Source organism: Telopea speciosissima, chromosome 3 (genome assembly GCF_018873765.1).
Source record: "Telopea speciosissima isolate NSW1024214 ecotype Mountain lineage chromosome 3, Tspe_v1, whole genome shotgun sequence".
Classification (NCBI taxonomy): Eukaryota; Viridiplantae; Streptophyta; class Magnoliopsida; order Proteales; family Proteaceae; genus Telopea; species Telopea speciosissima.
The window spans coordinates 15,246,873-15,386,146 of NC_057918.1; the positions used below are offsets into that span (position 1 = coordinate 15,246,873).

Sequence of the window (139,274 nt, forward strand, 5' to 3'; positions counted from 1 at the left end):
GTGCGCAAATGGATATCTCCTGTGATTTCATGCCCGGTACGGTTCTTTAATGCCTCTGATAAGAGGGCGGTGGACCCCACTCGGGCAAAGTGTTCGATCAAGGTTGGAATGGTCATTTCGTCCCCTTTGTTAGGGAACTATAGGAACTATACCGTGCAGAGAATCACAGGTGATAAAGATCCATTTCCACTAGCACCCTCTTCATAAAGGTATGATACAAATCTGAGGAGAACTTGACTGAATAAGCTGGCTTGTAAGGTGGGGGGATCCAAAATCATAAGAGGCCATATCAAACCACTTTCATAATCGATGCAGGATCAATCCCCCATATGACTGATATAAGACCGTAACAAGGTAAGTTCTAGGATCACATATGCCATCATCGTCCTCTCTAGACAATTGGAACACTCTTCTCAATAAGCGCCTATTAGAACTATATCAATAGTAGGCTAGATGATGACTTGACTGACATTGTAGGATTCCAAATTACTATTTTGGGATTTTAGTAGGGGTGTCAAAAAAACCCGACCAACCCAAATCCGCCCTAAGCCCGAACAAGGTCGGGTCGGGTCTAGGTTGAGCCCTCAACCCTGGTAGGGCCAGCCCGACCCTGTATTATATATTATATATTTAAAAAATATAGAACAACGATTAAAATTATTCAACCATTACCAATTGGTCAAAGGTTTGAGTCTAGTAATAGCTTGTTTCTGAAAAATTATGTGTGTTTTATAGCTTGGGTTATGTTAAGTGGGTAGATTGAGTGGGCTTTGTTAGTTCCACAAGCTCATGGGCAAAAATATTCAGGGTCAACAAGGCCGAGTCGGGCTTGGGAAAACCCTGCCAAGGTCGGGCTGGGCTTGGGTTTAGGTTAAGACTCCTAAGGTTGGGTTAGGGTTTAGTGCAAGTCCGACCCAGCCCGACCCGTTGATACTCCTAGATTTTAGGCTCGATTTCTCAAGTCTTCGACGAAGCTTATTTGCCTAAGAAAGCTCAGGGCTTAACCCTAACCCTCATCAATCTTACCTCGCTTGTCGAATCATAAACAATGTCTTGGTTTTTAATAAAGTTCAAAATAAATTAACTTCTTGGAATTCATCTTTGATGACGCAACCAGGAAGATCTATAATAATAAAATGGGATCTTGGATCCATGCGTACCTTTTTAACTTCTTGTTTTCTTTTTCCGAAGACAATTTGCCCTCCATTTGACTCTTTTAGTGCCAGGTCTTGGCGAGGGGAGTCTTTTGGAACTAAGGAACCTTCTTTGATTTCTTGGACGGAGTTTCGTAAACCGAAAAATTGAGGAGGGTTGAGATTTAGGAAGAGCTCTACTAATAATGAATCCCTTTTTCTAAGGCTAAGAAGGAGACTTATGACAAATCCTAATGCTTTGTGGAGTCAAATACTCAAGACTAAATATTTCCCTAGTGATTGTATTCTTAAACTGGATTTTGTGCCAAGCAAAGGCTCCTGGATGTGGAAAATTATCTCATATTATTCCTCAACTTCAGAAGAGTGTTTGTGGGAAGATTGGTACAGATGATTTGATTAATATTTGGAAGGTTCCATGGATACCTTACTAGCCACAGTTGTTCCTAGGGTCAATTGTAATCTCGATTTCCTCATACTCCTTAGGGCCTCTTTAGTATCACTTTTCATTTTCATCTTGGTTTATTTAAAAAAAAAATTACTAAAAGCTATTTTGATAAAAAAATAAAAAACTGTTCGGTAACTACTTAGTCTGTCACTTCTCCCCATTTAGATTTCTTATTTTGTTCCTACACAAAGAATGGGGTCTTGACCATAGTTAGTAAGTTCGGGAATGGCAATTGAACGGGAACGAATACGTACGGCAATTAAACGGACTAGACGGTAATAATACTTTTAAAAAATCCGGCTTCATAAAACACATATGGTAATAATACGATACGCATTTAATATGTGTATAATACGGCATAGACGGTAATAATACTTTAAAAAAAACGTGCATATATTCATTATATAACATGCATGCACCACCTAATTAATAGTTAAAGTTGACTAGTTGGTCACACGCACAGGAAAATTACCAAAAACAAATTAATTTAAACAAGAAATTGGAGATCTTGTACTCACAGGTTTTCAAGAATTCGATGGCAATCAAGCTTTCTTGAATTGTCGGCATGTAAGATTTCTCTCACAGGCTGAAGTTCCAGAGCTGCAAAATTTTTTTAGAAACTAATTAAGCATTGGAAATGGAAACTCTCATTTTCTAGATCTAAAAATTTAAAATAGAGGATAAATAATAAAGGGGGAGAAAAAAAGATAAAGCTAAAACAAAGGGATTCGGTGAATAAGCTTACCTGGTGAGCAATTCAGAGATGGGTGACTCGAGAGGATGGTGGAGCGATCGATCACCATTGGCAATGCGTTGGATCTCATGGGTGATGACTGGTGTCTTTGATTTTAAGGTTTACCAGTGCATTTTAGGTCAAGATCGAAGCCAAAACCTTCTCTTCGATGGGCGTTCTTGGGTGGCAGTGGCGTAGACAGAGAAATCACGGTAACGGAGATGGGGAGGATGATTGGAGATGGAGGGGGGCTGCCGTTGCTGTTTGCCTTCTAGGGTTGGACTTTGGAGTGAAATCGCAAATCACAAAAGAAGGGAAAGTGAAATTGTGAAAAAATTCTAATCTTTTGGGTTTTTTGATTTTTATTTTTATTTTTTAACATTAGGGTAAAACTTAAAAAGTATAAAATGTTTAATACCCGAATTATACGAGTATAATACTCGATCGATTAAAAAACATGTTTTTTTTATAAAAATACGATAAAGTGCGGGGACGGGAGTATTATTCGTTCAAAAGTTCGGGTACGCATATAATACGCGTACTTACTAACTAAGGTCTTGACTACTAAAGTAGCTGCAAAACTTTTACAGATTCCCTCTTTCTCTTTTGGCCAAATGACCATAAACTCTGATCTTCATGTCATTATTGGCCTTTGGAAATTATTGTGGAAGATGAAAATACACTCTAAGTTTAAATTATTCTTATGGAAACTTTTACACGGGGGCATTGCTTCTAGGGGTACTCTATGTCGGTTTTTGCTCATTGATGAAGTTTGTGTGTTTTGCCACAGGGAAAAAAGAGACAGACTAGCATCTCTTTTTTTACCTAAATGAATTAGGGCAACAAGCTTGTTAGGATTATGGGTGGAGTACCTCCAAGCATCCTCTTTACTTGATTTGCTATGTAATCTCTTAGGCCCTGTTGTTTGATGGGGACTTAGGTGGGGTGGGAAAGTAATGATGTGACCCTTTAAAATCTCACCCCAATTTTGTTTATATAACTTGGGGTGGTGAGTTTACAAAAGCTCAGTGAACATCATTAAATATTTTGTTTGCTGATGTGGCATTTGAAAATCTCACCTCTGTTCCATTCAAAGTTCCACAAAAACAAAAGACTTTGGTTACTATTCGTGGGAAAAGTAAAAATCCCACCAACCTAAACCCCAATCTACTACATTGTGGGACCCAGAACATTCTCAACCCATCATCCCCATCAAACAACCACCTATACACAATAAATATATATTTTTTCTTTTAATTGTCTCTATATCATATGTTATTTTTCGTGGTTAGCTAGGAACCATTATGGTTTTCCAATTCCCCTCCTAACCATGTCATCATTTTGAAAAACATAAACTGTTGAACTGTCGATTGTGGGGATCGCGACTTTCGGATGCAGGTTCAATCCACCTTGCGGGCAGTAGTTCGAAGAGTTTCATGGTCCCTTGGCGGCAATAGGGATTGAACTATATTGTTAGGGTTCATTGTCAAGATGACCGGGGGTTTGGGATAATGCCATATATATTAAAGTACAAAGAGTCGTCACCTAGGATTCGGGCCTAGGACTCAATGGTCGTTGCCCTATCTAAGGTGAGTGGAAATGACTACCTGATTCTATATGGTCTGGTCAAAGAGTTTGGGTAAGTGGTTAAGTTATAAGCATGAAAAAGTATTAGCACCCCGTCTCGCACGGTTAAACCGATCTTTCTACTAGATGTTTGAGTTCGAATATTCTCTCTTATTGTTATGTCTTATACCAACATGCAAGGCTAAGTAGCCATGTCATTATTGTAAATACAAAAATGTTATGTACACTAAAACAAGTAACTCTAATGGCCTACATTGTGCCAAAAGTAAGGAGAAAAATAGAGATGTATACTTGCGAGTAAAAGACACATCTGCCCCTTTATTTTGAGAAATAGAGAGATAGACATATGGATGTGCTAGCGTAGACCACACTGCCAGACGGAAAACTATTTCCTATAATATATATACATCAATTCCACATCCCTCCTCTCATCTATTACGCGTGGGCCTATTATGGTCCTTTGATTTGGTACGCAAACCAACTAACTAGCTAGCCTATGATCCTTACCATCATAATCAATTAATCACAAAGTAAATTAATGAAACTCATAATCATTCGCAATGAGTGCTGATGAATATTATACTAATTGAACAGTAAACAAATCTACCAATCAAAACAAATACATTATTGCTGTCATTATTTAAACATACAGTATGAATCTTGTGAAATAATTAAGTACAGTCGAAAGAGTAATTAAAGTATGAAAAGTCCTGTTAAGGATGACAACTGTGTTGCTTGGGTTGGAACTTCAAAGAGAGGGTAGTTAATTGGGTTATCTTTGGAGAATGGAGATCTTCTTGGTGGGACCTATAAAATCTGATATTGGCCAATCACTTATTGCCACCTTGCTGCATGTGCTCGTGTGAACTCTACAATTAATACAGTATCTCTACTCATTTGCACGTGTAGACCTCAACATAAACAGGGAAAGTCAGAATTCAGAACCAAGGTGTGGCCACTAATCCAACACAAAGTGATGGTTTTCTCATTAAAAGCCACAAATCTATTGACTATAGCAACATCTAATGGATAAAGGTAAAGCAATAAGAATAGTATAGTTCTCTCTAGACTTGGAAAGGCTTCTTCCCTAGCTAGTGGGGAAGCTAATCTCCACTGCACCCAACTTATCAGAATCCAAGGAAAGTGGAGGAGACAAATTAAGCTAAATACCTCTACCCCTCTCCCTACTTTGTGTTTTTTTGACGACAGGAGATGGATAACAGTTTCCTTTCTCAACCCCACGGCCCCCACCCATTATTAGAAGAAAGCAAGAACACATGTCAAGTGGGTCCCTCCCAAACCCTAAATGCAATCAAGATTTGACATGTATTGTTATAGGGGTGCAAAGAATTAGTTAAAGTGCCCTCCCACTACTATCAATCATTCCAAATCCCTACTTTATGCTTCCCTAGACCCATAAGTACCACTCCACGCATGTAAGCAACTTCAAAAACCCTTCTCCATCTTCCTCAAGCTGCCCTCATCAACCATGCCAATCACAGGGTTTCCACACCAAGAAAGGATCTACAAGAAGCCATCCCACAAAAAGAATGATTCAGGTGAGCTTGATGTGTTTGAAGCTGCATGGTATTTTGCTGGCACCAATGAAGGCATTGGTGAGTTGCATGGTTCAAATTTCTCTCATAAGGCTATGAGAGAAGAAAGGAAGGTATGGGGAGGAAGAAGGATGAGTTTAGACATGCCCATAAGAAACCCACTTCCTTCCCAAGCCCATCAGGTGGAAAAGCAATTCAAAGAGAAGAAATATAAGCAACCCAGCTCTCCTGGCGGAAGACTTGCTAAGCTTTTGAATTCTATCTTCAGTCATGCAGCTTCTAAAAAGAAGAAGTCAAAATCCACTACTCAATCCGTGAAAGATGAAGAGAGCCCAGGAGGAAGAAGAAAAAGGAGGAGCAGCGTTAGTCATTTTCGAAGTGCCAGCACTCCAGACTGCAAATCTTTGTATTTATCTTCAAGCTCTGGTTTCAGAACACCTCCTCCTTATGCAGACACTCCCACAAAGTCCTACAAGGATTTTTTAAGCTATTCTGATCACAAGCAAGTGGTGCCTTTGTCAAAGCACATTAATGGGCAGGTAAGATCACCTATGGGCTTAAAACATGAGTTATTAGATGAGAAGAGAAACATGGATTTCGCTTGGTTGGATGAAAAATTCAAAATCTATAATGAATTTTCAGAGAAAAGCAAGAATTATGGATATAGTTCTTTAGAGAAAGATAGGATATCAGAGACGAAGAACTTGGGGAAATTTGATGAAGTAGATGATGGAGGAGAGAGTGACTCGAGCTCTGATCTATTTGAGCTTCAGAACTGTGACTTGGGTTTCTACTCCAGTGGTTTACCAGTTTATGAAACCACACACATGGAGAGCATCAAAAAGGGAGCACCAATTGCTAACGGTACCCGATAAGAGCACTTTACCTTTTCTGAACAGTTTATATTTCTTCTTTTGGTTATTTCAATTTCTGTAGAATGTTGGAATGTTTTCTTATCTTCTTCTCTCCGGCTCAAATCTCATTTTTATTTTCTTCACTGGTCAGGCATGGATTTTTAGTTACAACTTTCATTATGGCCATTACTGGTAGAGTGGTTCGATCAGGCCTGTGTGCCATGATGGATTAGTTTCTTCCACTAACTTAAAAGACAAAACAAGGCATCATCACCCATATATAATTTTTCTTTTTCTTAATTTCAACCTTATAACCGCAGAATTTTAATACTCCTGACATACCCATTGCATGAGGCTCCCGCCATGGCAAAGTTGGAGAGGGTCACAATGTACGCAATCTTATTTCTATTTTCTTAAAGAGGCTGTTTTCACACTTACTCATGATTACTTGGTCACAACAGAGCAACCTTACTATTACACCAAGTCCCGTCCTCTTGTGTAGAAGAACTACAAAGACACATACACGCACGCATGTGTAAATAGGAAATAGGATAACGGATGAGTGATGATGGGTCAATTGAGAATTTTGGTAGGCCGTACTTCATCATAATAATCCCAAACACAAGCTCACTATGCGTTGGTTTTTGGTTAGACTTGATCATTATAATAATTAAGAGCTTGGTGAGATGAAAAGTCAACCATTGAGTTCTGTCATAATTAGGGGTGTGTTCAGTTTGGATTGGTTTTGGTTCAGATTTCATTGGTTTCGGTGTGAGAATGAATGAGTTCAAAACATGATTCAATAAGGATGCATTGATTTTGGTTTAGTTTCTTATCGATTTCTTTTATCGGTTTGGTTTCGATTTATCATGAATTGTAGACAAGTATCGGTTTCTTATCAGGTGATATTGGTTTCAGTCCAGTTTTTACAGTCCGATTTAATAACTTACTGGATTTGGTGGGGTTCGGTTTGGATTTGGTGTCATAACCCCAATCTGAAACATGATCCAATAAACTCATATCGTTTCATTGATTCGGGTTAGGTTTTGACACTCGTAGTTTTATCAAAAAATCAATATAAAAAGGGCAGAAGGACTATCTATTGCAACTTATTAGTGTTAGTATTGGGCATTCCCATGGTACGGCCAGGGATGTAAAATTTTTATTGGGCATTCCCCTCCACCTACAAAGAACTCCAGTTATCTCATTATTATTATGTTACAAACTATTTTCTCTATCCTTATTCCACACTTTTGAGAAAAAAAAATAATATAATAATAGAAACAAGTGAAATACAGTTTGGATGAGGTGAAATTAGTTGAGGAAAATCCTATATAGGGCAGCTCGAACCTATTAGATGTACATTCTTACTATATAAAAAAGGGTAAATTACACGTTACCTCTTGATTTTCAAACGAAACTCAGATCACCCCCTGGTTTTTGAAAAAACCCAAATCATCCCCTCTACAGTAACGGTGTTAGTCTGCTGTTAGTTATTGGTGTGAAAGGACTATTTTACTCTTATACTAAAACATTCGAAGTAAATTTACAATACTACCCTTCCTTCATCTTTCAACATTGGTCAAGGGTAGTTTAGGGATTTAAATTTATTTAACTGGCTGACATCATCACTTAACAGCATAAAACTAATGGTAGGGACTAATTTATCATATTAGGATCTAAATCAGAGGGTGATTTAAGTTTTTTCAAAAATCAGGGGGCGACATGTAATTTACCCTATAAAAAAAGAACCTAGATGTACATGCACATGCTATTGGGGTGGATATTGATTATAGCTTTGATGGGTAAGGGACCAACACGGGTTCAGATATAATTACATTATTGAAATTATGGCCAAAGTGTATCACATGATATGCGGTTTTTCAAAAGTGAACAACATAGGAAATTAGATGTATAGGAGTGTTCAAAGTGATTTCAATTATCATAATGGTGGTAAGCGTTTATATTACCTAACGCTATTATGATTCACAACTTTTAACAATTTTAATTTATTTTAGAGGAATCTTGTACATTGTAGTTACAGGCACACATAAAGAAGGTCTCTCTCTCATGGCTTTCCTATTACCCCTTTCACCCCTAGCTTCTGTTCTTTTGGATCCTTAACCTTCCCCTTTCCCGCTTTTTCCATCTGCTCTCTGCTTCGCCTTTTCAGTTCCCTATCTTTGTTGGGCCTTGTGTTGGGAATGCGGCTCTAAGTCACCTTGGGAGAGCGATGATGGGATGTCTCATTTATGGCGTAATTTTGCTTCTTCTTTACGCTTCCCCTCCCTCTGTCCCTTGACATACCCCTTACCCTTTTTCCTATCTTTTTGTTCCTTGCCTTTCCTATTGCTTTCTCCTGCTCTTGTTTTCTCCGCTCTTTCTGGTGTTGGTCCTAGCTTGGGTTTCCTTCCTTTCTCCTGTCTATTCTTTTGAGAGTTCTTCCTGTGTCTGGGTGTTACTATGTCGCAAGCTCTTCCATCATCTTGTCGTCGGGTGGTGGATGGTTCAGGAAGGAGTTCTGTGGGTGGAGGTTCTTCTCGGATGTCGGCATCGCGGCATCATTCCCCGTCTACTGTGTGGCGCTTACCATCGCCTGTTTTTGATGGTTCTATGGGTGCTTCGTTGATTAAACCCCTGTTATCTTCTCGGGTGTTGTATGGTTTTACGTTGGGGTACCCTCGTCCCTCCCAAGAGGAGTTGTGTTCTAAGCTGGTGAATCTCTGGCAGTCCTTAGGGCCGGTTTATCTCTGTTGTTACGAGCGTGGCGGCTTTATGGTGGAGTTTCACTCGTATGTTGATAGAGATAAAGTCTGGGGGTTGGGGACGTGGTGGTGTGGACGGTCCCTGATCAATTTGGTTGAACATGCTCTTGACGATGAATGATATGCTTATGAGCGTAAGTTCTTCCCGATCTGGGTCCAGCTTTGGGACGTCCCTTCGGATATTTGTTCTTTTGACACTGTTAAGCAGGTTGTTTCTTGTATTGGGAAGCTGCTCGATCTCCATATCCACTCGGTTGAGGCTGCTCCCACCATTGTTAGCGCTAAGGTTCTGGATCGGCTTAAGCAGCAGGTTTGTCAGTCGTCTACTATCCATTGGGCGTCGGGTGCTACACTCCGGGTAACCTTTAAGTATGAAGCTTTCAAGATCTATTATCGATGTGGACAGTTTTTCCATGCTGCTGATTTCTGCTCTTTCCAGCCTCCGACTGATCGTCGTGCTCCTTGGGAAAGTTTTGATAGGGTGTTGACCCCCCCTCTTTTTGTCAACGCCTCTATCCTATATTTATCTTCGGTTATGGATGTGGCAATGATGGAACCGGATTTGACCTCGTCTGATGAACTTGGGCTTCCTATTAGCCTAGGTATGTCTGTTGCTATGGATGTGGATGAGCCATTGTCTACTGTTTCTGGAATTTCTTCTTCTCTTCCAAGTACCTTGTTGGTGGATTCTTTGGTTGATGGCCAGTTGGCAGAGGGTGTGGTTTGTTCTACCCCGCTAATGGAGCCTGTCTTGTCTTCTGAAGCCCGGGCGGTTGTCTCTACTACTGTCTCTAGCCCTGTCATCAGGAACTCAAGCCCTTCCAGTGAAGACTCTTTTATCTCGTCCTTGTTTGTGGACCTGCAGCCCCTCCCTCTGCCTGGTGATTTTTTTCGTGGCTACCATGTCTGTTGAAGCAATGATTGCCCCCCCCTTCGGATGATATCTCTGGCAGTGCCTTTGCTAGTGTTACTGTATTGCCGGGTGTACCTTCCTCTCTGGCCTCTTCAGGTATGGCGCCTGCTTTGGGAACACCTGTTTTGTTGGGGTCTTCTGTTGACTCTCCTTCATTCAAGAAGAGAAAGCTTATGACAAAGGAAGTTCCTTCCCATCTGTCCTCTGCCTTTGGTTCTATTAAGGAATATCTCCAGTCGTCCTTTGCTGCTGCCCTTGACCCTGATGGCCTTTTGTTCTTGGTCAAGGAGTGGATGAATGACCTCTCTTCCTGTGCTGCCCCTACCTCTGTTTCCCCTGCTGTGAATGATGCTTCCCTGAGCTCTGGTCCAGAGGTGATGCAGGAGCCATGTGTTCCCAGCACAGTGCAGGTTCCTTTTCTTCACTCTGACTTTTATAATTTTTGCATTGTTCTGCTTACTCTTATGTTCTGTATTTCTGTTTCTACGTGTTTGTTAAACTCTCGTTATCTTTCCCGGACCTTTGTGCCTTGAAGTCATTTTCATTAGTTCTCTTTGTCTGTGCTGTTTTCTTTGTCTTCTTGCCTGTCTGGTGCTGTCTGACTTTATTATAATGATTTTTTTCTCTTGGAATATCCGGGGTATTAACAACTCCTTTTCACGACGATGTGTTAAGCTTAATGTTAAACTTTATAAACTTGATCTGTTGTTCCTTTGTGAAACCAAGTGTGTGGACCATCTTAAACTTCGTCTGGCTGGGCTCTCCTCCCAGTATAGCCTCTTCTCTTTCTTTAATACTACTGTTGATGCTAGGGGTAAAGGGGGCTTTTGTCTGTTTGTTAAGGAGGGCACTGTTATTCTAGACGCTACCATAAATCAGCGGTTTGTTGGGGTGAAAGTGTTGGATAATTTGTTGGGGTGCTTTTGGTGTATCTTTATTTATGGCCCACCTCAATCTCATTTGCGTGGTGCTTTTTTTATTGAACTTTCTCAATTTGTTGGTGCTCTGACTGATCCTGTTTGTATTATGGGTGATTTTAATGAGATTCTTAAGCCTGATGATAAGCTTGGTGGGAAGCCCTTTATTCTATCCACCTCTACCTCTCTCCTCGTTTCTTTCTTTGATTCGCTCTCCCCTGAGGAAATTAAGTTACTTGGATCCCCTTTTACTTGGTCTAATTGCCAAAAACCACCTCATCTTATTAAGGAGTGTCTGGACAGGGCTTTTTGTTCCCCCTCTTGGTTTAATTTGTTCCCCTTTACTTCCCTTAAGAAAGGTTCGGCCATCTGTTCGGATCACCACCCTATTATTCTGGATACTTCCCCTTCTAGAACCTCGTTTAAGAAATTATTCCATTTCCAACTTGCGTGGACCCACCACCCTGATTTTGGTAGTTTTGTTTCCCAATTCTGGAAAGCTTGCTCTGTTGATAACTTTCCTTGCAAACTTTCATCCTTTTCAAACCTGTTGAAGATCTGGAACCGTAATGTTTTTGGTCATATTAACTGTCTTAAATCTACTCTGGTTAAGGACATTGGGGTCTTGGAGGATCTTGATTCCTCTTTTAAAGATAATCTGGCCCTGACTACTAAGAAACTTGGTTGAATTTTGGATGCTGAAGAATCCTTTTGGTTACAAAAATCTAGCCATAATTACATTAACTGTAGCGATAGGAACACTAGTTTTTTTCATGCCATGGCTAAATACAACATCAGGCGTCGGCACCTACAGTTCCTCTGCCTTGATACAGGTGTGCAGTTGACTAACCCCAAGGATATTACTTATGCCTTTGCTGACCATTTCTCTAAACTTTTTTCTTCTTCCTCCCCACTTGATGTTGACTTTGTGGAGTGTCTTTTTTCTTCCTGTGTTCTTGAGTGTGTTGTTTCTTCTCTTTGCTCCCCTCCTTCCTTAGAGGAACTCAAATCGGTGGTCTTCTCTCTAGGACCCCTTAAGGCTCCTGGCATTGATGGTTTTTAGGCTTGTTTTTTTCAACGCTTCTGGGAGGATATCAAGGAATCCTTGTTCACTTTTGTGTCTGATTGCTTTTCTACACAGTCAATCCTTGTCCACATCAACCATACTCTCCTTTGTTTGGTTCCCAAATCTACGTCTGCTCCTTCTGTGGGAGATTATAGGCCCATTAGTCTATGTACTGTTCTTTATAAAATTATTGCCAAGCTTCTGGCCAATCGGCTGAAATCTTTTCTTCCCTCCTGTGTCTCTCCTTTTCAAGGGACCTTTGTGCAGGGCAGACAGATCACTGATAATATTGTGATTGCCCAGGAGATTTTTTATTATCTTAACCATAAGACTGAGAAAGAAGGTTGGGTTGCCATTAAAATTGACATGTCTAAAGCCTATGACTGTATGGAATGGTCTTTCATTTCTGGCATTTTTAAATTTCTCGGGCTTGGGCAACAATGGTGTAACTTCCTAATGAATATTTTTTCTACCACCTCATTCTCTGTCAAACTTAATGGCTCTCCCTTTGGTTTTTTTAAGGGTACTCGTGGGATCAGACAAGGGTGTCCCCTTAGTCCCTATTTGTTCATTACTAGTATAGAGGTGCTCTCAAGATTGATTGGTGTTTACAGGGAGCTCAATCTGTTCAAAGGTGTTTAGGTGGTTAGAGGTGCTCCTGAGATTACCCACTTACTTTTTGCTGACGATATTTTCATATTTTGCAGAGCTACTTCAGAGGACTTGCTTACAATTAAGGCAATTTTGGATCTTTTCTCTGATTTGTCAGCGCAAGAAATTAACTTTTCCAAGAGTGGGATGCATTTTAGCAGGAATGTTTCCATGGCTGATAAATCTCGACTGTGTGGTATTCTTGGGATTTTTGCCATGCAATCTGAGTCTATTTACCTAGGAACTGCCCTCTTTCCTAAGAAATCTAAGACTAAGCAACTTATTCCCCTTATGCAGCGGATGTCTTCTCGATTATCTGTTTGGAAATCTAACCATCTTTCTTTTGCAGGACGTGGAGTTTTGATTAAATCTGTTTTACAGTCTTTACCTGCTTTCCTTATGAATTGCTTTTATTTTCCTAAATTTATTTGTAAGCAAATTGACTCTGTGTGTCATAGCTTTTGGTTTGGTGGTAATACTGGTAAGAAAAAGCACTCCTTGGTCTCTTGGAAGACTATGTGTTCCCCTACCTATCTTGGGGGACTTGGCTTTCGTACTGCTCGTATTCAAAACCTAGCCTTACTCTTTAAATTAGGATGGAGGCTCCTAACTGAGAACAACTCTATTTTGGCTAGGGTATTAAAAGCCAAATACTTCCCCTATACCTCTCTGTTCAGCCCTACTATGAGGACCAAGAAAAGGTCTTGGTTAGGGGTGTCAACCGGTCGGGCTCGGTCGGGCCTCACCAATTGTGCAGGCTGCACCGTGTCTGACCATTTAAGTATTCGGTCTGGGCCATGTCGGGCTCGATCGGGGTTCGGTCGGTGTTGGTCTTTAATCGGGTACTTAAATCGGGCTTTAATCGGGTTGTGGGCCTGTTTAACTCTTCATCGGGCCTTACCTAGGTCTTAATCGGGCCTTTACAGAATTAAATTCCTACTTGAAAAAATAAAGAGAAGAAATGGGTTTCCACCAAAACACATTCAAGACCCAAATCCAAACCCAATTTTTCAAACCATAATCTTTTCCTGAACTTATGTTTATTAGTTTCTACCCAAAAAAAGGAAGAACTTATGTTTATTAGTTTTTATTTACTGATTTGTTTCTTTTTGTAATTATAATTAACTCAAATTTATGAAGTGCTTATGCTTATCAGCTCAATCATCATTGACGGTACTGGGTTCATCCTGCTATTTGTTTTCTCTTTTGAGCAAGAACACCCCCCGACCCTTTTTGTATATGTCTGGTTCTGATTCTATGAAATGAGAAACTTAATGGAGAAGAATATAAACATTTTTCTGAGTTAAGGAAACCCATAAATTGAATGGCCCATTAATTTGGGCTTAATTGGCTAATCATTTTAAGGAGTTAAATAGGAAAAGAGAGAGGGTTATCAAGTGGGCTAAATGGATTAATGGAGGGTGGTTTGCTTAAAGGGTCGGCTAGGTCGGGCTGTAGCTGGGTGGGCTAGGTCGGGCTTGAAAACGGTCGGTCTGGTTGGGCGCCCGACGGGCTAGGACCCCACACCGGGACTGCCCTAAGCCCGACACGTTTAAGAATCTGTTCGGTCCAGGTCGGGCTTTAACCGGGCGGGCTTGGAATTGACACCCCTAGTCTTGGTGCTAGAATAGTCTCACCAAAATTATTCAACCTCTCAAGTCCTTTAGTTTTCGTAGAATTGGAAATGGTAGGGATATTTTCTTTTGGAGCGACCCGTGGGTTCCTTCTCTCCCTAGTTTCATAATTAAACCAGGTGCCTCTAATAGACTTTTCCCTGAGCAAGTGAATCTTTTTCTGACCAATCAGGGGTGGAATGTGGACCTTCTTAGCAACGTTGTTCCGCTATGTCTTAAGCAAATCTTGGTTATTCCGTGCTTTGAGTCCCTTGACTCTTGGTGGTGCACGCTCTCTAGGGATGGCCGTTTTAAAACCAAACTGGCTTCCTCCTTTATCTCTACCAATACTTTTACTGATTTTTCTACTATCGTTTGGTGGAAATTTTTTTGGAAACTTAAAATTCTTCCTAAGTTTAAACTCTTTTTCTGGCGTGTATTACATGCAGGGATTCCGGTTAAGGATCTTATTTCGAAATGGACTCTGGTCGATCCCACTTGTGCTCTCTATGGCACTTGTAATGAGACCCTCTAGCATATCTTCCTCTCTTGTGACTAGGTCAAGCACATCTGGGTAGCAGGTCCTTTGGGTCTGAGGACTGAATTCATTTCATTTCCTTCTCTCAAACATTTCTGCATTTCTGCTTTGATGGACCGACAGCTTGACAAGCCTTCCTTAGTTTAGTGTTTTTTCTGTTTTTATTATTACCTGTTATGTTATTTGGCAGGTTCGGAACAATGTGTTGTTTAATTCGGTTTGTCCCAACCCTGGGAAGATTCTTTGCAGGATTAACCAGTGGTTGGTGGACTTAAATATTACCCCACCCTCTCTTTATTCTAATACATTTTCTCTCTCCTATGGAATCTTTGGTTGTTACTAACCCTGCTTCTTTGTCTCATTATGATTTAACTACTTTAGGTTTTCCTGTTTTGTTATGCGCAGGATTTGATTCAAAAGCCCTAGGTAAGCCTGGCTGGGTATTTGTTTTTTTGGTTGATGGAAAACTTCTTTTTCTCACCGTTAGTCAGAGTAAAAACAATAATTTTTTGGAGCCTGAACTCACTGGAATCCTCAACGCTCTTGAGTTTGCTGCCCTTAGAGGTGTGAAGCTGAAAGAAGTTTGGTGTTCACATACAATGTTACCAGAACTTCTTCCAACTCCATCCCTTTCACCGTGGCCGCTTTTAGTGTTAGATTATTGTCTAAAGATAGCTGTTAAATCTGTTAATATTTCCTTTAGGCTTCACCCCGACATTCCCTTTGTTAACTGGTTTAAATGTTTTTATGCTACTGCACCCCACTCCCTGTGTTGTATAGCCTCTTATACTTCGTAAGTTCTCTCTAATACATATTTTTCTTTCCCATAAAAAAATTTATATATATTTTAGAGGAAGATAATGCTACCTAGATGTGTGTGGTGCACTGCCCTTGAGCCCAGACACAGGGGCACGTGAAATGACCGCTGCACCTTTGGCTCTGTTTGGTTGAAAGGGAAATGGGAAAGGGAAGGGAAGTGAAGGGAAGTGAAGGGAAATTTTTTTCCCTTTTAAGTTGTTTGGTTGCAAAGGAAGTGAAATGAAATTAATTTTACTAAGTTGTTTGGTTGGCTGTAAAATTGATGTAAAATCAATGTAAATTTTTTTAAAATTTGTAATCCAACTCACCATACTAACTTGCACTTACTAAGGCTCTTTCTTAATAATTTCTTTTAAAAAAATGGAAAAAATTTAATAAAACACCAGTGCAAAAATGAAATTGCACACCTCCTCACATATCATTGTTTATGTGAGGGGGTGATATATCATAAATACCCCTCCACCATTTGTCAAATTCCAAAAAGAGTTCCCTTATTGGCTCGAAATTGCACTCAAACAGTGTAGGGAACCCTCTCCCTTTTAAAAAAAAAAAAAAATGCACTAAAAATTTGAAATAGACAACTTATCCGAATGCATAAAATTTCAATTTTAGTGAATCATACTGAGATCAAACATTTTTTATATACCATTGAATTTTGATTCAATTGCAGACATTCAACAGACTCCTTCAACTTCACCTAAAAAAAAATGCTATCTACAACCGGTTGGATCTTTCCTAAATCAACCAAAAGAATACATTTTGCTTAAAAAAGAAAACCCCTGAAATGACCACAAACAAGACCTCCTTCACTGGCCCTATTTGCAAGTATAGTAGCAGCTTCATTTGTAAAACTCATCATCCATGGATAAAGAAAAACCATTTCTATTTCCTACTGTCAATTTTTGCGCCAAACTTTCACCAACTTATAATATAAATTTAGAAGTCTCGTCTGGTTTGAGAGAGAGAGAGAGAGAGAATAAAGGGTAAAAACCTATCTCATTCTTGTGCTCTACTTCCTACACTTCAGATAAATCATTATATTCAAGTTTATAAAAAAAATCGATACAACAAATCCACATCCAATGATTAGATAAAACTCCATATTCTCTATTTTCCAAATTATAATCTATACAATCAATTTGTCATGGCCTTGTAACTTTCAGAGATTAGTACCCTGAAATAACTAAAAGTCATAAATCCAAAGCTGCTTTAGGTCAGGTGATTTGATTTGCTAATTACAATTCTATTGTAGCCCCTATTCTTGAGAGTAGCATTGGCAGTCTTGTATTCTATCTTGATCTTCCTCAATTCAAGAACCACTTCCACCCATTGATGCAACAAGTCGATGGGGGATTGCATATTTCCATTATTACAGGTTGCCCATTCTTCATGAAATTCTCCCCAGTGCTCTGGTCCTTTACTACTCCGTACCAAATAATCAAACTCTCTCTCATCCTCTGCACGGCCAAATGAATCGTGATCATAGTTAGAACGATGATATCATGCATGATGTGCAGCAACCCGAATATGAACACAATTAACTGTCCACAGCATAACCAAAACAAAAAAATGGTGTTCCTCTGAAGTCAGTTCAGAATTCAAGTTCCTAAATGGGAACTAACACAAGTTATCAAAAAATGACTCAGCAGATAATGATCAGAAATACATTAATGTGAAGGCAACAACCTATAAATTGCCATGAACTAAGAGCAGATCTTGTCCCACTTTTCTTCTACTCATCATTCTTTTGTTATTCCACATAGGCTTACCTTCACCATACCTAACCTTGAGACAACCTCAACAAAGAACACCATTACTAGAATGGTAGACAGAGCAATCAGTCTTCCCTGCGAGGCAAATACTTGGAATGTTAAAAGTAGTATTCAACTAAATCTAGAATGTAAATCAAGGAACTATCCTTACATATATCAATATCCACAGCCTCAATTGTATTAACTCTACCGCCCACAAATATGCTTGTTTATAGACTATGTATAGACTACCCATCTCAAGAATGAGATTAGACTTGCACTCTAAAACAAAATCCAGAAACAACAACGAAATATACTCTTTCTTTTTTTTTTTTTGGGGGGGGGGGGGGGATATATAACAGCTTTGATAGCTTTGTTTACGTAAAATAACAGTGTCAATATCCCTATAGATAAAAAATCTTAAAAAACATATTCAACAATATGAACTGAAGGTATTAGAAAGTTAAAAAAAAAAGAAAAAGGATGGTCGAATTACAAATCCATTGGAAGGATCTGGACTTAGAAGTCCATCTTCTAAGGTTACATTTCAGCCAAATGTGGTAGATAGCAGCTCCAAATGCAAGCTTTCCTACAGTATCACAACAAGTTTTCCCAGCAAAGGTCATGTACATAGTACACCCTTATCCATTCTCTCTCAAATGGCAAGATTCTCCTTCTTTGAGGGCTATCATTTAGAGGCCTTTCCAGATTGAGGAAATGGGTGGTCGAAAAAGAGGTGTTCGACGTCCTTAGAGGCATTCCAACATAGAATAACAAAGAGCAGAAAAAAGAAACTCTTGAATCCATCTAAATAAAAACTAGACACAGTGACCCAATGTCTTACATTCGTCATCTGTAGTGACCCAATTAAGTGTTCCTTAATTGGGTCACCATCTAGGCACAGTGTCCCAGAAGTTGAAATAAGATGATAATGAAGTGCAGCTTCTCCCATGACTATGTACAATGGGATCTAATCTAATCTTACTTGATGCATTCAATAAGAAAAAAGAAAAATAAAGAATATGACTACAAATCCATGCTATATAGTTAACTCTGTTTTCAATAGTTGCAGAGAAGGGGAGGGGGGAATCATTGAGAAAATATATATAGCAATTCTGTCACTTTTGGGTGCACCACACAAGCATCTCATTTGTTTCTGCTTAAGCTCCTAACTAATACCTACTATCACTGCTAATTGATTATAGAGAAACACCATAAAGAGTTACAGATTCTTTGACATACCAAATAATCTCCATCAACATTTGACTATAATGAGATTATGAACACTGATCAGATACAGAGAAATTTGACAAGAAAACTAGGAAGCTAAAGGAATATATACAACAAAGCATGCAGCCAAGTATGACTAGATAAATTTGAAATACAACCAGTCAAATACCATATTTGAGTTGCAGTAGTAGTAGGGGTTCGTTCCATCGTTAACAAACCTTAGAAGTTACAATCTGAATCTTCCCAAGGATTGGATCTATCGTTCTAACTGAAGTTACCAATTCTGAACCGATATCTCTGAATATTTATGGGATGAGATCAGACAGATTATGATGAAATACCACTTGCAAAATGAGTGGTTGCGATGGTGTTCTAGGAGCAAGAGATGAAGAAGAAGAAGGAGGAGGTTGTAAGAGCAGCTGCTACCACCATCGCCAAAGCCAAGGAAGAGAAAGGGCGTTGCGCCAGACACAAAATAAGGAGGAGGTTGCATCTTTGTTTGCTTGCATCAAAGAGACGACAGGGGGAACTTAGGGTTTTTTCACTCAGCAAATTCGAATCATTTTATTTATATTCAAATCATTAAAATGTAGAGCAGAGTAGAGTTGATGACCCTGATCAGAGCAGAGTTGATGAACTTTCGATCAAATCAGAGCTACCAAGCTTCTTAGATAGAGAACCAGCCTTGCTCAGAGCTTCCAAGCTTCTCGCACAGAAAGAGAACCGGTGCCTTCCGAGCTTCTTGGAGAGAGAACCAACGCATGCTCAATCTTCCAGCCTGCTCAGAGCTTCGATCTCAAGAGAGAGATTACCATCGCCTTCAGCTGTTCTATAGAGTATTTGATATTTCAATCGAGAGAAAAGCCCCCAAAGTCGAGAATCCTGGGTTTTTAATTTATTTGCGTTTTTGGTCGGGAAATAAAAATTACAATGTTATTTGAAAAGTGGAATTTATTCCTCATGGAAAAACAATCCCCTTGCAGCCAAACACTTAGAATTATTTCTCTTGAAAAATAAATTTCATTTTACATCAAAAAATTTGCATTCCCCTTGCAATCAAACAGAGCCTAAGGGATTTTTCACTTCTGGGCACAGGGGCAGCACACCATGCACGTGCATCCTGGTAGTGTTCACGCGCCTAGTTAGTGTAATGCTTTTTACAAATTATTTCAATTAAAGATTAGTTTAAAAAATATATATTTTATTATTTTGAACAAATTTCTTGTCCACTAAATGGAGCTTAGATTAGTTTAAAAAATATATATTTTATTATTTTGAACAAATTTCTTGTCCACTAAATGGAGCTTGATTGACCAATGACCTATTATAAATAATCTCATATTGAAAAACTCTAGAACTTTGGATGTCTTTATGCATCACTTGAGCCGGCCTCTACTATGGGTAGGGTACTTTAACACAGTCTCTCAGTCATCAAGAATCACTATGTTAATAATACATTTATGTATGGTCACTATAAAAAAAAGGACAGCAGGTGACATGTATTGCAACCAAAAAGAGGGGCACCACATAAAAAAGAATGTTGGGAATAATTCCATATTGAAAAACTCTTTTAGACTATACCTGCATACTTTCGCAGTTTCGCATAACAGTTGGATCTTTCTACTTGATAACTTAAATTTTTCGTACTAAAAAAAAAAAAAACACAATAATTTAAAATTTAAAATTAAATACCTCAACATGACCGACTCACTGGTTTGAATGATCATGCCATAAATTTGTTTTTCGTTTTCCTTTTATAAATGTAATCATGTCATCTCTAAAAATAAGAAAAAGCCCTCAAAAAAAGATTCCAATATATAGCTTGGGGTGGGGGGGGGGGGGAGGGGGGGAGGGGAGTCCATGGCTTTGAAGTGTGTTTATCTTTTTTAGGTTTATTGTCTCTCCTTCATTAATGGAAATCTAGTCTTCTTTCTTTTTAGTGTTTAGATAATGAAATCTACAGTCATATTAATTCGGTTTTCTCAATCTGGTATCATGCCACTGGTCTTTTTACTGTGGTTGGAAATCCTGGCTGTGTAAGTCATATGGATGACTATATTAAACTTCTATTTTTTATGATACACTGTAGTACAAGATTTGAGTATTGACAGTGAATGTGAATACCAAGAGAAAATTTTCAAAGAAACATAAAAGGAAACAACTTTGATTTTAATCGCAATCTTAAAGAACATCAACAACTTCAGACCGTTGTTCATTGCTCAATTGTGTTGGGAAATTGATGCGGAATTTGAGTCGCAGATCTCTTTTGGATCAGGCATGCCTTGGCTTGGGAGTATCTTCTGGTATCCAGGGTGAACAATTTCATCGAGTGTTGAACCCATCTTCTCCCCATCCAACAGAGGAATAGAGAGTGTGCAACCAGTGAGGGCCTTTACTAATGGAAGCTCTATTGACAATACCAAGTCATTATCTTCTCTCTTGAATATGGGGTGGCGTTTCTCTGCAATCAAGAAGATGATGTCTGCTGGTAGAAATCCTGGTTTTTCATCTCCCATTCCTTCAAATGTAATCTTTGTTCCTTTCTTCCGTCCAGGTTTCACTTTTATCCTCAGCATCTCCTCTTCTTGAACAATCAATTTGCATCAGAGAATGGCCATGAATATCTTCCCAAGATAACTAATAGTAAGGGAAACCATCAAGGTTATTTATTTATTTGACATGGTAATACTTTTTATGAATATTGTCCCTAGATAACTTAATGTTCCGGAGGTTGCATAGGCTGTGGAAATTTTCCTTGGTGTCTGGGTCGAGATTTTAATGTAGAATCACAAGAAGCTTGAACCACAGAAAGGATTCTACCGACCTTGTTTTACTGTAATAAAGAATTGGTGGTAAGCAAAAAATACAGAGTGAATATCTTCCCAAGATAACTTAAGGTTCTGGAGGTTGCATAGGCTGTGGAAATTTGCCTTGATGTCTGGGTCGAGATTTTAATGTAGAATCACAAGAAGCTTGAAGCACAGAAAGGATTCTACAGACCCTGTTCTACTGTAATACAGAATCGGTGGTAAGCCAAAACTACAGATTGGTGTTTACAAAATCTATAAATAGCTTGAGATAAAATATTTAGATTTCCTGCAGCACAGTATATAAAAGATTGGTCCAAGTGGTGTGATTTGCTTTAGTTCTTCATTAACTCTCCCTGAAAACGAAGTGTTCTCATAATGCAGCACCCAAAGATGCTGAGTTCTTGGGCAGATTGTATTTATGACTTTTTGGAGTACATCAAAGACAATAATAGCAAGAAAAATAAAAGAAATTCTAAACATATACTTTTGTAAATGTGTCAGCTATAAAGCAGTATGGCATATTTGCGATAGGGTATCGATAGACATTTCATAAATCCTTTAAGATGTTTCTGAATTGTTGCAAAAAATAACAGCAAGGCTTATTCTTCAAAAACCATCCAGAAGATTCATTCAACCTTTTTCATTGGTTATTTTTTTTGAATTGTTATTTCAAATAGCACCTTTCAACATCTTACAGGACAGTCTATTACCATCTGCATGGTAAACCATTATTCCTAAATATCGTAATAGTTCAACGAGTCCCGATGGATTCGAACCATCATCTCCTGTGAACAAACCACCCAGGTACTCTTCCTTTTTGAGCTAAAGACTCACCTACCTCCATAAAACATGTTAGTTAAGGTCTATAATAAAAACATAACGAATCACACAACATGGAATGATGTAAAGAACAAAGAGAGGAAAAAAACAAATCAAATTTCAAATTCTAGAGATATTAAAATCTACCAACACCACCATAGTTCATTTTAAAGTCTCTCTCAGTTATGGAAATATATCTTATATTAAAATCTATCTATCTTACGACTCTAACTCAGACCAACATTTGGAGATTTGCTTTCAGTTAGCAAGACTGGATTCAGATCAACAATTAAGTTCACCATTGAAGCAGCAGTCGCAGAAGGAAAGATAGACTGGAAGGCAAATGGATCATCAGCATTCACCCATTCATGAAGCAATTAAACAGAACAAGAAATTTTCATTAGTCATACCCTATCTCAGCACATACTTAAGTTATTGGAGCTATTGGATTATCCATAGCCCGCCTAAAGAATAGCAAAGTATAGAAAAACACCATGTGGATGCTCAAAATAAAGATCGTAAACACACTAATGCTCAATATCTTAATGATAGCAAAAAGGGAAATCAAACAAAAGAAAATCTAAATACCGGGCATGCTTTCAAGCAATTTCCTTAATAGCATTAAGTTACAGAAAACGTAAGCTATTGACATTAAAACTAACAGAGTAGGAATATAGGATAGGTTGGCACAAACGGTGGTTAAAGCAAAAGCCATTTTCATGACAGTTAGTTACTGCATCCATAAACTTCAATAGCAAGGACCCGGATCTGCAGTCAGATTGAGAGGGCAGATGCATTATATGAACTAGAATATTGGTAAAACTCCATTCCATTGCCCTACTTAAAGAAGTAGTCCTACCAACAGATCTTAAATTACAAGTTATCCTCCCTCCACTTGCTTCACAGTCTGGAAAAGAAACAACCAAGGTAAGCATATTTCATATAGAAAAAGCATTTTCAAGCAGATTTTAAGGCAATGAATTGACACAATTAGAATGTCTCCCACTCTGTACTCGTATAGCCCTGAAACAATTACAGAGACCAACAGAAGAAAGGACAGAGTACATGAAACAATTAAATGAATCTCGTGAGTGCTTCATGTTTGTGGGAGGGATTCCATTCCTGAAACCTGATTTCTAAGCCAATTTTCATGTACTAGGCTACCAGCTAAGGAATATGAACCAGTTTAAGTTCAGATTAAACCACCTGTACAAGTGAAAATGGTAATATTCTATCTACTGCTACTTTTTAAGATTCACCTGTGAAAGTGGTGACAATGAGTTCATAATAGTGACCAGGCTTCACTTGTATAATATCGACAGCTTCACTGATTTTATGGGAGACAAAGAAGAAAGAGAAAGGAGACTGAAATACCATCTCAAGGAAAAGCCTTACCTGCAGACGAGATAGATAAATTATAAAAAGGGTATACCCAGTGCACGAGGCTACCGCCACTGCTGGGGAGGGTCATAATGCACGCAGCCTTACCTTTTTTTTTGCAGAGAGGTTGGTTGCAGACTCAAACCCGTGACCTGTTGATCATAATGGAGCAACCTTTACCATTGCACAAAACCCGCCCTCTGAGATAGATAAATTATCTCCGACTCAAATCCAATGAGGAGAAGGGAACAACAACAGAAGGACGGCACTGGCGTCTCCGACGGGCACTCCGGCAACGAGGGAACAGTTGTTGCTCAAGGGAGAAACCAGGTCACTCTTGGAGCAGGTTTTTCTTGTCGCAGAAGGGAACAGAAGCAGTTAGACGGCACTGGTTGCCATCTCCGATGGGTATTCCGGCAGCGAGAGAGAAAGGGGGAGAGGAGAGGTTAGTTCGGAGAGAGAAACGCGGGAAAGAGGATGTTAGGGTTGTTCTTTGAGTGAAATTTGGGCATTCAAAATTGGGCCGTCCGATTTTCATTGTACACGTGTAGTCATTTTGATGGGGTGATGAGGGTTTACGGAGCCAGTTGTAATACAGTACTTTCCTATTGGGATCCAGCTCACCCTCATTGACGGCGTGAGTCCAGTGTAGTTGGCCAGCTGTTTTCCAGTATATGAAAAACACCCGTGCTGTCAACATCAAATACTCACTCTAACCTTTAACTTCCCTAAAATATCAGAACTGCCATTCTCGGAACCCACGTATCCTTTTTAGTCACATTTCAACCAATTTACCACTTCAAGTCTTCGACCTTTCTTCGAAAAGTCTCTTATGGAGGTGAAATTGTGAAAATGGACAATTTTTTTGTTCTTTATTACTGTTCTTTTCTAAAGAGCACTTGACTCGGTGGACCCTACCCAGAGGATGATAGTAAGACGACCGACCGACGTCCCGTTCTAGCAATTGCCCTTTTTGTAAATACACACTAACGTTAACCACAGTTGTCCAATCCCCCCTCTCTTTCTCTCTCTCTCTCTGTGTTTTACTTTCCTCAATGGCGCGCACCTCTTTTATTCGTTTTTAACCTTGCCGGAAAATAACTGTAATTCACTACTGGATTTTACCGTCTTATCCCTGTAGCATGTTCTTCACAATGGAGCGAAACGGGGTTTGGATATTATTTCTTTCCATGCCAAAATAGACCAATTTGAACAGAATAAGAGTGTTGTTGTTGTAGCCTAGTTAGGTTCTTCGTCACCGCCGGAAGCCTGGACCTCCGGTTGGAGTTGCCGGTTTCGTCTGTTTCCTGACGATCTTGTGGAGGTGGTGATGATGGAGCGATTCTAGAGGTTTGTCTGATAGAATCCAGAGATGTCTCGCCACGCAGCTACTTCGCATTTCCACAAATCGAAGACGCTCGACAACAAATATGTGAGTCAGAGTGTTTCTTCCTTCTCCTCTTGGTTTGATTTTTTAGGGTTTTATTTGCTCTGCTGGTGTTCTTTTGAGACCTTGACGGTGTTGATTGTTGGTGAGGTTGGTTTATTTTGGTGTAGATGCTTGGAGATGAGATCGGGAAGGGAGCGCATGCTCGCGTGTATAAGGGCCTTGACTTGGAGAATGGAGACTTCGTAGCCATCAAGCAGGTTTCTCTGGAGAATATCGCTCAGGAGGATCTCAACATTATCATGGTCTGTTTCATCTCTCGGTTACTGCGCTTTTAGTCTGTTTTAATTTTCAATACATTTTGAGTTTTAGTTTTACATCCAGTACATGATGCCCGGTGTTTCTTGAATGACTAAACCCCAACATTTGCAATTTTGTAATGTTAACCCCACTTTGAAGTGTTTTGAGCTTGATTATTCAGCGAAGTTTTTTGTTGGGTCTAGTTAACTATCTTGAGGTTTCCTTAATCAGTGGTTTATTGTTATTCCCCTGTTGAATTCATGCATACGGTCGATCATTATGGTCACATTGCCTGGAAGCATATCAACAACATACTGAGGGATCGTAGAGCATTTTCTATGCATGCTTGAGCAACATTTTATACTTTGGTGATTATATTTGTTATCAAGGCAGTGAGTTAAATGCTTGGCAGTTACCCAGCGACGTAGAAACTTGGTATCCTATTTTCCGTTATCTGTTGGATGATTCAATGAGTAAGCCTCCATTCATTATTTTTCTTCTGAATGTTAGCTTAATTGATTGTCTTCTCCTCTACAGTATTAGCTCCCTGTTGAAGATATAAGAGATGATTTTGGATGGGCAAGAACTTAATTGTTGCCCCTCCAACTTCATCAGAAAGAGAAACTAGAAATTTGAGAAATAACCCTATGAGTGTCCTAACTTAATTTATGAAATATGATTAATAAGCAAGCCTCCATTCATTATTTTCCTTTTGAATGTTAGCTTAGTTGGTTGTCTTCTCCTCTACATTATTTGCTCCTTGTTGAAGATATAAGAGATGGTTTTGGATGCGCAAGAACTTAATTGTTGCTCGTGCAACTTCATCAGAAACAGAAACTAGAAATCTGAGAAATAATCCTTGTGCATCCTAACATAATTTATGAAATATTAGGGTTTGTACGTGTTCCCGAGCATTTATGATAACTATAACTTGTTCTGACTTCTCTATTTTGTTAACTTGGTAGCTGTTTCATTTGTGATTCCCATTGTTGTTGTTATTTTCTTCAGTTTGACTTAACTTTTTTACTTATCAAATTGAAACAGAAGATTATAATATATTGGTACAGTCTTACAGATATCTATTCCTTTAATCCTGGACTTCCACGTGGCCGTCCAATTATCGATATTGGGGTTTTCTTTTCCCCACATCTCCCAATTTGTTTCTATGAGAATATCCCATTATGTCAATGGAAATTTTTATAGAAACATGATCAAGAACCAGGAAAAAGGTGCTTAATGTCGTGTAAAATTGAGTTGGATCGTAAGGCAGAAACATTTGATTATGTGAGATTAATGGGCACTTGTATGTTCAATATAGATTGGATCCTTTCTCCATTCAGTGTACGACAGCATTGTTGAATGCACATTCCTGTTTGGCACAACTGATGGGGGGTCGCTGTCTGGATCTAATGGCTCAGCTCTCAATTCCATGCCTTTTAGCATATGGTTGTGTTTTTCTGCAAAACGATGCTTCATGCTGAATTTTTTGGATAACTACAAAATGTGGAGAGATATAGATCTGTCTGATGAAATTAATAAGAAGTCCAAATATTATATTAACATGAAACTTTGAAATGTTGATAATTTATTGAGGAATAAAACAAGTTGTGGAGCTTGAGAAGTAGTCTCTGACTCTCTGTTCTTTCTTCCATATAATAATACATAAAATTTTTGCTGTGTGCCACATTAGGATAAGTTTGTATTATTTAAGTGAAAATCTTTTGCTTTATGTCAAATTAGGTTGTATATTCTATTTTTATGACTCAATTCACTGAAATCCTTGGTCGTTCTATGTTTTTTTTATAAGAGCGTTATGCAAAACGAGTATTTCTCTTTTTATTCTTTTTCTTTTTCTGAATTTGAATGTCCCATTGACTAACTGCTTTCCTTTTGCAACGTTTCTTCCTTCGGTGGATGCGTTCTACATCACAGCAAGAGATTGATCTACTAAAGGTGCCATTTCCTTTACCATGAGCTTCTTTTTTAAACTTTATGCACTGTCAGTGTGAGAAAATATGCCCGTCATGTTAACCATTAGGAGTGGACATTTATGGTGACTGGTCCTTTCCCTAGATGGTTAATGGCCTAAATAAGTCTTCCTAGTGGAATTTAACTGGCTATTTGATTGGGTTGCTTCAGGCATATGATATCCTGTGTGGAGTACCCATTGGATTGTCTATTACATCTAATGATGATCTGGTATTCAACTGATCTACAATCCCTTGGGTTTATATTGTGATTCACACTGGTTAAGTCAGCAAGCTGGGTCCTTTATTGGGCAATGTACATAGCCAGTGAAATATTTAATGGGTAAATTACGCCTTGGATTAACATTCCATATATTATATTTAAGGTGCATTAGTTGGGAGACGGTTGTCCAAGTTGACCATTCAAGTCACTTGACCTGTAAATATTTTCCAAATTCTTTTTCCTATTGCTAAACCAGTGCCTATTTGAGATCAAGCATGGGTTCCTCCTTCCCTGTTCCCAATCTCCCTTTTCAAAAGAGAGAAACGTCTCCAATTTGGTGACTCGACCCTTTTCCAGCAAAACTCATCCATTTTTTTATCTCAACGATTGCATTAATGCGAGTTTGTGGAAATACAGCAGCATCGGAAACGAAGATGCTGTCTTGATCTTAGACTTGATTTACAAATTACAACTCTTTCTCTTCTTTCTCTTATCACAAAAACTGAAAACAGTCCTCTGTCTCCAATGTGGTGACTCGGTCCTTTTCCAGCAAAATTCATCCAATTTTTTTTTATCTCAATGATTACATTAATGTGAGTTTGTGGAAATACTGCAGCTTTGGGAACGAAGATGCTGTCTTGATCTTAGACTTGATTTACAAATTACAACTCTTTTATCTCCTTTTCTCTTCTTTCTCTTATCACAAAAACTGAAAACATAAAAAGAGTAAAAATCAGATTTGCTGATCCAATTCCTTGTCCTTTTTGTCACTTGGAGAAAACTGGAAGATCAGGTCATTTTTTTTATTATCATTTCCTCTTGCCTTATCTGGTCCCCTCGAAACTTAGAAGACCAAAGCTTCAAATGCAAGCGAGAGCGTTGTACCCTTCTTCCAAATAAATCCTAGACAAACTAATTGCTTCCTCGAAACTTCTTGTGGGAGGAATTGCTTTGTGAAGGAGTATCTAAATATTCAAATCATGGTCCCATCGAAGAAAGAACAAACTCCGAAAAAATAGTGAATTTGTCAGAATATTAGATCCTTTATACGGGAACCCATCGTTCTCACTTATTTATTTATCATTTAGAATTAGATCATAAAAAGAACGGAGTTTAAAATCCAAGACCTTACCCTTTCCATTTCACTTTTATTGTTTGGGTTTGTGACCAATGGAAGTGGAAGATGAGTCAGACGATACCCCATCAGATTGTTTAAGGAAAATGGTAGGTTATAGAAAAAAAAAAGAAGGAAAAGAATGAACAATTCAACTAAATCTTTGATTGGATCTGGGATCCTATTTTTGTTTCGGTATGGATACAAGATCTTTCTATGTTATACCATTCAATATTCAATTTTCAATAATGAATTGATTTGATGCTCAGATATTGTTATTCATGATATTGATCTGATTCAATATCATCAGGATGCAATTCATCCTGTTGAATTTACAGGAAAAAAATTTGTCATCTCTATGGGATTAAATCCTGAGTTATTGCGAAGATTTTTTTTTTAAAAGAGATTCTATTATGGAAGTAAATATTTTCGCATTTATTGCTACTGCACTCTTCGTTCTAGTTCCTACTGCCTTTTTACTTATCATCTACGTAAAAACAGTCAATCAAAATAATTAGTTTGATTGAAACTTGACCTTTTAGTTATTATTAATGATTAAAGGAATGAACGTCCAGCACGGGAGAACGTTCTTTTGCTGATATTATTACCAGTATTCGATGGTGGGTCATTCATAGCATTACTATACCTTCCCTATTCATTGCGGGTTGGTTATTCGTCAGCACGGGTTTAGCTTACGTTGTATTTGGAAGCCCTCGGCAAACGAGTATTTTACAGAGAACCGACAAGGAATTCCATTAGTAACTGTCCGTTTTGATCCTTTGGCACAACTCGATGAATTTAATAGAGATCCTTTTAGGAGGCCCCAATGACCTTAGATCGATAGGATTTCGACTCGATAGAGGGAGAATGGAAATAAAAATATGGGTCTAGGGTAACAAATCAAAATCATACAAGCAATATATTTAAATGTGTATTTGGGATTAAAAAATTGTATAACTAGAAATTGTTAGATTAGTTATTATTGTTTATTTTCATTTTAGTTCCTTTGTTTTTCGCTTTGGATTGAAAATTAAAGAGTTTAGTTAATCTAAAACCCAAAGGAAAGGAGGTTCATGGCTAAGAGTAAAGAAGTCAGAGGCATGGTTAATTGTGCCCGAAACGATGCTAATAAAGATAAAGAATAACTGGCGGGGATTTCCAGATATATTACTCGTAAGAATCGACAAAATACACCGAGTCGATTGGAATTGAGAAAATTGTCCCTGTTGTCTCAAACATACGACTCATGGCGAGGTAAAGAAATAGATCGAATGGAACAAGGTATGTGCTGCCCTCTCAAAGGAAGAAGAAAAAAAATCACAAATTCACTTTCATACAAATTACCTATCATATCATATAATTGGTACAAACTAATTGCTTCCTTGAAACTTCTTGTGGGAGGAATTTCTCTGTGAAGGAGGATCCAAATATTCAAATCATGTGTAATACAAGAAATGTGTTTCTTCCCCGTCACTATGCCTAGTGAGGTATAACGCTTCACTGGTTGCCACTTGGCAGTACATGGGTTAGCCCATGTGATAGAGGATCAGACAAGCATCGTAGTGGTACAATTTCTGCTTAAAATGAGTAGTGGAAGTAGCTAAAATTACAAAAGGATGGCATTTTGGTAATTTCACTAAAGCTTTGAATCAGAGTATGAGCAGCTTTCCTGGTCCTCTATCACATGGACTAACCCAAGCATTATACTTCACTAGGCATAATAATGCTTAGAAGGACCCTACAAGAAAACTATAATCCACTAGGAAATTAAAACTATACCTCCTGTGACATTGAATAATGTCTTGCAGTGCAAAATAACACCCTGTATTCCTTCCTGCTGCTGTAACAGTGAATTACTTCATTTACTGGCCTGAAACAACTGTGTCGGCGTTGCTCCCACAGCTGAAGATGTGGACCTGCTCTTTCCTCAATGTTTACAAACCCCTCGCAACCCTACCAGAAAATTCTCCCTTTCCTGATTTTCTTCACTGCATACTAATGATTCTCCTCGAGGATTCTGGTGGGCCCACCTACCGGAAATCCAAACAGTTAAAGAGATCATCTCTCATCCTTTAGAGAACCATTGAAGATTAGATTCAACTTGTCCAATGAAGAGCAATATAAGCCAAAAAGACCAAAAAGTGCGTGTTGATTCCAGTAAGCGCTGCTTCTTCAATCGGTCTGGTGCTTGCTAAGTCATTGGAATACCCTAACCCATAGGGCTGGAGGAGGAACCTTTGCTCAAAAATGGGGCCTTGGCTGCTCGATTTTATCCTGGGCTTCTTTTAAATCGAGGAAAATTTGTCAAATGACATTAATATTGGATTGGACTAACACCGTCTATGTTGGAAGCACCTAAAGAGTAGCATATGAAACTTTAGGAACTGTGGCTGATACCCCATGTGAGGAACGTCAGGTGTAATTTAAGTTATTTTTTTAGGGATTCTATCCATTATTTATTTATTTGCTTGTTTTGCAGAATTTGAACCATAAAAATATTGTGAAGTATCTTGGATCTTCGAAGACAAAGACTCACCTGCACATAATTCTTGAGTAAGTACTTTTCAATTTGCTTCACTAACCTTGAGTAGTTTGGTTAAGACTGAGTGAGTTGGGTTGAGTTTTGTAACAGATGTAATGATAAACAAATGAGAGAAATTTCACAATGCAAATTTGCACATTGTAAAATGTTGAATGTTTTTCTTGTAGGTATGTGGAAAATGGCTCTCTTGCGAACATTATCAAGCCAAACAAATTTGGACCTTTTCCAGAATCACTAGTTGCTGTTTACATTGCTCAGGTTAATGCACAAGCCTGCATGTCTATTTGGGAAAGCCTCCTGTCGGGGGCTACCAGACCTGTTCACAGGTTGGGGCACCCATAATGTTCCACATGTCAACATTCAAGGGATCAGGACCTAAACATGCATATATAATTTTTTTTACTATTGGATGATTTTTAATATTCAAATATTTTTTGGCTATCCTAATGAATGTTAAAAAGCACACATTGTAGGCATCCATCGATTCACACTGAATTTTTTTTTTCCCATTCAATCTCTTAGATGGAATTCCCCTTATAATGAGTCTTGATCCTCTCACAATTTAACATGTGGCTAGGGGTTGAGACCTGAGATTATGCGTTCTTATTTCGCATTTCCAGCTTTGACTTTGATTTCCTCAATGGCGATATTTCTTAAACGGCAGGTTTTAGAAGGCTTGGTTTATCTACATGAGCAAGGTGTAATTCATCGGGATATCAAGGGTGCAAATATACTGACAACCAAAGAGGTAACATATTTATCTTTTTTTTGGGGGGGCTCCCTTGCAGGACATTTTTCCTGAGTCTTGAAATTGTATTTTTCTCCTTGTACGCTAGGTGTTTTTATCACAATATGCACTTTGGTTTACTGGTGTTGTGCTGCTAAGTATTTTCCATAAAAAATAATTGTTTTTTGCTTTTGGATTTTGTAATTTTAAACATTATATATGTCTACTTTTATAGAAAGAGCATGCGGTTGTATTGTTCGTCATCTACTTTGAGCATTGATTTTATGTGTTTCTTTTCTGTAGTTTTCTTGTATGCTGCATTTGTTTGCGTGGAAAGGGAGGGAATGGGAAAGGAGTGAATAGAAGTAAAAAAGAGAAAGGATAATGGTGGAAACTTTTACGTTCTAATGAGTGTCCGGTTTCATGGAAAATGTAAACTTTCCATAACTCCTTTAATTTTGAGAGAAAAGTAAAAGTGGAAAAGTAATAGAAAGTGTTGCACTTTTTCAGAAATTCAATAATACTGATTGATCTTAACATTCAATCGAACAATGAAAATTGCAAGGCACAAATTATTTGTTTGGGCTCTTCCACAGTTTCACTCATTTTTTTTATCCAGCCAAATGAAGCCTGAGGTAAAAGTGACAAATAGTACCCAGACTGATCAGTTTCAACAAGGAAAATAAGGACCCTGAAACTGAAAATATAAAAACATGAAAACCCAAAACAAAACTAAATGGACACTAGAAGTGATTAATCTCAAATCTAATTGATGCAATTGAAACGCAGAATTAGGCTTATTTCGGTGGAAATAAGCTTTGGGTTGTGTTATATGTGTTGGGCTTTTGGTCCAGTGGCTTTTCTTTATGATACAACACTTTAATGGGCCTAACTTATGGGTAGAAGATAGTATTGAAATCCTTGAATAATGGCTTGAGTTAGAGTGACTACAGCCGACCTTTATTTATAATAAGAGAAAGAATGTTCTAGAATGGGTACAAGGATAATATTACCCCTATGACTTTTTTACCCTTGAAACCCATATTACAACTCTCCCCCTCAAGTTGGCGCATACATGTCAAACATGCCTAACTTGCTAACAATAGAACAAAATAATTTACTGCTAATACCCTTAGTAAGAATATCAGCTAGTTGATGACTAGACTGAACAAACGGAATACAAATGACTCCTTGCTCCAGTTTCTCCTTGATAATATGCTGATCAATCTCAACATGTTTGGTGCAATCATGTTGGACTGGGTTATGAGCAATGCTGATTGCAGATTTACTGTCGCATTAGACTCGCATAGGAAGATCAACTGACATCCCAAGATCTTGAAGAAGTCCCTTGAGCCAGAGTAGTTCACAGATACCTTGTGCCATGGCTCTAAACTCAGCTTCAGCACTTGACCAAGCAACCACTGCTTGCTTCTTGCTTCTCCAAGTAGTTAAGTTTCCTCCAACATAGGTGCAATACCCAGATGTTGATCTTGTATCATCAGGGCTGCTTGCCCAATCCGCATCAATTTAGGCTTCTACCTGGAGATGGATGTGTGAAGAGTATAGGATTCCTTTACCAAGGGAAGACTTCAGGTACCTTAGGATCCGATATGCAACCTCCAAGTGTGAAGAATGAGGATCATGCATAAACTGGCTGACTACACTTACTGCAAATGCAATATCTGGTCGGGTATGGGATAAATATATCAATCTCCCAACCAGTCTCTGATAACTTCCCTTATCCACATGGTCACCTTCCTTATTCTTTAGGTGTGTGTTAGGCTCCAAAGGTGTATCGGCAGGTTTACACCCAAGCATCCCAGTATCACTCAACAAATCAAGAGTATATTTTCTCTGGGAAAGAGATATACATTTAGCTGAATAGGCAACCTCTATTCCCAAGAAATACCGTAATCTGCCCAAGTCTTTGACCTCAAATTCTGTGCCCAAATAGGTCTTTAACTTATGAATTTCTTGTGCATCACTTCCAGTGATCACTATATCATCTACATAGACAATCAGATTAGTGATATGCTGTCCCACTCTTTTGACAAACAGTGTGTGGTCAACATTGCTTTGTTTATAGCCATTGGCAACCATGACTTTATGAAAATGACCAAACTAGGCTCGGGGTGATTGCTTTAAGCCATATAAGGCCTTCTTCAATTTGCACACCTTCCCTTGAGTTTCTGGTGAAGCAAATCCTGGAGGTATGTCCATATAGACATCCTCTTCCAACTATCCATGTAAGAACGCGTTCTTGACATCAAGTTGTTGAAGACTCCAGCCCTGGTTGACAACACAAGAAATAATCACTCGAACAGTGTTCATCTTTGCTACAGGAGCAAAGGTTTCTTGGTAGTCGATCCCATGGGTTTGGCTAAACCCTTTGGCAACCAATCTCGCTTTGTATCTATCTATCCACTGTCCCATTCGGCCTATGCTTTACTACAAAGACCCATTTACAACCAATGGGTTTCTTTCTTTGTGGAAGAGTTTCCAAATCCCAGGTTCTATTTTTCTCCAGGGCATGCATTTCTTCATCCATTGTCGCCTTCCATTTCTGTTCAGCTATTGCTTTCTGCCAGTTGTTAGGAATAGAGATGGAAGATAAAGAGGAAACAAAGGCATGGAATGAAGGAGTTAAAGAATTATAACAGACAAAATTCGAAATTGGATGTAGAGTACTACTTCGCTTGGATTTTCTGATTGCAATAGGAAGATCAAGACTTGGATCAGAAATGGACTTACCAGATGGATGACTAGGACTTGGAGCAAGTATTGATTGTGTGGGTGCAATGGTGGTGGTCTCTTTGTGCCTAGCTTCACGAGGAGGGAAGAAAACTCCTTGAGGAGGAAAAAATGTTCCACGAACAAAGGTCTGCACCTGATTCGGTTCTTTCCTTTGATCTCCAGACTCCCCCTGAATTATAGGCTGTCCATTCTGTCCTAGTTGTTGCTCTTGATTGGTAATCCCATCTTCCAACTCAATAGTTTCATCTTCAATGGTGGGTACATGTACATCTAATGGAGCTATCAGAGGTACATCTTCATTACTTGAATCCTCCCCTTGAAGAGGTACCGATGGTGTGAAGTACGGTTCCAGTGATGTAGCCAAAGAGACCACAAGAACCGATAGCAAACAAGTAGGAATGAGACCACAACAGGTAATTGGCCCCATTTAATTTTATAGGACTGGTAGAAAAAGGAACAAAATCACGCTACGATATGCTGTCAGGGCCAGAGGAGGCAGACGTGACCTCAGAGTGGTCAGGCATGTTGGCTGGGCACAGAGAAACTCTCAATAGCAGAGAGAAAAAAAATCAGAAAAGATTTACGGCAGAGGGGAAAAAATATGGCTGAGAAAAAGGCCATTGATGGGAGTCAACTCACCACCAAGGGAGGGGGAAAAAAATAGCGCAAGGTTTCGGGAAGGCCTCCCGCGAGAGAAAAAGGGAAAAAAAAGGCCGCGGGAGGGTGGCAGTGGTGTGGGGAGGTGGCGGAAGGATGGTAGAGGGCTGGCGGTGGTGTTAGTTGTTGGCAGAAGAGGTGGCTCCTTGCAGAGGTGGTGGCTGCTGGCGGTAGGTTAGCGGTGGTGCTGCTAGGTCACAAACACGATGGAGAGAAGGAGAAAGAGAAAAAAGGAAAAAAAAATTAGGTCCCATATTCTCGGATTTTTGGCTCTGATGTCATGTTGAAATCCTTGAATAATGGCTTGAGACAGAGTGACTACAACTGACCTTTATATATAATAAGAGAGAATATTCTGGAATGGGTACAAGGACAATATTACCCCTATGACATTTTTACCCTTAAAACCCATATTACAACAGATAGGAATACTGGATTTACTTTATTAGGTTAGTTTGAGATATTTTGTTTCATTAAATAATTGTTATTTACTTGGTTGTTAAGGATAGGGTAGACTCTTGCCTGAATAGATTTCCTATTCCTGCTTTGGAAAGAGTTTTAATTATGTGGGAAACCTATTCTAAGTACTTAAGATAGAGTTTTATTTATGATGGACTTCTATTCCTTATCATGGATAACGTTTCCTATTTCTTTCTTTCCTATTTCATTTATGCTTTCCTTTCCTATTGTAAGTACACTTTTAGTTTTTATATATTGATGTAAGAGCCATAGAGCTCCATATGATTTTTAGTATTGAATAAAGCTATGCTTTGCTCCTATGTTCTTTGTGATTCATAATAGCTTCTGTGAGATGCAGTAGCAACATTTGGTATAGTTCCAGGTGATATCCTTGGTTCATATCAATCTATCCATCATCAAATCAGGTCAGTAATCTCATATTTTTATTTTGTTTGTGCGTACCCTACTTATTGGAATTTCAATTTCTCCATGGTCTACTTTTTAGATTTCAAATCAAACTTCAGATTTGACAATCGTATACTGTTCTAAAATATCCACGACTTTAAAAGTGGGATTCTTTTGAAGATCAGATTCTATTTGCTATTTCAGATTTATAGTTACTTAATAAATCTAATATCCGATTATTATTCTACTCTTTTGTTGGCTATTAAATAAGTTTCTGACAATTGTGCTGAAACCCTAAACTCTAGAGTCCTATTGCCAATAGGATTAGTTCATAACTTCAAATCACAGACCATTGGATCAAACTGATCTTTTGATGAGTTATTCTTGGCCTTCAACCGGAATTTTAAGCTCATCTGAGTTTCTGATTCTTAGTTATCAAATTTCTCTTGAAATCTGGTTTCTAAACCTGTCACTGAGATTTTGGTTTCATTGGATTTCTGAACGTAGTAACCTTTGGCTTCTAGAAACCCATCAAGTGTTATCACAGCCGATACTGTTAAACACAGAATTAGACTTATTTTAGTGGAAATTAGCTTTGGGTTGGGTTATATATTTGTTGGGCCTTTGGTCCATTGGGTTTTCTTTGTAATAAGCTACTTAATGGGCCTAAATTATGGGTAAGAGGTAGGAATACGGGATTTACTTTATTAGGTTAAGTATTTTTATTTACTTGGTTGTTAAGGATAAGTTAGAGTGTTGCTAGAATAGAACTCCTATTCTTGCTTTGGATCAAGGTTTCGGTTTTTGAGTAAGCTTCAAGAAGTCAGTTTAGGGTCAAAACCAAATTATTTCGGGCTGTGTTGTCTAAGCGACGCCTGGGCAAGTTAGGTGACCGCCTTGGTATCCAGGCGCCTTGACAACTAGTCTTGCCGCCTAGATGCTGTGACAACTATGATTTCAGGTTTTGGTCGACTTCTGGTCAAAATTCTGCAGGGGTCGGTTGGTGGTCAAACAGATATTTTGAGTCGAAATTTGGCAGAGACCCTAATTACGCATTTCTAAACACAGTGGAACCTTAGATTGTTAAAAAGCACACTCAAATTGTTACTTTGGTTTCGTACCCTACGTTGGTAGTGTGCGCTGTACCTTGGTGTATATTTCTCAAAGAGAGTCTATGTTACACATGATTTAGTACTATAATAAAGCAAATATAAAGAAACTAATTGAATATGCAATTGCAATTGACAAATGGAGAACAATCATTTACTATTATTAAATGTCAGAATATTACATTAAAGGTGTAAGTGTACAGCCACTGGCACTGACTTCACAAATCACATGTAAGCCCAAAGGTGCAAATAAGGAAAAGTCCCCTGCCCTTCCTCCTACTCTGTAAATACCAGGTAGAGTTCCAACTTCTGAGCAGGCTATGGATAAAATCAGAGACCATAGCTACTAATCTGTTTGAACCCAAATTGTAGATAGCTCTATCACCCACCAAATAAAGGAGAATGCCAAGAGGGTGCCATGGGTCGAGCCAAAGTCTGGTGGAAGAGCCATCATCGATCAATGAGGTGATAGATCCATACAAAAGAGGCCTATGATTGAGGATCTTTCTCCAGACCCAAGAAACATCTGAGGAGATAGGAACTGCCCGGATAGAGTCATTACGGAGATGTCTAGAGTAGACCCAATCAACCCAGATATTTTTCTTCTTAGCATTGAATTCCAAATCAACTTGAGGATACCTGTCAAATTGATGTCTTTTATGTGCCTTAGACCCAAACCGCCCTCCTCTTTTGGGAGACAGACAGAGGCCTAGGAAATGGGGCCGAGAATCTAGAGCAATCAGCTCCTTTCCAGAGGAAAGAGCACATCAGAGCTTCAAGCTTCACAGTAACTGTTTTGGGAAGGCCGAAAATACCTGACCAATGGATATAAGTGGACTGAAAGACCGATCTGATCAATTCAAACGGGCCTGCTTCTGTCTTATCCTGGTACACCTGTCAATTGAGTCAACTAGATTTTAGTCTGATTAATAAGGTGAAAAATAGGGATTTAGGCTTATCTGATCTGATTATTCATGTTGGTACATAATATATCATTTATGTGTCTACTGTCTACAATATGCATATTATCATATGTGATACTCATCATTAGTCACGTAGCATTCTTATGTTTATTGCAGTGGGACTATAAAAATAAATTTGTACAGAAACTATTGAAAACACCAAACTCAGTTCAATTATTCTCGAAAGTCTAACATTAAACAGGTGTCTATATCTATCTGGATATCCAATTAATAACTGAATGCTGAGATGGAGTCATTGATTGCATATGCACCGGAGATTTAACCATGTAGAGAAACAGGCTGGATATGGAGATGAATCCATCCATTTACAGGCCTACATCTGGGTGGTTATTTGCAGATGTAGGCTCTTCTTAGCTGGTTTCTGTCCTCCCCCCCCCCCCCACCCTTTTTTTCTTATGTCTTTCGGACACTTTTTGAATGCAACTTCTTTAAATGATGTATACTTTCAGGGTCTTGTTAAGCTTGCTGATTTTGGGGTTGCGACAAAGCTAACTGAGGCTGATATTAACACACATTCTGCTGTTGTTGGAACACCCTATTGGATGGCCCCTGAGGTACCCAAAAAAGAGTGTGTTATATCAGATTTTAGTCCACCTATTTATTTGGGTTCTGAATCATTTTGTTACTGTAAATTAGAGAGCACTGAAATCACATATCTTTTTGTAGCACATCAAATAAAAATGAAATATTTGTCTAGCCAGACTCTACCACTTTCTGAAACTGCCACCAAACATTTTTCTGAACCAGACCACTTGGGATCAGAAGACTCCACCATGATCCTGCATTGACATTCTGGCAGTTCACTCTGCAGCTGCATTCATCCTAGCCTCTGGTACAGGTGGCCTTCCACCTTAAGGCAGTTTTTTCTTTTGGGTGAATTCCTTAAGGCAGTTTTTACTTTGTCCAGGTTGCCATATCCAGAGACTACCTGTTCAGATCCTTCAACTTAGGATGTGATGTGTGTCTGATTGATCAAAGGAAGCCTCAACTTAAATTGAAGTTGGAAATTTTCTCGAAATAAATATTAACATTTTTTTTTAATGTAGAAATAAAAACAATTTCATTATAAAAAAAATCATAAGTATACATATCTATTTGTAAAACTATATTGTAAGAATGATAGTGGGAAAGCCTTGGCGCAACGGTTAAGTTGCACTATTGCAACTTGTTGGTTGCAGTTTCGAAACTTGTAAACAGCCTCTCCTGTGAAGCAGGGGTTAAGGTTGCGTACATTTGCCCCTCCCAGATCCTGCAGTAGTGGGAGCCTCGTGCACTGGGACGCTCTATATTTTAAGAATGATGACCTTTTAAATTTTCCATCTGTCTGTGATATAAATCAGGCAAAACTCTTGTTTTGCTAATAATATTATAGGTTAAAAAAAATCTGAAAAATTGCCATTTGTCCTATAAAATCAAAAGAAAAAGAGCAATTGAAGTTCACTGTTAGAGATCGCCGGTACGTGGATTTATCCAACATAAAAAAAGGATATATAATATTGCAAGCATATATGAACTATTTTATCCAATGCAGGTGATTGAAATGTCAGGAGTTTGTGCTGCATCAGATATTTGGAGTGTTGGTTGCACTGTGATAGAGCTTCTCACATGTGTTCCTCCTTACTATGATCTCCAGCCAATGCCGGCACTTTTTCGTATTGTCCAGGTCTGCTTTCCTGTCTATATTTGCTAGCATTATTCTGGTTTTGGTTTACTCTGGATGATGTGCTTTCTATCTTTGAGAATGACTACCCAGATAGCCAGGAACAATGAATTATTTTGTGTACTCATCTCTCTCTCTCTCTCTCTCTCTATATATATATATATATATATAATTCTGTACCAGACCCTGAACTCTGAATAGGGCAGAACAGAGAAAAGAAAGAAAGAAAAGAGGAGAAAAAAAAGCAGGAAAAAGAAATGATTGATTGGAACGAGAAACCTCCCCACCGATCTGAGAGCTTGGTTGAGTTTTTGTTTTCTCCAAGGCTTTCTTTGAGTTGGAAATGAATCAAACAGATGAGGAAAAACACCTTGCTTGCCCAGCCCACTAAAGAAACTGGCTAATTGAGGCCTAAGAATATAATGGTGAATTTCAGGGTCAGGGTTTCAAAGTAGACTGATCCGTTACAGCTTGGAGTTCTTCCCAGGCATATTATACACACACACACACAGAGAGAGTTCTGTAATGACAATAATGCCCTCACTTAACAGAGTACTGATCCAGTACATCACCTTAACGTGATCCAGTAAACTCTACCAAATAGAGTAATGATTCAGTACTTCTCTGTTGTTAATCTTGTGGAGTTTCCTTTCTGTAGCTGTTTTCTATTTTTTTCTGAAATTAATTTTGTTAAAGAATTATTTGTATTTTTCCCGAATCAGCATGTTGATTATTTTTATGGACTCTCAATTTAATGGATCAGCTTTGTGCGTAGCAGGATGAGCATCCACCAATACAAATCATCTTTCCCCTCAAATAACGGATTTCCTGCATCAGTGCCATTGCATATTCGATATTGTTATGAACTCTGAGTTGAATGAATTGGCTTTATGCTTTGCAGGATGAGCGTCCACCAATACCTGATCACCTTTCTCCTGAAATTACCGATTTCCTGCGTCTGTGCTTTAAGAAGGTGATGTGAGAAAGTATCAAAATTTTTATTTTTCAATCCTTCTATCCCTTTCATTCGTTATTTAAGATTTGGTTTCAATATTTTCCAACATTACATCTTTAAGACTGTGGATTTATTTTTTTTGGGGGGGGGGCGGTTGGTGGGGTTGGAATTTCCTGTGCAAATAAATAAATTTGTATGCCTACCTAAGGAATTAGAACTTGGGGTTTTACTGGAGTTCTGTAACCAGTATTCTTTGAAAATCTTGATGCTGCATATCTGGAAATCTACATCTTTAAGACTCTGTAGATTATTTTTTTTTTGGGGGGTGGGTGTTGGTGGGGTTGGAATTTTCTGTGCAAATAAATAAATTTGTACGCATACCTAAGGAATTAGAACTTGGGGTTTTATTGGAGTCCTGTAACCAGTATTCTTTGAAAATCTCGATGCTGCATATCTGGAAATGTTACGCAACATTAATTTCCTAAGAGAAAAGTTATCTCACAAGAAATTGTTATGGACAGTGTCTCTGCCCAAAAAAAGTCAAGAGATGATATACTATATTTGATAGTAATAATAATAATAATAATAATTAGTGTATTGTGCATATTAGTGTATGAGTTTACATTGGCAAAGTTGCATTTGTGTTGAGTTAACAAGGATTGATTATACCTATTGGACTAGACTTTTGTAAAGTTCCAGTGGACCGTGACTTTTGCAACTTATTGTAGTCATTCAATTCTGTATTTAGCAGTGAGAAGCATGGTTCAGGCTGAGCTTGACCATGTCTAAAGACATTTCTTTTACGTTGGTTTAGTCATTCAACTGCTATATTTGACATTGCAAAGCATATTTCAGGATGCTAGGCAGAGACCAGATGCGAAGACATTACTTCTGCATCCGTGGATACAGAACTCAAGACCTGCTTTGCAGCCCTCTCTTCGGCAGTCCAGTGAAACAATCAGGTAGTCAATGACAATTTGTAGCTTTTTGTTTATGATGGTCCATTTTTTCAATGTAGGAATGCTTTCTGCCAGATGGTCTTTCAATCCTTCTTTTTCCCTCCCCTGCCCCCCACCCTCTCTGATGCAGTTAGATGTACTAATACTTAGGGATATTTACGTATTTTGCTTTCTTCTTATCTTTTTAGATTCATTAGTAGCAAGTAGGAGATAGAGTTTCAGTTGCATTCAATGATTCACACTTGTTTTCAGTTTTGAACTCCAATTAGGAGACTTAAATTTCTTTATAAACTGGCGTGTAACCTACGATTAAGTATTGGAGATTGAATGAAAGTTCTTGCGGTGTTGCTGCCAGGAGCTGTGTGGGCAGGTCTATCCCCTCTCCTCTTCTCTCTTCTCTCGTTTCATTGTGATCTCCTCCTTCCCAAGTTCTTCTTTCCCAGATCTAAATTCTTCTTCACATTTCTGTTATCCTGTTCCTTCCCTTGTTCCTTATTTCTTCCCTATATATTACTGCTATTTCTTCCCTGCTGTTAATGACATCTTGGGATTTAGAAGAGTCAGTTAGAACTTTCCCATTCTCATCCTTTGGGCCAGAAACTTTGGGAACTTGTTTCTTATCCCACAGCTACTCAGCCTGTCAAAGTTGAGGCTGAATCAAGTTACGGTTAGAGAGATTTGAACCCATCTTCAAGACTGCTATTGTTCACTCCGCCCTGTTTATCTTTTGGAAAATTTAACTCAGTTTTTGTTGTTTGGATCAGAAACTAGTTGCTTTCAAGAGGTCTTTGAATTAAGAATCTAATCCTAAAGTTTCAGCTTGGTTGGATTTGTCTTGAATGAGATTTCTTACCTGCAACCAAGCTGGTTTACTGCTGGTTCTACTCCCTTAATCGTGAAGAAGAAGAAGAATTTTTTTTTTATTATAATTAGGGTTTTTGCAAATGCCCCTTCAAATTGCCCATACGTACAAATGCACCCCTGAAACTTTACTAATTCCAAATGCACCCCCACTTTCCAAACTTTGTAACATTTTAGTCCAGTCCGTTAGTCCAGTCAATTAGTCTGGGACGTTAGACATTAGTTTCAAGGAATCTAATGACCAAAATGCCCTTATGATAAAAACCCATCAAAATTAAAGAGTAAAGTGATCAAATTGCCCTCATCTTCCCCAAATCGTTTAGGGTTTGAAACTGAAAATCATCCAAAAAAGATGCAGGAAAATTGCATAATCCAATAAAACAATTTTTCCTTGAAAACTTTTTCCCTATTATCCTTGCCCACGCCGATATTATTCAGGTACTGAATAAATCTTAGATCAGAAGCTTCAAATTGAAAATTCAGGTACTTGTACAGTTGAACCAGAATGGCTAGCTCCTTGTTGCGGATTCTGTAGTGCAACAATACCACAAGTTTCAGTCAACCCATAGCCCTGTTGAATGGCAGATTTCATGTCAAAACAGGATGCATCTTTCATACTCAAAGGTAGAAACTGTTGGGTGTGCTTCCAATCATCTCAGTCGAAAGCATAAGAAAGGTAACCCCTAAAGGAATCAAAGTCAAAACTTTTCACATCCTTGACAGTAATATTACATTTGTTTGGGGCACAATGCATAAATCTTAGATCAGTAGCTTCAAATTGGAAATTTTGAATAGAACTGTAGAAGCACCTGAATAATATCGGCGTGAGGCAAGTTCTTGGAGCTTGGATTAGAGGTTTCGGCTTTTGGATTGAAACGTTTTCGTCTCAACGTGCACGTCGAGAGACCCGAAATGGTGGAGAGTGGAAACGATTCATAGGACAGAGGAGCTCACAGAGTCACAGAGTAAGAGAAACTGGAGTAGAAGAAAGATACAGAGTTGGTGGGACCCCCCTTAAATACATCATCAAATTATTTTGGGTATTTTTCCTCCAAATCTTTGAAGTTTGATTCAAATCTTCGTTGCTTCCTGTAGCCTATGTTGCAGTCTTCTTGTTAGAAATTGTCCATTAATTTATGCAATTTTCCTGCATCTTTTTTGGCTGATTTTCAGTTTCAAACCCTAAACAATTTGGGGAATATGAGGGCAATTTGGTAACTTTACTCTTTAATTTTGATGAGTTTTGATCATAAGGGCATTTTGGTCGTTAGATTCTCTTAAACTAACGTTTAACCATAGTACTATATCTCGCGATATATCGGTATCTCGGGCCTACCGAGATATCCGAAATATCCGAGATATCGCGAAATATGACCGAAATATTGCATTTTTTCTGCAATATTTCGGGGGTCCATCTCGGGGGGTATTTGGCCATATCTAGGCCTAAAACTTCATGGACAGCCTTATTTAAATTTAATAAACACATTTAAACCATAAAATTGTAAAAATGTGAATTCAAATTGGTGTTTTGGGCTTGCACCCTTGATTGACATACGGTCGCCGACCCTAATGTATAAATAGTTAAATACACATAGATTAGACAGTTAATATTTAATAATAGTATTTAACTTCATCACATATCAAGTTAAAGCCAATACACATTGATGAGTACCATGATTCTCATAAACTCCATAATATTCAATAATTCGCTTAAAGCCTTAAAGGCATTACACTAAGTGTCAAAGTTAGTAAGTCACAAGACTCGCAACTCGCAAGTCACAACTCACAAGTTCATAGATCAATGAAATCACAACTTAAGTTACAAATTACAAGTGCTAAACTGCTAATAGTAGTTGCTGTGCCTCCCTGGGTCAATCCTACTCATGCTTCGCTGGAGTCGACGTCCATTGCTCTCTGTTTGAAGGACATATGTGGACCACGATATAGAATCGGAGAAGAAACGAGTGTAGTCATCCACAAGTGTCACGTAAATGGAATCATCAACATACTGTAGGTAACCTATCCTAGGATATAAACTAGGGTTACCAATCGATCCAGTCCGTGAAGAAGATGATCCACTGTGATATGATGTTGGCGCCGGCGCAAGAGGTGATGGCATTGGCTGCATGTATGGTGGTGAGATTGGTAGCTAGGTCCGCTAGGGTATGCAAAGATGTTATCTACAAAAGATGATCCAAGATGTCCCTGGGACTGGACCGTAGTCATAGTCCCCTACCCCACTAAATCGCCCATATGATGATGATCCATATCCATATCCACCGTAAGGTTGTGATGCACCATAATCCGATGCCAATGGAGTGGTATGTGCGTCAAAAGATGGGGCACGCCAATGTCCAGTCGGTCCTCCCTCCCTATCACCCATACTCAAACCACCAACAGAGCTAGATAGGTTATCAATGTCCATGTGATCAGGTTGCAATTGTGTTTGTCGACCCCTACGCTTCCTGTTGTATGTATGTAGGGGGCCTCTTGAGGGTGGGGTGCGGGGGCACGTGCTCTGTGGTCCGTATCTTGTGTGGCATGATCAAACTGTGTCTCTCCAGTGAATCGGAGTGGCTCTATAGGTACCGTATCCTGGCCTCCTGGCCTACCACATAACGCTCTCGCATGCCGTCAAATTCTTCACCAGCACCACCAGCATCACCATCACCACCACCAGCATTACCACCACCAGCATCACCATCACCACCACCAACATCACCATCATCACCATCATCATCATTTGAGGACTTAGACCAGTCTTCATCATCAACAACATTGCCACCAGTGGGCTGGAATGGTATGGGTGAGGCTTCCCTTGCATGTATTTGACCCTCGTCAGCCATATACTCGTCCACATCAGCACCAATCTCAGAAGCTATTATGGGGTCGGGCCTACCTCCCTCCTTATCCAACACTGGCTCACCTCTATCCCTCACCCAATCCACAATAGGGTCCTTATCGTCTGAGTCAACTTGAAAGATGTCAGCTAGAGCAATGGTGCCCCTCTGTCCCTCATGTCCCATGCGTATGTGTTGCAGTTTCAGCCTCAAGTTGTAGTGCACATACACCATGTCAGATAAACGTTGAGACCCCAATCTGTTTCGCCTCTTGGAGTGGATGAGTGCAAAGGTACTCCAGTTCCTCTCACAACCAGATGCAGAACATGTTTGGGCAAGGACTTTAATTGCTATTCTTCTTAAGTTTTCAGTCGATTCCCCATACAACACCCACCATTCAGCTGCATTTCAAGTTTACAACAAAAAAGACATGTGTCAAATGTTGTTTCAACTTTCAACTTTCAAATTTCAATACATATTTAATTTAAAACTTAAAAGAATTACCAGCATCACCACGTGCTCTGCCTTGTATCGTAGCCTCGGTTCCAAAACTTCCCAATGCATCCCTAAATACCTTGATCTAGATCGGCCTCCGGTGTCTAACATATATTAATATCATCAACATTCAACAACATTTGTACAAAGTATTTTAAGAAAAAATAGTTTTAGAGAAATAGAATTTACCTTAAATAATGAAAATAGGCTTGGATGATGAGTTTAGATGACCCTCCGACGTCTTCCCGGCGACAAGGAGCTTCAACAATGCTTGGATGAGGCTTGGAAGGGAGGAAGAAAAGCAAAAGATGAGGAAGAAGAGAGAAAAATAGAGTTTCAGCAGCTCTCGGTCGAAATATCGACCAAGAGCTGCGAAATATGGTATAAAAGGGGCCCTAGTGTGACACTATTTGTCACTTTTTCAATATCTCGCGATATATCGTGAGATCCACGATATATCGTCGATATCTCACGATATATCGACGAGATATTGTATTTTTTGGTTTCGGATGGTTTCGTATCTTGAACATGTCGAGATATACGAAATGTGGCGATATATCGCCGAAATATCGCGAGATTTTATACCATGCATTTAACGTCCCAAACTAACGGACTGGACTAAAGTTTTACAAAGTTTCGAAAGTTGGTGTGCATTTGGAATTAGTAAACTTTCAGGGGTGCATTTGTATGTATGCGCAATTTGAGGGGGGCATTTGAAAAAAACCCTTATAAATATTAAGGACCCCTTTAGCGGTATTTACGGTTCAGCCCTTCTTATTTAAGTTGGATTTCATTATCCCTCTTCCCTTCTGAAATTGCAGAGCGCCCCTCAACTTACAAATTTAATCACTGATTTGCCCTTATTATTGTCCTCTTTTGTTTCAAAGGTCTTGAACTTCCGTTTATTTACAGAACTGCCATTCTACCTCTCAATTGAATCATTTACTACTTTTGTGGGCCCATAGCGACTCCCAATCAGGGTTATTGAACCCGGGATCACATCTCTCTGTGTGTGTGGTGTGTGTGTGACACATTTTTCTTTCTTTATGATTCATTATTGCAGTCGGGGAACATTTTGCATTAACGAATCATTTGGTGTGATATTCTAAATCTAATGTTTGAATTTGATTTATGCTGAATTGGTAGCTTTCTATGGGCGTATTCGTTCCAAAAGGTTGGATATAAGAAATGGTTCACTATAGACAATTATAAAATCACTGGTGGAAGGAGGAAAAAGGGAAGAATGAAAGAAGCGGTCAGAGATTTGGTTGTCTAGGATTCTTTTTCGTGCGACTTACAGTGTTATTAGTGGTAATTGTGTAAATGGAAGTGAAATACATGGATTCTCTAATCTGAGGCCTTGTTACAAAATAATTATGTTCTCAGTACTTGAATAACATATTATTCTAGAATGTATTTCAGTTTCATATCAGGTTCTGTTTTTGGGAAGCTTTGGTTGAGAATCTATGAAACAGCATATAATTGTCCAACCATTTGGACCATTACTCCATAAATTTCTGTGATAATCTAGGGAGTGGTATTTTAAATAAAATTTAGGTTAGTTTCTTGCAAGAGGGGGGGGGGGGTGAAAGAGAACTTTCTCGATGTTAAAATTCTTTTAGCATAAATATCTAAAAATCACAGTTTCATGCAGAAATATACAGGAAGGTATTTCTATGGCTGCAGAAATTTCAAATGGAGATCAGAGGAACAGTGAAACTGCTCCTGGAGAGAAAATGAAAAAAGATGTCTCTGAATTTAAATTGGTGAGAACCTTTGAATCTGTGATCATTTTTATCTTGTGAAGCTTGGTCTTCATTGGAATAGGCATCTCATTTACCATTTGTATCTCAATTTCTGGTGAAACCTTAAAGAAAATTTTCTATTTAGATTGGAACATTTGATTTCATGTTTATCCTATTATTGACTTAGTTGATTTTCAAACTTCAGGAGGATTCCACAAAAGAGTTGCTAGCAGTGGATGCTTTTGGTATGGCCAAGTCTCCTAAAGATCGGAGTTCAAAGGGTGACCTTGTTCATGAACATGCTAATCTAAGAGATGATGTTGTCTCAGATGCAGATCCCACCTTAGCTGTGTATGACAGGTTCTCCACAAGAACTAGTCCTGGTAAGCTGCCATCAATGCAAGAAGAGGCTTCTACTAATTCCACTAGTGCGGTGGAGCTATCAAGTGTGGGTAATCAGTATGAATCAGTAGTGAATGGTGAGGTGGAATATCCACAGTCAAAAAGGAAAAACGTAATAACTGGAGAAAATGAGGGGAAAGGAAGTTCTGTGCTTGAGAATGGTTTACATAGCTTTGAAAAGATTAGTCCTGGAAAGGTAAAATTCCACTATTCACTGCCCCTTCATTTTTATCAGATCTGTCCATAATTAAAAAAATATCTGTCTATTATTTCTCTTTTAATGTTCCCATAAGGCGGATTTAAGAGATATGTTATACATATATGCATGGACATGTGGAGAAGTCTAAGAATCAAATAGAAGCTGATAGAAAACTCATTTAAAATGCTTAGGTTTGACTATACAAGTTACATATAATGCACAATCAGCTACTTTAATATTCTATTAGAGTACTCCATGGATTTTAATCTTCCATAGGCTTGTAATGTTTGCTTTCCAGATAAAATAATGGACCTGATTTCTGTACATTATTGGGTCTAGATAGAGATGTTGGATTAGGTGGTGTAGTGCTAGCACTATTCGATCCTCAATAATGGGTCCCCAAGAGTTTTTTTATAGCTGCTAGAGGTTTGGGGCAAGGTGATCCACAGTCGCCATTTCTACTCATCTTTGTTAGTCTTGCCTAGTCCGTTACTCCACAAGTTAGTGGGCTGGGGCAGGAGGTGTGGTTTTCACAACTGCAGTTTGTTGATGATAACATTCTTTTTCTTTTTAGTCCAGGGCGGATGGTTAGTCAACTTGAAGGACATTTTACTTTGCTTCCAGGATATTACAGACTTAAAGATCAATTTGAGTGAACCCATGGTAGCTTAGGTAAAGCTTTCCCAATAGGAAAGTGAGGAAGCAATTGTTTGTTTGGGTTTTATGGTGGCTGAGTAGACTATGTCGTACTAAGGCTTACCCCTAGGAACCTTGATGCAGATAAAACATAAAAGTGGGGTTGTTTTATGTTTGTCTAGATGTTCACATGTATATGTGTTTATGGTGCAGTTTTGCTTGGTGATCCACTAAGAGATTCTTCTTTTAGGCAGGCGTCAGTTGCTTTTTATCTGCCACAGGCAGTTCAGTTGATGCTCAAATTTTATGGACAGGTTGTATTGGGTGATTGGGTCATGTGGTAAGTCTTAGGCTCTTAGCTCCGTAGCACTACATGATAGAGCACAATGGCCAATTTTGTTCAAGATTTGGATGGCCAAGGCCTAGGGAGAAGTTCAATAAACATTAAGACATGTGATATTTGACTTATCCACGTGGTCCCCGGTTATTCAATGGTTAAAATTGCTACGTCCAAAGTTCTAAAACTTGGTTTCGATATCGGTTTCGGTCAGGCCCAAAACCGAGATGTGCCGGATCTCGTTTCGAGGTTTCAACCCTGGGCCTCCCTAGGTTGAAAGGTAGTTTTGACCATGGGTTTCGTTTCATTCAAGCCCGAAACGGAGACAATTCAGAGATTTTGGTCAGTTTCGACCGAGATTTCGTTCCATGGCTACATCAACCTTTTATTGGGTGACAGTGGAAAATACAATGGAAGAAACTTACCGTCGAGATGGACCATGAAACTCAACATATAAACAATCCAAGGGGTGCTTTAGCCATTCAATGGTCAAATTAACCGCATCAGCCCTCCAAATGGAAGAAGTAAACCACTCTCCTAGAGATTCCTTTTTAGGTGGCTTTCTTAGAGAAACTTTTGCTATAAGTATATTCTTTGGTGTTGGTACATAGACCACTCTATGGGGTGTAAAAACATGCGCCCATGTTTCTGGATGAGAGGATAAGAACACCATTTGGCAGGTTAGCTTAAGAGATTAATTTTGAGAATGATCAGCTTAAACGGATGCTTCAAATTTTGTGCCTTTTTTATCATTTACTTGGATAGTTCAGGTGTGTAAACAGAGTTTGAAGTGCTCCATTTAGATCAGATTGTTAAGATATCTGATCATGCTATTTTTTGTTTGTACAATCTTTAAGGTGGAACAACTTGGAGTGTAGGTTCTGATCTTCTTTACGTGTCTTGCATCACATGTTTCTTCCTCTAGTTTGACCAAATCTGAAACCAAATTTAAAGGATGAGGAAATGAAAAGTTTAGCATTGTTGCTAAATCCATTGCTCTGACTTTCTGCCCTTCTGCCCTTCTGCCCTTCTGCCAAGGCCTCCACAATTGTCACCGCCTCCTCCAGCAACTCATCCAGAGCTTCACTGCCACCTCCAGTAACCATACAAGCTGCTTTGAAGCATCTGCAAGACAAATTCGACAATGGGAAGTATGAGCAGAACATTAGCAGTCCAATCATGGGGTTTTGTAAAAATGTGACTACCACCAGAATACAAAGAAGTGGAGAGAGAAACCAGCGGACAGTGGAATGATATATTCCAGTCATGGGTTGTGAACCCATTAACCACCATGGAACTAAATCTCGGTTGAAACTGACCAAAATCTCCGAGTTGTCTCAGTTTCGGGTCTGGCCGAAACAAAACCCATGGAGGCCCAGGGTCGAAACCCAGTGTTGAAACCTCGAAACGAGATCTGGCACATCTCGGTTTCAGGCCTGACCCAAACCAGGTGCGAAACCGAGATCTCGATCCTTGTTAACTACAGCAATGGTGTCATTAAAGTATGCCTTTATTGTTGGACAAAGCTGCTGATAAAAACATCCAATTTATGTTTTCCTTTGGATATTGCTCCTCTGTTTTGGCAGATGCAGATGTTAATGAGACAGGACCAGAAATTGAAGTTTTACGACTAGGGCCCCAAATATCAGAATGAACCACATGGAAAAGGGAAGAACTTCTTTTATTAGAACTAGAATAAATTGAACGTGTCTGTTTGGCCATTACGCACGCCTCATAATAGAATTCATCTTTATTACAACCCTTGACTAAGGCTGGAAACAAATGAGACAAAGTTCCTAATGGGGAATGACCTAATCTTGAGTGCCATTGGTAAAGTTCAGAAGAGACCAATGAATTTTGATGAAGTGGTGAAGGTACGGTTGGTGGAGAAGGATGACCATCATCAAGCAGGTACAATCCACCTTGCACTTTACCACATCCAATCGTCTTCCCTGTCACCAGATCCAGAAAAACACAATGAGAAGGAAAAAAAAGTTTTACTTTGCAATTAAGGTCACGAGTAAGACTACTAATGGAAAGAAGATTAGTAGTAAAATTAGGAATGTGTAAAACTGAAGACAAGGTAATGGAAGAGGTGCAGTTAATGGATCCTTTTCCAGAGATGGAGGAAAGGGAACCATCAGCTACCCTGACTTTGTCCTTCCCTGAAATGGGAGAATAACGATGGAAAAAACTAGAGGATCCAGTCACGTGGTCTGTGGCACCAGAATCTATGATCCAAGGATGGGATGCTACAGAAGCACAGTGACCACCAAATGGGATGCCTGACCGAGCAAAATATGAACCTGAAGAAGCAGAGGAATTGGCAGGAGCTACTGTAGTAGAAGCCGCAGCAACAGAAGTCCTTAGCATATGTAGGAATGCCTGCAGATCTTCCTGGGATAAACCAAGGTCAGTAGTAGGAGCTGTAGTAACAGTCTCAGTGTGATGAGCCTTGTTCTTTGTTTTTTTCTTGGCAGCCCGTTTTGCTTCAAAGTCAGCTGGTTTCCTGTGGAGTTTCCAACACTTCTCTTTGGTATGGTAGGGCTTGTGACAGTACTCACAAGTGATAGTGCCACAAGTAGAATCACCAAGAGAAAGCGTTCCAACAGGTGCAGGAGTAGTCGGGGCAGCAGCCTGGAGGGCTGATCTGTCAGTGGTAGGAGGATGTAACATAGCAGCCCTACGATTCTCTTCAGAGGAGACCAGGGCATAAGACTGTTCAAGTGTGAATGGCCCAACACTTGAACACGAATCTGTTCATACTCCACATTCAACCCTGCGAAGAAATCATAGACCCTGATCTTGTCCACATGTTTCTTATAGGCAGTAATGTCATTGTCAGCAGCTGTAGTAGGGTGGAAATCAGAGAAGTGGTCCAATTGTTGCCAGAGGCTGCGTAGGGTAGCATAGTATTTGGAGACAGATAATTCTCTTTGAGTAGTGTGAAAGACTTTTTTCCTGAGTTCATAAACCCGGGCATCATTGCCAAGCTCACCGTATGTCTCTTTGCAAGCAGACCAAATTTGAGAAGTTGCGTCAAAGAGAAGAAATCCATGTGTAAGATCTGAAGTCATAGAACCAATCAGGTATGACATGAGAACCCCATTGTTGGCAAGCCACCTACTTTGAAGAGGACCTGGTGCAGTCGACATAACACTGGTGTCATCAATATGGCCAGTAAGGCCACGACCAACAATAGCAAAGGCTGCAGATCGAGACTATAACAAGTAGTTGGATCCATCCAGTTTGATGGGATTAGGAGGAAAAGTGTGGTAATCAGTTTTGCCTTGACCATCCTGATCAGAAGTAGCAGTGGAAGTGATTGAGTCACCCATACTTGTAGCAGAGAAACCCAAATTGCAGAGAGGGGCTGTTGTGAAGAGAACTCCAACAAATACTCCCAAGATAAAGGCTGAAAATTGGAGGAGAGACTGCTGGAAATATAGTAATAATTGTCTCCAAAAATCAGCAACAGCAGCCAGGGCAATCCCTTAGATCGATTTTTTCAGGGTTTTGAAAAAAACCCTTAATATGGTGAGATCGATGTAGGAGAGAATGGAAGCAAAAACACACTGGAATGGGCTGAAACTTGGATCGAGTGGCCTTCTAGTAGTGCTGAATCACCCTTCCAAAAATCAGCATCAACAGAGAACAGTAACCCTAAGATCGATATTTGCAGGGTTTTAGAAAAAAACCCTGATGAGAGCAAAAATCAATATTTGCAGACTTTGATACCATGTTTGAACCGCTTCCTCTAAAAGGCCAACCTTGTAGGAAAGGGAGGAAACAATATGTATATCATACATGAGCTCTAACACGGCGGACTATCCAAAGGGGGACATGGGTGGATAAATAATTCAACACCTGCTCGCTCTCAGGGGGACTCGATACTGTGACCCCTGCCTGCTTTGATACCATGTTAACAGATCTGAATTAGGGAACAAGGCTTGGATGATCAAAGACTGATCCCAAGCAATGTATTTATAATACTAGAAGACAAATTACATGGACAATTCTGTCCCTCATAACTGACTCAATACAAAGCAAAATAAAAAGGGAAAAAAGGACCAGAATACCCCCACGGTATTCTGTCCCATACAACCAACATGTAGCTTTCTTGGTCTGCAAAAAAACATATCCTTAAAAAGTAGACCATTGAATTCCTCTTATGTTTTTGGGTACTCTGTCCTGTTATAATCTCGTGCTGTGTTTTATGCTATCATCATATGTCTTTCCCTCCAGCAATCATTAATTCTTCTCAGTGGTGATGATGAAATTGTTCTTGCTGTTCTTGATCTTATAGTGGCCTATGCATCTTGCTATTGAATAGATATAATGATTATGGTTTATTATTAGACTTCTTTGCTAGGGGCATACTATGTAATAATATAGTTTAAGGAGTGATGTGGTGTATGCTCATTTCTTATGAAGCAAGACTGATTTGACATTCTTATTTAAGTACTACACTAGACCATATAAAACCTTCTAACAGACTTTTAAAATTTACATAGATCCATGCTTTTCATTTGTTGAACTGCCAATCTAATGGATGTGAGGAACTGCCTTTTTGAAGGCTGTGAAGACATCGATCGGTTCTGGAAGCAATGAACTGAGTAGATTTAGTGATCCGCCAGGAGATGCTTCCTTGGATGATTTGTTTCAACCATTGGACAGAAACCAGGAGGACCGGGTATCTGAAGCCTCAAAATATGCTTCTTCATCACATATGAACCAAGGAACTTCACACGATGTGGGATCAAATGACCTGGCAGCAAAACTCAAAGCTAGGATGGCTCAGAAACGGTTGGAGAATGGAACAGGGCAGGCAAATGGTGGAAACCTGTTGCGCCTCATGATGGATGTGATTGGTATTGACAGTTCGGTATGTTTTATGAATTATAAGGTGCATCTAAATTGTTCTCATTATCATTCATCCTTGACATATGATGCATTCTTTACTGAACAGGTTTTTGATGAAAAATTGCCCGGGGAGAGCCTTTTTCCCTTACAGGTGCTCAGTATTCTTTCCACTATGAGTTGTTCCATGCTTTTATTTTAATTTACATTTATATCATACACTGATATCCAACTTACTAAGTAAATGTATATTATATGATTTTTTGAATGCATACATGCGTCAGAAGCATGAAAAGACTCAGATATTGAGAAAGGGTTAATACTATTTGAATCCCAAGATGTAACAGTAACAATTGGAATAATGTTTCTCTGTAACATGTACATGGTTATAATAGTGCTAGGGGAGAAAATGTTAAAACAAGAATAAAATTACACGTGTCAAAGATGTTATAATAGTGCTAGGGGAGTAGGAAAAGGTTAAAAACAAGAATAAAATTACATGTTAACCACATGTAAATGAGCCTGAGTAACTGTGTCAAAGTTTTTTGCTGAAAGTACTTAAAATGAATCATAGTTGTCTAGGTGTCACCTAGGCGTCCAGGCGGAATTTTGGGGTCCTAGGCGACTGCCGCCTTAGTGTTATCGACCCTTATTTATGTTAAATATTATTTAATAATTTGTTATTTCATTTACTTAAGATATTATTCATAAATAAACAAATACCCCCTATTTGAATCCAACAAAAATAGTTAAAAAATTCAAATTCCAAAAGGATAAAAAGTCAACCCCCTAGTTCAAGAACCAAAACTGGATCTTTGGCGGTAAGCGAAAATTCCATAAATCTTATTATGGTAAAACATTGCTAAAAACCAAAAGTACAATAAATTATTCATTTGTTTTGATATATAAAAAAATATTTTCATTCAGAGAATGGGAGATAACTTACCACCAAGGGTGAGAAAGAAAAACTTTAAATCATTGCAGGGATAAGGTCCCTTGGTGGGAGATAACTCACCACCATGGGTGAGAAAGAAAAGACGGAAGGATGAAGAGAAGTCGAGAGAGAGTCGTGGCGGGGTGTGGTGGTGGCAGCGGTGCTTGAAGAAACCGAAAGAGAGAGAGGGTGGTGGCGGTGTAATGTAGTCCTAGATAGGTAGGAGACCTACTAGGAGCCAAACAATAGGATCAAATAACAAAAGGGGCTATTGGTTCGAATGGACAACACTCGGATTTAGGTCAATTCCTAGGGTTAGGGTTGGATATTGAGAAAGGGGTTTATAGGGTATTAATGGGCAGGTCTAGGGGGTCAATATGGTATAAAAATAATAGGATTTGGGAAGGTTTTAAAATTCTGCAGTTCTGGACAGAATTGTGTTGCAGGTTTTGGGTTTTGATGGAGTGAAGGAATGGAGGGGATTGGAGAATGATTAGGGTAGACTGTAAAGAATTAGGAGAAGAAGATAGTTGCAGAAAATTAAATAACTCACTGGTTTTGAAGATCAACAGCCGTAGGAGGTTGAGAATTGATTGAAGAGGACCTCCCGATCATAAGCAGATGCAAGGAGTCGTAGGAGTCCACCCACCCTATCCACCTTGAGATCCACAAGGATATACACTCACAAAGAGCAGCAACAATGACAGCAAGCATAAAGCTAATTTTTATTAATCAAATTCGTATTCAATGCTGGCCTCCCATACAAACTTATATAGAAGACTTAAAAATAGACTTAGACACTAAAAAAGAAAGGCCTAACCCTATCCCTAACCTATTAGGTAACTTAAACTGACTAGGAAATTAGAATACTAAAGGAAATAGACTCAAAACATGGCTGGAGTGCTGGATTTATAGAGTCTTAATCCAGCCCAACTTACATCACATGACCACTTAACCAAGTCACATGATCACTTAAATTGAACCAATTGGATGCAACCAATTTGAACCGGTTCAATTAAAAAACATAAAAATAAACTAAGTATTGGGCTAATCCCGTATGCAACCTATATATCCCTAGTTTAGGCTCATTAAAGTGGCCTATTACATAGAAAACCCTTGGGATAAAAAGCCCAACATATATATATCCCAACTCTAGACTTATTCCTAATAAAATAAGCCCATTTGGGTGATGAATCTGCATCACGGTGCTTAGTGGTGGTTTTGTAGGTGCAAAAAATTGAGAAAGAGAGAAAGGGAAGGAAGAGTTCTAGGGTTTCAGGATGGTTGACATTAGGGTTAGGATCCTGATGTAGATCCTAGCTCATACCATGTTGAGAATGAGAGAATGGCTTGTGACATTATGGTCACAGCCCCACTTTATTTATAATGAGTTTAGGAATATTCTAGAATAGGTACAAGGCCTGAAATACCCCTATGATAAATATACCCTTGCACCCATATTACAACACCGAGTTTCACTTTCAAGGCTTGAGAATGCTTGTTGAGCCCTAGAGCTCTTGGCCGCAGCTAAGAGCCTTGAAGTCTCATATTCAGAAACCGTTTGATGATGAACATCCAAGGGGATATCCAAATAACAAGCTCAGGCCTCCTGAAATAGCATGATCGTCGACATCGAAGACGTGATTAGGGGATTGTGAAATATCTGTTGCTTTTGCAGAGAATTTAAACAAGCGCTTCACAGTGGTAATCTGGTCAAGGAGTTTGTGATATGCCAATTGTTTGTGTCTATGTTGGAGAGACCAGCAAGGCCATGGAATCAGATGCCAAGAACAACGACGCAGTTTGCAATAGATGTTACAGGGATGCCAACAATGCTGAGCATACCTGGCCAATAACTGTGGTGAATGGCAATGAGAGCACAGATGAAGCGGAGGGAGGGACGTATTGCAGGGGGCGGGGGTATCACAATGGATTGGGGAGGAAAAACAGAGACAGGGAGAGAGGGAGATAGGATGGTGGATGCTAGATAATGCAAGTACCTAAACACTGGCTTAAAGGGTAACATTGAAATATTTCTTTTTGGTTTAGAACTAAACCGGTTAATAAGGTACCCCAAATATCACTTTCTCAAACTTAGAGTACCTGAGTTGTAATTTACCCTATTAATTGTGGTAAGCTGATCAGACTGGTTAGCTTTAATAATGTCTTGCATTTCCTCACTTCAATCAGGATGGTGTCTGGTTCTAATGCTTTCTGTATTTCATTATTCTCAAAGTCTCTTAAACCTTATATGAGTAGGGTGCCCAACTCATGGTAGTGTCCTTGTCAACCGTCTTTTTAGCATGTTCACTCCACCTAAGCCAGTATCCCTATTGTTCTCATTTAATAATTGTTGAAAATAACTCTTTCATCTTTCCACGATTGTCCGATGCTTCATTGGAACCCTTTGATCATCAGAGTCTTGACACATTTAATACACCCTTTGTCTTCGAGGGTGCCTAACTCATGGTAGTGTCCTTGTCAACCATATTTTTTAGCATTTTCACTCCACCTATGCCAGTATCCCTGATTCCTTACGATGAAAGGACATGAGAGTGCTAATAATGCTAACTGCTTTCTTAACTGGTAGTTACTTCTGCTAGATTCTCATTCTTTCCTTTTCTATTCGCATGCCATTGAACAAAACCTATTAACTCTACTGGCTATTTGGAATTCATGATTCTACCCTAATGTTTCCTTAAATGATAGCTTATCCCCTGTAGATTTTCTAAAAACCTCTAAATAATACTTATTTTTCTCCTCCTAAGCATCTAATGGATGGAACACTAGTTTCTCATTTTTTCTCTCCTCCTTGTTACTGTATAAACTCCTAAAACCATTGTTGTGTGCTTATGCTCTCTCCTCAGAAGTCTTGCAGTCCTTACAAGATGAACATGCTTCCCTCCTAGTGAGAAAAAGGTCTTTCTAGTTTCCAAGTGATCCACTTTTTAAAGGTCACCAAATGCAGCTATAGCATGAGCATCTTTTAGTATGCTTGTAAAATTTTCAAAAAAAAATGTACTTGTATAAAACTTTTGGAGCCGATGTGCAAGTGTAATAGAAATGGGGCCTCTGAATTTTGTGGCATAGTTATGTTTGGAATTTGGACTACTCAGTATCTCAGGTCAAGTAGAATTGGCTAGGAATACGTTCTTCAACATGAACTATGTACTAAATTTTCAGTTTTATCATATTATTATTGTGGCTCAGAGGCTGACCTATGTAGTTCTCAAATTCCATCATATATCTTCCTCTTACATGATATGTTGTGAAAAATTGACAGGGAATGATATTTGCTTAGACTATTTTTTGACATTCTCTCACTTCCCTTTGCTTTTGGTACAGTTAGATAAAGCTAACTTAACGGTCATCAAGTTACCTTATATGTTATCATTTTCAATTTTAGGCTGTTGAATTTAGCAGATTAGTTGGTTCACTGAGGCCAGAAGAGCCAGAAGATGTGATTGTCTCTGCCTGTCAAAAGCTTACTGCATTTTTTCATGAGCGCCCAGGGCAGAAAATTGTCTATGTTACACAACATGGTTTGCTTCCTCTAATGGAGCTACTTGAAGTTCCTAAAACTGGTGTAAGTATGCTCTGTCTGAGGGATCTACCTCATTTTTTCTGTGATTGCAATAGTAACCAACTTTCCAATTCAATGCAGTTTGAGGAGTGAAGTATAATGCTATCAATGTTCTGTGTTGCAGATTATATGTTCTGTGCTTCAAATGATAAATCAGATAATCAAAGACAATACTGATTTCCTAGAGAATGCTTGTCTTATTGGCCTGGTAAGTCTAGGTATGCATCTATACCAATTTTAAGTGATAACATTCTCCTGTTGAACCTCCTTTGAGACCCACCAATGTAATAACTGTGGGACGTCGGCATTCTAGAAGTTGATTGGTTCCATCTAAAGCAAATATTGGCTCAGGATGATTCTAGCCATTTGATTTATAGAATGTTCTAGTGAAAGACAGGATAGCAGGATCATCCACCAAGTTGATACTTGGGTCCTTCTGGTGGGACTTGGTAAATACTGTGCCTCGTCTTGTGCACCCTGAAACAGTTGGCCTGGAGAAGGACAAATATTCTGTCATTATCTCTCTACTTTCTCTTCCACCTGACAATTTCTTTTCTGCTTTGGGAATTGAGGCATTATTTTATTGTGGGTAGCCATTGCCATACTGATTGTGAATTGAATCTACAGATACCTGTTGTGATGAGCTTTGCGGCTCCTGAACGTCCTCGGGAAGTCCGTATGCAGGCTGCATATTTCTTACAGCAGCTTTGTCAGTCAAGGTGTACATCTCTTAGATTTCCTTTTTTATGTAGCCTCATTCCAGTGCATCAAATTTTATTGGATTTGTCATTGAGGATTAATCTGGCTAGATTCTGTCATGCAGCTCCTTGACTTTGCAGATGTTCATTGCTTGCCGTGGAATACCTGTTTTGGTGGGCTTTCTGGAGGCTGATTATGCAAAATTCAGGTTTGTACTTATCCATAGTGTGTCAGACATTCTTCACATTCCAGGTGCTCCTATATGGTCACACATTTGGGTTAAGACTGTCCTCTTTTTATTTTAGCTTTACTTGGCCCGTATGTTTAGTTGCTACAAGTCTTTGAAGGTTCATATCACTAACCTTGGTGGAAGGCTGATTAAGGAGAAGGAAAAATCTGGGAATAAATTAGAATTGCAGGTAAGAGAGGAGAGGGGACACGCACAACCACTTTCTACAAACTATCTTCAATATCCATATTAAATTCTCAAATCTTCAAATCTTCAAATATGAGTTCTACTACGATCACAATGAATAAATAGAAAATACTCGCTTAGAAATAGAAACCTAACTAAAATGCAAACAACTCAAAGAGGAAACTACCAAAATAAGCCATATCTAAGAAAAGCAAACTACCTAAGAAGCCCCTACATAATCTACCCATTTCACATAAGAACAATAAACTAAGCCTTATCCCATCTAAATGGGGTCGGCTACACGGATCCTTCACTATCCTTGCAAATCAAAGTAAGAGAAAATAAGAAATGAAGACGAGATGAGAAGTGCGAAAAGAAAACTGAAAGGGGTGAGGATAAATGAAAGAGGAAATAGGCCCAGCCTAGGAAGTACACGAAATCTCAGCTATATGGGGTCGGCAACATTGATCTTTGCGCTCCAAAAGGCTCTACTGAGGTCATACCTGGTACAAGACCCAAACTATGCTTGTCATTTCCGGCCTATCTCACAACCTTTCCTATGGTCATTTTGAGCCTGTCCCTAGCTTTTTTAGCTCCTTTAATCAGAATCAGGTCACTCCTCCGTACTTGGGCATCCTCAGGCCTCTGTTGAACATGGCCATACCACGTCAAACGACATTCTCGCAGTTAGTCCTTTATTGGGGCAACTCCCAAATCAGCTCTAATACACTCATTCCTTACTTTATCCTTCATAGTTTTGCTGCACATCCATCTTAACATCCTCATCTCTGCTACACATAACTTCTCTATGTGACACTTCTTAACTGCCCAACATTCCGCCCCATACATCATAGAGTTAGAATCTATGAATGGCTTGATTCAAGTGATGGAATGAGATTCACAGCAAGGGAAATAGGAAGAAGAGAGAAGAGAAGAAGAAGAAGAGAGATGGGAGAATAATCGTGAGTGAGTAAACTCAGCTCACCTATTGCCTTTCATTAATACCTTCTAGTAAATTACACAAGTCTCCCTTAGGAGGTAAAAGATAAAAATAACTAAAAACAGAAATTACAATTTATCATGTCTTATAACAAGACATTGACCAAAGTACCCTTTACCATACAAACTCTAACACATAGCCGGTGAAACAACAGTCCTATAAAACTTTCCTTAAGCTTTATAGGAATACGTCGGTCACATAGTATTCCAGTCGCACCTCTCCACTTGATCCGTCCCACCTTAATTCTCTGTAAAACATCATCATCTATGTCACCTTCTTTATTTATGGTTGACCCCAAATATTTAAAATTGTCACTTTGCGGTATCTCTCTCCTCAATTTTCACCATATCATTATCCAACATAGAGTGACTAAAGTTACACATCATATACTCCGTCTTTGATCTGCAAATCTTAAAGCTTTTTGTTTCAAGGGTTGATCTCCACATCTCTAACTTGGCGTTGATCCTTTTTTTAGTCTCGTCTACCAAAACGATATCATCGGCGAAGGCATACAACACGAGACCTCGCCTTGAATGTTCTTGATTAATTCATCCATGATAAGCGCAAACAAATAAGGGCTTAGAGCCGATCTCTAGTGTAACCCAATCGTAATTTGGAATTCCTAGCCCTTGCCTCCCACAGATCTCACACTAGTCACCACGCCTTCATACATATCTTTAATTACATCTATATTTACTTGACACCCCTCTCTTAACAAGAACATGCCATTTCAAGTCTCTAGGGACTCTGTCATAGGCTTTTTCCAAATCAATAAAGACCATATGGAGATCCTTCTTGCTAGCTCTACATCTTTCCATGAGCCTCCTCAGTAGGTAAATAACTTCTGTCATGGTTCTACCAGGCATAAAACCAAATTGGTTCTTCGAGATATGTGTCTCTCTTCTCAGACAGGCTTCAATAACCTTCTCCCATAGTTTCATAGTATGACTCGTCAGTTTTATGCTTCTATAGTTCATGCAGCTCTGAATATCACCTTTATTTGTGTAGATATGTACTACAATGCTACCCATTTCTAATAAAATAAACTAAATTAAATATTGCATCTTAAGTAAACTACCAGCCCTTGCCAAACGAGAAAACCAGTTTACGTCCAGTCCTTGGTTTGTGCTTCCAAAGTGGGTTATGTCGGTCCAGCCAGGCCAAGGCAACTGCATCAGCTCTCCTCCTCTGAAAAGAACTCGACGGAGTCGAGTTTGGATGAGGTCCAAGAATGTCGTCCGAGTCAACTTGTCGTAGGAGGAATGTACCAGTTGTCTTCTTGAGTTTGATAGATGGAAGTTCTTTCGCCGGGAGGAATTTCATCTCAAGTTCACCATGCTGAATTGAATATGTATTCTCATAACCATAGTGCTTGGCTTTCGTGTCATACAACTATGGGCGTCCCAAATGGATATGGCAGACTTTCAGAGGGAGGACGTCACACTACACTTGATCAATCAGTACACCAATGGAAAACATGAGCAAACACCTTTCATTAACAGTAAGATTTGTGTTGTTTACCCACACAACCTTTTAGGGATTCAGATGAGGTTCCCTCTTTAAACCTAACTTGCGAACAACATCTTTAGCGACAACATTGGTGCAACTACCTGGGTCAATCACCATAGCACACAGATTGTGATTACATTGCACCTTGGTCTGAAAATTATTGTTGTGACAGCAATCTTTATCTTCCTCGTTGGAAACCTTTTACATAGCCAAGAGAGGGCGAATAATATAACAATAATGTTGCTCATAATCACTATCATCATCATCGACCTCACTAGGCTCACGCTCAGCCACCAGATTGGCTGTCCTTGTTGTTCGTTGCTCCTTTGGTTCAAATGATATGAAGTTGTCCTTGTCAATGTTAGCATCATATGTCCGTACCCATTGCACATGAAGCACTGAATAGCTGTTTTCGGCATCACCGAATTTCTGTCATACCCACGTTGAGATGGAGAATAAGGTCTATCTGAACCTCGCCGAGGTGGGGAGTTAGGACGAACCGGTCATGTAGGTGCCATAGAAGAACCATTAGCCTGTGGTTTGCTAACCGAAACTGACTTCTCCTAAGAAAAAGATTGTTGTGGGCAAAAGTTACCACCCTTGGAATGTGTGTAAGTAAAACTCCTCCGATTATAGGTTTACTCAAATTTTCCTCAACCTGATATGCCACCTGAACCGCTTTCTCCATAGTAGACAATCTACTGGCTGCAAGTGCGATACTGATATGTGGATGCAATCCATTCTGGAACTGCGCCACCAAGACATCCTTGTCCCACTCAAACTCAGAAAGCGTGGAAATTTGAGGTACGCTGCTTGTAATCAGCCAGTTGGAATCTCCGGTCCATTGCATTTTGCATCTCAGCCCATGTGGTAACTTGGCCAAGGCCTTGAGTCCGGTTCTCTTGCTAGTGTTTGATCCACCAGGCCCGAGCCGTGCCTTCCAACTTACCTTTTGCAAATATCAATTTTTTGGCCTCTGTCAAGTTGTACCGTCTGAAGAAAATTTCCAAACTATGAACCCAGTCAAGATATTGCTCTGGGTTGTGGTCCCCATAAAAGTCAATGACATCCAACCTTGCTGCTTTGTCCACTCCATCTTCATATCGTCCAGCCCCATATGATGGTGTTGGTGGGGTGGAGTTGGAAGAATCCCCTTCTTGGGACTTTGTCCTTTATCTGAAGCCACCAGGCGGTCAATCGAAGCTTGCATAGATTCCATCATTGCCTGAATGGAATTGACAGCAGTAGTGAGAGTGCCAACACATCTAGAGAAGGAAAAATTTAGGAATAAATTAGAATTGCAAGGAAGAGAGGAGAGGGGACACACACAACCATTTTCTACAAACTATCTTCAACCCATCGTTGCCTACTAACCACCAACCAATGACCGTGGTGCTTGTCCAGCTAGAAAGGAGAAATGCAAAAGGATCTTATAGACCTTTTCTGGATTCCTTTATTACCAATTATTCAACACAATTTCAAAGAAATGATGGTTAGGCTGCCAGGGCACTTTCTTTTATTTTATCTTAATGTTTGTAAGACTATTCTCCAGTGGTAGAATTTCAAAATATTGTTTTTTTTTCCATGTTTCTGTTATCTTATTAATTGGTTTCTTCTACATATCCAGGGAAATGGTTCATCTAGCTATCGATTGCATGTGGCAGGTCTTCATGCTCCAGCATTCAACACCCAGAAATGATTTCTGTCGCATAGCTGCAAAGAATGGTATACTTATTAGGCTTATTAACACCCTTCACAGCTTGAATGAGGCCACTAGGCTCGCCTCTGGTTCAAATGGGAGTGGGTCTATTCCTGCTGATGGTTCAGCTCAACGACCACGATCTGGTCCATTGGATTATAATCATCCTGTTTCTGCACGTTGTGAAACGCCACCTCCTGGTGTTGATCTACCTGATATGCTGAAGTTTAGGAATGGAATCACTGATCATCCTTCCTCATCTGGAACATTGGAACCATCACGTGCTTCTGCTTCCCACTCCCAAAGATCAGATATCAATCGATCTGATAGCAGATACTTTCCTGGAGACACTGATAAACCTCAGTCAAGCCATGCTGTAATGGAAGCTTCAGTTGCATCTTCAGAGCCAACAGGTTTAGAAAATGTTGGGAACCTACCAACCAAGGATTCTGCTTTGAAAGATTTGGAACTCTTGGACCTACAAAAATCTGATCATTCTCGGTTAGAAGCTGACCTTTCTAGACCACAGCGGGTCAGTAACTCTGCTAATAGAATATCTATTGATAAGCCTTTAAAACAGGTGGAAAATGTTTCAAATGGGGTACCCACCACATCAGGTAATCTGCAAGATCAGGTTCGGCCTCTTCTTAGCTTGTTGGAGAAGGAACCCCCATCTAAACATTTCTCTGGTCAGCTTGACTATGTGCGCCACATCTCTGGCTTGGGCCGGCATGACAGTATAATGCCTCTGTTACATGCATCTTCGGAAAAGAAAACAAATGGTGAACTAGATTTCTTGATGGCAGAATTTGCAGGTAATTGGTTTTATGTTCCCTATAATACTTCATTTAGCTTTCAAAAAGGTGATTTGTTTTAGTAATCTATATAACTTGTTATCCGAGTTTTAACTAAAACATATTTCGAACTAAATATTTGTTCTGACCTTCCTTGATTAGGCGTTGGGGACCTTTTATATTATCATTAATATAATATTGGTAAAGCATTCATTCATGTTTTTGCAGAGGTTTCTGGACGTGGAAGAGAAAGCGGAAATCTTGACCATACTCCAAGATTTTCACACAAAACAGTAACTAAGAAGGTTGGACCACCAACACCAAATGAGGGTGCTGTCTCAACATCTGGGATTGCATCTCAGACCGCATCAGGTGTACTCTCTGGCTCAGGTGTCCTAAACGCTAGACCAGGAAGTACAACATCTTCTGGCTTACTTTCTCACGTGGTATCAACGTTGAACACCGATGTGGCTAGGGAATATCTTGAGAAAGTTGCGGACTTGCTTCTTGAGTTTTCTCAAGCAGATACAACTGTAAAATCCTACATGTGTAGCCAAAGTTTGCTCAGCCGTCTTTTCCAGATGTTTAATAGGATAGAGCCTCCTATTCTTTTGAAGGTTAGTTCAAAAGCTCATTTGATAATATTGCTTTGAACTCATTTAAGCATTTCTGATTCCAGTACATAACATTGCAGCTCTCTTTCTTTTCCCTTACTGTAGTTATTGAAGTGTATAAACCATTTGTCCACCGACGCAAACTGTTTAGAGAATCTTCAGCGGGCAGATGCAATCAGACATTTGATTCCGAACCTTGAACTCCAAGATGGGCTTCTTATATCTGAAATACATCATGAAGTGAGTCTTTTTTTTTTTTTTTTGGGTGCATTTGCATTTGCTGTATGCCAAATATTATTGGATTGATGCATGCACAATTTCTGTTGTTGTTGAGCTGAAATTTGAATTCTTAGAATTTGGAATCTGAATTGTGGTTATTCTGGTATTATTTATTCTGGGGGAACACTTGAGAGTGGAATTGAGTTATGGCAATTCTGGGTTGATTTTGTGTTCTTGAGTCGGTCCAAAAATTTCTCTGAGAACAAAAAATCAGAATCCATAAAATTGTTGATTTTTTGTCCTAACAGATTTGGAGAAAATTCAAACCGACTCTCTCTTCCTCACTCCCTCCATCTTCTCAGGCCGCCCTCTTGTCTTCTCTGGCCACCCTTCTTCTCGGGCTGCCCTTCACCATCTCTCTCCCAACCTCAAACCGACAACCACCACCACCTTCTCAGTTGTCACAGCTGTTGCAGGCACCGGTTGCACTGCCCTCTCTCTGTTGAGCGAAGGACCGTCGGTGTTGTCGGTGTTGTCAACACAGCCAGTTAACAGAGTCAATTGGCCAACACGCTCACTAGTACTGATTTGTAATAGAAGTGAGGCCAATGTGAACAAGAGCACAAGTTGTAGGGGATAATAGAAGAGCTGAAGACTGCAAGTTTTGTGTCGGAGCAGTGATTTCAAGACTGTTTTGAGATGTCCTTCATTTGGAATCTGTGGAAGCTCAAAACATGAGTTAGCTTTCCAAGCGTTCTAGATCAATTCAATATCAGAGTTGGAAGCTATGGCTTGATCATCAGATATGGCACGTGAGGTCCAGCAAGCTGTTTCTGCACATACATCAGATTCAAGCTCATTTTTTTGAAATCCGTGCTTTCATCTTGAGAGTTGAAGATGAAACATGAAAGTTGTAGCCTTTCAAGCCAGCTTTAGTTTGGTGAAAGAATCAAGTCAATTGGAGTCTAAATGAGAGAGATATGGCCATTTGAGTGAGCCATGGTCGAAGATGGCAGAATATTTGAAGCAACCGACCTTGAGTACCGGTCACTGCTGGCCGAGAGCCATTACTATGTACTGGTCCGACCGGTAGCAGAACCGGTCAGACTGGTTGGCAGTGCAAAAAAGTCTTTTGTGGGATTTTTTGGGACCTTGTGCTTGGGAATCTTGATGCGGAACGTCACAAAACCCTATTGGGTTTGCTATGGGCCCACTCCAAACGATAGAATTCAATTAATTCAAAGATGATGGCAATTTCCTAATTAAATGAAAACTCAAGCAAACAATAGAAAAGAAACCATAAGTGAGTGGAAGTGGACTTGTGGTTGGGAAGATAATTCTGGAATAATGGAATTAAAATTAAAATAATGACAAAGGGGAATAAAAGGGTAACGGAAGAGTATTTTGGGAAATCCAATTTATAATCCTAATATCGTGAAAGGAGGAAAAAATAATATCGATAATAAAGAAGAAAGAGAGAAGAATGATAATGAAGAAGGAGACGTAAAGAGAGGGATGAGAGAGGTAGAGAGAGTAGATCAGAAACGAGAGAAAGGGAGGAGATATGAGAGAGAAGGGGATATGGTCACATGACCTTTTCCGTACCAATCTGGTACCAATCGTTTAATTAAAGTCTAAAACTGAAATTATCCTTAACTCTAATGAGACTCATAACTGAAATAAAATCCTAAATCAACTCTATCTTTAATTAAACTATTAAAACATAGAAAGGATTCTGATGCAGATAAGTCAAATAATGGGCATATTTTATTGGAAATAAGCCTTTGGTGAGGTTATGTATACATTGGGCCTTTGATTCCATGTGTTTTCTTTGTAATGGGCCACTTTAATGGGTCTAAAGTGTGGGTACAAGGAAGGCATACTGGATTAGGCTTAGTTGGAGTTTATTTTTATATCTCCTAGGCTTATTTATAAGCCTTTTCCTATTCCTAGGCTGTTAGTTAAGTCTTTTAATTTTTCTAAGTATTAGTTTAGAGTCTAGTGTTAATTTTTTCATATTCCTAGATTCATGTATTATGCCTTTAATGTTTTATTGGTTTTAGTTTCTAGGTCTTGGGGGTAGTTTTCCATGTCTAGGATTTGGTATCTATGTATGGGGAAGATTCTACTTTAATGCTACTTGATGTAATCAAGGCTTTTAAAGCCTCCCCCACTCCTATATAATGCAAACCATGGGCTGCTCTCAAAAGCACCCAATGAATTTTTACAGCAAACAATCTGAATATTTTCGTCTGTGACTCAAGAGGGCTTAGGTGAGATTCCTACTGCGGGCCTAGGTGGGACTCCTATGGCTGGGCAACTAGTGGGACTCTAGCTTGCCAAAGTTATCCTACTATCTTCAACGTTCATCATTCATCATCCGTCACCATTTGTACCATTACCACCATCATCTTTTAAACACCAACACAGCAGGATCAGAACTAAACCAAATCTGACCCAAGCTGTCCAACACCTACCTTATTCTCTTCAAGATTTGATTTTGGCTTGCTTACCCTCTTGGGCCCATGGTTTGCATTATACAGGAGTGGGGGAGGCTTTAAAAGCCTTGAGTACATCAAGTAGCATTAAAGTAGACTCTTAGAATTCCAAAGCCCCTTTGAAATTCCCCATACATAGATACCAAATCCTAGACATGAAAAACTACCCAGACCTTGAAACTAAAACCAATAAGATATTAAAGACATAATGCATTAATTTAGGAATATGAAAATATTAACACTAGACTCTAGACTAATACTTAGAAAAATTAAAAGACTTGACTAACAGCCTAGGAATAGGAAAAGGCTTATAATATGCCTAGGAGATATGAAAATAAGCTACTACTAAGCCTAATCCCGTGTGCCTTCCTTGTATCCACATTTTAGGCCCATTAAAGTGGCCCATTACAAAGAAAACACATGGAATCAAAGGCCCAATGTATACATTACCCCACCGAAGGCTTATTTCCAATAAAATATGCCCATTATGTGATTTATTTGCATCAGATTCTACTGCTAATAGGTAACCCATTCAGAGTAAAAGAAAACAAGAGAAAATTCCAATAATAAATTGAAATAAATAACTAAATATCCTACTAAACCCAAAAATCAATTAGACCTAGTTCATCTCCATCTGGGCTACCCAACGGGTTTGAGTCGGTCCAAGGAATTGCTCCTGCATCAGATCTTACAAATACCCTTTGGCTTTGTGAAAAGGCTAAATAGTGAGACGAATTTGGAAAAGGAAAAAGGGGGTATTTGGAGTGGCTTGAGCAAGGAAGAGCTCCAACGCAAGAAACCCTTGAACACCTACCTTCAAGGCCTCCATTAAAGATTTCTATCATCCAAACCTAGGGTAAGGATCGAGGTTTCAGTTTCGAGGCCGGTTTCGGTTAGGGCCAAAACTGAGATATCTCAGGTTTCGACTGAAACTTGGTTGCAACCTGGGTTTTTTTGTTTTGAGGCCCAGGAAAATTTTTTTGCGTGCTGCCTAGTTTTACCATTTTACACCAATTCCATAAATTAGTTTCACAAAAAAAATACTCAAAATGGCACTTGTGGTTTGGGCCCAAGTTTGCTAGTATACGCTGAATGCTACTGTACACCAGCCCTATTATAAATACTAACTGCATATATTTTAGCTACTGGAAATATAAATATGCAATTGAAACAATCCATCATACATTAAGTTAGGGAAATACAAGTATACAACACTCACCACTCACTACCATATAGAGCATAGTTGTCAAGGCGGCAAAGCGACCCAAGGCGCTAGAGGGGTGTCTAAGCGCTTAGGCGACAAGGTGTCCGTGTAGAGTCGCCTAGGCGAACAAGGCGCCCCCAAGTGTTATTTTTTATTTTCCCCTTTTCTATAATATTTTAGTATGCTAAAATATATACCTTATATCATAAAATATCAGCATTAAGCCTCCTCAAGTCATCAAAAATCAACATTAAGTCACATCAAGTCATCAAAAATCAATATTAAGCTACATCAAGTCAAAAAAATCAACATAGAACTAGAAGAAAACTGAAGAAGCAAGCAATTGGAAGTTTGAAACAATCAAAAGTACATTTGGTTTATACTGTTCTTAGAAAATATGATCTTATCTATAAGTAATTAAATTGTTCTCGATTTAGAGAAATGTTCTTGTTCTCTAAGAAGTTTGACTAGTCATATGATTTTATTTTTAAATGAGACTTTTAGTATTAAGTAGAGCACAAAACAAGCTTTCCAACAAATCCAAAATTGCTTAAATCTGATTTATATTGAAGAAGTTCTGTTTCGGTCAAACCTTATTTGGTATGTGCAAATGCTGTCAAAATTGCTTTGAATGAAAATATTTTTTTAGGTATCAAAACAAATGAATATTTTACCGTACTTTTGGTTTTTAGCAATGTTTAACCATATTAAGATTTATAGAATTTTTAGATTTGAGAAAAACCCCAGCATTAGAAAGTTGAAATTTTACCTACCGTCGAAAATCCAATTTTTGTTCTTGAACTGAGGGATTGACTTTTTATCCTTTTGGAATTTGATTTTTTAACTATTTTTATTGGATTCAAATAGGGGGGAGTTTGCTTATTAATGAATAATATCTTAAGTAAATGAAATATCAAATATAAAAACATTTACTTTCAATACTAGGTTCGATACCAAATAAAACAGTGCAAGGCGCCTTGCAATAAGAGGGAGGTTGCCTAGGCCCCAACAAAACCGCCTGAACGCCTTGGCGACGCCTTGACAACTATGACATAGAGTTTTCTTGGTGGGTGTAATCCACGAGCTGCGTACCACTGAAGATGTCAATAACGCTCCTCCAAATGCAGCTCATATGTATCCCATGACTTATTTTGTGCCCAATACTATGTCTATGATAATAATTCTTCCAAAAAATTAGTTTTGGGGGGTGAAAAAACCATTACCTTCAAGCTCCAATCATACTAAAACTTGTAAGGGCTGAACACTGAAAATCTTTAGCTCTTTCTAGAAACAAGGTGCCGAAATTTGCTCAGCGTAGGCCTGAAATAACTTTGACTTGTTAGCTCCTGTATTACTTCCGTTTTTTTCACAACCAATACAGAATATAGAGAATAAGGGAGAGCATATGTTGGTCCCATATTGTATTTTCGGCCTTACTGGAAGCTCACTGCCTTCATTTGTCTATGTGCTGAACACTAATTTTTTTTCTTCTCTCTTTTTATCCTTTACTTTAGTCTTGTAAGAGTACAAAACGATTTAAATTTCATTATTGTGAATCATAATCTCTTAACATTACAAGTGCTCCACTTTGTCATGGTGATAGTGTCTCTATACTGCATTCTATTGAATAATTATGTAAAAGCATTTGATCTATTTTTATTTATTTATGTCAATTTTCTCCATTGTATTTGTATTTGTATTGGATGGTGCCGTACTAACATTCCATTTAGCTGAAGTTATAATCATAGTCTAGGAAGCAAGGTGAAAATTTCCCGGTGACTGAGCTTCTTGGTAGGTCAAGTTTCTTTTGAAGACCCATTGGTGGATTCTTTCTGACTAATTTCCATTATTGCAGGTCCTTAGTGCACTGTTCAATCTCTGCAAGATAAACAAGAGGAGACAGGAGCAAGCTGCTGAAAGTGGAATAATTCCGCATTTGATGCGTTTCATCATATCTGATTCACCCTTGAAACAATATGCTCTACCTCTACTGTGCGATATGGCCCATGCTTCGCGTAATTCGAGGGAGCAATTAAGGGCTCACGGTGGGTTGGATGTGTACTTGAGTCTATTGGATGATGAGGTATGGTCAGTGACAGCACTGGATTCTATTGCGGTCTGCTTGGCACATGACAATGACCACAGAAAAGTAGAACAGGCTTTACTGAGGAAGGAAGCTGTCCACAAATTAGTGAAGTTCTTCCAAGGCTGTCCGCAACAACACTTCGTGAACATATTGGAACCCTTCTTGAAAATGATCACGTATGCTCTCTTGCTCTCTAGTACTGGATATTAATAAAACCTTTAGGTACCATTTTTATCCAAAAGAGGTGTGTTTATATGTTATATTTTTTTTTTGAAGAAGATATCTAAGTATATATTTGTTAAGTAGACTGAATCAATGTTACTAGCAGCATAATGCTACATGTTATGCCTATGTGGTAATTAATAGACCAACTATTAAATGGGGCAACTAGGAGATGTCCTGGTGCGAAAAGTGACCCTACCGAATTATTCTCCCAATCTGCTCTATCCTGGACCATTACTATATATTCTCTCTCTCTCTCTCTCTCTCATTGTTTTCCAACATTTGACATCTAGTCATCAAATTTTGGAATTGGAGCTGCTAGGTGCAACAGTATGCTGTTAGTAGACCTGTTGTATCTTATCCAATGGGCCATCCATACATCCATGAATTGATTTCTGGTGTTTTTTCAATGTTCGTAACTAACCATTATTTTTTTTGGAATACAGTAAATCATCCCGAATAAATACGGCATTGGCTGTTAATGGTTTGACACCACTGCTTATTGCAAGACTTGACCATCAAGATGCCATAGCTCGCCTTAATCTGCTCAGGTTAATAAAGGTGAGATTCTCCCCCCCCCGCTCTTTCTTTACCTGGGGCCCTGGTCACCATTTGCGTTTGTCTTTGCTCTAGAATGTTGTGTGCTGCATGGTCTCATTAGGTTCTTGATACGATTGTCACAAATGCTTTTTGGGTTCTAGTTATTTATATGGTGAATTTGGTCTTTTGGTCGTAAAGAAACATGTGTCTGTTGGTTTAATGAATTTTTTATTCATTAAAAAAAAAAAGAAGAAGCGTGTGTCTGTTGCTAAATTCTCCAAATATGGGAGTGAGAAAGTGCTGGTGATATATCATGCATATGCATCGTTGGAAAACTCTCTTTACCTTTAAGAATACCTAGATACCAAAGTGCAATAAATTTAATTTTTTCCTTTTAAGTTAATTAGTTTTGGCTGTTATATTATGGTGAAAGTTTTCCTATACCCACAGTAGAGAATCTATGGTCATAATTACCCCCTACTGGACGAGGAAATTGTTGCCCCTGGGAGTCCCATCCAATGACAGTGAGGCCAGGGAATCTCTATAGCCATGGTGTTGAGAAACTTGGTCCTTATTATATAATTTGTGTAGACTTCGCATTCTTTTATTTGATAAAAGAAAGGCTACAGGATGATCCAATAGTCTCTTTAAACTGTGGAATGTTGTTGGTTTTAACTATCTTTAAGTTGATTCTCGAAAGTATATTTAAGTGTTTGAGTTCTCTGGTAGTATGGTACTCAATACCTTTCCTACTTTTGCAATGTTTATAATAATGAGAATCTTCTCTTAAGCAAACTTTTCACGGCTTGGTTATGATTTTGAAATCTTGTAATGGCTGCTATCTGGGCCATTTCCTTCTATTTGCTCACTTGGAACACTGTGGCAGGCTGTTTACGAACACCACCCACGGCCAAAGCAACTCATAGTTGAGAATGATCTGCCTCAGAAGCTTCAGAACCTCATTGAGGAACGCAGAGATGGACAGCGGTCGGGAGGTCAAGTCTTAGTGAAACAGATGGCCACTGCACTGCTTAAAGCACTTCATATCAACACAGTTCTTTAAATTCAGGTCTCATGACTTCTTCTTCCTCCTTGTATATTTTATTCGTCGGAAGAAATGTAATTACATTTTTCTGTGTTGTTTAGTTTCTTATTAATTTCTCCTAATGTGGAGGATGCTTGATTTGGCAGTGCCTTCTTTTAGCTGGGATGCCAGGTCCCCACATCCTTATGTATCCTTACCCTTTTACTTTAACTTTGCTCAGTTTGTTTGTCACACATGTATCTTGGATATGAAATCTTTCTTCTCTTGGTCAGATTTCTCTTCTGACAAATATCGTCTCCCGGATAAAATCATGCATTGCATATTGCTGTGCTTCAATTTCCAAAAAGAGAGGAAATAGAGGTCTTGTGCGAAAATGATTAAAACAATGAAGAATGGCATTGTTGGGCCTAATTAGCAATGTGATGGTTTAGATCAAGAGGTCCTATCAGCTCAGGTTAAGAAGCAGGTGGACATTTGATTGTTGCTGTTGGAAGGTAAACTGTCGTGTCTTTTGAACATGTATGATACACCCCCCCCCGGTCTAATTTGATTTGCGGAGTATGGTTAATTAGCCTGATACAACCTGACACAATACATTATAGAGGCTCCATTCTTTTGTGACATGAACCATGATTCTAGTTTTCTTTGAGTCCTGATTATATTGAAAAGTAGTAAGTACCATTTAGTGCGTGTTGTGCAGCATGCATTAGTGAAAAGCTTTCATGCATATGGTTAAAGCATTACACAACTTCGAAAAACAGTGGTCTTGATGGTGCAACATATATGAGGAGGGTGAAGCATAGTCACCTGTTTTTTCAAATACGAGTGTCTTGATTCTTCAATTAATTGATATTTTGCTCTTCCTTTGCAATCAGCCTGACAGTTAAAACAGGCCTTGAGACATCCGGTGGCTGTTATATGGTTCTTCACTGGCCTATGTTGTGTTTTACTGGTAATGCATGTTTGCGGAGTTGCTTGTTTTGGGCCTCGTTACAAATTGGGTAACTTTGTAGTGATAAAGGAACAAGAAAAAAAGATGTTGAAGTACGCATGAATTTAGCGTGGTTGGGGTGAAGACCATGTCAAGGGCATTGGGTACGAATTTTATTATAACCCGACCTGATATGAGTTATAATGCTCTTCCTCAAGTTGGAGCATGGATATCTTACATGCCTAACTTGTTTAACAAATTACCAAACCAAAATTGTTCATGCCCTTAACTTTTTTGTAAAAATCGTTGCCAATTGTTCAGTTGAAGCAATATAATGTGTCTTGATCAATCAACCTTGTAGTTTTGCTAACTATGTGCTCTTATGGAAGACTCGACTCAAAGCCTGTGTACCGCAGTATGCTTATCATAGTAAAGATCTATCAGCTCTAAATGGGGGGATACCCAAAATCTTTTGAGGAGATTTTTTTTTTATGGGAATTTTGAGGATATATTTCAACAAAGTTAACTCACACAGTTATTGCAATTGCTAGATATTTAGCTTCAGCCTAAGGGTGAAATTGTGGTTGCTTCATACTTTTCATGATTTCAAACTATTGCCCAATATTCAAATTTTGTTATCTTATTTGCTAATTTTAAAATGTTGGCCTGGAAAATTTAAACTATGCGCTTGGAAAATCCTTTACGGTGGTATTTCAATCTGGAAAATTATCTCCTCCAATAAGGGACTGGGGAACATACATGTGAGAGCCAACTACTTGTTTTATTTTTACCATTTACAATGGGAGGAGGGGTTTATATGAAAACAAAATTAAAATGTGATTGGTTCTCACAAGTACATTCACCTGTTGATTCACCTGTTGATACGTGTAGAGGAACCGAACTCCTACGAATATGTCCATAAGAAGGATGGGAGTTTAGAAGCATCTCATGAGAAGTTTTTCCTTGAAACAATGGAGTTAAAAGTCGAACACATTGCAATGAGAATATATTCTCCCCAAAAATGTGAAGGAAGATTGGTTTGAAACCTAAAAGTTCTAGCAACGGCAATGATTGCACTCAACAATACCATTTTGTTGAGGTGTAGAGATACAACTATGTTGATGCAAAATACCAAGAGACTGAAAATAAGTAAGTATTGAGACAAATTCAATCTCATTATCATTTTGAATACATCTGACATTAGCATCAAATTGAATAGACTATGGCTTTTTTTTATTTGCCAACGTGGGTTCTCATTCGTCCCCCACGCATGTAGGGGCCATGTTACCCCACAGAGAACTCTCCAACCCATAATAATAACAATAGTAATGAAAAGCTTCTCTAAAACATGGGTTGAGTACACTACGTCACTACCACCCTATATGTCTATAAGGCCATGATTTATCAGTATATCCGGTGATCTATATCGATTTTGTATCTTATCGATATCGTATCGATTTTGCATCTTACCGCTGATACATATGAATAAGGGGTAAAATGGTTAAAAAAATCAAATTTTCAAGAAGAATCAGGGGCAAATACATCCAATAGTGCCAATCAATGCCGATCCATTTCATCATGGATTCTCTGTTTTTCGCCACAGTTGGAGTCCCAGTTTCCAACAGAAGTCGGTGCGTGCGAAACGGGAGAGCTTTGGACATGGAGTTCAGTCTTCAGTCAATTACTCCGTCAAGTGAGGATTGAAGGGAGACTCGAGTGAGTGACCGCCCCGCTCGGGGCCCACCAAGAATGGTCCAGTTTGTCACATTCAGAGACCTTGGGTGGGTGAGCGGCTCGAAGACTGAAGTGAGAGAGAGGGAAATTAGATTCGTTGAAATCGTGAATCGTCGTCGGCGGATAATCCGGCGGACAGGCGGGAGAGATCGGGAAATGGTGACCAGATCGCCGGCCACGTAACGCATCGGTAACATTCGACGCCCAGATCGCCGGCCACGTATGAAAACGTTAGTCTAACGAAACTCCAAACCTCCAAATGGGAAGCAAACCTGGTTCGTCCGCTTTCAATTCGTCAAATGATCCTCGGGAACCGGCTAAGTACGGCTTCGGTGGACACGAGTTAGGTGATTGCACGTGTGGATCGTAACCGCACGGACGAATCATTCATTCAGTTAAGAAATAAGTTTTTTTTTTTTAAAAGTGACCCCTAAAAAGAGGAGAAGGGTCGGACCTCAGACTTGACTGCCAGACTTCGTGTGTCCGATTCTGGAAATCCTCTCTCTCTCTCTTCTTCTCCTTTCTGCTCTGTCCCTCTCTTCTCTTCCAGTCATTCTTATTCCCCTTTTAACCCTTTGTCTCTCCTCTCTCTCTCTCTCTCTCTCTCTCTTTCTTTACTGAAGAGAGTCTCGGTTTGTCGATAAAATCCCTATTTGGAGATTTCCTCTTTTGTGTTCTCTCCTCTGTTTTATAATTTTAGTTCATTTCTTTCTTTTCTCCCTTGTCTCCGTTTTTTTTTATCTTCTTCTTAAATCTTCTTTTCGGGATCTCTCTTGTTATTTCCTCTTCTCACCTTTAAATTCTCAGAGAATTTGTTTTTTTTTTTTGCTTAAATTTGCAATTTCTGCTCTGTAACTTCCGTTTATCTTCTTCGTCTTCTTTCCCAAACTACGGTATTCAATTTTCGAAATTCTTTCGCTTGGTTTGATGTAGTAGTTTCTCCAAAAAAAAGTTCCAATCTTTTTTGGTTTTGTTCCATTTCAGTTGAGAATGTCAGATCTTTTCAAGATATTTCTCTTCATGACGAAGAAGAAGCTAGGAAGTGAACAGAGAAAAGAAATTCAAAATTAGCTGGAAAGATCGTTGCATGCTTTTCCACGGCTTTCTTGAACTTGGTACTATGATCTGTTTATACCTCGCTTTTTTAGCTCTTTTTCTTCCTCTCTCTCTCTCTCGTAAACAAACAAACTGCACAAAGCACATTTCGGTACGAAGCTCAAGAAAGCCGTGGGAAAACATGGAAGGATTTTCTTAATTCTCTTCTTCGACAATTCTCAGATCTCATCTTCAAAAGGTAACAACTCTCTCATTCTCTCTCTCTCTCTCTCTCTCTCTCATATATGTGTGGAAATATTTTACTTTTTATTTGAACTTTTTAAACGATAATTCTAGTAAGTAAAAGCTAGATCAGGTCCTCAGAGGATAAGATCAATATTAGATTTAGAAGATCAGAACAGTAGTGGATGGAATTCGACTTGAAAGAAGATAAGGATTAGTCTGATGAAAACCTGTTATCTGCATTTTCACGTCAAGCCAGATTCAATTTGTTTTATCTCTTGTTTGCAAAAAAAAACGAAAAAAAATAATTTTTTGAAACAAAGAAGAAAATCCAGATCTGAATTAATGTCTGCAAATATTTATTTTTTCACAAATCTTTAGTTTCAAGCCCGTAATGAATTTTTTTCCAAAATTCAAAAAATTAGAAGTTGTAACCGTAGATCCTTCTTCTTTTTCTAAATTTACGTATAAATGTCCGGCAGCTTTCGCTTTGTCGATTTGTTTCATTTCGTTTCATGCTTTGATCCTAATTAACACAGAGGCACAAACACAAATCTCTTATTTGAGATTTACTATTATAACTTTGATCTTAGCTTTTGTTTCATTTAAGTGTGTTTCCTGATTATTGTAATCAAGAAGGAGGGGAAATGGAGAGGAGTAAAATCCAAATCCAAATCCAATAGGGGACCTGCTGTGGTTTGTATTAAATGGCCAAAAGAGATCCAAACCTCTCCACAAGAACAAAGTTTTCAGCTTTTGGATTTTTATTTTTTATTTTTATGAGGTGAAAGGACAACAACATTATGAGAGCTTCTGTCTTGTGGGATCGGATGTTTTCAGACTTCTCATCCAATTGATAAACAATACACCTGAAGTCACGGAACCTACTAAAACAGTGTAGGTTTGTTTTTCTTTCCTTCTTTGTTTTTAACCAATATATTGATTGATTGTTCCTTAAAATGTTTTACTTGCATGCTACTAGGGATCTTTCATTCTTTCTTTAAATTGAATGATAGTTGGAAAATCGGGTTTTGATTGGGACGAGTAACTCGAGTCGAGTCAAAATTTTTGAAAATCCAATCAAGAGTCGTGTAGACTATAGCAAGGTAAAAAATGAGAGACTAGGTCATAAATTATCCAAGTCAAATAAGACTCGGCATTTTTACCCAAGTCATGACAAACTCGACGAGTTTAATCATTTTCTTAAAAATTATAAAGCCGATTCATGTAGAAACTGAGTTGAGTAAAAGTACTAAGTCTGTATTTTTAAACAGTAAGAATCTGTCAACTCTTTGACTCCCTTCTCTTGTTCAATGGTATAAACTCAAAATGAATATGTGATTCCTTATTTTATCTAGTTTTTCCCATATTTTTTAATTTTTTTTTTGTATTTTTCTGATTTTCTTTACTAATCTATACATAGTTATTGTATTAAAAATTAATAAGTGTGACTCGCCTTGACCGGGTTTGACAAGGCCGAGTCACAAGGTTGTTCTAAAACACAAGTCGAGTAAAAAAACCCTGATTTTCCAATTATACTTCTACATACACAGAAAAGATAATAAGATATAAACAAGACATTGGAAATCTCAATTCATTAATAACCAACCATTAGTATAATGATGATCATGGTTCATCTGACTCCCATGGTCACCGAAAATAACCATTTTCCCTTTTGGCATAACTTTGGTATTCGTACCTTCCTAAATAGAACCAAAACTCTTAGGATAGTCTTATTATAGTCATTTTGAATCTTTACATAAAATTTCATCCAAATTCGATATTTGCAAAAATTACTATTTTACCCCTAGTATAACTTTTGTATTTGAGCCGAAACTCTAAATATAGCCTTATTTAACTATTTCGAACATGTGCATATATAAAGTTTCACCCAAATCCAATGTTGTTTGGTCATCATTCAATGCAAAAAATGATCATTTTACCCTTAATATAATTTCGGTATCCATACTTTCCTGAATTGTGCCAAAACTCTTGGGATAGGCTTTTATATATCCATTTTGAGTTTGTGCATAAATTTTATCCAAATCCAACACCGTTTCGTTTTCATTTAATACAAAGAACCATTTTAGAAGTCCTACCCTTGTCGACATATTTTGCCATATTCCCAACAAAATTTGGGATTCTATCACCATACAAATGGAAAGTACTTGAAAAAACCTTCACAGTGATATAAGGGGCTTCAATATCGGCCTAGTAGATTCAAAGTTTTTAAGGTTTGAATTTGAACCCTTAATTTATACAAAAAAAATATATATATTTTTTTTTTGAACCCTCAAAAAGAAAAATAAAAAATATGATATGGCTTGTGGGGTTTTGCTGGCCACCCTTCTCCTACAATTCAAATGCAATTAAAGGCTACACGATCATATTGATGGAAAATGAAAGCCTTAGATTGGATCATCTGCACGTACCAACAGGTGAACGTACATGTGAGAATCAACCATCTATCATGTTTTTGTCATTTACAAGGGAAGGAGGGGTTTTTATGGAAACAAAATTAAAACGTGATTGGCACTCACATGTACGTTCACCTGTTGGTATGTGCAAAGGAACCGAACTCGTCTTTTTGTCAAGGCACTCAGTCCCTCAACATCTTTGAAGTCTTTCAACATCCTCAGACCTCGCTCTTTTGTGGAGGCTAGAGGGCGGCATGGTGGTTGTCTCTCAACTAGCCACGCTTGAACCTTCCCACTCTAATGTTTTGATGAAACCATCTTCCCCTGTTAGAATTTTAGTTCTAATAAAACTCTATATGGACATAATTAAATACCTAAACCAGGCTAATTAGGGTTTTGGTCTAATAAAGTGGGGTCATTAAGTTATATTAGAAGTCTAATGTGGACCGGCTTAGATGGGCAGATAGATTCCTATTGGGATTGTGATGAGTCGGACCTATAGGGATTACTATATAAGGAGAGCTAGTCCCCCCTCTACCCAACACAACTTATTATTCTCAATTGCTATTGAGGAGTGCATTCTTGAAAGAGAGGAGATATTCAGTGTTCGTCGTCCCTGCGCATTCGGTATTCTCATCAGGCCAGTTACTTTGGGAATAGAGGGGAAGCACCTAGATCTTTGTTCTTTATTTTCCGCTGCGATCATCATCACTATGGATGCGAAACAAGGTTGGTGGTTCTATCCCTATTTTCTATTATTTATTTGATTGTGTTCTTGAACGCCCTATGGAGATCCTGGCTTTTGGGATCTTGTCCCTATTCGGATCGATTTATTATAACATCCCCAGCCCAAGCTAACGGTTTGGCTGATTTCCCTTACATACTTCCATTTTGAACCTGTCTTGTACGTGAAGACTGGCAATGGACGCTGAAGACATTCTGGATTTGAGTCCCTTAGATCTTTAGATTCTCCTTTTGTAATCTTACCTTATGTGCTTATTCGATCCATTTGTTATCAATAAATCTATCTCTTTTTCTACATATCGATATCTGATTGATATGGATCGATTAATATGGTATGAACATTCATTTTTAATTTAAAAAAAATATTATTTTGATCTTATATTGGCCCGAAAAATGACCCAATCCATATATCAGTATCGGTATTGCCGGTGACCGACATCAGTGCCAATACCGTGAAGTACATCCATGTCTTTTGATGGTTGGATATGACTCTTGGAATAGCGCCAAGCAACTTCCTACAATAGGTAGGAAATATAGAGGGGGTTCAAGACTTTAAGCTAAGCACAAAAAGAGAACAATGCTTGTATTTTTTTTAAAGCAAAATAAACTTGTTTACCCCTCTATATATGTTTCTTTGTATGCCTATCCCACAAGGACTACGAGAGGCTTCTAGACGTATGGAAATATATTGAAAATTTTGGTAGTTGGATTGATTGGCAGCACTCTCTATATTGGACTTGGACATATTTCCTCTCTCTTAGCAATTAACATTTGGGAAAGGGTTCGCTGAACCTAAGGAGTAAGTTTAGAGAGCCTTTTCCCTTAACAATTTTATGTCAACTTTAAGTCTGTAAATATTCATAGGGTGGAAGAACATTAACAAGTGGTCTAACATACACTAGTGCCTCCATGTGTCTAACTCTCTCCCTCTTATGAAATGAAATATCTGTCTACTATTGTGGGAGGAGAGGATAGACACAAGGATGCACTACCGCACGCTATGTAGTCGAATAGTGAACTCAAGGCCAATATTAGGAAACTCCAACATCTCTCTCTAGTTTATAAACTTTCAGTGCTAATAAATAGTGTACCCAAATGCTTGTGTTTTTCTAGGGTTGATGTTCTCTGTACCGTAGCGCAACCTGCACTCAGACACATGGGCCACCCATTCAGGGGTGCAGGGTGGTCAATGTATCTAGGCGCAACCTGTGAACATTTGGCCATTTTTTTAAAAGCAAAATAAACTTGTTTACCCCTGTATGTTTATTTGGCTTGTTTACCCCTGTATGTTTCTTTGGTATGCCTATACCACAAGGACTACGAGATGCTTGGGCATTAGGGTTCGAAGAGATAGAACGTATGGAATTATATTGAAAATTTTGGTAATTGATTTGATTGCCAGCACCCATGTTGGATTTGGGACATATTTCCTCTTTTTTATCAATTAACAAATGGGAAAGGGTTTTTACCAAAAAAAATAACAATAAATGGAAAAGGGTTCGCTGAACCTAAGGAGTAAGTTTAGAGAGTCTTTTCCCTTAACAATTTTATGTCAACTTTTTTTTTTGGTAAGAATTTTATGTCAATTTTAAGTCTAGAAATATTCATAGGGAGGAAGAACATTGACAAGTTGCATAACATACACTAGCGCCTCCATGTGTCTAACTGTCTCCCTCCTATGAAATGACATATTTGTCCCCTATTGTGGGATGAGAGAGATAAACACAAGAAGACACTACTGTATGCTATGCAGTCAAACAGTGAACTCAGTCCCATATTCATATTAGGAAACTCCAACATCTTTCTCTAGTCTATAAACTTTCAGTACTAGTATATACTACTCATATGAGAGATACTGTCACTACTCACTACTGGCGTTATTTCTACGCTTCTCAGTTAATGGCATATATTTTCTGTTTGTATAAAAAAGAAAAGGGAAATTTACGAAACACCCCCTGAAAATGGGTCGAAACTCAGATCACCCCCTGAAAATTGAAAATACTCAGATCACCCCCTCTTTACTAACGGTGTTAGTCTGCTGTTAGTTATTGGTGTAAAATGACTATTTTACCCTTGTACTAAATCATTAGAATAAATTTACAATACTACCCTTCCGTCATCTTCAACCTAAAATACCCTACCCCTTTCCTTGCAACTCCGCCACCGCCGCCTCTGCTTTGCTCAACTCCAATGAGCCATCAAAGCTCTTTATCGGAAAAAAAAAAATGAGCCATCAAAGCTCAACTCCAATGAAAAAACAATTGAAAATAAATCAATTCAATCAGATCTAACACATACGGGATGCCAAAAGCCATAAAATCAGAATTTTGTACAACTTCTGTTAATTTCAATCCCAGAAATGCAACAAAAAAAACTAACTCAGACATATAAGGAAATTAAAACGACATCACAAAAATGCCAAAAACCATCCTCAAATTAAAGGGGAAAAAAAAACCTCAAACCTGCAAAAGAATGATCGCCAAAGAACGAAACACACACCATCAAACCTTGATCACAGAAGCGGAAACCTGCTACAGATCTGAAGATGGAGCACGCTTCCCCTCACGAGAGGGCAGCCTCACTCTCGAGGAAACCGCGCCTCTGCTAATCGCAGACCCAACAAGAACTGGAGAGCAAACCCTCGTCCTAATCTGGTATACCGTTTTAAAAAAATTTCAGTTGTGAAATTACAGAGAGCAATACGGCATATGCCGGATTGGATCCAGTATACCGTTTCACAAAAACCCATAGATGTGACGAAACGGTATACCGAATTTGGATCCGGTATACCGTTTCGCTAGCATATTTTCACAACTTATAGCCGTTTGGGGGGACACCAAGCCAATAATTGTTCAATTTTTTAGACAAAACGGTATACCGGATCCAAATCCGGTTTACCGAATTTGGATTTTCAGGCAGTTATTGGCTTTATGCACAATATTTTGCTTCTCCTTCTTCCTCATGACCTGCAACTTAATCTGAGTATCCACCTGAGAATCAAACTCAATTCGCCATGGCTTATTACATCATCAACTACTCCAAACTCCGTGTCTGGAAAGTACCCACATTCAATAATTTATCTCATTATTTCAGATTTCTTCTTAATTTCTCTGTTTTAAATTTTGACCACTTTTTATGGTTTTGATTGTGTAGCTCATGGAGTATAGTAGGATGGTTTACTTGGATGCGGACATTCAAGTGTACGAAAACATAGATCACCTTTTTGATCTTCAAAATGGGTACTTCCATGCAGTGATGGATTGTTTCTGCGAGAAGACGTGGAGCCACACTTCGCAGTACAAGATTGGGTACTGCCAGCAGTGTTCGGACAAGGTCAAGTGGCTTGCCGAGAATTGGATCCGGCATATGCCATATTGAAGGCAATGGTTCAAGATTTACCTTCGATTTACTCTTGCACGGATGTAACTTTCCTCTTTCTTGGCAGAGCAGCGTCTCTGTCAGAAATTAGGAAGAGAGTGAAGAACGAAGAACGAAGGGTGGTTGAATAAGGGTGCTTCAATAAGGGCGTGAGTCAAGGCAGTCTCGGCAACCAATTTTTCAAATTCCTTGTCTTTCTTCAGTCTGGCGAAGTTCACTTTTGGAGTTGCAGGTTTTTTGGGAAGAGAGTGAAGAAGGAAGAAGATAACATTAGACTTTGGGGGGTTTTTCTCAGCAAGGGTAATATTGTAACTTTACATTCCACAAGGGTAGTTTAGGGTTTTAAAAATTATTTAAATGGCTGACTTCATCGTTTAACGGTGGACCACTAACAGTAGGGTTGAATCTGAGTATTGGGCTCTATTCCAAGAGGTGATCTAAGTATTTTCAAATTTCAGGGGGTGATCTGAGTTTCGACCCATTTTTAGGAGGTGTTTCGTAAATTTCCCAAAAGAAAACAATGCATCTTTTGAGAAGCCAAAAAGCAATATAAGAGAATTTGAAAGCTAAACCTTAAAACAATATGGTAAAAATTTTCTAACGATGCCATGGTACTATTTCATTCTCACATGAGATTTTTTATTATTTTCTCTATTTAACTCTGACCATGTGGGCCTCGTGTGAATGATACTATTGTCTATATCACCATTGGTGTGAGATGCAAATTTCTCTCCAAACTAGCATCGTAGGAAACCATTCCTCAAACAATATATATGCACTATAGAAGTATTGACTAGTGCAGGCATTAGGACCCTTATTGGATTGGAGCAAGGTCTCTCTAGATTATACCCCAAAAAACAAAAAAAAAAAAAAAAGGTCTCTCTATATCATGGTTTGAGGAATTGGTATCCGATTGGATGATTCGTATTGATGGAGACGGATATCGATTCTTGAGCGATCCCATATGGATCAGTATGGATAAGGGTAAATATGTAAAAAAATCCAAATTTCTAAAGGAAACAACGGTAATCTGAACGATCCAGACCGGCATCAGGTCGATATTGGTTATCGATACCAATTACTAAAATGAAAAATTACACTGCCACCCCCCTGAGGTTTGCCCTAAATATAGTGCGACCCCTGTGTTTTGAAAATATACACTCGGACCCCCTGAGTTTAGGGTACTTGTTACACTCAGCCCCACTCTATTAGAGTATTCCCGTTAATTGCTGACGTGTTGGCCATTGATGCCTTAAAATGAGAAATATACCCTTGATGGGGTGTGAGCTTACCACTTTACCCAACTTGGCATCGTTAGAGTTGTGAAACCAAACAATGTCGTTAGATCTTGGTTGTAGACACACCCTACTTGCTGCAAGTTGTGATTGGGAGAGAGTGATTGGGGTTGGGAAGAAATTAGGACACACAACAGAGAGAAAAGAAGAAAAGTGTGACTGGGTTGAGAAAGGAGATGATGGGATTGTTGATAGAGGTGTTGGAAGTCACACCTTCATTGTTTATGGTACAAGTGAGAGTGGGGCAATGGCCACGAATTTCCCTTTCATATGGGGTTACTGAAAGAGGGCAGAGGATGGCAGACATAATAGTGGGGTGGTCGGAGGTTGCAGCGGTGGTTGAAGAAGAAGAATAAAGAAGAAGAGGAAGAAATAGTGGTGGGTCCCATTATGTTAGAAAAATAAAAAATTAGAATATGATTACTTGAAGGACAAAATTATCATTTAAATTTTATACTTCCATTCGGGGGTTCACTCAGGGGGCGCGGTTTTATAATTTAAAAACACAGGAATCATTCTGTATTTAATACAAACCTCAGGGGTGATAGTGTAATTTTCCCTTACTAAAACCATGGTCTAGATTAAAGTTATCCATAATATGTGGAAGTATCGATGTTGTACCAAAAAATTAAAAAAAAGTATCGATGTAATTTCATAGACTCATTCTACATGAAGAACATAAACGAGATGGTGAAACGAAGAGATCGATCGAGAGAACCTCTTTCTGTTATATGTCGGACTTCTATCAAAATAGAGTCAAGCACTTCTTCTTCTTCTTCGTAGATCCATCTAATCTTTCACGGATGTCGATCGAACTATAAAAATAGAACCCTCCCATCCGGTCTCACCTGAAATCTTCTTGCGCTCTTGTTTGATTGGTAATGGCTCCTCCAGCACTGCCCCAGAAATCTCCGTCTCCTTCCCAGCCGTCCGGGTAAGTTCAATTTCCATTTTTTTTTTCACGGTCTTTTTCTGTCTGTCTGGTTCTGGAATCTGAGTCCTGCAACTTACCAGCAAAGGAGAAGTCTCCGATCTAAAAATGCAACTCCGGCAGCATGCCGGCAGTCGTGCACCAGGCACAGACGATGCGAAGAGAGAGCTCTTCAAGAAGGTCATTTCGTATATGACGATTGGAATCGATGTATCCTCTCTCTTTAGCGAGATGGTGATGTGCTCTGCCACATCGGATATTGTTCTGAAGAAGATGTGTTATCTCTATGTTGGAATTTATGCTAAAGGGAATCCGGATCTGGCGCTACTCACTATCAATTTCCTTCAGAAGGATTGCCGTGACGAGGATCCGATGATTAGAGGTCTTGCATTGAGGAGCCTCTGTTCTCTGCGATTGGCAAATTTGGTGGAGTACCTGGTTGGCCCGTTGGGATTGGGTTTGAAGGACAACAATAGTTATGTGAGGACGGTGGCTGCTATTGGAGTTTTGAAGTTGTATCATATATCAGCAGCAACTTGCGTCGACGCTGACTTCCCCTCGACGCTTAAAGCTCTTCTACTTAAAGACCCTGATGCTCAGGTATTGATTTCCTACCATTTTTGGGTGGTTAATCCACTGTTTTATATGTTTCGATTGGATCTTACTCTTCTACTGCTACCTAGTTAGTCTTAATTATAGCTGCTGTACCTTAAGAACGCCTATAGAGATAAGAGAATTAGAGAACCAACTGCATTCTGGTTGCTCAGTCCATTCGGCTCCATTTATTTAAACAGAAACGCAATTCACTGAAATTATAAAATTGGAACCAAAGTAAGCTGTATGGAATTCTAAAGACTCAGAAATTGTTCTATTGGAGTACAATAGTGAAATGTGGAAACAACTTGCTATTCAATCATGCCATTGCTGTCCATGGAAATCACCAACCCATCATACGGCTGGATTCCTTCCCTCAATATCCCACACCCGAATGTTTTACTTTCTCTTATATGATAAAGAAAAGACTAAAGTTAAAAAGAAATACAAAACAAGTCTGTTAACTACTGGATGTTTCTGAATATATTTTCTGCTGAAGTGAATGGGGATGGTGAGAATTGTAAGCCTAATACATATGCCAATGCAGCTGAGAAGGGATTGTTAAGCTTTCAATTAGAATTCTGCATTGCTATGAGCTAGCAAAAGAAGGCAGAGCACACATAGATATGGCTGGCATCATCCAAAACCATAAGAAAGAGAGACCACGTTGTAGACCCCATGAATATTACATAATGACATTATTGGAAGTGGTTGAATGTAAAAAAATTATTGTAAAACTAGAGCAAATATCTTGTAAAGGTTATTAAGTTGAACTTAAAAACTCAAAACGGACTTTTAGGTGAAAACCTTAGCATTCTGGAGTCATAGAATGAGAATTGCTAAATTGAAGAACTAAATCTTGATGTGAAAATTTTCTGCCATAATCAATGCATCTATTCTACCAAAGCCATTGTACCTTGAAGCACTATATGCGGACCTCCTCTATACACTTTCAGTGGTTGCTTCTGCCTACCTAGATACATTGATTGGAATCCCCCCCCCCCCTGGGTTTGCATGCTAGTTGAAATGTGCACATAGGATTATTGACAGGATAAGTTTTATCAGAATTTATGGAAATAGTATTGAGGATTATGAACCGTAGTCCCTAACTTGTTGCCAACTAATCAGAGAGCTAGTATCTTTCAACCTAATTAACGACTTAGTTGGCTGTAATGAGTTGCATATATCTGTTTTAACAAACCAGATGGGAGCTTTGTTATAAAAAGAACACAATGAATTGCACAAGCAAGAACAGTAGGAAATAATATAAAACAGTCGTATGTTTTCCCTCTAAGAAGAGTGGAACATAAAAGTAAAAGAACAAAGTAACCAATACAGAACCTATTGAGTTGGGAATAGATTAGATTCTTATCTGAAAGAAGGCACATGGATTAAAAAAAATTAATAAAAAAGGAAACCTAACTTGAATTGTGTTAAAACTTGGTGGTATTTATGCTAATATGAAGATTCTCATACTGAAGAATATGGGTTTAAATCAAGTTTTTTCGGACATAAAATAACTGTGGAAAATGTGGATTCGGCAAACCAAGCTGCAATACTGTCTAAATTTTCCCTCAATAAACTGGGTCCAGCTACAGATCCTAAACCATGAAATGCAAACCTGAGTCTGAACCAACCGAAGCAATAATCAGGTAAATATGCCATGAATCCATGAAGTCAACGTTCAACCAAGTCAGTTTTCTTGGGCTTATAGGATAAATGGAGTCCTGACTATTTTTGGAGTGAAAAAAGAATGATTTGTGAGTATGTGACTTCGTGGTACCAATGGTTTCCTCTTTTGAGGTTCCTGGGCACTGCCCCTTCGTATATTTCTTATTTTTCTATCCACCTATTGGCTAACCTTCTTCTTTTGTTTCTTGTCAAAAAGATTTGGGGGGGGGAGGACCCCAATGATAAATCAAGAGAATAGAAAAATTGGACGCTTCAGATTGTTGTCTCAAGAAATTTTGGACCCTCTTACATTTATGACTTGAAGATCTTGAGTCTAAACAGAAAATACTTGAAAATCTTCAGACCGTGACCCCTACTTTGGATCCATGTTATACTCAAAGAAGATTGTTCAAACAAGACTGTAAGATTGAATATGGGAAGGATGAGGCCCCTTCATGACACATGTACATCATGCATACAAACCAAAAGAAGTTGTTATGGATGCAAAGAAAAAAGAAGTTATTTAAAGTTTCTGAAGGTCAATAAAGAGGTTCATTTTTATTCTGCACTCTCTGTTTTAAACCTTTTTGCTTATTTATTATACTTGAAGATGTCATGTCAGAACCCCCCCTCTTGTGCTATATATTATTTCTCACCGCTTCTAGCTGATTTTGGTTCCTGTATTCTTGTTATCTCTCAAGATAAAGCTAAATGCTTCTGAGATTATTCCTTTGGGACTTGAATGTTTGTGTCAAGATCACCTAGTGGACTCTTTTCTGTTTATATTTTATATTTTTGCTATTTTCTGTATTCTTACAAGGTGGCTTGCTGTTGCAACATGATTATTCTTGCAGAAAAACTGTTTTTTTTTTTTTGGTAATATTATGGTTGATAAGTAGCATAATGATTCTGCTCTTAACTCTTAATTTCATACTTTCATGCTAGTTAGTGCCTTAGTGGCCTTCCATTTTCAACGTTTTTCCAGGTAGTTGCAAATTGTTTATCTGCCTTGCAAGAGATCTGGAGCTTGGAGGCTGCTACGTCTGAGGAAGCATCTAGGGAGAGGGAAGCATTGCTTAGCAAGCCAGTAATTTATTACCTTCTGAACCGGTATGATACTTATAAGGGATGCTGATTGCAATTAATATGTTTTACTAAAAATGAAAAATCACTATTCTACCGTTCTCATGTCAACTACTGAATATGAAGAAAACCATAAAGGGTAGGTAGTAGAAGCAGTAATCAGCCTCCTAATAGCAAACAAGTGATTAAGGGCCCTAAACAGCTCCAATTGAATTGAAAAGGAAAACTCCAGCAATAAGCTAAAGTTCTATACCAAACAAAAACTATTCTATGGATTTCCCTACCCCTTCCGTAGACTCCCTTAAACTAAACTCCTAATATAACTTCATTTACAATTTTAGCAACCTTGAAATCTTGAACTCTTCCCTAACTAACATATAATAGAAACTGAAAATAAAAACAGAATTAACTCTGAATTGAAGGGCTTCCTGCCAGCAGAGTAGACAAATACACAAAAAGAAGGATACTATCAGCATTTGGGAGAGATTCATACAATTTTATTTCTTATCCTCTATATTTCCGGAATCATATGACAGACTGGATTGACATCCTTACCCAGACACCTGCTGAATTATGCAATTTTTGACAAATGGATTTTATAACCTCTTGGATTTTAGTTTCTTTAGTGTATTTCCTATAAAGCATTCGTATTTAATTCAATCAGCTTATCTAATAATAGTGATATGCTTTTTTTTTTTTGTGAAAAAAGATAATAACATCAGCTTCTCTACTTGCTTTTGCAGGATCAAAGAATTCAGTGAATGGGCACAGTGTCTTGTACTTGACTTGGTTGTTAAGTACATTCCTTCGGATAGCAATGAGATATTTGACATCATGAATCTACTTGAAGATAGACTTCAACATGCAAATGGTGCTGTAGTCTTGGCGACAATCAAGGTTTTTCTGCATCTGACCTTGTCTATGACGGATGTTCATCAGCAGGTATGTATCAAAATTTGTCTTATTAAATGTTATTTCAGGTAACTGACCAAATGAAAAGATATTATCACTATTTCAATCGGAGGGTCCGTTGGTCCAATGCATTTTCACAACTGTGGATCGGAGGGTCCATTGGTCCAATGCATTTTCACAACTGTGGTTGTGCTTTTGTGTGGTCATTTGGACCTTGCTACCGCTAAGAATGATTTTGTATTTCTGATCAACAGTATCATTCTTTTTTTTTTTTTGGGAAAATAAATATATTACCGAACCCCAGGAGGGGGCAAGGAAGAGAGAACAAAGAAACAATATACAAAGAGGGAAGAGGGGCAAGAACAAAGAAGCCCACTAGGCTGACAACCAGCCAACCAAAAAGGGGGTGGGGGGGAGCGGGCAGCCTGCCTACGCAGAGGTGACTGACCACAAAAGGGCAGAATCAAGGCCCCAAAAATCCAAAATGTGCCTATTCCTAGAGTTGTCCGTGGAGGGTCTCTGACGGATGCAGTTGAGCTTAGAGGACACATCAAAGTAGATGGCTTTCCAAATCGCATCAAAAGATCTCGATTTGGAAGTCCATCTCCTGAGGTTCCTCTCCATCCAGATATGGTGGATAACGGCGCTGAAGACTAGCTTCCCTATAGTGTCGCATATAGAGCTTCCTGGAAAAGTATTGAGCAGCCAAAACCATACGCGATCAAAGCACCTGGTCCTTCTACTGCATGGCCAGATAGAGGCTAAAGCTTTGTTCCAGATGGTGGAAGAGAAGGGACAGTGAAAGAAGAGATGAGGGATATCTTCACCGCCAATCCAACAAAGGATACAAGCGGGGGCAACAGGGATGGTTCGGTGAATAAGGAAGGCTTGGGTGGGCAGACAAAGTCTGAGGGCTCTCCAAACAGTAAGGCTATGGCGAGGGATATGGCCTTTGTACCAAACAAGGTTGTGCCAGGGGACGGAGGGACAAGGGACCCTGGAAAGGTTCCAGGCAGAAGAGGAGGAGAATAAACCGGAGGGAGAGAGGAGCCAAATAACCTTATCCGCATGGGTGGTGGGTAAGAGGGGTAAGGGAGGAAGGGTAACAGTATCATTCTTTCCTTTGCGATAAATTAGTTGTGTAGACTTTGTTACTCTTTCTATCTGATACTTCAAGTTTTGAAGAGGCACATGATTCTGTTGATGTATGCTGACGCTGCCCTTCCCTAACAGTTCGAGCTTTTAGGTGAAGCGGTAGCAAACATGGTATTAGAGCAGGGAGGTCAAGTGTTTGACTCCTGGGAAGTGCATCACAAGAGTTTTCTTGACATTTCTTCTCCCTTGGTGCCGCGCGAAGGAAATGCCATGTGAGCTCCATGTGCAAGGACCATGGAATCTTGGCTTGCATGTGCAGAGGAGTGTTGATGTATGCATTTTCGTTGCCCTTCCCTAACAGTTTGAGCTTTTAGGTGAAATGGTAGCAAACTGATTCGAGGCCATGGAATCTATTGACATACCTTCAGTACATAGTGCTACCACTTGCTGGTACCAGTTGTGGAAAGTGTTTCTATTGATTATGTTCAGATTGAGGGAAGACATTAGTCTTATATATCTTTTCTGTGTCTGTAATTCTTTTGAAGCATTTTCATCTATAAACATCGTGGTCTGCCGTGCAATTTTAATGCTGTATGAGTCAATCCATGTATTTCTTTTTATCTTTTAGGTGGTAATTTGAATAGGAAAGTCTTAATTTTGGTGTCTGAAGCCCTGCTTGGCCTGGTCAGTTGAACGGGTTGCACCACAATCTGGCCCTTAAAATGGGTTGACCAACCTAAAAGCTATTCACTAGTCAATGATTCATCCTACTTGGGTTGTTGAACTGCTGAACCGCAATGATTAACCCCATGTTTTTTTTTTTTTTTTGGGGGGGAGAGGGGGTAAGTGGAATTATGCCATGGAGCCAGTAAGGGCCTCAGCTGGTTGTAGTGAGGTCTTGGGGTTGAACCCACGTTCACTTGGGGAGAGGTATTAAAATATGAAATATCTTTCCTATTCCGCACAACCCCAAAAGGAAAAAAAAAAAAAAAAAAAAAAAAAAAAAGAAGAAAAAAGACCAATTAGCAGTTCAATAATAGAGAAGAAGAAGAAGAAGAAGAAGAAGTTGCAGTAAAAGAGTTGGGAGAGATAGTTCGATACCTCTCCCCTCTATTCACTAACATTAGATAAAAAGATAAATTATATGAATGCCCCTCTACTAATAAGTAACATAACATACATATATATATGTACTTCTAACACTCCCCCTCAAGCTAGAGAATAAATATCATACATGTCCAGCTTGCTCAAGCAGGTATGAAAATTCTACTATCTTAACATACATATATGTATATACTTCTAACACTCCCCCTCAAGCTGGAGAATAAATGTCATACATGCCTAGCTTGCTCAAGAGGGTATGGAACTGCAGTGAGTTGATTCCTTTGGTAAACACATCAGCAAGTTGATTCCCTATCTTCACAAAGGGACTGCAAATGTAACTGGAGTCAATTTTTTTCTTGATGAAGTGCCGATCAACTTCAACATGTTTTATACCATTATGTTGAACAAGATTATGGGCTATGCTAATGGCAACCTTGTTGTCACAATTTAACTGCATGTAGCCCTTAGTCTCAGACCCTAATTCTTGAACAAGTCTTTTCAACTATAGAAGTTCACATGCTCCATGTGCCATGGCTCTAAACTCTGCCTATGCACTTGATCTAGCCACCACATATTGTTTTTTTACTTCTCCAGGTAACCAGGTTCCCACCTACAAAGGTGTAGTATCCTGATGTGGACCTTTTATCGTCAACAGAACCTGCCAATCCACATCAGTGTACCCCTCAATTCTTTGGTGGTCATATTTGGTGAACAACAGTCCTTTTACCTAAGAGGAAATCTATTCAGTAAACAGGACAGTAATTGACTGCACAGGTGGGGAAAAAAGCTGTAGTGAAGGATTTGGGGAATTCACCAACTTATGCACAATGTCTTGGACTGTCTATTTAGACCATTGCCTGCAGTAATTCTGTATTGATAAATGTTTATTTATATCAGAGGTACTGCTTTCTTGGTCTACAATATCTATTTGAACAATTTTATTCTTGAACCCTTCCCCCAAAAAATAAAATTTTAGTTTTTCATGTCGTTTACTTGCTTAGGATTCCCATCATTAATGTTCTGGTATGTAGAAATTTCTCCATTTTACCCTTGATCAGATGCTTGACTGCTTGCCTCATTTTGATTCCTGTTTCCACTACTTGATGTTGCATCTCATCCTTATGGTAATCTATGCCAGAAGTATTTTGATTCATGACATTGGCATTTCGTTAATTCTTTCTTAGGTATATGAGCGCATCAAAGCTCCTCTGCTAACCCTAGTTAGCTCTGGAAGTCAAGAACAATCTTATGCTGTATTAAGCCACCTGCATCTGTTGGTGATGCGTGCACCAGTGCTGTTTTCTTCAGACTACAAACACTTCTATTGCCAGTACAATGAACCATCTTATGTAAAGAAACTGAAGCTCGAAATGTTGACTGCAGTGGCAAATGAGAGCAACACATATGAAATTGGTTAGCAAATATTCATTTCAAACCTGAGTTTTGAAGCTTCATTTGTAATATTTGATGCTGGCAACGTTGGTGGTTTTTAAATATAACTTTATTAGTTTTCAGTTCCTCCTTGGTGCCTCCATTTTTTTCCGAGTTTCATTTTGTTTGAAGTTTTCTCTCTCTTCGGTGACTCCTCCTCTGGTCACAGGCGTTATTCTTCCTTGATATATTTTCATCTATGACTACTGCATGACCTTATTGAGTCCATTTCAGTGACGGAATTATGTGAATATGCTGCAAATGTTGATGTGCCCATTGCAAGGGAGTCAATTCGAGCAGTTGGGAAAATAGCACTTCAGCAGTATGACGTGAATGCAATTGTTGACAGGCTTCTTCAGTTTCTGGAGATGGAAAAGGACTATGTAACTGCAGAAACACTGGTGATTATTTTGCTCTGCACATTCTCAGTAAATACTCTTTTCAGCATGATCATATTGCCTACCTAATAAAGGGGTGAAAATGTCATAAATGTGCATGGACTTGGCAAAACTTGATTCAGTTGTCTTCGTAAAGTTGATATGAGTTTTTGTTTACTTGTCTGTGGGATTTTTGTTTGCAGGTACTTGTGAAGGATCTTCTAAGAAAATATCCTCAATGGAGTCATGATTGTATTGCTGTTGTTGGGAATATTAGCAGCAAAAATGTGCAAGAGCCCAAGGCCAAGGCAGCTCTTATATGGATGTTGGGGGAGTATTCTCAGGACATGATTGATGCTCCTTATATTTTGGAAAGTCTCATTGACAATTGGGATGATGAGCATTCTGCGGAGGTAATTGAATTGTCTGATGCAGTAAACCTTCATTCTAGAGCATGCACTTTGACTCTTTCTGCTACATGTAGTGTTTTTTTATTTGTTTCCTCATACAAGTTTGGTAGACGCATTTTGTTGCAGATCAATTTCATAAGCAGAAATCCACCTTAGTTGTCGTATTGGAATTTGGTTCTCTTCAATGTCTACATCACATTTTTTGCTTCATCTATTGCTTGATTGGTCAATGATCTTGGTGCCAGGTTCGCTTACATCTTCTCACTGCTATAGTGAAGTGTTTCTTTAAGAGGCCACCTGAGACTCAAAAAGCTTTGGGGGCTGCATTGGCTGCAGGTCTTGCTGATTCTCACCAGGTGTGATTTTATTCATACATTGTTTCCATAAGCTGAAAAATCCATAAAATTAGGGTAGTTTTGGCTTGAATATTCTAATGAGTGTTCTTTGATTGCAGGATGTTCATGATCGAGCCTTATTCTATTATAGGCTTTTGCAATACAATGTATCCGTGGCAGAACGTGTGGTGAACCCTCCCAAGCAAGCTGTTTCAGTTTTTGCTGATACTCTAAGTAGTGAAATCAAAGATCGCATATTTGATGAATTCAACAGCCTGTCTGTCATATACCAGAAGGTGCCTTGGCTTTTCTTATTACTCTAGTTGAGTGATTTTACTTACTAACAGCCCACTCTTATTTTGATCTTTGATGATCCTTACCTACGTTTATGGTTTGGTTGTCACTCTTTCACCATTAGTTCTGCTTTATCATTGGGTACCATTGAAATGGAGAAATTCAGAAATTATGCATCTCCAGTTGATTTTTTTAAGAGTTAAGATCCCCTCCTATTGCTCTAGACATAAGCTTCGGCAGCTCCAGCTTGCAACCACAAGGGACGCCCTGTGAGGTTAGACTAGAGTGGGCTCAGCGGTCAGCCCCCATTCGAATTATGTTAGGGGGTCATTCGCTTTTGCCAGATCTAGAGAAATACTATGAGTCCTCCGTCCCAGATTCCATTGCTGCAGCCATCTGGTTCACCGGTATTACTGATGTAAGTAATATATTGGACCACGAAGACCCGGTTGTGCTTCTGGTTTCCATTCCCATCATCATACAACAACAACAACTTAGCCTTATCCCAACTGAATGAAAGAGTGGAGAAGACCTTCAATGCAGAGTAGACCTCAGTTTATTTGGGATTATGAGTGGGCAATGTATAAGGAGGAAAATGTGTGGTCCACTGATTGAAAGAGTGGAGAAGAAACTGGCTGCTTGGAAGGGTCAATACTTACCCAAAGTAGGTAAATTGACACTAATCAAGGTTGCATTGGAAAGCATCCTGATTCTTCTCCTGTTTTTTTTATCATGGTTCTAGTATCAGTGGCAGAAAAGATGGAATCAAAGGAATTTTGTTTGGGATTGGAAGTGTGATCATAAACTTCACATTGTTGACGTGGCTAAGGAAAAAGGGAGTTTTATGATATAGATGCATTACTTCCTCTCATCCAACAAAATTTTGTTAGAATAGCTTTGGAGATTCAGTTCTGAAATCAATAGGCTATGGAGGGGTCAGAAGCTCCATGGCACCATTTTATGGAAGGGGATTATGGTGGCCAGTGGTCCTTTTAAACAGCACATCAAAATATAAGTGGGGGATAATACTCAAAAATCAAGTCACTCCTGGTTCTGTATAATCAAACAGCCACCTAAATTTCCTAGGCTGGCACATCATCCCAATCAACCAACTTACAACCCCCCCCCCCCCCAATAAGCTGAGCAACTAGACCAGAATCTTCTTATGGCTAGATGCAATTTCCTGGTCCCTGTGGAAAAAGAGAAAATATCAAGTTCTTCCTTTTGGGTAGGGAAGCTTGTCGGCCTATTGATTGCCGCTTTCTCCAGATCTCTAGGAGTGCATCACATCTTTGGTCATTGTTCCTGCAAGAAAAGAAGTGGTTTGGTCCTTTTTGTCACAGGCTTATGTTACCACCAGTCTTGGTGAATTTTATATTATGAAGTTGTTTTGTTTGATATTCTGCCTGTTGTGGGAAGGTAGACTCATCATTTGTAAGTCATGTGCTAAAAAATCATTTTAGCAGGGATAAGGTTGCTCCATTGTGACCAAGTGGTCACAGATTCAAGTCTGGAAACTGTCTCTCTGAGAAAGCAGGGGTAAGGCTGCCTACATTATGACCCTCCCCAGACCCCACAGTGGCAGGAGCCTCGTGCACTGGGTATTCCCTTTGTGCTAAAAAATTATTTTCTTTTTCATCACAAAATTTGTGGGAGTGTATTTTATTTTCTTTTCTCTTTTCTGAACAAGACATTTTCTTTTTGGTGACATGACTCACCACCATTCTTTAAAAAAATTACCACATTTCAGCTTTTCAAAAAGGGAGAGAGGGGGGAGAGTAAAATCTCCATTTACTTCTCGTGTAAATCTGTTTAAGAATAATCTGCATTTATTGCATGTAGGATCAGTTATAGCAGCTTTTTCAATGTACATCATTAGGGAGTACTGGTACATATTGCCAGGATTTTCCTTATTGAGTTGATTGACATACATACTTTAGCATTCAGTGTCCTAGAATGCCGAGGATATTCACCGGAGCAGAGCTGATTCCATTGATGCAATGTTCACTTTGTTGTCATTTTTCCCAATTAAGGGAGAATACACTCACATACTGCTTTGTCATTGAATACCATGTGTTAACCATATTCTTGGTGACTTCTTAGACTGGTTATACATACTCTCATCTCTTTTGTCATTAAATATTTTAAGGATTTGGAGGTAGAATCACTGTGTGCCCTAATTGAGGGTTTAAAATGTTGCAGCCTTCTTATATGTTCACTGATAAAGAACATCGGGGGCCATTTGAGTTTTCAGAAGATCTTGGAAGTTTGTCTGTCGGAGTAGAATCAGCTGATACTGTAAGTCCGGCCCAGAGAGTTGAAGCAAGTGACAATGATCTACTGCTAAGCACTTCAGAGAAGGAAGAAAGTAGAGGTCCTAGTAACAATGGCTCTGCATACAGTGCTCCTATATATGATGGTTCATCTATTTCTGTGGCTGCTTCGCAGATGCAATCAGAACCTACTTTTCAAAACCAAACTTTACCAGCAAATACTTCACAGGCTAGCTTGGCTATTGATGATCTACTTGGTTTAGGTCCTCCAGTGGCACCAGCACCGGCACCTGCACCTTCACCCCCTCCTTTGAAGCTTAATCCTAGAGCTGTCTTAGATCCAAGCACTTTCCAGCGAAAATGGGGTCAACTTTCAGTATCTATATCACAGGTTTGCCTTGAGTTTTATTTTTTTGTTATTTTTATTTTGTTTTTCTGTCATTAAATTGTCATGACTGTTTTTTATATCTTGATGCTTGTTGTGTATTCCTACTACTAATAATTATGGTTCTACCAGATCTTTCTCAATCTATGTAACTTAATAATCCAATTGATGGTGGGTTGGTTTTACTTTATAAGAAGCAATAACAAATGAATTAGGACACTGTTTCTGGCTAACTGATCCTATTATTCTGTTTGTTGTGTGAGTCTAGTAGATGAAGATACTTTGAATCTAATTTATTTTTATGCTTAGATTTAATTAGAGGGGTGATACATGGGCATGCCCTTGCTATACAAGGTTGAAACAGCCCCAAAAAGATGCCAGAAAGAGTTCAATACCAAGTCATATACAATTCTAACATATAACTGCATCATAGTTGTCCCAGTGTCTAGGCGACCTGAGGCATTTGAGGGGGCCTGGACGCAATTCGATACTAACAGGATGACCAAGGCAACCAAGATGCCTGGATGCCTAGTTGTTAGGCTGACAACTATGAACTGCATTTTGATCAGCTCTTGTGTCTGTAGCCACTAATACTAACAGGATGACCAAGGCAACCAGTGTCTAGGCGACCTGAGGCATTTGAGGGGGCCTGATACTAACAGGATGACCAAGGCAACCAAGATGCCTGGATGCCTAGTTGTTAGGCTGACAACTATGAACTGCATTTTGATCAGCTCTTGTGTCTGTAGCCACTAATACTCCTGAATTCTGATGATGTTATTATGCACATGGTTGCTTAGGGGTATTTATATAATTATACTTTAATTTTATCTTGTTGGAGTTGGATAACATGGTGAAGTTCTTTTCTGTTTCAGTTTATAATCTAATTAGGAGTCTTTTTATTCTTATTTATATGCTACCATGTAATCCCAGCAGGAAATAGATTGGAATGAAGAGAATTATGTTTTTTAATCATGGCTACTGGTTTCTCTTGACTGATCGATTGATCCCTTCCCCCTCCTCATCCTCTTCCAGTTCAAATCTGGTGCTCTCCTTCCAAATGTGTTCTTCCCTGCATAGTTCAAGATCTCGCCGAGATCTCAGTAATATCTCATTTTTTGCAAGAGGCGAGACGAGACATGAGGCAAAATAGATATTACCCGAACTCGGTCGAAATCTCGGTCGAGTCGAGATCTCGGTTCGAGATTTTGGTTTGACCGAGATTTGGACCAAAACTTAACTTTATATGTAACATATCTCGACCGAGACAGTCGAGATCTCTCCAAAACTCGAGTGTCTCGGTGAACTCGACAGAGAAGTGAGGGATAGGTGCTTGTGAGCCTGATTTTTGAGGATTTTCCACCTTGGTTTCGACGGAGAACTTGCCAGAGACATCATTTAGTTACAAACTTGCAAGATTTGTGAGAAATCATCTCAAGTGTGAAGAAATTTTGATGATGTGGAATTAAAATTTTGTAAGAATTTAATTAATTATAAGAAATTGTAAATAACTCTTAAAAGCTATGGGAATTCAAGAGCAAAAACTTATTTCATATGATATGAAAACATAAATAAATTTTGAAAAGTGCAGGAAACCCTAATTCTCAAAAGTTAAATCAACAGAGAAGGAATATAATTGCATGATGACATGGAAGAGAGAAGACCTTTACAGGATGAGGAATGCTTCAGTGCCGTGTCTTAAGACTTTGGTTTAAGGGGAGGAATATATAGGAAAGTAGAAGCAACAGAAGATGAAAAGTAGAAGAAAGAAACTACAGAATTGATCTTATCTAACTTCCCAAGACTGAAATGCCTCTCTGCTTAGACTCAACTGTAAAAGGGCTTACCCAGTGCACAAGGCTCCTGCTACTGCAGGGTGTCACAGAGAGGTTGTTGCCCTAATTCGAACCCACAACCACTAGGTTGCAATAGAGCAATCTTACAATTGAGCTGAGGTCCGCCCTCTCCTTAGACACTACACTGTATAATTTGATATTTTAACAATACAATAAAAGTTTTTTTTCTGCTACCACGCAAATCATGAAATCCTGCTTCATGCAAGGCTATTTCCATCCTCACATGCTAAAAGGGGCGTACCCAGTACATGAGGCTCCCATCACTGCAGGGTCGGGGGGGTGTTTCATAATGTACGCAGCATGGAGAAGCTGTTTCCCGACTCAAACCTGCGACCAGTAGGTCCCAATGGAGCAACCTTACTGTTGCGCCAAGGTCTATTTGGCATACTATGTTACCAACATTCAAATTCTGTGGTTGATCTCTGTTGAATATTGTAGGAGAAATAGTAAAAAATTCTCACTGAATTTCACACACCCGCCACCCCTTGTCTTGAGAGTTATAATACCTTTGAGCTAGTTCACTTTAGAGTTGATGGGAGATTGATTCAAGTACTCAAGTTTTATAAACTCCAGAAACACAGCCTATGCATCACCACCTTTAAATTTTTGTATCTACAAGTTTCTTTTCATAATCCATTCCATTCTATACATAAAATTTATCATCTGTGCAGGAAGTCTCCATGGGCTCTGAAGGAACTACAGCTTTGAAAACACCTCAAGTCCTCCTCCGTCACATGCAGGGCCATTCCATTCATTGCATAGCCTCAGGCGGTCAAGCTCCAAACTTTAAGTTTTTCTTCTATGCACAAAACGCAGAGGAACCTGCAGCATTCTATCTGGTGGAGTGTATCATCAATACGTCTTCATCCCAAGCACAGATAAAGGTCAAAGCTGAGAATCAAAGCACAATCCATGCTTTCAGTGCTTTGTTTCAGTCAGCCTTATCCACATTGGGTATGTCGTGACCATTTTCTTTTTCTTACCTTTCAATTTGCTCCTCCCTTCCTCTGAGCTCAGTGGAGAGCAGACTCTCTCATTGTTGGGTATTTTTCCAGTTTTGTTAATCTTATGGCAGTTGATGTAATTGCTTTCTCTTGAAGAATCCTGAGCCCCCTTCTTTAGGTGATTACAGAGAGGGGAAGGGGAAAAAAAGAGTGACAGATATTCTGTATATGAAGTTTTGCTTTCAATCATTCTTGCCCACTTCAATGTTCCAGGCTTTTCCTTACGATCTGTTTCAATGGTTTCATGGAACATGGGGGGTTTGTTCAAATGCCTTTCCATATCAGCCTTTCCACAAAATAGTGGGATATACTGGATTAACCATGTGTATATGTTCCCTTCCTCAACAGCAGTTCATAGCCCTCCCTGCAAGGAGATAGGGTCATTGATTTAAATCACAGTATCGAGTGTTGTATTGGTCTTTGTCGATACTGATACCGATATGGATTGGCCATATTGAGCCCTATTGTCCAAGCTGATACTGTTGCGATACCGAGATTTAAATCCATGGATGGGATCCTGCACCAACTCACCTTTCATTCATTCATGAAAAATCCTGTCAATACGCGACTTGTAGGGTTACAAATTAGTCATCCTGTTTCGAAAGGCCTAAAAAAGTGGAAAATGATCAGAATCGGTTCCAGATTCGGATAGGATCGGAATTGATCCCAAGAACCCTAGAATCGGTCCTAAGTTCTAAAAACTCAACAATTCTAGGGTTTCTTGGCAAGAATCCACTGGAATTGGAATTGATCATGTCTATCCAATCTGAATCAGTTGATTCAACCAATCCGATTCCAATTTTTGAGCTTGTTGGTATAAGTAGAGCTCATGTTTCCATCCTATTATTGTGCTAAAGTTCCTCTTTGAAAATCTGTTGAATTCAAAGTTTTAAAACCTGGGTCCGCAAGTAGGACCTGTATTGGTTTCGATCTAGATTTGGAGTTGTCTGGAAATGAGACAGAATGGTCTGCATTGGTTGGGAACCTAGAAAATGGAATCGAGAGAAAGAGACTTGGGTTTTCACAAATAAACAGCAAGGGTCCATGTCACTTGTTCTCATCTTAGAGTTGGGAGGTGTTATCACTCACAGATTGGTTTGCCAACGCAAGAATCTGGTTGTGTATCCTCAATTGAGCAAACAGAGACATGTGCAATGGAATACTTCTTGCTCCTAAAAAGTAAAGAGAGAGAGAGAATGTGAAGGAAAGAAATAGTTTGAACCAGAAGTTAAAATTTTGCATATTATTTCATATCCCCGAACTTTTACATAGGAGGTGGGCAATTGGAGTAAAATCCCATCCAATTCAAGAACACAAGGGGGCAAAAACAAATCGCTTGCTTCTCAGACTTGAAGCTAATGAATATGACGGCCAAAATGGATCATGATGACCAACAGTAAGCCAACAAATATCAAAAGACCAAAAAAAAAAGAAATAAGAAAACAATGGCACCAATACACACTAAGGACCTCTTAAGACTTCTCTACTTAATTTTCATCAAACAAAAAAAAAACTTCTAAAGAGTGGGATCACCCACCAAGATGTCAAACCCACTTTAAGGACCTCTTAAGACTTCTCTACTTAATTTTCATCAAACAAAAAAAAAACTTCTAAAGAGTGGGATCACCCACCAAGATGTCAAACCCACTTAAAGCCAGCATCGGTATCCTCTATGGCAACTTGAGCTTGGTGAGATGGGAGATATGCTTACCGCGCTTAAATGTTAGGGATTGAAACAAGTTGCCGTGAGATGATTCTAAAAATCCTATTGAATCCCACTCACTGGGATAGCGACCGGAGGCCTGCTGCTAGATCCTCTAAGGTGATTGTTAGTAGCTCATCCACATCTGCACAGTCAAAACCAAGCCTAAGATCCAAATTCTCTCTAGCGTTGGCTAGCAATGGATCTATTAATCCTCCATTCATCTCCTTTCTCTGCTTCTCTGTTGTTCCTCTCTCTATCAGATCAGAAATGGTATCTACACTACAGGATGGGTGCAACTTGAACCCATACAGTGAACTGTCTTCTTCTTGATTCCTCATCTTCAAATGGAGTATCTGAGCTAGTTCTTCAGAACTGAAGTCAACAAAGAAGAAGAATTTGGTCACCCTTCTGCAGAAGCCTTCATTTGAGGAGATTACACGCTTCATTGGCTCACTGTAGCCAGCAAATATGACAACTACTTTTCCACTGTCCATGACAGACATGATCTCCTCCAAGGCCTCCAACCCATAGTCCTTATCATCAGCCTTCTGCAAGGGTATCAGCCGATAGGCTTCATCCACGAAGAGGATTCCTCCCTCAGCTTCTTTGATCTGTGCAAAAGAAGCTTTCTCACTTAGTTTGTCACCCTAACAAACTTGCATTAGTTGCCTGAATGGAAAAGAATACAAGATTTAAAAAGCAAAGCAGCATGATAGAGCAATACGATATTATACCTTTCTTCTAGTCTTGGGCCCTGTGTGCCCGACAAATTCTCCAACCAAATCAGTCCTCTGCACTTCTGTTACTTTGTCAGTAGGTAAAAATCCTACCATATGGAGTAGTCTCCCGAGGATTCGAGCAACCATTGTTTTACCTGATCAACATACGTTCACCCATTGCAATAAGCAGGAAGTAACTCAAATAATAATTTGAAAAATAGAAGTCTCAGATTATGCGTTTAAAAAAAGGCACTGATCAAGTCAACTGTAAAATCATAATTGTTCATTCAGTTGTGGTGAGGTTGACAGTGGAACTAAAGCTAATATCTAAAGCCCAAAAAGCTTCCTGAGCATAGACCAGAAGGAAGAAATTAGATTAGCACGACTTCAACAATGCTTTTCTAGTAGTCTCACCATGAACCTTTCCAACAACAACACAGCCTTATCCTCAACATGATGAACCTTTCCCAAGGTTGTAATTTAGCACCATACAATCTTGTCTTGTTCACAAATATGGGGTGTTCATCAATTACCTGTACCAGGATTTCCAAGGAATGCCATATGAGGGGGCTTCCGTGTGGCAACCTTGAGCCCAAGGGCTCTCCGCTTCTCATCTAATAGCATTCCTTTGGCCCACTTCCGTAGTTGTAGTTTGAGATCATGCAACCCCACAAGATGTGTTAATGCCTCTTCGAGTTCAGCCATCTTTGCTTTTGTTTCACTGCATGCTTCAATGGCTCTACGTTTCCTCTGCTCTTCAACATGCCAATGGAGAATTTCCCGCAACTTCTCACTTCCCGGGCCTTGTGATAGATGATTTAGAGGAGTCATGCCCTCCTGTAGAAAAAAGGTTTCACCAGATCTTACTTAGGATAATCTATTTGAATATAACTGGTCATTAATCCTTCAACTTTGAGATGTAATGGGACTTGTTCACACATTGTCCTGAACACTGCAATCAGCATTGTACTCGAGCAGTGTCTTCACAGTAAGGCAATCCTCAGCACGGAGTGAGTACCATACTGCAAGGTGCAAGGGCGTCATTCCATTCTGCATGAGTAAGGAAGAAACAACAGAGGACTTTCAGAATGAATATCCCACAACTTCAACTGAAGCAGGAAAACAATTGAAAAAAATAACATACATTGGCTTTAGCCTCCACAAAAGCACCATGATTAAGAAGCAGTTTTGCTGCTTCACTGCATCCATTCTTTGCAGCCATGTGCAATGGAGTTTCTCCATACTGCAGGGCAAAGCACAAAATCAAACAATGAGAAGTACACTATCAATGAAAAGGAAATTCAGTTGATCTCTGCAGATAATTCAGTATCATGATAGATCAACATGAATGTACCCACCATATTTTTGGCCTCCAACTCGACCTTTTCTGGCCCTCGCCAATTGAGAAGAAACTTAACTATCTCAACATTATTGTAACCAGCAGAAACATGAAGTGGTGTCTGCGCCATCTGAATTAAAGCAAATGATTAAAAAACAACACACTAGTTAGTACTTGTTAAAGAGCATATATAATAATAATAAGTAAAATTAAGTTAGTCAAGATTACTCAGAATCAACATTAAGGTAAAGGATGAAAATGGGAAACAATATAATGACACATCTCCTGAATCAGGTGGTTAAGTTTGTATAGGGTGGAACAACCCCCTGTAAATTTGGGGAAAACTCTAAAAGGTTCCTCTGAGAAACGCCCAATTCACCCAAGAAACAGGTTGACTAGCAAGGAATCAAAACACAGAATTGGGGATCCAGATCGGAGTCGGCCAGAATTCGTCCCAAAAAAAACCAGAATCGGCCCTCAGACCTGAAAGCTCAACAATTCTAGGGTTTTGGGCCAAGAATCGACCGGAATCAGGATCGGTCACGGATGTTTTAACCAATCCAATTCCAATTTATTAAACAGTGTTGACTAGTGATTATGGTCTAAATTCAGATGCCAAACTGCAGACACTAATTTCCAGCTAGCAAACTTTAAAATATGTTAGCTTGCGATTGTGACTCTTTCCCCTTCATCATGTCTTTAAGAGGCAAAGAGAATGAAACAAGCTCAACGGGTGCAATTCTGCAGAAAATGTTCAAGGATACAGAAAACTCCAAAAACAAGACAATTACCGCTCAGAGAGAGAGCGGAGGGGGAGGAGGATTGGGGATATTATCAGAAAATAAATCCCACTTATAAATTATCACAGTGGACTCATGAAAAGAACACTAGCCCAGTTAAGAGGAAACTAGCGACGCGAAATTCCAATAAAGCAAAATTCAAGAACCACGAAAGTGAGACATACAAGTATAAGACCCCGGCCCTGAAATTTAACACATAATGAATCAGAAATTTAAGCTTCGCAAACAGAAATCTAAATAGGAAAAGAAAATTCCAATTGTTCCCAAATTTCAACTAAAAAAGTGTGAAACTCAATTAAGGGAGGGAAACAGAGAAGCAAACGCAAAAAGATCAAAAGAAATGGAACAGATTAACGCCAAACAACGATGCATGAAGTAGATCTTTGCGTGAAAACATCAAACAGGAACTGTCACAAAAGCCATCAGCAAAAGAAATTAAAATGCAACCTAGTTCATCAAATATATAAATTCATCCAAATGCACATGAAATTCTCAGAGCCCAATTCATAACAGAAAGAGAAACCCATCTCCGACCTTCCCTGCAATGACCCGCATATAAAGGGTAAATTCCAGAGAAGAGAAGGCGGCGCATATATTAACAATTCGAGAGGAAGATTTGTGCTTTACTTCGTCCACCCTTAAGACTAAACAGAAACTAAGAAATTCCATTAGAGGGGGTTGTGAGAGAGAGAGAGAGATTACGACAGCATTTCGATCGTTGAGAAGAGATAGGTTCTCCTGAAGCTTCTTCTGAAGGCCGACGAGATCTCCTGATTGCGCACAGCCATGGATAGTTGTGGGTTTCGCAGATCTTGCACGTTGATCATGAGACCCCGGCATCTCTCTCTTCTCGACAAATAACAGACAACACAGATGGGAAAAGCCGAAAGAGAGAGAATTCCAAGGGTAGAGAATTCTCTTCTCGTATAGGTTGGTTTCTGATCAGAGAATTTACTTTTATTTCGCTACTCCGCCTTGCACGGTTGACGGTGGTGGAAGACTCATCAGTGACCGCTTTCCAGTGAGGTTATATTTTGCTGCTCGCTCCATACAGTTGTGATAGGACCGAGTTTTCCTTCCTCCATGTGGTGACGAGATATTCTCTTGACTAGCGGTGTTAAAAGTTGATCCGATCTAAATCCCAATAATTATCACCCCCAATTCCTCTAATAGGGGGAGTGGATCCCATCTTGAGCAGTGTTTCGGGCATGGGGTAAAGTGGTCATTTTTGTTTCCATATGAGGAATTGGAGGAAATGAAAAGAATAATGAATCGGAGGGGACAACGATTCACCTAAATCCATCGTTTGAAGCTCAAGACTGCTCGATCGATAATTAAACGTATCGTCATGTCAGACTCGAACACCTGTCCATTAATAATTGAGAATTATCAAATATTGTGACCTATCAATAATCAACCATTCATAGTTTAGATTGACTATATCTGATCGGATCTATGGCTCGCTTAAGGGTCATTTATAGGTTGATTAGTCAATTAGCCTATTTAAAGTCTGATTATAGCATGACTACATTGAGCCTGATTATGGACCAGTAATTGAGCGACCAAATCGAAATATCCATGCCTAGGCTAGGCCTTTGAGTCTCGAATGCTTGATTACCTAAATAGGCAAAAACAGTGTGGGGCCTTAAATTGGTGCGAACCAATTAGGCCCGATTGAAACTAACCAATTGACATCACTAATCTCTTGGATCCGACACACTGATTCGACTAATAAGGAAAAGTTTTCAGATCTCCTTCAATAGGAGCTAGAGTTGATGAGAGATTCAATACTCCAAGAGCCCAATCATAATGCTCAATCACCATAGATAAAGATATCATCAAAAAACAATCACCGTAGATAAAGAGATTCTCTTGACACAATACACAATGTTGGTATGTATGACCATCTCACACACTATCCTCCCTGGAGTGTATCATATCATCTCCAATTCGTGGCCATCTCCAATTCCTCCGATTCCTCTAATAGGGAGGAGTGGATCCCACTTTAGGCAGTGTTTTCGAGCAGGGGGTCGGGTGATCATTTTTGCTCCCATGTGAGGAATTAGAAGAATTGGAGAGGATAACGATTCGCCTCTTGCATACTTTCGTTTTTAATGAAGAGATTCATTGTTTCAAGAATCCAATCATGATGTTCAAGTATTTTTATCTGCTCCATTTCTTAGGCAACTCCATTTCTCCAAGTTCCTCTAATAGAAGGGGCAGAAATGACCACCCTACCCCTGCCCGAACACACTGCCCGACGCCTCTATTAGAGGAACTTGGGGAAATGGAGCAGACAGAAAATAGAGCAGATAAAGATCCGTTTGGCATGTAAATGCCATTATACCGGCAGTGTGAAGATTCCTTGCCCTTAAATTTAACCTAATTTATTGTCTAGGTTTTTTTTCCATAAACCCGCTGTGGTGCTTCATTAGTTGCACTCAGCTCAAAATCCTCATCCATTTTAAGGTGTGATTTTCACGTTTGCTTTTGCATCCCATTTCATTACACTCTCCATAGTGATACATATATGTTGATCATTGGATGGATTTGGGTGTGTAGTTGCTTTTCTCAACCATATGGTTTATTATGAACATTTTTATATGTTCTATTCTTTTCTCTTTTTATTTCTCATTAAAGGCAATAAATATAATTTAAATAATAATTTAGGTGATGAATCATGAATCAACAGCCATGGGTGTGTATGTGTGACCAAGGATTTACCCCAAAAAAAAAAAAGTGTGTGACCAATGATCCTCTCTCACATTCATTTCACTTGTTCAATCCCACATCGGTGTTTGTCTCAGTTTTCTTTCCTTTCATCCATGGTAAAAGAGGAATCCCTCACCATGAACATGATACAGTGGGATTGACATAGGTAATTAATTTCAACTTCCAAGTGTAATCATGGTTTTAGTGTAGGATCAAATATCAGTCACCTTCAAAATTGATATGATATCGATATGGATCAGTCCATATCAGACAAGTTTGCCCATGGTTTTCTTAAAAAATTAGCTTTTTTTTTTTCACTACTTTACCTGCAATACGTATCATTTCACCGATATAGTATCAACACGGTATCAAGATTGAGAGCTAGTGACACCAATGCGGGTGATGCGTCTTGCCATACCAATACCTCAAACCATGAATGTAAATATGTAATGATAATTCAAGATCCAATCACATCATCACATGGTGACATTACCTTTACTCACATCATCACATGCTTGTTCAATCACATTTTTTTTAGGTTTGGGGGGGAGGGGGGGGGTGGAGAGGTTGGAGAGATCCTATATTAGATGATGATTAAGAGGTCTCGAACTCAAAACCTCCTCGAAACTAGGCTCTACTGCACTAGTCTCAAACAAATGATTGGATCGGTTACACATTAGCTTGGAATGCACTTTCCAGGGGTTATCTAATGATTCATATATTTTTTTATTTTTTTAGCTTAGAGGCCAAACAAATATTTTGGATCCCTACGCTACATTACATCCCCGCAAAGAATTATTTAGCCAAAAAAGTGACTCTTTTTAAATTTATGTTTGATGCGACCCTAATACGGGTTGATATTAACCAAGTCATATCATATTGGTAGTAATTTATGGGCTCGATTCCTCTGCACTATGTGTAAGTGCTCCTACATGTGAGAGGCAACCACCTATTTTATTTTTGTCATTTACAAAGGGAGGAGGGTTATTTATGAAAACAAAATAAACATATGATAGGTTCTGAGATGTATGTTTACTTGCACGTATGCAGATGATCCATGTTCGTAATCGACATTGCCACCACCGAGACCAATACCTATAATCGTGTAACCTACAAAAGATTGGGCAGATGTGGAATATTGTAAACCAAAAGTTAGTTTTAAAAACCCAAATTGGACCAGCAATTGAATTGGAAAAGAAATCAGAACAGCTCTTCTTTCGGTTTGGTCTACATATAGAATAACCCTTTTTTTTTAGGTAAAAATAGAATAACCGTTTAAGTACAACAAGAATCATAATCAATCCGATCTTCTTTAGACTGGCTAGTTCAATGCGGGTGGTTCTCTCATTTACAAATAAAGTATTTAAATGTGTATTAAAATATTGAGAAAGAGATTGCTGCCTGAGCGTCTAGAGCTTGCACGTGCATAAGCATCGTCTTAGGAGGGCCTTTTGCCTTTCCACGGGGAAGTGTAGTACTTTCGTGCATTTCCATGCCCTAGAGATAAGAGCCATGCAACCAGGTAGCATCTATTAAAGCTAACAAGACTCAATTTCTCTTCACGCACAATGAATGGAGAAGAATCTCTTCTACTTTATCAAACTCGTTAATGGGACTGAAAATTGATATTTTCGATCATGAAGAATAAACGAGAGAGAATGATGAAAATTCAAAGTCCAATCATAACGTCACATCACTATTAGTGATGGTGCTGGTGAAGAAATTTAAATAGACTGCTTGCTTGATTGGGTCGGACTTGTTAACTCTGCTGGTTTTTTATTATTCAACACAAACGGTTTTCATGCTATTAAGATCTCAGACCAAAATTTAAGCGGCTGGGTCAGGTCAGACTCGTTAATTTATAAACCGGCCAGGCCAACATGAATGGGTTTTATTTCCAACAAGGCATACTATTTAAGGTCCAGACCAAATTATTGGCCATCTATGGTCCAAGCTTGTGGTGCGGCACATGAATAATTGGAACTTGGAAGTTGGAAGTTGGAAGTTGGAAGGAAGAAAGACTCGGAAGCGATTCGGTGTACGTGGCATCAGTAACCTAAAAGATGAGGTTGCTCTAACGTGTGGTCATCTCACGCTTCTCTTTGTCGCATTCTGCTCTGATATTTCCCCCCCCCCCCCCTTAACTTTCTCTCCTTTCAAATCATTATCAAAAAATTATCACTTATACATACACAAAAGTTTGAAATTTTGCGAGAAAGCTCTCTGTCTCAGCTTCCTATATGATTGCGGGAGAAATTCTAATCTTACGCAATTCTTCTTCTTCTTCTTACCTAAGGCCTCCATGGCTACTCTCCCTAAGCTTCACGTTTCTCCACAGAGCTTCCAAGATCACTCCAGAACCGCTCAGAAGTTGAAATTCAGGCGGTTCTTTCGCCCGAAACCTGCAACATTCGATCCTATTTCCGTTATCGGCCAATTGAACGGTTGCCGTGGATTAACTTTACTTCCGTGCGGGTCGTTCAGATCTGAAGATGGCGGAGACTCTATACAGAAGCAGGAGGGCGAAGTGAAGAAAGATGAGGGATTCTCCAAGCAGAATCCTTACCCGGAGAAGAAACGAAATGGATTTCTCCAATCTCTGACATCTCTTCTTCTTAGTTCGCATTTACAGTCACAAGGAGAGCGTCAGAACACTCTGGCGAAGGCGGATGAATTTTTCTTCTCTGTGAGTTGTCTTCTTTACTACTTAACCATATCATGACTGTTTTTTCTAACAAAGCTGCTTCGCTTCTTCGTCGAAAGTGTTACTTTTTGTGTATGTTATGTGATTTGCTTATGTCCTTTCGTACTCCGTAAACATAATTTTAGCAATTTGAGCTCGAATTTGAATCCTCAACTTCAAAGCTTTTAATTTTACCCCTTTCCCTTTTAACTGGTTAGATTGCCACCCAAATTGGAAGATATGTTGTGACCATGATGAGCACTGGAGTAATTCTTGCAGTTGGATTTCAGTTGTCAGGTTCGAAGTCACATGCTTCCATTTCCAGAATTATTGCATTACTATGGTGTCCTGTTTTACAGTGTTGACTGCTTTGAGTTTTAATCCCTTTTTTTTATCCAGCACTTTAAATCTTACTTGCAACTTTATGAAGGTGGCGACAGTCAGATGAATACTCTGATTTGGTATAGCTGGGTTGGTGGAATCATCATCGGAACAATGATAGGGGCTAACCTCGTTTTAGAGGAACACAGTAGAGCTGGACCACGGAACGTTGTCATCACCGGAAGGTATTACTTTGATAAGTTTTAAAAACCCCCTCTCCCCCCCCCCCCCCAAAAAAAATAATAAAAAAAAAATTAGTTCATTGAATGTTTGTTTACTGATTACTCTCCTCGAAGAATTGATACTGAGAATGTGAATGAAAAAAAATACTGTTGGAGAGTTTTAGATGCATCCTGTATCCGTTTGTTGATGAGTTGTAACTCATATAATTCCTTTTGTATCTATCTTTATATATTCTTTAGCAATGAATATAATGCGTGAATGCAGACCAACGAGTGGATAATACACAGAAGATATAATTATGTCACTAATGACTGAATGCTTCTTACTTTCTGTTACAGTACAAGAGGGCTGGGCAAAGCACTTGCTCGAGAATTTCTTCTTTCTGGAGATCGTGTTGTCGTTGCTTCTCGCAGGTGGTATCTGGAACTTTGAATGAGAGGATGTTCATCTCGTCTGTGTTTCATGATTCTTTGAATGCAATTCTTTGTTTCTCATAATTTCTCATTCCTGTTTGGATCTTATTGAGGCAGCCCTGAGTCAGTACAAATGACCGTGTCTGAGCTTGAAGAGAACCTGAAGGAATGTGTGCTCACTAGTGGTGGCACATCCAGAGCAAATATGAAATATGCGAAGGTGGTTGGTATTGAATGCGATGTTTGCGAACCTGATGATGTTAGAAAGTTGGCTGAATTTGCTGTGAGTGAACTTGGTTCCATAGATATCTGGGTGAGTGATGCCTTTTTTCGATTGATACACATATTAGCATCTTGATTTTGTTAGTTTAGTTATTAAGAGGTTTATGCTCCATTATTTTCCTTACTCCTTTATGCTTGTTTTCTAAACTAATCCTGGTGAAGTTGAAAATATTGTAGATTCTGTGATCACCTAATTTTGAGACTCTTTTTTTGTATCTTGCTCTAATGCATGATTCTGGAAAACTCTTGGACAGATAAACAATGCTGGAACTAACAAAGGTTTTAGACCCTTACTGGAGTTTACAGATGAAGACATCGGGCAGGTTTGCAATTTTCTTCATTTTTTCCCCCTGATGTGCTTGCTCACCTCTAAAAAGTTTCTTATGGGTAGCAACCAAGATGTGCCAACTTGCTGCCATGTCATGTCTTTCAACATGGCAAATTTCAATCTGTCAAGGCTCTGGCAGGCAAACAAGAATTTTCTTTACTTTCTTCATTATTGTAATAAATATTGAAGGTAGTGATGAAAATTCAAAGTGCTGTTATTTGCAAGTGGAAGTGCAAAACACAGTGGAGTATGATGTGATGTGGACAAGAAAATCAAATAGAAGGTCTCGATTGTCCATGTCAGATCCTTCACTCATCAGAAAACATCTCAGTTGACAGAAGTCAAAGAATGTACCTTTAACCAACTTTTGTTAATATATAAACAGGAGGGGGCCAAGGGGCTAATTCAATATACAAAAAATCTGTGTGAAAAGCTGACTAGTGGTCAATCATACAGCTCTCTTTGGATAGTTATAACTGCAAAACATTTAAAGGGAAACTTTTGCAGTTAATTTGATTGAATTCTTTAAATTAGTCATTATTTTTAGAATACGAAACCAGGAAGCCAATTAGTTAGGATTTGAGTACAGGTTTTGAACCCATGTCTATGGTACAAACCCAGGGCCTCAGAAGTGACAGCTGAAGAGTAGCAGTATTATATATAACTCACAGGATTCCAATTTTCTCAGGAAGAAGGGCCAAATCTTATTTGTAAAACGCATTGTAAGTTTTTGCACTCACTATAGCCTTTTGAAGCATATATATGATGCTACATATGAATTTCAAGCTGTCTAGCCATGAAAAAGCACTTACCAATATTGAGAAGCATGATCAAGTTCTGACAACCCTATTTAGAGATTCTAGGATTTTGTTTCAAATTTTAAATGTGTTTGTAGTTTCCGCAGTGAATGATGACATGCATAGTTGTCAAGTCAAGATGTCACCTAGGCGCCGCTTAGGTGTCCAAGCTCTTTTTTGGTTCCATGGTGACAACACGCCTTGTTGACGCTTCATGAGTTTACTTGATTTATGTTTATTGCTATGTTTTTTGTATGAATATGCTTATATTATTTCATATGCTTTGTTTGTTATGTGTTGGTTTTCTCATATTAGGCCATTTCTAGCATCATAATATCATATTGCATTGATATGGATTCTATGTTGCATATAAACATAGTTATATAAATTATCGCCTTGGGTCACCTAGTCGCCTTGACAACTATGAAGACATGTCCCTCAAGCTTGCTAGAAATATAGCACTCACATGCATGTGTACAAGGATCGTAATGTGATTTTGTTGTTTTATCTTCTTGACTTTTGATTAGATCTTGATGATTATTTCCTCAAGTTCAATTGGTGTAGAATTATATGTGCATTGTTTTGACTGACTACTGTTACCATATGCTCTATGAATAGATTGTCTCGACAAATTTGATTGGATCTTTAATATGTACACGAGAAGCCATGCATGTGATGAGATCCCAAGAGAAAGGTCACATTTTTAACATGGATGGTGCAGGCTCAGGGGGATCTAGCACCCCCTTGACAGCTGTGTAAGTACTTGATCTGTTTATGGTATATGGATTCATGTTATTAATTGTTATGGGAAGAAAGAAAAAGATATTCTCAGAATTTTGAATTTCCCTATTATGAAATAGGGCTCATTGTCCTTAAAAAAAAGTTTAGGGGATAAGTCTTTTATCCAAGTTCATATATTTGTTGGTGATGCTAATACTGTCATATGTCTTCTAACTTATAGCTATGGTTCAACAAAGTGTGGCCTAAGGCAGCTTCAATCATCGCTTTTGAAAGAGTGCAAGCGCTCTATGGTTGGAGTACACACAGCATCTCCAGGCATGGTCCTTACAGATTTGCTTCTGAGGTACCATAGATACATCCCAAGTGCTGCTATTAATGTACATTTCCTGCTCAATTGCTTTTAGATTATTAGAGAGGGATGTAACACCATTTCAACCTGGATTTAAAATCCCAACTTTACATCCAAATTAAGAAGTGCTTATGCTTCTCCATATTGTGTATTTTTCCGACTTTAAGCATCTCCTGATATTCTCTAGTTTTTTAGTTATTGGGGAGTAGATTGAATTATATTTAGTTGTTAAACAGCAATCCAAATGCATTAACAATGTATACCCCATAACCCCTCCTGATATTCTCTAGTTTTTTAGTTATTGGGGAGTAGATTGAATTATATTTAGTTGTTAAACAGCAATCCAAATGCATTAACAATGTATACCCCATAACCCCTCCTGATATTCTCTAGTTTTTTAGTTATTGGGGAGTAGATTGAATTATATTTAGTTGTTAAACAGCAATCCAAATGCATTAACAATGTATACCCCATTACCCCGTGGATATTTTCTTTTCACAGCTGCGTCCTGACAATGTTTACTGCATTGATGGTTTATTTGCAGTGGCTCGACTCTGAAAAACAAACAAATGTTTAATATCATCTGTGAGCTTCCAGAAACAGTGGCAAGAACTTTAGTTCCTCGGATGAGGGTAGTAAAGGGAACTGGAAAAGCTATTAACTACTTGACGCCACCTAGAATCTTGCTTGCTTTAGTCACTGCTTGGTTGCGACGTGGTCGTTGGTTTGATGGCCAGGTAATTGCAATTTGTTCTCTTGTTGAATACTTATTCATTGGACCATTTTCTTCTCGTAAAAATGGATATGAAAAGATGGGCTACTCTTCTGCATGTTGAACCAAATTATGCTTCTAATAACACAGCTGACCAAATTTGGACAGCCAGCTAATATAAGTTAAATGCTCATTGTGTTGGTTGAATCTATCTGCTAATCAACTCTGTTTTCTTGTAATCCTCAACTCTGCTTATGAATCTTTGATTCAGTTAATACATGCCCCCATGACACCTTTTTTGAAGTTTAACAAAGATTGGCGATTAAAACCATTTGAGTTCCATGATAATCATTTGCTTTTACAAATAAGCGGCATTCTGAGGACTCCATTGCTCAAGTGCTTATGCTCTTTTGTTTTAGATTTTGAGTATTCCGTAAGCCCTATGCCTTTTGTTTCTATTCGTATGCTGAGTCCTGCATTCAAACTCAGCCAACAGCTAAGGCTTTTTGTTGAGTTGGTATGAAATTTTGATGCGTGAGAAAGTTCCTAGTCGTAATTGTCAATTCTCTCTCTTTGGATGAAACCAACTGGACTGTTTGAATCGTGAATTTTGAAATCTTTGCACATTTAAAAAAAGCAAGGGATTGATTTTGTTTTGTTGTCCAGGGAAGAGCATTATATGCAGCAGAGGCAGATCGAATTCGTAACTGGGCTGAAAGCCGTACTCGTTTCTCTTTCACAGATGCAATGGAGATGTATACAGAGAACACTTGGGTTTCAGTGTTTTCACTTTCTGTTGTTTGTGCCTTCATCATTCTTTCTAGTTCAGGTGGCACATTTCACCACACCTGAGCTTTCATCAAGACAGTCCAACTGGGCAGCACAAGATTAAGTCATCCCTTTATGCGACTACTTACACATTGAAGAAACAGAAAGCTACAATATGAGCTACAGATCCATGGATATTCTCTACATCCTTTCTTCACACTTTTCCCTACAATTTGCAGAAGTAGGGGCTCTTGGGCTATAGATCATAAACCCCTTTGTTTTAACACTACCCACATACTGAAAGTCTTGATTAGATGTCAGGCCTTTGTATAAAATATTACAAAGTTTGTTTCAACTCAGCATTCTCCATTGGGATGCTTGTAGCATGTAACGCCTTCCATTATTTGTAAAGAAATTCTGCCTTTGACTATTCTTTACGGATGACTTGTATATGATATCCTTAAATATGTATCATGCATTAGGATCCTATTACCCTCTTGAGTTGTAGCTATGCTGCTTAGAACTAGGTGATGATGGATTTGCATAAACCAGGTCCATAAATTAAAATACATTTTTTTTTGGGTAATGATAAATTAAAATACATGAAGTCTCCCTGTTTGGGTAGTTTTGATTACAGCATGTTTGACATGTCAATCCAGTGAGATATAATTCTGAAAATGAATTGTTGATTTGAACAAAGGATTGAGAATGAGTGGGGCATTGTTTCAAAAGTTGGAATCGGAATTGGTCATGACCGAGCCCGATTCCATACGTTTTGGAGTGAAGTGGCCGATTCTAGGGTTTTGGGGACTGGATCAATGTGAGTTTCTCAGATCAGGGGCTGACTCTAGGGTTATTATGGCGTATTTCGATCCAACCTAGATTCAAATCGGCTGGGACCAATTCAACCCCAATTCCGAGTTTTCCTTGGTATGGGCTCAGATCAGGTTAGTTTATGAGGGTGCTTAATTGGCAATGTAGGTCTGATAGGTCGGTGCACGGTTGTGTTCAGATCATGCTTATAAGATTACATTGATCGGGCTACATTGCCTTGACCAAGATAAAGGGAGGAATTGGTGAAGAAATAGAGGTGATTCAAAACCTGGAATCGGACACAGGATCAGGCCTTTATGGATTGCAATTGGAATTGGATCAGAATCGACTTGGAACCTTAGAAATTGGATTTGGAAAGAAGAAACGAAGATTTATAGACAGCCTTGCCCAGGGTAGTCGTAGATCAACGGCTTTCGCGTTTTTAGAGGGTTTATTATTATTATTACAAAAAAAACACTTGTAGATCTTGCTTCAAAGGGTAAGTTTAATTGTTTTTCTACTATTTTTACAGACTAAAGGAAGGGGCAAAAAAGATTAGAGAAAATAAAGATTAAAGAGCATTCATGGGCCACATGGCAGATTCCAAAATAGATTGTAGGAATTGACATTAATTGGATCCGTGGTCAGCCAATTCCACAGATTTCAATCCGATTTTTGCCATGTTGTTCTGTACACTGACAAAAGAATGCAAGTCGATGGCAAGTCAGTGGCCCACTTGAAGTTCATAGACCCATGAAGTTCTAATGGACCTGGGCTGGGCACATGCCTCAAAATAGGGGTGTCAATGGGCTGGGCTTGGCCTTAACCCTAGCCCAACCCGATCCTGCCAGGGCCAAGTATACCCTCAACCCAACCCGATACTGGTAGGGTTTTTCTAAGCCTGGCCCGACCCTGATGGCCCATTGATTAGTGAAATTAACAAAGCCCATCATTGAATCACAGCCCACTTAACAAAGCCCCAGCCTTTGATGTAATATATAATATATATTATGGGAAAAAGATCTCTACTTGGTGGTATTTCCTATGCCCTCTCATAGGGCACCGTGAAATGATGCCTCTGCCCCTTGGGTAGATATACAAACGTGCTCCCCCATTGGCCCAAACGCTTGTGTAGAGACCATGCAACCAAGTAGAGATCTTTCTTGACCATATATTAAATAATACATTAATACAAGATCGGACTGGCCCTACTAAGACCGAGGCCTTAACCCCGACCCGGCCTGGCCCTTCCAGAGCCTAGCAATTGTGAAACACAACCCGACCCTTCTTTATCCCTGACCTGGCCCAGCCCAGCCCTGTCCAGGGTTCAGGGCTGGTTAGGGCCGGGTCGGGATAGACGGGTTTTTTTACACCCCTGGCTCAAAATGCAGGTTCTGCTAGGCTTCGTCGCACCTGCTGAGCTTGACCCCCTTACTTCTTCCAGAAAAGTATTTTCTCCCGTGACCCTAAACTTACGTAATATTAATGGGAAAGGAATTAAGGACTCCTCTGCACGTTCACCGGCTTAGAAAGATGAGATTATTAATTCATGGAAGCCGGTAATCAAGGCAAATGATTGTCTTGCTCGCTCCGCAAGCCACTTGGCCTATGTTCAGCCTGCCACGTGGAATGGGATTTCAAGGACAAAACTATTGATCGTATGGGGGATGGCCCTTGGTTGGTCCAATCAGGACCCAGACATCGTATTTTATGTATATAAATTTGCGGCCTAATTGTCGCAACGAATCATGGAAATTTTTGAAAGACGAAAAGAGTGGTTATCTGTAATTACAATAGTTGTGGGGACTGGATACGTAAAATAAATTTATTTAAATTTGTAAGGGGATAGATGGATGGACTTGAATCTTGCTGGCGGTGACTAGTCAACGGTCAGAAAGAGGGAGCCAATGGCATGCCAGATGCCACTTGGCAGTTGGCACTAAGATATATTTAATTTTTTAATTAAAAAAGAAAAAAATTGCATGTGCTAGTGCGACTGCGACTGCGCCAACCTCTAAGGTTCTAACTAAAGATGATATAAACATGTCAAATCAAGCACCCCCACCGCACGCCGAGTCCTCAACAATGATTATAGATAAATTTTGTCTCTGAAAAAAAAAAAAAATAAGGGAGAGGGTTCTTGAACCGACCGGGTGGGAGATTTGAGAGAGTCAACCAAGGGCACGGTTTTAGGAATTGGCATCAGAAAAACAATATCCGTTTATTTGCATTGGTATCGGCTGTGATTCAATACCTGATTGATACGTATCGGACGATATGGTATGGACACAATTTTTATTTTATAAAAAAAATACTATTTTGATTTGGAATCGGATTGATACAGCCCAGTACAATCGATCTGTATCAAAATCGATGGTGAGAAGAATAAAGAGTGCAAAAATTATCTAAGATGTCATTTATGCCATAGAGGGGACGCTAATACGTTATCTCTTTATCTCTCTCTTTCTCACATGAAATATCCTTATTACCTTCTTATGTATGAAACCATTTTATTATGTTTCATTGGTGAGCATTCCTATACCGCTTGCTTAGAGAATCATTTCCCCAATAGGAAGAAGGGGAAACTCTTCTTTATCTAGCGCAGATAGCTCATTTATCTTCCCCACCCTCTATTGACAAGAGTCTTGACAAACCATCCAAACACGCCTTGATTGATGAATTCCCCCTGCATTGCTAACTCAAGAATCCTCTCCCAATAAAAAAAAAATCGATGGTTGCTTGCTTATAAAACCAGATTTGGTAAAAACTTGGTCGTGCTAGCTCAAAGCTGATAGAGTTGGGGTTGACCAAAATTCGAGGACTCTATCAGGGTCTTATGAGAGGTTCAAATTGCCGATAAAGGACTGAGTTTCTCTACATCAGTGATGAAAATTAAGAATCGCTACGTTCACACCACCATCACCACCAGACTGCATTAGATAAGGATAATTTCAACTTCGTTGATGGAGATGAGAATATAATGATGACACTGAGATAATATCTTCTATTTTTCTTTATATAAAGTGAATTGGATGAATCTTGAAAATTATCACATCCCGTTTTCTAATAGGGGATGGTGGACTATGGTAGAGGTCAAAATAGAGGAATGGGAACTGGGCCGGTCAGCAAACTGAAGGTGATAAAGATCCATGAATCTTACCTATGGGTCTCTGTCTTTATTTTCCATCACATAACGACTACTTTTCTTGTTTTTGGACACGAACAACTTCTGCTTCAGTACTTCAATATTGCTTCTTTCAAAGATACAAGCCAAGATGAGAGGTGGCTTGAAATGAGAATGATGAGGTGGGGTTGTTGTACACTTGCACCACCAAGCAAGTAATTATCCAGGTTTATAGGCCAATGTGGGCCTCCTAATAATGGATTCAAGCTCCTCAATTTATGGGTCTTGAGTCCTACTTACTACCAATCAAGAAATGCTTCCTGACCTATCATCCTATGCTAACCCCACAGTCTTAATCAACACCAGGATTAAGAAAAGGGAAATATATCCCCAGGCCAACAGTGTTGGGATCATGGTTCTAAACCTCGGTACCGTATCAATATATCGGTTGGATTTAATATTGATACGATGTCGATACAAATTGGTTGATATAGGAAAAAAAAATGATCTTTTGATCTGGTATCTGATTGATCCGGATCAATTCAATTGATATGTATGGATATCGGTATCAATATCGATATTGGCAGTGATCGATATTGTTATTAAAACCATGATTTAAAAACTTAGTGGAGATCCTTTCTCATGCCTTTTCATAACTTGGCCATATAAGGCCTACACTGATACTTTCTCCCGTCTTAATCATATGGGCCCTTTGCTGACGAAACTATTTTTCACTCCGTGATTGGTGTGGTGTGGAAATTATTATCAAACCGGGCTTCAGGTTGTTATTCTCTCTAAGCTGAAATATTTTGGATCGATTATTCGGATGGTCCAGCCAATCAGAGGGAGTTATAAATAAGGGAAAAAGAACTCTGTCCGGTTGTGCGTTCTACGCCAAAACTCTCATGAGTCTATCTCTCTCCTCTCCATATGAAAAAACACCTCTACCCCCCTTGTTCTAAGGAAAAAAGAGATAACACATGAGAGTGCTGGGTAGGCCACGTACACTATCGGACAGAAAACTACTTCCCTATAAATAAATAGAGAGAATCATAGAGAGTGGTTCTTGTGCCAGACACAAGATAGAATGTCCTACCCCAATGAAAGGTGAAAATTTTATTATTAATTAGAGAAATTATGCTTCCGTGTGTGTTTACCATACATTGGCCACTACTAATGTAGAGATTAGACAACTACCCCATGTGTCCCACATTGTCGTATAATATTATGATGAGAAGGTCACTGGAGACAGTTAAGATTCCGTTTGTACGTTTGTAGGGTCGTGGCCCACAAAACGAGTAAGAATTTTCACCAACTAAGCTTGATATTTGATAAGCATAAAGTCTTGAACCTTTTTTCTGGTCTGCTTTCCCATTCTAAACAGATCGAAAACATCTTATCTGGTGAGGAGTCAATTTGGTCTATTTCTTATGCAACCAAAGTATAAGAAGTATGTTGGGTTGTATTCATATAAATGGAACCAATTTAAAGCGAAAATGTCTCTCTCTTGAAATGACCTATTTGCCCCGTGTTGCCCTTCTATATTTTCCTATGAAAACATCTCCTAAATTTAAAATGGGACTGAGTTTTTCCTGTCTGGCTACGTAGCACATGTTAGCACCTCCCTGTTTTTATCACTCTTCTCCCACAATAGGGGTTAGACGACTAGACGTGTCAGTTCACAGGAGGGAGGAGATAGAGAAACACAAGGAGGTCTAACAGCATTATTTTTTCCCATTTAAAAAAGAAAAAATAATGATGCCTAGTTGCGTTCCTATGTGCAAGGGGCAAAATGATCGCCACATCCCTCCTGTTAAATGTCCCTGTGCATTTCCCCATTGACCCCGTTCTAATATAGGGGCCATGCGATCGGACAGCAAACCCTCCCCTTTTAAAATTAAGAGATCAATCCTAAAGTCAATCAGGTTGATCTCTCTCTCTCTCTCTGACACACACACACACTAACCCATGGAAATATCTGTGGTGGTTGTTTCTAGCTGGGGTGCCTTCTAGATGCAAAAACATTTTGACCTAAAACACAATTTAAAAATAAAAATTTCAAAAAAGCAAATCTTCATTTTGGACTAATGTATGTCCATGAAACAACAATCTTAAATTAAAAGGAAAAAAAGCAAAATTATGAAGAAAAATTGACCCCATTTTCTTAGTTTTTAGTATTTGTCATTAAGAACAAATTTTATAGATAAAACATCTCTACTTGTCAAATATGTTCATTAGTACATCATTTATTTAATCCCTTTAAAAAAGAAAAAGAGATACAAATGAAGCTTTTTTTTTTAATGGAAAGTTTTTCACAAGAATATAAATTTTATACGTAATATAATCTAAATGCCTAAACACAGAACAAAAGCAAGAGTGGGAGAAAAAGAAAATTACCTTCAAAATTAAAATAACTATGAAGTTGAGATATCTCAGATTTACCACATCAATATTCCACATGGCAAAAGAGGGTGTGTACACGTAAAGATTCTTCTCATAAATTGACATATACTTCTACCCCAAAATAATTTTTTTTGGACAAATACTAAAATTTTTTTCCCTTATTTTTAAAAAATTTATAAGACGATAGTTTTGTATTCTCAAATGAAGAAGAGAAAAATCCTTGTAAGTAAGAATACATCACATCATATTATATATATATATATATAAAGATTATGATTAGAGTGTTTAACAAAAAATAGATATGATTAGGCTATGTTTGGATGTTAAGAATAGCAAAAAAAATTTAAAATAATTAATTGAGGAGAGAGATGGACACATAATCAATTATTACATTTTTGCATCACCATGGATTTTTGTCATCATGATGCAATGATTGATGTATGTGTCTATATCTCTCTCCTCAAATTCAAAAAAAAAAAAAAAAATTTTTCTTCTCTTTTCTATCCATTTCTTGTCAACCAAACCTAGCCATAGTGAATTTGCTTACGAATGAGGAATATAGCTATTTACATCTGTGATTGGGTCAAACTCATAATTGTATTCTACTTATATTAATAAATGATTGTATATGAAGATATCATTTATTTGGTTTTAAAGTTTTATTTCTTATAGAATTCTAAGCTTGGACTAAGAGATACAATTGGGCCTTTCTTTTATGGAGTTCATCCAAATGTTTGGGTATTAATTGAACTATTGAATTAAGTGGTTCTACAGTTCTATTATTTGAAGGAAAAAAAAGGTTGTTTTGAAGAAGTGTATATGGCTTTTGTGTGTAAGGGTGGTTTCCTAATTTATGATGTGATCTGTTTTTAATAATGAATAATCATTCCATTTTCTCCTACAAAGGATTGCTTATGTCCATGATGAGATGAAATCTGTTTCACCATCAATGGAGAATAGAGTACATCCGTTTGTTCCCACACCACTCTCAGATCGATTACAGAGAAAGAATCCTCACTACAAATATATAGTGAAACCTAATATAGATAATTTATTGAAATACCCATATAACCCACACAAAAAAAAATCCTCTTGGTTGTCGTCTTGAACCCACACATGAACCTATCTGTTACTTCGTCGAGACCCCAATCACAGAAATTAATGCGCAAGGTAGACCGATTCCTCTATTCGACCCTAAGGGCTCTTGATGGTCCTTCAGAATCAGCCCACTAATACATATGACGGAATGCAGGACAATATACCTCCAACAACATCAACTTCATTACTAATAATCCGGATATCAATTATGGCCATTGGTATACTCCCCCCTCCCCCCTTTTCCTTATGCAAGTTCAAGTAATCAAGTTTCAACCCAAATGGAGTTTTTTCTATGTTTCATAACAAAGTTCTCATGAAAATAGAAGTTCCATTAATCAATTTCAAATTAGGGAGAATGTTCTCTGTGCCGCAACGCAGCCTGCACCCAGGTATATGAGCAACCTGTGCAGGAGGGCAAGGTGATCATTGCACCCACCCTCATGTGCCTGGGCACAAGCTATGCTGCGGCACAGAGAACAGCACCCCTTCAAACTATAACCTATTTTTTCTTTCTTGCCTGATTAACCGCTTACATCTCTTTCCATGATGTTGACTTTTTGAAAGTGGAACTTAGTGAAGGCAAACGCTACTCACGAGAGTCACGACACCTATTCTTGATTTGGGATTTTACACGACTATGATTTTGGCCTGTATCACATTGATTGTAACTTGTAAGGTGCTACGCATTCCTTCCCTCATTGATAAAAAGAGGGATAAAAAAATAAAATAAGGGAAAAAGAAGGCTATTTGGTCGTATTCCCTATGTCTCGAGACATGAGTGGAGAAATGATCACCCCACCCCCATATTGGATGGTTGGGCATGCGCTTTCGTTGGTCCCCACACAGGCGTAGAGGTCATGTGACTAAGTACCGGTCTCTCTACCAATAAAATAAAATCCCACAATGCTATAGTGGAGATTTTTACCTACGTCCTCTCATATAATGAGCTATATATCATTGTTTGAGGAATTAGTAAGGACCAAGGGTAAAAAAAAGTAAAAAAATCCAATTCTTTAAATAAAAAACAATGATAAATTCATTAGTTGCAACCCAATTTAGGGGTGATCCGGATCGGTATTGGCTGAGACCGATCCTAATCACTAAAACCATGATCTATACTAACAAATTCTCTCTCTCCTAAAACACAATATATATGAGCTCTCTAGTGAATGAATTCATCTTCCATCTTCTCATTGGTGAGGTTTCTCATTCTAACGTAATGGAAAACCTCTTCCCTTTTATAAAATTAAAAGAAATAGATAAATTTCTTTAAAACACACACACGCACACACTCTGTCATGATAGTATCTCATTGCCTTCTTATGTACGAAACTATTTTGCCATTTCATGATATTATCTCATTGCCCTCTTATGTACAAAAATGTTCTGTCCACCTCTATGCCGCTTGCTTAGAGAACCCTCTCTCTCAAAGAAATTTTGATATAAAAATAGGGAAAAAGGTTGGGCATGACGCCAAGGTGCCCAACATGTGTTATCCTCTTTGTTCTCCTTTTGGAAAAGGCCCTCTTGCCTTCATGTGTCTAGCCTTATGATTGGTGCAAAGCTGGCGACATGCCCAACCCTCTCCCTAAAAGTAGATAGGCCCAACCTGTTAAAATATCGATATCATGATCAATATCGTTCTCGATGGATACCAATACCAATACTGATACATATCAAACAGTTTTGCCCTCAATTTCAATAAAATAATTCATTTTTTGAACAGATTTGCCTTAATGAAAACCATTTCATCGATATAGGATCGGCCGATCGTGCAAGTATCAACATCGGGCATAGCCGATACCTGATATGCTAGATCCGAAACCGATATTTTATAACCTATACTTTCTCTTATCATGCTCGAGTCAACTGGTACAACTGGTTAATGGAATTTCTTAATACATTGCTTCAATAGCTTTACTGAGTAAACATTTCCATGGAATCTTTCAATTCAAACATTAAACCTGCGACCGGATAATCGGGTTGACTTGGTAATATGGACCGGGTATGGGTTAACGTTACACTTTTTTTTTTTTTTTTTTGTTATTTATAAAAAATGAGTTAACGTTACACAGTAGTCTTACAGATGCTCGGAGAGAAAATTGTGGGAAGGGGGGTGAAAGGGAGATTGCTCCATATGGTGAGGGTTTATCTGCTAATACGCAATTTTATTTTATTTTGAAAATGAAACCCCTCGCCGTCCTCCGAAGCGAAGCCAGCTGAAAATATGTACCAACCGTATATACGTAGCCGTGTGGGCCCCACCAAGCACAAAAATTCTTCAACGTCTTCTTCAACCCCATGTGAAAAGGGTTTTTGAAATGGGAAACGGAAATGCAGAAATTTTCTCTTTGAAACAAAGGCGATCTTCTTCTCCTCTCCTCACGGTTTTGATCACAGTAAAACAAGCAAAAGTCCATTTTTTTTTCTTTTCTCTTTCTCTCTTTCTTAAAGCTCTCACAATCTCCACTTCAGAGAGAGAGAGAGAGAGACAGGGGAGAGAGATAGTTGAAGGATCTCGGTGAGACGACGCCGCCGGGCGCGTATCTACGACAGGCAGTGCCGGAAGACTTAGCGAAGGGGAACAAAGTTCAGGAAATTTGCAATGTCTTCACTTACTCCGGGGAGTTCTCCGGCTCCCACATCAACACCTGGTACTAACTCTACGAATACTAATTCTACGACGCCAGCGCCTCCCACTCCCGTAACTCCTACCGCCTCTCCATCCCCTCCTCCTTCTAATCCTTCACCTCCTCCTTCGCCGTCTCCACCACCTCCCGCAATGAACTCTCCGCCCCCTCCATCCATCTCAAATGGCTCATCTCCTCCGACTCCCTCCCCTATTATCTCTTCCCCTCCTCCACCTCCCTCCCCTGTTATCTCTTCCCCTCCTCCGCCTGGTAAGTCTCCTCCTCCGCCTTCCCCGCCACAACTTTTCTCCCCGCCGCCGCCCCCTTCTCCTCCTTCTCCTCCATCTCCTCCATCCAGCTCAACATCCAGCTCAACATCGACTGCTCTCATTGCTGGAGTTGCGATTGGAGGAGCCGTTCTGATAGCTTTGTTGTGCTTAATGTTCATCTGTTGTAGGAAGAAGAGGAGAAGACATCCTGAGCCCATGTATTACTACGGACCGCCCCCATCTGGGCCGAAAGGTGAGACCTTCCTGGCTAGCTGGAGTTATTTGTTACTTATTTACGACGTCTTCGGATTTAAAAGCTCTGTTTTAGTTCAATTCAAAATTGGACATTTTTCTTTCTCAAATAATGGGCTTTGCTGTGGAATATTGATCGTCCTCCACCCCTCCCCTCCCCTGTACTTTTAATTTCAATTTTGAACTTACAGTGCCAATGCTACTGACTATGTAATAATCTGTGGATCCAAAATTTATATTTGAAACCTGCGACGTTTATGACTGTGTGTTCAAAGGATTTCATGTCGAGGGAACATTGTGAACCTCTTCTTTTGGTCAGGATTGCACGGAAAATTCAGTTGGCTCTTGGCTTGCTTCTTGTTTTGTTTATTCAATACTTAAATTTAACAAAATTTAATGTTTATAAGCTTTAACTTCTTAATTATGGGAGAATGAAATTTTAATTTGGAAATAAGAAATCGAGAGAGAAATTTGGTTTCTCTTCCCGATTCCCATGTACACGTTTTGGACTTTTTGTATGTATTATTGATTATTGATTGGATTCTCTTATGTGATCATTGTTATTCTGTATCTGATATACCAAAATTGCTTATTCCTTTCTTGGTGGTGGTCAATGTATTCAGATGGACAGTATGGTGGGCAGCCTCAACAATGGCAGCACAATGCTCCTCCTCCAGAGGTCTATGCTGTCACAATGCCACCAAAACCCTCTCCCCCTCCTCCACCAGCATTTATAAACAGCAGTGGAGGATCAGATTCCAATTATTCAGGATCTGAGAACACAGTACCACCACCATCTGCTGGCATTTCATTGGGTTTCTCAAAGAGTACATTCACTTATGAAGAATTAGCTATGGCAACAGATGGCTTCTCAGATGCTAACATATTAGGTCAAGGTGGTTTTGGATATGTCCATAAAGGGGTTCTTCCAAATGGGAAAGAGGTTGCAATTAAGTCGCTTAAAGCTGATAGTGGGCAAGGAGAGCGTGAATTTCAGGCTGAGGTTGAGATTATTAGCCGAGTACATCACAGACATCTTGTTTCATTAGTTGGATACTGCATGGCTGGATCCCAGAGAATGCTTGTCTATGAGTTTGTTCCAAACAACACAATGGAATTTCACTTACATGGTATGTCTTATCTTGCAGTGAATTATTTTTCCCTCTTTTCTATTTTTGTACTTCCAGAATGTACATCACCATCATGACCATTAGTCGGTCATATTTGAAAAATTAAAAGAAGAAAGCAAAAGGAATGAAAGTTTGAGTTTAAAATTTTCTTTTCTCATCCATCTATTTTTTATGTTGTTCTGACGAGTTGCAGGAATTTGGTAGTCCTCTTATGTTCAAATTGATTGTTTGTTTTTCGTTGCCATTTAGAATCTTTGATCTATTTTGAATTTTTCTTTCTGCACAATATTGTACTAATTGGGGCATTCAAGTTTATGGATCATCTCTTGACTCTTATAGCATGCACTCTGTTCATAAAGTAGCTTAGTCTCTGCTTGTTATTGTCAGTCATTAATTTGGTAACAATGATCTGATCAAAAGGAAATAAGTTTTTGCAGGAAAGGGGAGGCCCGTTATGGACTGGCCATCTAGACTGACAATTGCTCTAGGCTCTGCAAAAGGACTTGCATATCTCCATGAAGATTGTGGGTTTCCTTTTATTATTTTATCATGATAACTTTTAAGAGGGCGTTGGGCTTCTCTAATCTACAGTGTTGGTTGGAGTCAATCTCACAAAATATTTATGTTTGCAGGCCATCCTAAGATTATTCATCGTGATATCAAGGCATCTAATGTCCTCCTCGATTTCAAATGTGAGGCAAAGGTTGGATTCATATCCTCAATTTTTTGATATTTATTATACCGGCCTAGTAACTGCGAAGTCATTTTCAGTAATATTTCTTTTTCTTCAATTTGTGATTACATGAAGAAGCTTTCTTCATGTCAAAGATATGATTGGTTATTTGATAGGTTTCTGCTCTTTAGTTGCCAACTTGCCAGTTGCCACGTCAAATTTTATCGGTGAAATGATAAATTTGAAGTAGATTTCTTTATGAGGAGATGAAAAGAAAATTATAAGAACAGGAGAAAACTACGCTTGACTGTTCTAGTGCAAAGATCCTTCATTATGGTGTCTGCTGATTTCTATTGTTAACTTCTTTAATGAACTATAAGTTTTTTCGCTCAGGTTGCAGATTTTGGGCTCGCCAAATTCTCTTCTGATGCCAACACTCATGTTTCCACCCGAGTAATGGGTACCTTCGGGTAAGATCAGTTTCCTTTCACGGTCTCTGCTATTGGCTTCTTGCTGTTATTTGGAGATGTAGTTACCTTTATTGATAAATTGCAACAAACTGAAGAGTCCTAAAGTCCTGATATTTCTTCTTAATAGTCATAATAATCTTTGCTTTTATCAAATTACCCATATTTATTTTCTCTTAGACTATGTATTTGCATTGGCCTGGTCTATGTTCAAAGTTGTCCATTCACCATTTGGGTCCGTTATTTGGAGAGATGTGACTCTTATTACAGATTGGTTAAGGCAGGCATTTTGAAGATCTCTCTCTCACACAGTTCCTTTTCTCCCCCCCCCCCTCCCCTTTTCAGCTATCATGATAATCACCATTGGCAGTAGTTTGACCATAATATTGAATGTAAATTGTGAGGTTTCTTGGTCCAATTAATTCATTATTATATATTGGGTATAACCAATTAGAACCAGCTGGTTGTGACTGTTAAGTCAGTAAACATCAAAATTCTCTCTATTGGTTCTATTTTTCTCCCTCTTCTAAATACTGATACACTTAACACCGACAGGTATCTGGCTCCGGAGTATGCAGCAAGCGGGAAACTCTCAGATAAATCAGACGTCTTTTCTTTTGGTGTCATGATGCTAGAGTTGATTACTGGGCGTCGTCCTGTTGATTCAGCTAACACATTCATGGATGATAGTTTGGTAGACTGGGTCAGTATTTTGTTGCATAGCCTATTATTAGCCATCACTGTTTTCTCTTCCCAAGAGTTGTATAAGCTTCATACTTCTATTGCATACACATGGTTCTAAGACCCAAATAATTATGATCTTGGAGACTATAGTACTATGTAAATATCTCTCCAATCCGAATAGCCTTTTGTCTCAAACTAGATTTAATGAAATGTTCTGGCATGACAGGCAAGACCTTTACTTACACGAGCTCTAGAAGATGGCAACTATGACACCCTTGTTGACTCACGACTGCAGAAGAATTATGACCCCACTGAGATGGCACGCATGGTTGCCTGTGCAGCTGCTTGTGTGCGTCATTCTGCAAGGCGTCGACCACGCATGAGCCAGGTAATTCAGCTTTGTACTTAATGGTTGTGGAGCGTAATGCCTCATTACAATGACAATTATCTTCTTGGCTTGAGTTGACATAAGTTTGTAGAGACTATCTTCACATTCTAGATATATTTTCCTGTAGTCAGCCTTGTTACTAATGTACCTTATGGATTGAAATGGAGCAGATTGTCCGGGCGTTGGAAGGAGATGCATCTCTATCTGATTTGAATGAAGGCGTCAAACCTGGACACAGCACAGTTTATGGTTCATATGGAGGCTCAGATTATGACACAAGCCAATACAATGATGACATGAAGAAATTCAGGAAGATGGCATTTGGTGGTGGCAGTCAAGAATATGGAGGAAGCAGCGAGTATAGTGGTCCACCAACCAGCGAGTTCGGTTTGTATCCATCTGGGTCGAGCAGCGATGGTCACCCAACCACACAAGAGATGGAGCTGGGAAGGATGAAGAAAGACAGACAAGGGTTCAGTTGAAGCTCTTGAAACACTGGTGCATGCCTGTTAAAATGAAGCCTCTATTTCAGCATATGCCCCAATCCCTTTGTATGTTGTCTTAATTGTCGAGAATGACAAACAACTTGTGTCGCATGAGGTTATCATTCACCATTTGTTCATCCTTTTTCTTTCTTTTCTTTTTTGTTTTACTGGTTGGGAGATTTTCATATTGATTTTTTTGTAACTATTAATCATACTAAAGCTACTGGGTTATAAAAATGAAAATAATTGACAGATCTATAAAACTAGCAAATTCGTTTTCTTGTATAGAACTATAATCTCAATATTAGCTTTTGGCTGGGTGGTTCAGATTTGGTGGTTTTTTTTTTTTTTCTTATTGACTACAGAGTTGTTTGGAGTTTTGATTCTTCTGGAATAAAAACGACCAAGAAGTGTGAGTTGTCTGTACATCATGACTAGGCCAATTTTTCTCAGCAGTTGAAGAGGCCATTTTGGGCTGCTACTTGCTCTGTTAACAACCTGTGCCTTTTTTGTTGCCTCTAGTGAATGAAAGCATCTCCAATTCTCTTTTCTTCTCGGCACATCTGTCAAATATGAAGTCTCTAAAGCATCATGGTTTTAAGTAATAGTATCAGTCAGGCCACCACCGATATGGATACGATACCGATTAGGCTTTATTAGCTCGTATTGGGCACATATCGGCCGTAAATTCAAGAAAGTGTCACTTTTTGACCTATATTTTTGATTGATAGCGGTAACGAATATGTATCAACTGATACATTGATACGATACCGATACTTGGAACTATGCTAAGCATAGGTGCTGAATCCCAGGCCCAGCCATGGTTTGAGGTATCAGATTAGATAGGCTGATTTTGTCCGGATTGGATTGGTTTCGGCCAAGATCGATCCCGATACCAATCTGATCCAACTGTAAGGACAGAGGTAAAAATATAAAAAAAAATTAGCTTTTTTAAATAAGAAAATAGGGACAAAAGTGTCATATTTACCCGACTTCGGGGATCCTGATCTGTATTGACCGATGCGATCCAACCGATACCAAGATAACGAACCATGATCCCAGCTGTAAAACACTTAGAACCACCATTTATAGTTCCAGTCATAATTGACAATCCAACCCTCTAACCCACAGAATGCACTGGGTCGGACGATTGGAATCTCAAACCTCACCAATCATATTATTGTTGTTTGTTGCAAATTTGCCCATACGACACTGGCGGTGACAGCCAAAGAGGGCGGCTAGGGTACTAGGATGGCGTCCCAACTTCAAAAGGAACATCTGATTGGGAGGAATGCAGCTACCACTATGCCAAGAGGCGCTTCCCGCCATCAATTTGATTTGATAGACTGTGACTAAGGTTACAACAGGGTCCGGTTGGCAGGGCCTTTTAAACACTATCCTAACCCTAAGTGACCCGCCCTGATTCAGGCTCAGAAAAATCTAACTTTGACCTATCCTCAAGGTCGGGCTGGGCTGACTTGATTGGCCTTGACCATGGGGGGGTGGGGAGGGAGATGCATGGGCTGGCCAAGCTTGGAAGATGAGAAAGAAAAGAAGAAAGAACATGAAGAAGAAGATAGGGTCAGATTGGGCCGGGCTGGGCTCAGCTCAAGGTCTCAACCACGACTTGGCCCTGCCCTGACTCAGGGCTGAAAATTCTCAAATTTGACCTACCCTTCGGGTTAGGGAATCTCAACCCAGACCCTAGTAGAGCTCAGGGCGGGCTCAAGCTGTTAGGCCAAACTTGCACCCCTAGTTGTGACTTTAGTGATTTGTGAACTACTTCGTAAAAGATCCATTTATCTTCCTAGTTTTGGTGGCCCATGAGGTACCTAATCTCACTAACCACCCTTTTATTTTTTTTGGTAAACAATCTCGCTAACCCAGAGGCACAGGCAAAGAAAGGCTAGGGGTGTTAAAAGTTAGATCACATTGGTAGGCCTGATTTGAAACGATCGGTTGAAGCCTATGATCAGCCTAATTGATTATTAAATGTGTCGAGATCAAACACCGTCCAATTAATAACCAGGCCTTCCAATTGCCTGATCTAGACTAGGGGTGTAAATGAATAGCCGAAATCTGTTTTCGTATTCGTATCTGTTTAGCACTATCCGAATCCATTCGAAAGCTAAACAGATGTGGATACGGATAGGCTATAACTATCCGAAAAACTATATTTACATGTAAACGGATAAAATATCCGTTCCGTATCCGTGTCGGTATCTGTTTAGCACTATCCAAATCCGTCCGAAAGCTAATCGGATGCAGATGCGGATATAGCACTATCCGAACCGAATCCGATCCGTTTACATCCCTAATCGGGACCAACTGGATATTATGGATTTATGACCAACTATTTATAACCTTATTTGTCTGTTTAATCTCATTTAGTGCAATTCTAGTCTGTTTAATTATGACTCGTTTAAGGACTGTTTTAAAGCCCGGTTAATGAATTAAATCCTTTATCAAAAAAAAAACAAAAACAATTAAATCGATTATAAATATAACCCGTCTGAATAAACGTATCCATGCACTAGCAGCCTAGCCTACCCCGACTGTTGACACGGACAGCGGCTACAGGCTCAACCTTATCTGTCACACGTCAAAAGGTTGACTTATGAGACATTGGGCATATCATGTATCATACTATATCATCTCTCACGTTCCTTGCCAACACATAAATTGTCGTTTTTTTTTCCAATTATTTTGGTTCTTTATTAAATTAATTTAAGATCACTACATCAATAGCCACGTGGCTCATGCTAAGAGGCAAAATTCAGATGAACACCATTGGATGAGTAATGGGACCCACGAGATAGTACATGCCATGTGTCCCACCGACATGAGACTGGATAAGAGTAGTGCATCTGCAGCTAAAAATTTTGTTTGGTAAGGGTTTCAGGTGGAATTTAAATTGAAAGTCGGGGGCATTTTCGGTATTACGTAAAGAGTCATGAGAAACCGTCCTTGAAGAAGAGGACCTGGAACTTGGCTAGCTGCCTAGCTGTCTTGGATCATATGATCGTTTTTTTCCCTCTCTTGTCGGTAGTTAATGTGGTAATACTGTGTAAGCTGTTTATTGGTTCTTTCTTTTGCTTCCAAAAAGAGGGAAACTCACAGAGTCAGAGAGCTCATCTGTTGAATTCGATAATCGCTAGCGGTTGGGTTTGATTCTCGTGCTGTTTGGTATTCGTTTTCGAACCCTAATTTTCATTGGAAGAGATTTCGAAGCTTTTCGAAACCATGGCGTCTCGAAGGCGGATGCTTCTGAAAGTCATCATCCTCGGAGACAGCGGGTGAGTAATTGAGTTTCTCCTCTCAACTTCCTAGTTCCACACTTCCGCTTCCATCTGATGAATTTTGTTACACAGAAGATCGAGTGGATTCCCCCTTGATGCTTCTCTGTTTTTCGTTTTTTTTTTCCCTTCAATTTCTCGTTTTCCTAATTTTCGTTTGCTTTTTCTTTGTTAGGGTTGGGAAGACATCTTTGATGAATCAGTATCCTTAAATGTTTCAGATATTTCTATGTGTTTTTATTATTAAGTTTAAGCCTGTGGATGTTTGCATAATCTAGGATTTGATTTCCCTTAAACGATTTATTTAGATTTGTGAATCGTAAGTTCAGTAATCAGTACAAGGCAACCATTGGAGCGGATTTCCTGACAAAAGAAGTTCAGTTTGAAGATAGGTTGTTCACATTGCAGGTGAGCTATTTTCTTACGAGAGGTTTTATTTATTTTTTTAAAAGTTCATTCCGTAGATTGCTTCGCACAAATATACAACTCGATGAATTGTGGGTCTTTCAACTTGATTCTGTATTTAAACTGTTATTTTTTCTTCGATTTGATCTTGGATTCTTCCTTTTGTCACTTGTTTTTTGGCTGAAGGAAGGGGTGGAATGCAGCCTCTGAACAGAAGTTATGTATTGATTGAACCTTATTCATAACTTCTGTTAATGGGCCTAGTTGCAATCCATGCGAATTATGGGATCAAACCTGATTCATGATTTGGACTTTGGTTTCTTTAAACTTGAAAGTGATTCCTTTGATAATGAAGGTCCTAAAGTGTCTCTAAGTTTTGCTGTTGCCATTTCTTGGGTTATTTCACTACGGAATGGGGTGTACAATTGTCATTACATGGAATTGGAATTTACCTAATGTTATATAAAAGTCATGGCACACTAGATGGTTTATGCTTTTCCTTTCTGTGCATGTGCGTGTGTGGGCAAGTATAAACATGCATGGTCATGTAGGTAGCCTCACTTATTTTTTCTGCCTTCAAATCAACATATAATTTTACTTTTATTTTTATATAGTTGTCACAATTTTATTATTTCCTTCAAACTGAAAAATGATGAAACATTACAGTAAACACATATAAAGTAGTTTTTTTTTTTGTTTTTTTTTTTTTTTGGGGTTGGGGGGGGGGGGGTGGGTTGTGTTGTAGCCTTGTAGGTATACTTTTGACTTTCTTACATGGCTAACAATCCGTACGATCATTTTCCCTTCACCCAGAACTCTTCTTTTGACAGCTAAATCACAGAACTAATCGAAAATGGTGGGGGGCTCACTAGGAGTGATGGACCTTTTCACTATATGTGTATTGTTTGATAAGCTTCTTTCTTTCTGTAGATGAGGATTTCTTCTATTGGGATAATTTAGGACTCTTGAAACTCAACCTTCCTGAAGACTGTCAAACTATTGAAACTGAGGTTGAAACAGGATTCGTTCCCGTAATTTAGCATAGTTAACTGTACCTATCGTACCAAATGCTGTAACTTATAAATCCATACTGGGGTAAGATGGACAACTATGGCCAAAATGAGAACTGCTTAGATCCTGCCAAGAACCAGATGCCCACCTTGCTCTTGTTAGGTCGGAAATGATTCTTTTTCCCCTGGGGCTCTAATTGCTATGGTTGTATGAAAGTTTTAGTAAGGGAGAATTTAGAAAATCCATTCTCGGACAAACTACTACAAGGCTGTAGATGCCAATGAAGTATTCAAGAAATTTGATGAAAGGAGATTCAGACAAAGTGATGGAGACCACTTTTCTGTTCTTTACAAGGACAAACAAACGAACAAACAAATAAATAAATAAATAATAAAAAGTGGCAATTTATTCATAACCTATTGGTTTTTGGGGAGTTGGCTCAAAACCTGTTTTCTCGGGAGGGGTATTAAAATTTTGTTTCAAACGCTTTCTTGACAATAAATGAGATGTCCCATTACTTTCCTTCTTAGGATGTTTTCACTATATTAATGGTCTTCTCATTACTATTCATGTGTGGAAGCACTAAAACGCAAGGTTCAAAAACTCGTCTCGACTCGGTGTCTTGACCAGGTCAAGATGACCGACATCTCATTTATTGTCATGAAAGCGTTTGTAATTTTTTTTTTTTGGGTTTCGGTATGATGTTTCGGTGGGCAAATGGCCATAGTTGGCTCTGAAACTTTAAGGGAAGCTTGTTTTAGGCTTAATAAACATATTTAAATCTTCACATTGTTAAAAAAAAGAAGAAAAAACACCCAATTTGGTGTTTTGGATTTGCACCCTTGATTGGCAGTAAATGTCGAACCTTTAATGTAATATTGCCTATTCTATACATTGTTTGTGGCAGTACACATTGAACCCTTATTTCAATACCGTGAATTCGTAGATTGGCCTCCATTGTCTGACATATAAATAATCTACCCCCATTGTCATATTTTTTTTCTTCAAAAAATAGTTTTTGGGAATAGTAACTTTACCTGAAATAGTTGAATGTAGTCCAATCTTCCTCAGTAAGCAGCAATCGATCTCTTCGTAGTGATGTGGCAACTCCCAGTAGTATTGAGTGATGATGTGGCAAAAAAAAATCAAGATCCAAGCTTTTGCCCTCTTCTCTAGGTCCAAAACCACGAAACTGTCGAGTTTTCTTCAAAATGGGTTGAGTTGCTGCCTATTATAAGGTGGTTTGTACCATTTCGGTGAGATGTTGGTACTTTACCGAAATCTCGTTGAAATTTCAAGTTTCTCGAAACAATGTTGATTTGATATCTCCTAGTCTCACGCAGCTCGAGATTCTCGAGTTTTTCGAGATCTCAGCGAGTTTTAGAACTATGCTTAAATGGTTTGTAAGGATGGGGTGGTTTTGACTTTTGAGCTGATTTGGTCTTGTTACTAATAGATGCTTGTATTTGGTCTTTTGGGAAGTAGGGTTGAGGGGTCTTTTTAAGGCTAGGGTACCTTGCCCAGTGGGACTGTCTTTGATTCGTATCTTTTTTTCCCCTATGAAGTTAGGGGGAAATTTGAGGGAATTCACTTGTTGTAACCACTTTTATGTTGAGATTGACCTATTTTGCGATCATATGTTCAGATATGGGATACTGCTGGGCAGGAGAGGTTCCAAAGCCTTGGTGTTGCTTTTTACCGTGGTGCAGACTGCTGCGTTCTTGTCTATGACGTGAATGTCATGAAATCATTTGAGGACCTCAACAATTGGCGAGAAGAATTTCTGATTCAGGTAGGCAACACTGCAACAGTGCAGCCATCCTAAATAAACAACAGCCTTAGTTCTCAAATGACCAAAGACTGAACATTTTTCATGATCTTTTCAGGCAAGTCCATCAGACCCTGAGAACTTTCCATTTGTAGTGTTGGGTAACAAGATAGATGTTGACGGTGGCAACAGCCGGGTGGTAAGCTGGCCTTTCTTTTCTTTTTTTCTATATTTTCTGACCACTTCGGGTACATTACGGCCTTCTTGTGAAGTATTCCCCAAAAAAAAAAAAAAAAACTCTCTGGGCTATGTTGTCTTCTTGGACGGTTTTTGTTACAAGTTTCTCTGTAATTTGGTATGATTGTGTTTTGACTTAGGTATCTGAGAAGAAGGCAAAGGCATGGTGTGCCTCCAAGGGGAACATTCCCTATTTTGAGACTTCTGCAAAGGAGGGCATTAATGTGGAAGCTGCTTTTGAGTGTATAGCCAAAAATGCTCTAAAGAATGAACCTGAAGAAGAAATGTGAGTATGCTGGCCTTCTTTCCTTCTCTTTTGTGTTTGTGTTTGTTTCTTATCCCGCCTCCTTGTTGATTCTACCTTTTTTTATCCTGATTATTGATTTATCATCTGCCCCTTGCTGGTTTTAAATGCTTCAGGGCACTCCTCCCCATTCCTAGGAAAAACAAAAAGAAACAAAGTAAAAATAAAAATAAAATTAATAAGAGCTGAGCTGACACTAGAATTATGTAGTTAAATCTTTAGCAGTTACTGACATTGTCTTTTTTGGTGAAGATATCTTCCTGACACCATTGATGTGGCTAGTGGAGGTCGGCAACAACGATCTACTGGCTGTGAATGTTAGGGTGTTTGTAGGGATATTTGGATTTGTATTGGGATGTGTAAAGGCCACTTCATTTCATCATTCATAATGCAGTAATAATTCAGGGAAGATTGTTAGGGGTTCCATTGTATAGTAGGGGTGGTCATAGAAATGATGATGTGTCCATGGTGTCTCTGTTTCTCCCTTCAAGACTGTCACTTTCCAACTGCAATTTCTGTAGGTTATTGAAACATATATGCCAATATTCACTGGTCTGTGGTATGACTTTCCTGCTGGCCCACTTCAGTAGTTAAGTATACATCATTGTGTGTGTGTGTGTGTGTGTGTGTGTGTGTGTGTGAGAGAGAGAGAGAGAGAGAGAGAGCTGGGCCGGGATTATGACCCTATTTGAATACCAGGGACCTCAGACTGGGCAAAGGCTAATATTAATTTTTTATGGTGGTTTGTACCTATGCACATGAGATGCAGGATGGATGTCCTTGTTATTTCTTAATTCTTGATTCCTTCTTTTGGCTTCTATGGATCATGGTATTGTAGGATGCACACAGGAGTTCGATGTCGGAGATCCCCTTACAAAGCACAAAAGAGCATGGCTAGGAATAAGTAGAGGTCTGATCTGATGATGAGGCTTTAGTATCTTGGTTTAAGGAGGGTGGGCAATGATATTGACATTGGGATCTTTTTAGTTTTTTGTAGGATATATATCAATTGATCAAGATTTTTAAAGTAGTAGTTTACATTAAAATATTGGGAAGCAGTTTTCTGTGCGGGAGTGTTGGCGCGTGTGTCTATCTATCTCTTCCTTAAAACAAAGGGGCAGAGGTGTCTTTTCACATTGGGAGGAGAGAGATAGATTCATGGGAGTGTGGCCTACGCCACACTCCCGGAGAGAATTTTTTCCCTAAAATATTATAGAAAAAAGGTGTTGGTTTATGTTAAAATATTGGGTAGTAGTTTTCTGCATGGGAGTGTGGCCTAAGCCAACACTCCCTTGTGTCTATCTCTCCCCAGCTTAAAACAAGAGGATAGAAGTGTCTTTTCATATGGGGAGGATAGAAATAGACTCATGGGAATGCTGTCATAGGCCACACTCCCTGACACAATTTTTTTCCTAAAATATTATAGGAAAATTGAGTCGGTAGTTGATAAATTAGCTAGGCAAGCAGGAGTAGAAAACCGTACTATGACTTATGATGTACTTGGGGGTGGCCACCAGGATGACATCGGGTGGCTCAGTTGGTACCAGCAGAAATCTATGAATTAAATACATGGAGGACAATCCATGCGGGAGATGCCATCAATCTGCAGCTGATCATCATTGGTATCGATATGGGAAGAGTGATCAAGAGATGTATCATCTCATTGTATCAGAGTAATGCAATATATGCTAAAGATACATATGGAAATGATATAAACATATGAAAATGCGTAAGATACTTGTAAATGTATAGTTTTCAAGCATATAAAACTTATTTAACCGTCGCTCTAGTATATGGTTGGATGAATGAACCCTCGAGAGCTTGTATGGGAGTTGGTTTGACTGGCCTAACTATGGCAATGTGGCAATGTATTTCCAGGATGTTACTTCTATTTATTGACAACATCTAACGAGACATTTAATGCAAAATTTTCAACGAGGATAAATTTATCATTTCACTAGTGTCACCGAATTATTCAAGTTGTTTTCACTCTAACAAGATTTAAACAAAAAATTCAAACTTTAAATAGATAAAATTATTTCTGCGAAAATCTGGTTTCAATCCTTGATTGCTTGTTATTTAATTTCCAAATAATGATGAAATCAACACTACTAAAGTCACTCTTGCCCGTAGAAGGGAGGAATCGAATTGATTT

At 38.9% G+C, this 139,274-nt stretch overlaps 7 protein-coding genes and 1 pseudogene across 12 annotated transcripts; 6 read left to right on the plus strand and 2 right to left on the minus strand.

Annotated features, from left to right (window-relative positions):
* The first annotated feature begins 5,296 nt into the window (after window positions 1-5,296).
* On the plus strand, window positions 5,297-6,456 carry LOC122653954 (protein BIG GRAIN 1-like E). Of its 2 annotated transcripts, XM_043847919.1 has the most exons (2): window positions 5,297-5,941; window positions 5,984-6,453. In XM_043847919.1, exons 1-2 carry the CDS (start codon window positions 5,409-5,411, stop codon window positions 6,348-6,350), a joined length of 900 nt encoding a protein of 299 aa, XP_043703854.1. In that variant the 5' UTR covers window positions 5,297-5,408; the 3' UTR covers window positions 6,351-6,453. The 2 variants fall into 2 exon arrangements, with proteins under 2 accessions (XP_043703854.1, XP_043703853.1); XM_043847918.1 differs by having other exon boundaries at window positions 5,297-6,456.
* Window positions 6,457-20,811: 14,355 nt separating this feature from the next.
* On the minus strand, window positions 20,812-21,168 carry LOC122654883 (dnaJ homolog subfamily B member 13-like). The gene has a single exon (XM_043849150.1). It carries the CDS (start codon window positions 21,166-21,168, stop codon window positions 20,812-20,814), a length of 357 nt encoding a protein of 118 aa, XP_043705085.1.
* Window positions 21,169-24,807: 3,639 nt separating this feature from the next.
* On the plus strand, window positions 24,808-73,509 carry LOC122654762 (MAP3K epsilon protein kinase 1-like). Of its 3 annotated transcripts, none has more exons than XM_043849002.1 (24): window positions 24,808-25,033; window positions 25,159-25,293; window positions 27,221-27,241; window positions 31,072-31,145; window positions 31,302-31,392; window positions 31,799-31,882; window positions 38,678-38,782; window positions 39,760-39,891; window positions 40,790-40,861; window positions 41,699-41,805; window positions 47,653-47,764; window positions 47,949-48,341; window positions 53,894-54,202; window positions 54,287-54,331; window positions 58,518-58,697; window positions 58,819-58,902; window positions 59,322-59,413; window positions 59,518-59,601; window positions 63,945-64,831; window positions 65,039-65,427; window positions 65,530-65,664; window positions 71,201-71,607; window positions 72,100-72,214; window positions 73,080-73,509. In XM_043849002.1, the coding sequence occupies exons 1-24, from the start codon at window positions 24,974-24,976 to the stop codon at window positions 73,254-73,256; spliced, it is 4,290 nt and encodes a 1,429-aa protein (XP_043704937.1). In that variant the 5' UTR covers window positions 24,808-24,973; the 3' UTR covers window positions 73,257-73,509. The 3 variants fall into 3 exon arrangements, with proteins under 3 accessions (XP_043704937.1, XP_043704936.1, XP_043704938.1); XM_043849001.1 differs by having other exon boundaries at window positions 47,653-47,761; window positions 47,940-48,341; XM_043849003.1 differs by lacking the exons at window positions 31,072-31,145; window positions 31,302-31,392 and having other exon boundaries at window positions 47,653-47,761; window positions 47,940-48,341.
* A 12,275-nt stretch (window positions 73,510-85,784) lies between these two features.
* Window positions 85,785-110,339, plus strand: LOC122654497 (beta-adaptin-like protein A). 2 transcript variants are annotated; one of them, XM_043848614.1, is made up of 12 exons: window positions 85,785-85,949; window positions 86,030-86,546; window positions 89,197-89,321; window positions 90,038-90,236; window positions 93,590-93,818; window positions 94,071-94,237; window positions 94,417-94,626; window positions 94,869-94,979; window positions 95,078-95,254; window positions 97,455-97,916; window positions 100,438-100,745; window positions 110,318-110,339. In XM_043848614.1, the coding sequence occupies exons 1-11, from the start codon at window positions 85,897-85,899 to the stop codon at window positions 100,729-100,731; spliced, it is 2,544 nt and encodes an 847-aa protein (XP_043704549.1). In that variant the 5' UTR covers window positions 85,785-85,896; the 3' UTR covers window positions 100,732-100,745; window positions 110,318-110,339. The 2 variants fall into 2 exon arrangements, with proteins under 2 accessions (XP_043704549.1, XP_043704548.1); XM_043848613.1 differs by lacking the exon at window positions 110,318-110,339 and having other exon boundaries at window positions 100,438-100,943.
* Window positions 102,388-106,241, minus strand: LOC122654499 (protein CbxX, chromosomal). Of its 2 annotated transcripts, none has more exons than XM_043848617.1 (7): window positions 106,039-106,241; window positions 104,553-104,663; window positions 104,339-104,437; window positions 104,134-104,244; window positions 103,728-104,031; window positions 103,210-103,349; window positions 102,388-103,086 (listed from the first exon to the last, which is right to left on the minus strand). In XM_043848617.1, the coding sequence occupies exons 1-7, from the start codon at window positions 106,171-106,173 to the stop codon at window positions 102,550-102,552; spliced, it is 1,437 nt and encodes a 478-aa protein (XP_043704552.1). In that variant the 5' UTR covers window positions 106,174-106,241; the 3' UTR covers window positions 102,388-102,549. The 2 variants fall into 2 exon arrangements, with proteins under 2 accessions (XP_043704552.1, XP_043704551.1); XM_043848616.1 differs by having other exon boundaries at window positions 102,389-103,086; window positions 106,036-106,241.
* Window positions 110,319-116,169, plus strand: LOC122654498 (probable chlorophyll(ide) b reductase NYC1, chloroplastic). The gene is made up of 10 exons (XM_043848615.1): window positions 110,319-110,731; window positions 110,947-111,025; window positions 111,159-111,294; window positions 111,631-111,705; window positions 111,823-112,018; window positions 112,242-112,310; window positions 113,731-113,867; window positions 114,074-114,196; window positions 114,747-114,939; window positions 115,581-116,169. The coding sequence occupies exons 1-10, from the start codon at window positions 110,348-110,350 to the stop codon at window positions 115,764-115,766; spliced, it is 1,578 nt and encodes a 525-aa protein (XP_043704550.1). The 5' UTR covers window positions 110,319-110,347; the 3' UTR covers window positions 115,767-116,169.
* Window positions 116,170-125,725: 9,556 nt separating this feature from the next.
* LOC122654884 lies at window positions 125,726-130,104 on the plus strand (annotated as a pseudogene).
* A 3,139-nt stretch (window positions 130,105-133,243) lies between these two features.
* LOC122654500 (ras-related protein Rab7) lies at window positions 133,244-137,674 on the plus strand. The gene is made up of 7 exons (XM_043848618.1): window positions 133,244-133,394; window positions 133,570-133,596; window positions 133,703-133,802; window positions 136,456-136,602; window positions 136,697-136,777; window positions 136,956-137,101; window positions 137,372-137,674. The coding sequence occupies exons 1-7, from the start codon at window positions 133,342-133,344 to the stop codon at window positions 137,439-137,441; spliced, it is 624 nt and encodes a 207-aa protein (XP_043704553.1). The 5' UTR covers window positions 133,244-133,341; the 3' UTR covers window positions 137,442-137,674.
* Window positions 137,675-139,274: the final 1,600 nt, after the last annotated feature.

Bases quoted from the DNA above. Each gene is read 5' to 3' on its own strand.
- LOC122653954 (XM_043847918.1), top strand. From the start codon at position 5,409: ATGCCAATCACAGGGTTTCCACACCAAGAAAGGATCTACAAGAAGCCA.
- LOC122654883 (XM_043849150.1), bottom strand. From the start codon at position 21,168: ATGCTGAGGATAAAAGTGAAACCTGGACGGAAGAAAGGAACAAAGATT.
- LOC122654762 (XM_043849001.1), top strand. From the start codon at position 24,974: ATGTCTCGCCACGCAGCTACTTCGCATTTCCACAAATCGAAGACGCTC. The intron at 31,393-31,798 runs GTTAATGCACAA...CTTAAACGGCAG, and splicing joins TTGCTGTTTACATTGCTCAG to GTTTTAGAAGGCTTGGTTTA. The intron at 59,414-59,517 runs GTGTACATCTCT...TCTGTCATGCAG, and splicing joins CAGCAGCTTTGTCAGTCAAG to CTCCTTGACTTTGCAGATGT.
- LOC122654497 (XM_043848614.1), top strand. From the start codon at position 85,897: ATGGCTCCTCCAGCACTGCCCCAGAAATCTCCGTCTCCTTCCCAGCCG. The intron at 93,819-94,070 runs GTTAGCAAATAT...AGTCCATTTCAG, and splicing joins GAGCAACACATATGAAATTG to TGACGGAATTATGTGAATAT. The intron at 97,917-100,437 runs GTTTGCCTTGAG...TCATCTGTGCAG, and splicing joins TTTCAGTATCTATATCACAG to GAAGTCTCCATGGGCTCTGA.
- LOC122654499 (XM_043848616.1), bottom strand. From the start codon at position 106,173: ATGCCGGGGTCTCATGATCAACGTGCAAGATCTGCGAAACCCACAACT. The intron at 104,245-104,338 runs GTATGTTATTTT...TTACTCATGCAG, and splicing joins TTGTGGAGGCTAAAGCCAAT to AATGGAATGACGCCCTTGCA. The intron at 103,350-103,727 runs GTAATTGATGAA...TATGTTGATCAG, and splicing joins CCTTGGAAATCCTGGTACAG to GTAAAACAATGGTTGCTCGA.
- LOC122654498 (XM_043848615.1), top strand. From the start codon at position 110,348: ATGGCTACTCTCCCTAAGCTTCACGTTTCTCCACAGAGCTTCCAAGAT. The intron at 111,026-111,158 runs GTTCGAAGTCAC...AACTTTATGAAG, and splicing joins AGTTGGATTTCAGTTGTCAG to GTGGCGACAGTCAGATGAAT. The intron at 111,295-111,630 runs GTATTACTTTGA...TTTCTGTTACAG, and splicing joins AACGTTGTCATCACCGGAAG to TACAAGAGGGCTGGGCAAAG.
- LOC122654500 (XM_043848618.1), top strand. From the start codon at position 133,342: ATGGCGTCTCGAAGGCGGATGCTTCTGAAAGTCATCATCCTCGGAGAC. The intron at 133,395-133,569 runs GTGAGTAATTGA...TTTCTTTGTTAG, and splicing joins ATCATCCTCGGAGACAGCGG to GGTTGGGAAGACATCTTTGA. The intron at 136,603-136,696 runs GTAGGCAACACT...TGATCTTTTCAG, and splicing joins GAGAAGAATTTCTGATTCAG to GCAAGTCCATCAGACCCTGA.